The sequence below is a fragment of the Bos grunniens genome, chromosome 6 (genome assembly GCF_055505025.1).
Source record: "Bos grunniens cultivar Pamir isolate PY7600 chromosome 6, Bosgru_T2T1.0, whole genome shotgun sequence".
NCBI classification, from domain to species: domain Eukaryota; kingdom Metazoa; phylum Chordata; class Mammalia; order Artiodactyla; family Bovidae; genus Bos; species Bos grunniens.
This window is the reverse complement of record NC_141170.1, coordinates 30,639,144-30,783,322: the sequence shown is the minus strand read 5'-3', so window position 1 is coordinate 30,783,322 and position 144,179 is coordinate 30,639,144. Positions and strand designations below refer to the sequence as shown.

Here is a 144,179-nt window from a genome sequence, read left to right as displayed (position 1 = left end):
GGAGAGGAACGGAAATTGAGAAGCTCGTCAACCTTGATGTGCTACTTTACGCACTATGTTAAGAGCTCTTCTAGGAGAAACAATGAAAAATGGAAAACATACCGTCAGTCTCTTTCCTCCTTTTTCTTCAACATATATTTCTCTAAACACCTATCATACAAGTAGGCATGCCAAAGAATTTTTAAAATGGAGAAGACATCACTGTCCTCAAATGACTTCAGATTTTGGAGAGGAAAGCAAGTGTACAACAATTGTGATGCAAGGATGAAGATTTTAAAAGTCTCAGAAGAGGGTAAAAAAAAATCTGAAATTTTGGTTGAGATGACTTTGAAATTATAGATGTTAAGTCACCCCTCTGTCCAACATGGAATATCTACTCCGTAGAGTTCTTGGGCATTCCTTATAAGGTTAATTCCTGTTTATGTTGCTACTGTGAATGAATCTCCATTTGGTAGCTAGGTATTCTGGTAGAAAGGACAGCTTTTAATTTTTCAAACTGAGTTTTTAAAAACTTGCTGATTTATTGAAATTGCACTAATAGATCATTCCTTTCATGTTCATATAGAATTTTGGTGGTCAGGCCTTTGAAATTATGGAAGTTCCAAGGTTTCCATTCCTGGTCTTGGAAATGTTTTGCTTTGTTTTAGTTTTTAAGTAATAAATATTCAACTATTCCCCATATCATTGGAGAAATCACATGATAATCCAGATAATCATTGATTTGGTGAATTAGATTTGGTAGGTTTTTCTGTTATCCAATCCTTTTTTTTTTCTTCAATTTGAGTTGAATGGAATTGGGAGGCTAATATGTTATTCAGAACTTTGGTGTCTATATTCACAAGTGAAATGATTCTGTGTGTGTGTGTGTGTGTGTGTGTGTGTGTGTGTGTGTGTGTGTGTGTGTGATTGTGCTCAGTTCAGTTCAGTTCACTCGTTTAGTCGTGTACAACTCTTTGCGACCCCATGGACTGCAGCAAGCCAGGCCTTCCTGTCCATTACCAACTCCCAGAGTTTACTCAAACTCATTTCCATTGAGTTGGTGATACCATCCAGCCATCTTATCCTCTGTCATCCCCTTCTCCTCCCAGCTTCAATCTTTCCCAGCATCAGGGTCTTTTCCAGTGAGTCAGTTCTTTGAATCAGGTGGCCAAAGTGTTGGAGTTTCAGCTTCAACATCAGTCCTTCTAATGAATATTCACGACTGATTTCCTTTAGGATGGACTGGTTGGATCTCCTTGCAGTCCAAGGGACTCTCAAGAGTCTTCTCCAACACCACAGTTCAAAAGTATCAATTCTTCAGTGCTAAGCTTTCTTTATAGTCTAACTCTCACATCCATATATGATTATTGGAAAAACCATAGCCTTGACTAGATGGACCTTTGTTAGCAAAGTACTGTCTCTGCTTTTTAATATGCTGTCTACGTTGGTCATAACTTGCCTTCCAAGGAGGAATTGTCTTTTAGTTTCATGGCTGCAGTCACCATGTGCAGTGATTTTGGAGCCCCACCCCCCCCATAATAAAGTCAGCCACTGTTTCCACTGTTTCCCCATCTATTTGCCATGAAGTGATGGGACTGGATGCCATGATCTTAGTTTTCTGAATGTTGATCTTTAAGCCAACTTTTTCACTCTCTTCTTTCACTTTTATCAAGAGGCTCTTTAGTTCCTCTTCACTTTCTGCCATAAGGGTGGTGTCATGTGCATATCTGAGGTTATTGATATTTCTCCTGGCAATCTCAATTCCAGCTTGTGCTTCCTCCAGCCCAGCATTTCTCATGATGTACTCTGCACATAAGTTAAATAAGCAGGGTGACAATATACAGCCTTGACGTACTCCTTTCCCAATTTGGAACCAGTGTGTTGTTCCATGTCCAGTTTTAACTGTTGCTTCCTGACCTGCATACAGATTTCTCAAGAGACAGGTCAGGTGGTCTGGTATTCCCATCTCTTTCAGAATTTTCCACAGTTTGTAGTGATCCACACAGTCAAAGGCTTTAGCATAGTCAATAAAGCAGAAATAGAATCCAGCAAAATTTTTCTGGAACTCTCTTGCCTTTTTGAAGATCCAACAAGATGTTGGCAATTTGATTTCTGATTCCTCTGCCTTTTCTAAATCTAAATTGTGCTCAGTCATGTCCAACTCTTTGAGACCTTGTGGACTGTAGCCTGCTAGGTTCTTCTGTCCGTGAAAATTTCCAGGCAAGAATGGTGGAGTGGGTTGCCATTTCTTCCTCCAGGGGATCTTCCTGACTCAGGGATCAAACCCAAGTCTGCTACATGTCCTGCACTGGCAAGCAATTCTTTTCCACTGTACCACCTGAGAAGCCCCCTGAAATTGTCCCATAATTTTCTTTACAGTCAAAAACAAATTTTGGAACCAAGGCTATGCTGCTGATGCTGCTAAGTCACTTCAGTCGTGTCTGACTCTGTGTGATCCCACAGATGGCAGCCACCAGGCTCCCCCGTCCCTGGAATTCTCCAGGAAAGAACACTGGTGTGGGTTGCCATTTCCTTCTCCAATGCATGAAAGTGAAAAGTGAAAGGGAAGTCGCTCAGTCATGTCCGACTCTTAGTGACCCCATGGACTGTAGCCTACCAGGCTCCTCCATCCATGGGATTTTCCAGGCAAAGTACCAGAGTGGGGTGCCATTGCCTTCTCCAAACCAAGGCTATACTTGCATCCTAATATCTCTTAACTTCTTCTCCAACCATGTTTAAAATTATGAAACAGGTAGTATAATACAGGGTTACCTGTTCATTAAGAATTTCATAAACTTTACCTGAAACCCTCTAGGTTTGAGATTAATTGCATTGTTACTACTCCATTTGAGGTACTATATTTTCTTGATATTTATATCAATGTTTTGTGTTCTGGTGAACATAACATTTGTCCATTTAATTTAGATTATCAATTTTTTAACACAGAGTTGTTCAAATCATCTGTTTATTATTTTTAAAACCTCCAAGTGCCTATACATACTGGCTGCTGTTCACTATTTTGGTGTTTGTATCTTTCTAGTAAGAAAAGAGAAAAAAACAGTGGATTGAGGAGACTAATAAATACTTCATGGATCAATTGCCTTATGGGGAAGGCAAGATTGAAAGAATAAGACAAAATAAATAGAAGTATGAATAGTTATCTGGTTGAAAATAATTTTTTTTAAATAGAAAGAGTGGATAGAAAATTATTCAATTTTTCGGAACATTATAAGAAAAAGCCCGGGATGAAAATGCTTTAAATACAGGTTTGGCATTTGAACTAGAGCAAAAATCTAAGACTTTAAGAGGTAGTGACCAATGGAAGTGTTATGAGGAAGAAAGTCACAAGATTAGACATTGTGATTTACCTGGCATGGAATGTGAAATCACTGAACAGGGAAAAGAAAAAAAAGAATGTGAGTCATTCATGCCTGGTTATGGGTTATCTTAATTCAATAATTTAGAACCTCCTGAACTACTACCTTATTCCTTGTTTTCCAACTACTATCAATTAAAAAAAAAAAGAATTGAGAGCGAACGTAGTGCCTTGACTCACACAGACTTATTGTTTCTTTGAGATCTTGCTATCTCATTTCTGCGCCTGCTGTTCAAATCCTAAAAAGTATCACAGGCCTGCTGTTGCTAAGTCAGATAACATGTTAGTTTTTTTTTTCTGCTAAAAATTGTTAGTCTTCACCTATATAACATTTTCTCTTAACATGGCTTCTTTTCTGTTATTAACTCGTTTGACGGCTCCAGCTTCCTCCTTGTTCTCTCCCCTCCCCTCCTGCATGTTCATATTCATGAAGACTTTGTCCTGGGCCAGTTAGGATTGGGTCAAGGATTCTAGGTGATTGTATTTCTGCTCATGGCTTCAGCATGACTTATACTATGATAACACTCAAATCTAGGCTGTGAACTTACTGAGATCTGTATAATCTGTATCTGCCTCACCATTGTAGGTCCATTGCCTGGCATTCATTCAGTTAGTATGTTCCAGGAGCCTGTGCTAAACCAGGAACCTGTTAATACTAGACATACAATGGTGACAAGATGGGGTGACCCCTGAAAAGATCTTGGTAATACATGGTTCTTGAATAGATGAGTGAGTATCTGTCTTCAGTCTAGTCTCACTTTTAATCTTTGCACCTGTCAAATATCTTCATCTTGATATTCATGCTGAAGTATCAAGGAAAATATATCAAAAACTAACTGTTCATCTTCTCTGAGTCTTTTCTTCTTTCTGAGTTTTTTTACTTCTGATAATTTTACTACTCTTTTACAAGTCTACTGAATTAAGAAAAAAATCTCAATTATCTTTGATGCTTTTGGGTTTTGATTCTCTACTGCCACCTAATTGCCAATTTCTTACTAATACTTTTCTGGATCAAGCAGTTGTCACACCTTCATAAATATTCTAAGAATTTACTAATGGTTCTTCCTCCATTCAATCTCTTTTCGTCTAGAAAGTCTCATGCATGCATTACTGCTAAATTGGTAGCCCCAAAGCCCAGCCCTGACCATGTAACTCCACTGCTTAAAAGTCAGGTGGGAGGGGGGTTCAGGATGGGGAACACATGTATACCCATGGCTGATTCATGTCAATGTATGGCAAAAACCACTACAATATTGTAAAATAATTAGCCTCCATTAAAATAAATAAATTAAAAAAAAAAAAGTCATTTACTGACTTATCCACTGCTGAATAAAATCACTTTGCATTTTCTCTGTCTACAGCCCTAGAGGTTCTCTGTGTCCTAACCATTCAATATTTAAATATGTTCACACATTCCTATCTCTAGGCCTTTGCTTTGACTGTTTCATCCCCTTGAGATATCTAGGTACCTCTGTCTCTATGAGTTCAAATGCTTTCATTATTCAAGGACTACCTGAAATGAAACTTCTTTCATGAATATTTTTTCTTTTATGATGCCCTAGCTTTGAAACAAATTCCACTGAATTCCACTGGCCTTTATTAATATGTCATCTTTATGTCATCAAACCCTTTATAAATTAAATTACAGTAAGTTCTGATTCTATCTATAATAGTTTGAATTCAGTTCAGTTCAGTCATTCAGTCGTGTCTGACTCTTTGCGACCCCATGAATCGCAGCATGCCAGGCCTCCCTGTCCATCACCAACTCCCGGAGTTCACTCAAACTCATGTCCATTGAGTCGGTGATACCATCCAGCCATCTTATCCTCTGTCGTCCCCTTCTCCTCCTGCCCTCATTCCCTCCCAGCATCAGGGTCTTTTCCAATGAGTCAACTCTTTGCATGAGGTGGCCAAAGTATTGGAGTTTCAGCTTCAATATCAATCCTTCCAAAGAACACCCAGGATTGATCTCCTTTAGAATGGGCTGGTTGGATCTCCTTGCAGTCCAAGGGACTCTCAAGAGTCTTCTCCAACACCACAGTTCAAAAGCATCAATTCTTCGGCGCTCAGCTTTCTTCACAGTCCAACTCTCACATCCATATATGACCACTGGAAAAACCATAGCCTTGACTAGATAGATGGGCCTTTGTTGGCAAAGTTTGAATTATTGCCCCACAAATATTCACTCCCCTTCCCCCTTCTGGATGGAATATATTTCTCTTCTTCATAAGTGTTGGGTCTGGCCATGACATGTGCTTTGGCCAAGGAATGCTAGTGGACCTGACATGAGCAGAGGCCATAGATGTATTTGCAATCTGGCTTGGATCTAGTGCTGCTGGGGCTTCTCTGATGGCTCAGATGGTAAAGAATCCGCCTGCAATGCGGGAGACCTCGGTTCAATTCCTGGGTTGGGAAGATCCCCTGGAGAAGGGAAAGGCTACTCACTCTAGTATTCTGGGCTAGAGAATTCCATGGACAGAGGATCCTGGTAGGCTACAGTCTATGGTGTTGCAAAGAGTCAGACATGACTAGGCGACTTATTTTTCTTTTCATGCTCCTGACTTTTCTATGAGATCATGTCATGGGGAAGACTTATGAGGTAGACTAGAGTGCAACATTCAGCCTAAAGCCAAATGCAGTTGGGTCTAAGGTGGAGTCATCTAGCTGAGTTTGCACTAGATTGCCCATAGACATATGAGTGCAGGAAAAAGTGCTTTTTGCTGTATACCACTAAGTTTTTTTTGGTCGTTTGTCATGAGGCAAAAGTTAATTAGTATACTATCCTATACAATTTAACAATTTAATCTAAATCTTACTATGTCCTGAATACTAGGCCAGTTGCTAAGAATACAATAATTAGCAAAACCAAGCATGATTTCTGTCCTCATGGAACTTATACTTGATTTGAGGAGATACTAATTAATAAAATTATACACTTCAAGAGGAAAAACATTATTCTTGGAACATATAAGAAATTGACCTCATCTACCCATGGGCATCAAAGAAGATTTTCTAGGCAAGTGATTGAATCTGAGATTTGAGTGAAAATTAGGGGTTTAGGGTCTAGGAAAGGTAGGGTGAGGTGGGAGAAAATGTTCTTATATTTCAGACAGAGGGCCTAGTTGGTTGATAGCACATAGCATGTTCCACGACCACAGAGAAGGCCACTGTGACTGGAGCCCATAGGCTAATGGTGCTATCGTACTAGACATAGGACAATGCAAGGCCTTGATAAAGATTTGGGATTTTTTTCCTACAAGTTTTTAGAAGCCATTGAAAGCTTTCTGTGCAGTGGCATTATCAGATTAGTATTTTGCAAACAATACTCTAGTCTCTGGATGGAGAACAGATTGGATGACAGAACTAGATTAGAGTGGCGAGACCATTTAGACAAATATTACACCTAACCAGGCTAAAGATGATGGTGGTTGTACTAATTAAGGCTGTGAAGATAGAAGAAAGTAGATGGCTTCAAGATATCTATAGGAAGTAAACAGAGCAAGAAGACAGAATAGTTTAGTTTTGAGGTCTTGAGGGAGAAGGAGAAGTCAAGGAGGTTTCTTGGGTTTTAAGATTTGACCAACTGAAAGTTGGTTCCATTTCTGGAAGGTAAAAATGAGTCTGTGGAGGAGTAATTTTCTTGTATGTGAACAATTGATGTGAAAGCTGGGAGGTTGAGTAGGCGGTCTGGAACTTATTTGTCAACCCCACTCCAAGAGAGCTACCTTCCTGAACTTCTGTTCATCATTCCCTGGGAGTAGAGATATTATTATCTTTTAGCAGAGAAGGGGAAGAATAGTTTGGAGGTGACAATGGGGAGTAAGAAATTCTTGATCCCAACTGCTGACACTGAGGCTGCTAGGAACATGGAGTCCTAATGGGAGAATCAGGAGTAAAGGCAAAGAAGTGGGGAACATACTCAGAAAAAGAGATGAAGGGTAAAGGAAGACTTACAGACTATAGACCAGTAGCTCCAGAAAACAAGATCTATCTCACATACTAGAATTTCAGCCAACTGGGGTATGGGAGGAGATAACTAGATAACTAGAAATATAAATTAGGAAGAAAATCACCAAGGTCACTGTCAGACACATTCCTTTCATCTATTTTACCACCTGATTGCATTAAAGAATTAAAAGAAAAGTTTGATCACAGCTTTCAATGTCCTTGGAAAGAATAGGCAGTCTATTTCCAACTTTGCCTTTATGATGATAACAAAAAAAGATTAAAAAGTTTTTTATATTTTCTCTGAATCTGAATTTCTGGATATATAATTATGCTCTTGCTGCTTAAAATAGAAACCTGAATGAAATTGGGGAGAAAATTTAGTTCAGATTTATTAGGAAAATTCTCTCTGTAATGGTAGCCAACACTCATCTAATGTTTTTAGAAAATTGTTTGAAATAGTTGATAGGACCTTAGCCGCATATGCCTGCCTGGTCATATTTGGGGGATCCCAAGCTGATGGTTGCCAAGTCAGGTTCCCAGGACATGAAATGAGACACACAGGCAGACAACAGCTGTCCCTGGGACAGAAAGAATTGACAACCAGTAGGTACCTGGCAGCAAATCAGAGATTTAATTCTTACAAATGTTTTTTGCCTACCAATATGAATTTGGAAAGGAAAGGATGATCTTACATTCCTCTCTCAATCAGGCACCAGAGATCTAGGAGAGTAGACTTTGGTAAGAATTCTCACCCTTTGCTGACTCCTGCCAGTTTTCCCAGAATCCTGGCTGTAGGCTCCGGACTGAGTGGCTACTCCCAGCAGTTCCCAACTTGGTCGTCAGAAACTGTAGAGGAGGAAAAACAATTTTCCCTCCACCCTTAATGGTAGTGCTTGACTAAGGGCCCTTTTTGTCTAATGTGTTAGTCGTGTTGGACTCTTTGAAATCCCATGAATTGTAGTACACCAGGCTCCTCTGTCCGTGGAATTCTCCAGGCAAGAATATTGGAATGGGTTGCCATTTCCTTCTCTGGGGGATCTTCCCAACCCAGGGATGGAACCCAGGTCTCCTGAATTGCAGGCAGATTCTTTACCATCTGAGTCACAAGGGAAGCCCTTAAGATACCTCATAAATGGATAAACTTATCTAGGTTAGAATTTCTCCATTATGGCCACTATAATTCAAGATTATCTGCGATAAGGTTAACCTGCTTGCTCTGCTTTCAAACAGGATTTTGTTCACTTGAGGCCTCACATTGGGTGCAGGCTTACTTAAGTTGGACCTAGTCTAACCTTGGACTCAATTTGGTTTCTAAGTTGGATCCAGTTCAATTCTGAACCCTGTCTGGTTTTTACGTCAAACCCAGTCTAAACTCTTACTAGCTTCCAGGCCCAGTTTGGGAGAAATTCTCCAAAAAAGCCTGAAAGTTCCTAATGATGGTTGCTGCAGCCCTAGGATCCTGGAAGTTCTTACCCACCATCTGAGGCAGTGAGCAGGGAGCAAGTTCAAGGGGCTCAGCAGGTACCTGCATAATGGAGTTAATTCTCAGGTTGGTGATGAAGAGCTTAGCATAAGTGCCTTCATTTTGGTCCTCTGGTCTTGTTTTTAGCAATGGTTACTCTTTCTTATAGCTTGTTGGTGAAGTCTGCGTATAGTGAGAAACAACTATGCTCTTTCTTACTTCTGGGCTCAACTATCTTGGCAGGAAGGTCCCTGCTCTGAATCCTGACCTTAGAAGATGGCACTCTTTCCCTCCTTCTGCACAGCTCCTCTCCTGAGGTTTAGGAGCTTGTGGAGCCAAGAAGATGGGCTGATCTGAAACCCTTGCTGCCCCTCCCTACCTATCCATCTAGTTGTGTTCTGGATGCTTTCGTCCCTGGAATGCCCCATCCAAACACAGTGAATGTACTCCAGGGGACTGATTGAGACTTTCTGTGGGAAAGGCCATGTTGCTGACCCTGGTGATTCAGAGGTAAGCTTGGGCTGGGAAGTGGGGAAGGGATTTTAGGCTAGGGACTGGGGCCAGGACTGGAGTTTGAACTTCCCCATCAGCTTCAGGTACAAAACTCCAAAAAATCCACTCATTCTAAATTCAAACCTGCCTGTCCAGTTTTAAGTTCCTTTGAACTTAAAGGAAACTAAAAGGCAGATACCAACCTGGAAAAAAGGCTGGGACACTGTGTGTAGAAATTACCTGATCTGAATGGGATTGGGGTCATAGTAAACCTCTTGGCATATGGAAAGAGGGCCCTGTGCAGAGATGGACATCTATGTTTACCATTTCCTGTGATTTTTTTCTGTTTTTTACTAAAACAAACAGAAATATTTGGTTCCTCCAATTTTTCTCTGTTAGGCACTAAAATGATACAAATAAAACATTTTTGATCATTTTTGTAACAACTAATTTATCCTTAAGACCATTTGATTATAGAACTCATCATATTTCATGAACTCCTTTTGATGTCCCAGAAATACATCATGACTTTAAAAGCATGTCGTGGTCAAATAATTTTGGCTAACACAGATATGCCACATCCTTCAAACACTTGAGATTGGCCACATCAAACCCACATCCTTGGTCAAGACTCCCAGATAACCTATCTTTCTTTATCTGAAACTCATTTCTAAGCTGCCCTATGTTCCTCCTAATCTATTCCATCAAGCCGCCCATCACCAGACCTTCCAGAACTTTCCACTGGGGCCTCAAGAACTCATGGTCTATAGCTAAGAAACCACCTTACATGCTCAATCTCCTCTGTGAACAGTCCATTCACCTTTTTATTCTAACTGGAAAGCCTCTGAGATGAGTTTCATGCTCTCCCTGTAATTTTTCTCCCCTTATGTTCAGTACCTGGAGTTGGTATTGGTGACTCACTTTGTTGTGAAGATCTTATTTCTCACTATTTCTTAAATTTTTCCCTTTTGCTTTGTTCACACAGCTCCCCTAATTTGTACTCATTAAACATCTCTAGGTCCTACAATTGCCCCCTAACTGCATTTCCTGTTCCCCGAGTGGCTTCCCTTCAATCTGTCCACACTGCTGTGATATTGATCTTTTTAATCATGCCATTTCCTTGCTTAAACTCCTTCAATAGCTCCCCATAGCTTTCAAGGAGAAAGTTCAAACTCTTTCATTAATATCTAAGGCTTTTGTGACCCCATTTCTTTCTATATTTTCAGCTTTAGTGCCCACACTCCTTCACATTCACCCTTGGCTCCAGCTATATTGAACAATTTGTAGTCCTCTGCAGTCTCCCAGGGAACCGGACAACTTTTCAGGACAAGTCCTCCCAGGATGATTTAGATGCCCTATACCTGTGCCCCTAACATACTGTCCTTCTCCATCCATCATCACAGCATTGACTGCATTGTGCTGTGGTCTGATCTGCAGCTTTCTAAGGGAAAACACCATGTCTCAGTCAGATTTCAATTCTTAGGGCCTGGTAGGTGTTTGTTAAATAAATAAATGAAGGAAGGAAGGGATAACCAAAGCTGCTCTACCAATATTAATGGGGCATCATTTTGAGTCGGTTTTTTCCCTTCAGAAGTGAAGCTGTTTTATGTTGACTAATTGATCTTCTTTCTGTTGGTTTCTCTGGAGTTAGGTGTTATATGCATATGTTGGGTGGTGATGGGTGATGAGGAGAGTGTTTGCCTGTGAGTGTTTGTGGATGGGGAGGCTGCAGGAACAAAAACTTTCCTAAAGCTATCCTCAAAAACCTGACTCTCAGGAGCAGTGAAGAATAAATTCCTGGGACTAGCTGTTGAATGAAATCCTGGGACTGCCTGTTTCAGAATGCCCTTATGGGCTAGGATTAAAGTCTTTTAGGGTTATTACCCTGGTTTCTCTGTACACTTTCTTTTGGCAAGCTATCCAGTTAACTTGGGGCTCTCATTAATGTCAAAGTCTAATCAACTAAATTTACTGTTCACAGAAATAACCCTTAGAGATTTGACATGGACTAACCGGTTAATGACGATAATGCGCTTTAAAATCAGACTTGCTGAGGAATTAGGCAGTGAAGGTGTCTTTCATGCTATTCCCTCAGCCTGTAATGTCTTCTCCATGCTTTTCTGCTTGGCAAACTCACTTGCTCTTCAAGACTTCCCTGGGTGCTGGACTGATATGAGCATTATCCTGTGTTTACTCTGCACCCTGGGATATGGCATTGACTGGACTAGACATTCTTTAAGAACAGAGACTCTGTGTGTGTGTGTGTGTATGTATACATATTCCCAGTTCCTAGTATTGTGTCTAAAGCATCAGTTCAGTTCAGTCACTCAGTTGTGTCCGACTCTTTGTGACCCCGTGAATCGCAGCACGCCAGGCCTCCCTGTCCATCACCAACTCCCAGAGTTCACCCAGACTCAAGTCCATAGAGTCAGTGATGCCATCCAGCCATCTCATCCTCTGTTGTCCCCTTCTCCTCCTGCCCCCAATCCCTCCCAGCATCAGAGTCTTTTCCAATGAGTCAACTCTTCGCATGAGGTGGCCAAAGTACTGGAGTTTCAGCTTCAGCATCAGTCCTTCCAAAGAACACCCAGGACTGATCTCCTTTAGGATGGACTGGTTGGATCTCCTTGCAATCCAAGGGACTCTCAAGAGTCTTCTCCAACACCACAGTTCAAAAGCATCAATTCTTTGGTGCTCAGCTTTCTTCACAGTCCAACTCTCACATCCATACATGACCACAGGAAAAACCATAGCCTTGACTAGACGGACCTTTGTTGGCAACAGTGGAAATCAATTAATGTTCTGTGGATTTTTGAATCTTGGGAGGTGACAAAATCCAATGATAGCTGTATGGCTTGACCAGAAAAACTAGTTGATATACAATATATGTTTTATTTCTATGAAAGTAACATACTCTACTTGTAGAGAATTTGGAATACATAGAATTTCACAAAATAAGAAAGCTAAAATTTTCTGTAATCTTCCTACCTACCCCAAATTAACTATCCTTAAAAACTTGAATACTTGACTTTTGTGTATATACAAATATTGAGGGTCTTGCTTCAATATTTATGATGCATTTAAACATTTAGCTTAACTTCAGATTGAATCAAGAATCATAAAATGTGACTTCTAAGAAATTGAATACTCCCTTGAGGGAAAGCAGTTTCAAGGACAGAGGGGACATGTGAGATTAAAAAAGGGAAGTTCAATTTAGGGAACCATTTAGCCTTGAAGGAGCTATTTACCCTGTATGAGTGAGCGTTTTATTTGAAACCAGATTTTATTTGTATAGGATTAGTCTTTTGACTTTTTCTACCTTTTAAAACCTATTTTATAAAGATTAAATAATCAATCCAATCTACAGGGACTTGTTTATCCAGTGTATTAGCTGAGGGGTAGCTGGCAGCCACAATGAAGAGAGATGATTCTGAAAGTTTGAGTAGATGTTTTCAGGTGGCTCCTGGCTTCCAGACCTACAGCAATACCCCGATTGTTCCTAACATGAGCAGGTATATATCTGGTTCCTCAATTTGATCTATGGGCTGGTAGCAGTGATATCATCTGAGCAATTGTAAGAGATGCAGAGTCGCCATCCTTCCCCAAATCTATTGACTCAGAATCCATACTGTAGCAATACTGCCAGGCGACCCTAAGCACATTACATTTGAGAGGTATACAGCAGCTCCACAGCTTCCTGGAATCCTATGAATTACACTAGGAGATTACTCTTATTTGATGATCTTGACTTTTAAACCATCATCCTTGTCTGGCTCTGTGGATGGGCCCCTTGGGCTCACGCTGCTGCGTGGAAAGGTCACTTGTAGCTTAGTTTTTCTTTCCTCCTGCACACAGCCTCACGTGGGTCTGCTACTGCTTTCACCTTGACTGCACCTTCCATGCACACAGCCTCACGTGGGTCTGCTACTGCTTTCACCTTGACTGCACCTTCCATGAAACTTCATCCTGTTGGAATTCCTGGCTGTCCTGCACTCCTAGAAGTTTTGCTAGATGAACACCCTTCTGTTGGCTTTCCATAGTCAACAGCTGGCTTCACCTCAGGATGCTGTGATTCTATTGCTCTTGTGTCTTGTTTCTCTTTTTTTACTTGCATGCTTGGAGCTCCACCCATCTGACTATAAGATGAAGCAGGTTTTGTTTGTGTTATTCTTGTTCTATAGACCAGACAAGTGAGGTTTAAAGGAGATACAAAATTTCTTTTAATGAATGGCTTTTAATTGATAGAATCAAAACTGAAACCCCTAAAAACACACTGACGTAGTTACCTCCAGAGTGGCCTGCTATGATCCCTCTTCCTCCCTCTCACTCTGTATCAGGGTTGGTCTCTGTGGCCAGTAGAATATGGCAGAAGTGACGGCTTCTCACATCTGATGGATGCATGCTCAGTCCTGTCCAACTCTTTGAGACCCCCTGGACTGTAGCCTGCCAGTCTACTCTATCCATAGAAATTTTCCAGGTAAGAATACTGGTGCATGCTAAGTTGCTTCAATTGTGTCCAACTCTGTGTGACTGTATGGACTGTAGCCCACCAGGCCCTTCTGTCCATAGGATTCTCCAGGCAAGAATACTGGAGTAGGTTGCCATGCCCTCCTCCAGGGAATTTCCCAACCCAGGGATCGAACCCAAGTCTCTTACATCTACTGCACTGGCAGGCAGTCTTTACCACTAGTGCCACCTGGGAAGCCCAAGAATACTGGAGTGGGTTGCTATTTGTTCCTCCAGGGTCACCTCTGATATTAGGTTATAAAAGAAACATAGCCTCTGTCTTGGTTTCCCTCTCTTGTTGTGGATCATTCATTTGGGGAAAGCCAGTTGTTCTGTCAAGAGCAGCCCTATGGAGAGACCAGGTACTGCCTACAGCCCTGTTAGTGAATTTGGAAGCAGATCCTTCAACCCAGTCAAGGCCTCAAACGACTGTGGCTATGCAGGTATAGATACCTAATACATGTTTTCTTTTGTCTCGATCAAAACACAAATGCCCTGAAGACTTTATAAACAGTCATAATGGCCATATAATTTAACCAAGCCACAACATTACATGAGAAAAAAATCGTATGAAAAAGTTTGAGAGTTAAAATAAGTAATCTAGGATTAAAAGAGGACTGGGGTGGCACTAACATTCTCCATTTAAGGAGGCATCACTCTTAGATAAATGCAAGCACAGGGCTGAGAGCATCCAGAGAGCGAGTGCCTCCTCAGATATTTGTTACAGCAGCATCCACTTCTCAGTACTGATTTCTGGCTTAGTCCGATTGGGCTGCTAAGACAGAATACCTTAGACTGGGTAATTTATAGACCATACAAATTTATTTCTCCCAGTTCTAGAGAAAGGGAAGTCTAAGATGAAGGTACTGACAGATTTTGTGTCTAGAGAGAGCCTGTTCTCTGGTTCACAGTCAACTATGTTTTCCTCTTTTTGCTACGTCCTCACGTGGTGGAAGGGACAAGGGAGTTCCCTGGGGTCTCTCTATGAGGGCACTTATCCTATTCATGACAGTGCCACCCTCATGACCTAGTTACCCCAAAGACCCCACTTCCAAATATCTTCACATTAGGAGTCAGAATTTAGCACATGCATTTTTAGGAGGACAAAAATGTTCAGTATGCAGTTAGCTCATTGAATCCTCATACACCTCTTGTGAATAATTTATTATTAAGTACATTTTAGAGATGAGAGAATTAAAGCTCAGAAATGAAAGTGTCTTTTAAAGTTAGGAGTTATGGAGAGAGATTTATTTATTTTTGTTTACACTGGATTTTTGTTGCTGTGCATGGGCTTTCTCTACCTACAGTGAGCAGAGGCCACTCTTCATTGTATTTCATGGGCTTCTCATTGCAGTGGTTTCTCTTGTTACACAGCACAGGCTCTAGGCATGCAGTCTTCAGTATTTGTGGCATGTGGGTTCAATAGTTGTGGCTCACAGGCCCTGGAGTGTGCGGGCTTCAGCAGTTGTGGTGCATGGACTTACTTGGTCAGTGGCATATGGACTCCTCCCAGACCAGAGATTGAACCCATGTCCCCTGCATTGGCAGGTGGATTCTTATCCACTGTACCATGAGCGAAGTCCATGGAGAGAGTTTGATTCCAAAGCTTTCCACTCTTTCCACTCTACCATCACTCCTGATTGTCCTTGGAGGGTTAAGTTTCTAATTCTGAGAAAACTAATTAAAGGTAACGTTTCATGAAAATCAATGTGTAATCATATGATCCATGGAGGAGAAAAACAGTGTAGATAATCTAAACAAATTTATCCTTGATTTGGGGGAAAAATGTTTTTTTTTGATTGTCCTAACATCCTAGTATTAGTTTTCTCCTAATAATATTACAATGTAGTTTGCATTCCATTTACTGAGTGACAGGAGTTGTTGACAAAGAAACATGCTGTTGTAAAGGTAGAAAAAATATCTGAATTGGCAACAAAAATTATTTGGGATAAATTCTGGCATATACAGCTGTGAATGAGTAATTTGAAGCTATCTTTGAAAGTTCTTCTAAGACTTCTAAGTTTGAAACAGTTTATCTTAAACATTGGAAAAAGAGACCCATGATGTAAAAAGCATGGTTTTATTGGGATTTAATGAATTTTAAAGCATATTGTACTAAATTTGATAGATTTAATTCATGCAGATGTTCTGCTACATAATTCTTCTCAAATAAGCAGCTTTATCAATAAAACTTGTACATATTAAAGTTTAAAAAATTTCAGTGAATAACCAATAGAATTTTATCTCTAACCACTAATACATGGGCTATTGAATCATTGCATTTTACTTTTAATTATCACAAGAGTGAACACTCAGTCAGTATTTAAAAAGCACTTCATGATCGTTAATTAATTGACACTAACTCCTACTTCCTGGGCCGGATAAATTTCCTCTTTTGAAAGACAAATTGAGCTAAACTTGATCCTTTGAGCTAAACTTGCTTTAAATTACAATTTATTTTGAAGCAAAACTGAGGCTAGGATGGAGATATGGAACTTCTAGGTGAGAAATAAAAATTAGGTTGCCCATTAGGTCACTAACAATGTTAGATCTCTTGATTAAAAAAGAAACTTTAATTATCAAAGAAATAGAATAAGAAAAAATTATGGTGAAATGAACATACCCAATAAATTTATCTAATACTTAGCCATGTATTTTTTGGTTATCAGTGTCCCCTTTTACATAAAATTGTAATCTACTTAGAAGACACTATATTTCTTGGATTTACCATGATTCCAACACATTATCAAGTACAAAATACAATCTATGTCTCCGTGATCATTCCCCAAAAATCCATGAAATTGTAAGTGGGTATGCATCTCATTGTGCTGGATACTGTACAAAACAAATGGCCTAATGGTGCAGTTCTGTATTTTCTATCCTGAGACAAAGCATTAGAAGCAAAAAATCTAATTACTATTTGGTCATAAAATCATTCTGGGAATTTTCTAAGTGAAATATGCATACTTCCCTTATTCTGGTTTTCATTGATGTTTGAAGTGATTATTCACAACAGAGGAACAGCCTGATCCAAGAATAGTTTCAAGCAGAGGTAAAGTACCACACAAAACAGGATTAAAACCAGAGATAACTAGAAAGATTGTTTCCACCAAGAAACAATTTCTTCCTAATTCTCAATTTCCTTTTAAGGCCCCTTTTTGCTCAGGAAATGTAATATCCCTCATCCCACAGTTAAGACCAAAATCAATAGAAACCTTAGGCAGTTATTTCTCATCTTATGAGTCTAGTGTTATTAAGTTCACCTAGAACCTTCTGTAGCCAATTCGGGTAGATGGAGTCATCTAAGGGTAAGACAAAGAGTCTGTGAATTTGCAGAAAGAGTAATGTATGAAACAATATCAGCATTTACTCTTTTGTTTATTAATTCCTGAAGTACATATTATTTCAGATACTAAGTAGTGAACAAAACCAGCCCTCTCCCACCGAAAAAAAAGACCCTTTCACATCCTCATTGTGCTTACCTGCGAGAGACGAGAGAAATATAATCAGCAAGCAAAATCCACAGGATATCAAATATTAATATGAGGAAAAATAAAACAGGGAGGGGGGATAAGGAGCTGCTAGGTGGTGAGAGAGGATTAGGGGTTTGTTACTTAAATTGGGTGATCAGGAAAGCCTCTATAAAAAGCTGACATGGAGCAGAGATCTAAAGAAAGTGAGAAAGTGAGGACTGGGGCACGTGGATAACCATAAAGGGGAGTGGAAAGGAGCCAAGAATTTTAAGATGCCTCTTGGGATGCATTTTAGAGAGATTTTTTTTGTGGAGCACTTAACGTGGAATAAAAGGAGACCTTGAGAACAGATGTTTGCCAATTATTTTTGGATCCTAGCACCCGTTGGCATGACGGGGCTTTGGTGACTCTGTTCTGCATAGGTGACCCTGGGAATCAGACAGAAGGCCAGGAGAGCTGGGTCAGGGGTTATGTGAGGAGCATGCTCTGTGAGTTTTCCTTTCTGACCTTGAAACATCTGCTTTCAACCAAGCTTGTGTAGCTGATTCTCACTTTCACAGAAGCAGACCAATCTTTCTCAAGATAGTCCTTGGTCTGAAAGAAAACAGACTCCTATAACAACTGCTTCCCTCTTCCCAGGTCTGAGCCCCAACTGTGCTACAGTTTAGGCACCTGCTGGGCACCTCAGGTACACGCAGGTGACCAGTCATCTACTCCACACCTCTCCTTCTGCCAAAATTCAGCCTTTATTTCACCAGCTAAGATGTTGCTTTGGGCCTTTAAGAAGCCTTAGTAACTTTCTTTAAATATTCTTAAGTTTTTTTTCTTTTTTTTATGTAGAACATATTTGGAGAAGGCACTGGCGACCCACTCCAGTACTCTTGCCTAGAAACTCCCATGGACGGAGGAGCTTGGTGGGCCGCAGTCCACGGTGTCGCTAAGAGTCGGACATGACTTTACTTTCACTTTTCACTTTTCACTTTCATGCATTGGAGAAGGAAATGGCAACCCACTCCAGTGTTCTTGCCTGGAGAATCCCAGGGATGGGGAAGCCTGGTGGGCTGCCATCTATGGGGTTGCACAGAGTCGGACACGACTAACGTGACTTAGCAGCAGCAGAACATATTTTAGAAGTCTTTATTAAATTTGTTACAATATTGCTTCAGTTTTATGTTTTGTTTTTTTGACCCAGAGGCATGTATGATCTTAGCTCGCTGACCAGGGATTGAACACACACGCCCTGCACTGGAAGGTGAAGGCTTAACCACTGGTCTGCCAGGGAAGTCCATAAATATTTTTCATGTATATATATATATATATATATATATATATATATATATATATACACACACACATACACACACACACGTATACATACATATATATATATTTCACGTCTCTCACTGGACTGTAACATTCCTTATCTGACTGAAAGAGGGAGTTACTGAACAATCCCTTTTGTGACTCAAAATATATTCTCTTACTTCTCTTCACTTATAATAATTTTATTTATTCTAAACCTGGGCCCTCAAGGAAGACAGCGGTAACAAGCTTTCTGAAGCACTGATATTTAACCAGGCCTGATGTTCACCCCACAGTGTGGAGCAAAAAGTTAAGCAAGGTTATGACCATTTACTAAATATTAAATGTGGTGGCTTCAGGTGGCTCAGTGGGAAAGAATCTGCTTGCAATGCAAGAGCTTCAGGTTCGATTCCTTGCACTCTCCTCTTCCTCTGTAAGGGAAGTAATAAATCTGCTCCCTCTCTCCTCTGCTTTGCTTCTTCCTAAAAATAATTCCTTTGAATTTAAACCAAAGTGAGGTTGGAAAGACCTTTGTCCTCCTATAAAAGGCAAATCCTGAGGAGAAGAAATTCATTCTTTCTTACTACACATTAAGGTACAGCTTCAGGGGGAAGAAATTTGAGAATATTTTCTAAGAGCCGGCTGACAGGGTGGGAGAGAAAAGCCACATGAGAGGGCATCAGGTTACACACGGGGAGACAAGCCACTCCAGAAGGCACGCTTTGCCCCTATCAATTTTGCCAGCTTTTGCCCTGGTTGGAACAGGAACTTCTGGAATTCTCCCAGTAGTCTTCCTGCCTTCATTTTTGCTTTGTCATGTTTTCTGCGTAGCTCTCTATTGTTCAGACTTTCTTTCAAATACAAACAGTAAATTAGTATTGAATAATTATTAAATATTGAAGATCATTTAGCACAAGTAGGTTTATTTCCAGTTACCAAAAGGAAATTAATTTTCATGGGGCGCCCGGACTCTTTTATCTGGAAAAGTTATGTCAATGTAATTTTGGAAATCCATGAAAAGATTTGTAAAAGAATGTGCATACAGCCAAACCTACAGGTCACAGACAATACAAATGCAGGAGAATCAAGCTCTAGAAAGGGGAACAGCTAATTCCAGAGGGCTGAGAGGTGGGCATAAACTAATAATCTGTGGATGGTGAAAAGGAAGTGGGCAAACTTCCTTGGGCCAAACTTCCCTGACTTTCTGGGAGAGTTCTTTATTTGGCTGCTATAAATATCTCCATTCTTCCCTGGGGAAATTTGTCTAGTGTGGAAGAGAGAGTGAAAGCGGGTGAGAGTGAATTTGAAGATTGAGGTAAAATGAGGCTATAGATGACATATTATACAAAATCTCTTGGATTTAGTATGAGAAACTAGAAATAGTTTGTGGAGCTTGTGGTCAAACATAATTTCCTCAGAACTGCTTTAGATTAGAAGTAAAGCCAGGATGAGGAGGGAGCCAGAATAAGAATGTTTAATAATTCTTCCTGTTATGAAATGTCCTTTTCATATTTATCTTAGCCAAACTTAGAGAAGGGATCCCATTCACTTCTGAAATTTAACCTGTTTGAGTCTTTCATCTTTGAAAGAACGCCTATTCTGTTTCATCCAATCAGTAGATCAGACTATGATTTATTAAAATAATCACTGAGTGCGTACTATGTACTAGGTGAGATACTAGAGCTGGAGAAACAAAAATGAATGAGCTACAGTCCCTATCCTCAAGATGGAGATCACAAAAGAGCCCACAGTCTGTTTTGGGGAGATGGAGATTATCAAATAAATTATGGCAATATTGAAAAGGGCTAACACAGGGTCCTATAGACTTAAAAGAGGCAGTGGTTAAATCTTGGGTAGATGAGAAAAGTCTTCATGGATCAAGGTCACGTCTGGATCTTGGAGAGTAGAAAGGAGTTCACCAATGGGATAAAAGAGGGTATTTCAGTCAGAAGGCATTGTAAAGAGCAGCAGGTGGGTTCTGATCAGAGTGCCCTGTATTATCCTGAGGAATCTAAGCTTTATCCTATTAGCCCTGGGGAACCATAAAAGATTTTTTAAGTAGATGAATTACATGATCAAATTTGCAATTTAGCAAGGTCACTCTAGTGATAGTCTGGATGACATACTGCAGGAGGGCAAGATGATTACCATATTTGAAGTCGGTTTGGAAAGATTTGTTTTCTAAATATAGATTCTTCCACTCCAGAAACATGGTGCTCAGTCATTTCAGTCATGTCTGACTCTGTGACCCTATGGACTGTAGCCCTCCAGGCTCCTCTGTCCTTGGGGATTCTCCCTGCAAGAATACTGAAGTGGGTTGCCATGCTCTACTCCAGGGAGAAACATAGTATCTATGTCCATTTCTTTTGATCTCCTTTAATTGCTCTTAGCAATATTTTGTTACTTTCATTAAACAATTCTTGAACATATTTTATTGAATTTATTTCTCAGCATTTCATGTTTCTAATGCTACTAGAAATGGTATTATTTTAAAATTTCAATTTCCAATTGTTTATTGTTATGAAGTAGAAACATAGTTGATTTATGTATATCTTTTGATCATGCTTAACTAGATTTTTGGGCTTCCCTGGTGGCTCAGCGGTAAAGAATCTGCCTGCCAATGCAGGGTTTGGTCCCTGGGTCAGGAAGATCCTCTGGAGAGGGAAATGGCAATCCACTCCTGTATTCTCACCTGGGAAATCCCATGGACAGAGGAGCCTGGTGGGCTATAGACCCTGGGGTCGGACACAATTTAGTGACTGAACAACAATAACTAGGTTATTAGTTTTAAGTAGTTTTTTAAAAAAAACTGGATTCCTTGTGCAAAGTTGCTTCAGTCGTGTCTGACTCTTTACAACCCTATGGACTGCAGCCCTCCCTCCAGGCTCCTCTGTCCATGGGAGATTTCTTAGTCGTCTAAATAGTGGACATGATTATGTATTCAGGAAAGAATTTTACTTTTCTTTCAAATTTGAATTTTAAAAGATGTCTTCCTTTTGTATAAAAGCTTTCAATAAAATTTTGACTAGAAGTAGCAGTGGACATTCTCACCTCCCAATCCTGGTGGGAAAACAGTTATTAGAATTAACTGTTAGAGTCATTCTGGCCTCTTAAGCTCATTAGACAGTTCATTTTGGGTGTGGATGTGTGTGTGAAACTCTACTTTATTGAAATAGAGCAAACAGGTAACAGGAATCACACTGGTGCTGGCAGCTTTGGGCCTCTGCCCTCATCCCTTTTAGCCCCAAAGGCCTGGAGGGCTGCTGCCCCTATGAGGCTCTCCTACTTGCTTGCACCAGGAGAGGCTTCCACTTTGGGGAACTGCACTAAGCAGGCAATTCCAACGTGCATTTTGCTACCAGATTCACAATTAGCAGCAAATGCCCACAACGACAGCAGTAGTGATAAGACTGGACTTGACATTTCAGGAAAGGATGAGGAAAAGGTTAAGTCAAACCCAGGCACCACGTGTTAACAATGGTCTCACAGCAGAAGAGGATGAAATGGCTGGATGGCATCCCCGACTCAGTGGACATGAATCTGAGCAATTTCCAGGAGATAGTGAAGGACAGGGGAGCCTGAGGTGCGGCCGTCCATGGGGTCACAAAGTCAGACATAACTTAGCAACTAGACAACAACGATAGACTTAAGGTTATTGAGATTTTCTTTTGCTTATTCAGGCAGTGTTTGGTAATTTGCCTTTCAAGAAAGTTTGCCTTTTCGTCAAAGTTTGTCAGTTTTTTGCCAATATTTTTGTTATATTACTAGTGATATTCTCAGTTTCATTTTTGATATTGGTAATTTTTTCTCTTTTTTTCCCTTGTAAGTTTAGCTACTAGTTTTTGAACTTCATTGATTTTTTTTTTTTTTTGAAGCAGCTTCATTTTGGTTTGATTCTTTACTATTTGCTTTTCTGTTTTTTTTTGATTTCTATTATTTATTACTTTCTTCCTTCTACTTACCTTGGATTTAATCTGTTCTTATTTTTCTAGCTTCTTAAGAATGACACTTAGGCCATTGTTTTGAGGTCTTTACTAATACAACCAATTAGAGCTGTAAAATCCTCTAAAAGCTCTGTTTTAGCTATGCCCCACAAATTCCAGTATATTGGGTTTTAATCTCATGTATTTTAAAACAGTTTTATATTTTTTGTGTGTGTGTGTGTGTGATTTCTTCTTTGATGCTGCTTAAAAGTTTATTTTCCAAATATTTAGGAATTTTCTATTTTCTTTCTTTCTTTTTTTTTTTTAGCTATTTCTAATTTAATTTAATGTAGTAAAGTAATGAATGTATGTATGCTCAGTTGTAGTCTGATTCTTTGTGACCCCATGGACTGGGGCCCGCCAGGGTCCTCTGTCCATGGAATCTTTCAGGCAAAAATACTGGAGTGGGTTGCCATTTCCTCCTCCAGGGGATCTTTCCCACCCAGGGATCAAACCCGAGTTTCTTATATTTCCTGCACTGGCAGGTGGATTCTTTACCCCTACCACTAGTTCCACCTAGTATGTGTGGTATAATTTTAATCCTTCTAAATTTGTCAAAGCTAGTTTTTATGGCATGACATTTTAGTCTATCTTGATGAATGTTCTGTGTGCTCTTGAAAAAAAGTATAATATTTCATAATACCATTATATTTGTTAGATATATATACACACACAACATTGTCTGATATTAATAGTCATTCCAGCTTTCTTATAATTGGTGTTTACAAGTTACATCTTTCTTCCATTCTTTAAATTTTAACCTATGTCTTATGTTTAAAATTAATTTCTTGTAGACACTATATGCTGCTGCTGCTGCTAAGTTGCTTCAGTCGTGTCCGACTCTGTGCGACCCCATGGACTGCACCCTACCAGGCTTCTCCCTCCATGGGATTTTCCAGGCAAGAACACTGGAGTGGGTTGCCATTTCCTTCTCCAATGCATGAAAGTGAAAAGTGAAAGTGAAGTCGCTCAGTCGTGCCTGACTCTTAGCAACCCCATGGACTGCAGCCTACCAGGCTCCTCTGTCCATGGGATTTTCCAGGCAAGAGTACTGGAGGGGGTTGCCATTGCCTTCTCCGAGACACTATATAGTTGTGTTTTTTAATAATCCAGTTAACAGTTTCTATCTTTTAACTTAAATATTTAGACTATTTACATGTAACTATTGATATATATAGTTGTGTTTTTTTAATAATCCAGTTAACAGTTTCTATCTTTTAATTTAAGTATTTAGACTATTTACATGTAACTATTGATATGGTTAAGTTTAAATCTACCATTTTGGTATTTGTTTTCTTTGCTTCTTTTCTTTTTTTTTAAATTTAGTTCCCTGACCAGGAATCGAACCTGTGCCCTTGGCAGTGGAATTTTGGAGTCCTAACCACTGGACTGCTAGGGAATCCTCTGTGTTTATTTTCATTTTCCTGCGTTATTACAATAACTTAATAGTTTTAGGGTTCTGTTTTGCCTACCACATGGCTCAGCAGATAAAGACTCCACCTGCAATGCAGGAAATGTGGGTTTGATTCCTGGGTCAGGAAGATGCCCTGGAGTAGGAAATGGCAACCCACTCTGGTATTCTGCCTGAAAAATTCGTGAACAGAGGAAGCCTGGTGGGCTACATTCCAAAGGGTTGTGAAGAGTTGTATGTGACTGAGCACTCACACATTTGTTTCCATGAATAGTTTATTCATTAAATTCTCTCAGCTTTTGTTTTTCTGATAAAAATCTAATTTTTCCCCCAAGAATATTTTCTCTGGATATACGTTTTTTGGTGATAGTTTTCTCTCTGTACTGTCCTACAGCTTACATACTTTCTGATAAGATGTCTGTGAACATTCTCATTTATTTTTTCCTTCTGTGCATGTCTTTTTTTATGTGACTTTTTTTAATGTTCTCTTTAATGCTTTTCCCCCCACAGTTTAATCATAATAGCCTTTGTGTGATTTTCTTTATGTTCATCTTGCTTGGGTGTCATTGAATTTCCTGGATCTGAAGAAATAGAATTCTTCAAATTTGGAAAATACCTGGCCATTTGTTATTCAAATATTTTTCCTGCTCACCCTTTGAACTCTAATTATATCTGTTAGACTACTTGATATTATTCTACAGGTCACTGAGTTTCTGTTGATTTTTCCATCTTTTTAATTTTTGTGCAATATTTCATTTGGATAAGTACTATTGCTATGGCCCCAATTTCACTGATATTTCTTCTACAGGATTTAAACTACAATTAATTGCTTCTAGTAGATTTTAAATTTAATTTTTATGATTTTCATGTCTAGATGTCCCATTTGGTTCCTTTGTAGATCTTCCATGTCTTTCCTTGTTGTGTTCACTTTTCCCCTTTGAATAAATATATGGTAATATTTTAAGGTCTCAGTCTTCTAATTCTGTCTCTGTTATTTCTGGATATATTTCTATTGATGATACTTTTGATCATTTGTCATATTTTTCTGCTTATTTGCATATCTTATCTCTTTAATGATTGCTAAGCCTCTGATTTTCTTCTTGAGTGCTATTTATTTCTGTGTTCATTTAAAGTTTTTATTATTTTCTGAATACAGTTAAATCACTTTGGATTAGTTTAATCATTTCACAACTTGTTTTGAAGTTTTTTTAACTTGGGAGTGAAGAGTGAAGAAAATACTAAGATGTTACAAAAGTGGGAGAAATATTGGGTCTTAGGCACCGTGGTTATGAGAACATTCCTCTTGAAGTTAATGTTTGCTTCTCATGGAAGCATAGTTTTAAAGTCTACCCACAATAATTTATCATTCATATTTCTACCTGGGAGAATATTTATTTAAGACCTAGGGAGGCCAGCATGAATACCCTGGGGAACAGACCCAGAAGATAAAGTAGATTTTTCCCATATGACCTGCTTTTTGTTATTTTTTTATGACTGGTTCTTCCTTTATTTATCTCAAAAGATACTGAGGCTATTTTTCATAGGCACTGTTTTCTTTAGGTAGAATGAAGCCAGGTTGATAAACTAGTTAATCATAATATGTATAAATGTCTCACCACCACTGTATTTTGGGAGATGATATTTAAAATTGACTAATACTCTTTATACTGTGTTGACATTTTATTTTCCATAGTACTTATTATCATGCTATATACTCAATTTGTTCTTTCAGATTTACTGCTGCCCAACCCTCCACATTCACTTCTATCCTTTTCTGCTTTGCTTTGACCCCTACTTTTACAAAATACATTGTCTGGCCTCTGTATCTCTCTTGCCTGAATGGTTGAGTCCAGAAAATTGAAAGTCCCAGTAGAAGACTAGAGGGGGAAAGAGAGAGAGGAAGCATATTTATTTTGCCCCAATTCTTCCCATCATCCGACAGTGGTGGTGTTCTTCCATGGATAACAGCTCCTGTAGGGTGATCTCCTCTTATTTTGGCCCTCGCAGGGTTCAGGTACTTCTGTACATTATATTTGTCCCTTTAGGCTTTGTCATAGTGATAACTCCTCTCTGTTGTGGGGAATTCACTAAGCTTTGTTAACTGCCTTCATCTATGCATTACTCTGTATGTTGTTCCTTCATTAAACTCTCTTCAGTTAAACACTTTTGAGCATGACTCTTTTTTTTTTATAGGGACCCTGTCTGAAATAAATTCCTTTCCATATAATATCTGGAGAGCACTTTTGCAAACCTAAATCAAATAAGGTCACTCCTTTATTCCAAACTCTCCAATGACCTTCCTTTCCAGTTAGAATCAAATCCAAGCTTTTTGATGAAACTTCAATGTAAACTCTTCAATTTCATCTTTTTCCAGTCTCTCCCTCTCTTTCTGTTACAGCCACACTGGTTCTCTGTCTCCCAAGAACATGCCAGACACATTCATGCCTTGGTGCCTGTATACTTGCTGTTCTTTCAACCCGGCAGCATTGTTTCCTAGGTCTTTACATGACTGACTCTTATCATTTGTGTTTCTACTCAAGTTTCACCTTCTCTGAGAGACCTTCATTGATCAACTTATCTAAGTCACTGTTTAATATCCTATTACTTTCTTCAGTGGAGTCAACAATCCTAGCAGGATTGTTTTCTGTTTGAGATAGCATCCCTCTGTCTAAAGCCTAACAGGCTCTGTACACATGGACTCTCTTGGAAGCATGGCCATGGTATCTCTGCAGAGTAAGACATGCTACCTTTCAACTTCCTGTTTGAAACTCAATTTCTACCCCTAGCTACAAGAGACTCCCAAACCCTGATTTTTCTCAGACACACTAAGCATCACGTAGACTGCTATGTGCATCCTGTCTTTCAGCAACAGGGTGGTCCAGCCTCCTTTCCACATGTCCATTGCTCATTTACCCCAAAGTTGCTAAGGGTACTCCATTGTCCTAAAACATAATCTCATTAGGCAATGGGTGAGAAAATATCACATTAGCTGAAGATATCTGTGAAATATTGGTTACTGATTCTCATTCTAGATGAAACTGAGCCCTCCTAGGTGGTTTCTAAAAATCTCAGTGGCTTATAGGGCAGTCATTAAGCATCTTTTGTAGGTGTGAGAAGGAGCTGGCCTGAACTGGTGACTTTGAAACACTCTTTCGCCACACCAAATGTAGCAGAATTATTTTAAAAAGTCAGATAACTTTTTTCCTTGGGGAAATTCTCCTCTAGAATATCCCTTGTTGAATAAAATATTCTTTGATGTTGGAAATGTCCTATATCTGTGCTGTTCAATGAAGGAACCACGAACATGCATGGCTATTGAGCATTTGTAGTATGAATAGTATAGCGAGCTACTGAATTTTAAATTTTATTCAAATTTAAGTAATTTTAAGTTTAAAAAATAAGATGAGGCTAGTGTCTACCATATTAGACAGCACAGCTCTAGAATCTTTCTACCAATATACTATAGCCCAAGTACAAAATTTTGCACTTTATGAGATATGATCCAGTGAGGGGCTGGCGAGACTCAGAATCACTCTGGAAAGGTTCTATATATAAACAAGGTACTAATTTGTAAAAGATTTTGCTTCTTGGTCTGTTCATTCTGGAAACCATACCGAATAGAGCCAATAATATATTTCAAGTGTTAATTACCAAGCGCTTCTGTAGGTGGTGTTGATAAAATCTGTAGTCAGTATGGCTCAGGAAGTCTCTGACATTCTTTGAGTCTACACTGACAATTCCTCTCAACTAAATCTCACGCTAATTCTTCTCCAATACTCATAATGCTGAAAAGTCAGCATCAGTCCTGACAAATCCAAATGTTATCTCTTTTTGACATTGCTCAAAATCCATCCATTAAAGTACAGAGCCAGCTCATTGGACGCATTGGTAGCTTTCCAGATTGCTGCTTGCTCTTCCTGCAGAGGTGGGCCTATGTTTTTGCAACCATGTCTAAGGGACCTGCAGTTGGCATTGATCTTGGCACCACCGATTCTTGTGTGGGAGAGCACAGAAAGGTGGAAATAATTGCCAATGATCAGGGGACTGAACCACCCCAAGCTATGTCACCTTTACTAACACCAGACGATTGATTGGTGATGCTGCAAAGAACCAAGTCGCAATGAATCCCACCAACACGGTTTTTGATGCCAAACAACTTATTGGAAGAAGATTTGATGATGCTGTTGTCCAGTCTGTTATGAAACATTGGCCCTTCATGGTGGCAAATGATGCTGGCAGACCTAAGGTTTAAGTAGAATACAAGGGAGAGACAAAGAGTTTTTATCCAGAGGAGATGTCATCCATGGTCCTGACAAAGAGGAAAGAAATTGCAGAAGTCTGCCTTGGGAAGACTGTCACCAACGCTGTTGTCACAGCGCCTGCCTACTTTAATGACTCTCAGCGTCAGGCTACCAAAGATGCTAGAACTGTTGCTGGTCTCCGTGTACTTAGAACCATCAGTGAACCAACTGCTGCTGCTATTGCCTATGGCTTGGACAAAAGGGTTGGAGCAGAGAGAAGTGTGCTGATCTTTGATTTAGGTGGTGGCATTTTGGTGTGTCAATCCTCACTATTGAGGATGGAATCTTTGAGGTTAAATCTATAGCTGGAGATACTTGTCTGGAGAAGACTTTGACAATGGCAGGGTCAACCATTTCCTTGCAGAGTTCAAGAGCAAACACAAGAAGGATATCAGTGAGAACAAGAGGGCTGTCTGTTGCCTCCGTACTGCTTCTGAGCTTGCTAAGCGCACTCTCTCTTCCAGAACCCAGGCCAGTATTGAGATTGATTCCCTCTATGAAGGAATCAACTTCTGATTTGAAGAATTGAATGCTGACTTGTTCCGTGGCACCCGGGACACTATGGAGAAAGCCCTTCAGGATGCCAAGCTGGACAAGTCTCAGATCCACGATATTGTTTTGGTGGGTGGCTCAACTCACATCCCCAAGATTCAGAAATTTCTCCAGGACTTCTTTAGTAGGAAAGAACTGAATAAGAGCATCAACCCTGGTGAGGCTCTTGCATATGGTGCAGCTGTCCAGGTAGCCATTTTGTCTGGAAACAAATCTGAAATGCTCAAGACTTGCTGCTGTCGGATGTCACTCCCCTTTCCCTTGGAATTGAAACTGCTGGTGGAGTCATAAGTGTCCTCAAGCACAATACCACCATTCCTACCAAGCAGATGCAGACTTTCATCACCTACTCTGACAACCAGCCTGGTGTTCTCATTCAGGTTTATGAAGGTGAGTGAACCATGACCAAGGATAACAACTTGCTTGGCAAGTTTGAACTCACAGGCATATCTCCTGCCCCTGTAGTGTTTCTCAGATCGAAGTCACTTTTGATATTGATGCCAATGGCATTCTCAATGTCTTTGCTATGGATAAGAGCACAGGATAAGAGAACAAGATTACCATCACTAATGACAAGGGCTGTTTGAGCAAGGATGACATTGAACAGATGGTTCAAGAAGCAGAAAAGTACAAAGCTGAAGACAAGAAGCAGCAGGATAAGGTGTCTTCAAAGAATTTGCTTGAATCCTATGCCTTCAACATGAAAGCTACTGTTGAGGATGAGAAATTTCAGGGCAAGATTAATGATGAGGACAAACAGAAGATTCTTTACAAGTGTAATTAAATAATCAACTGGCTGGATAAGAACCGGACTGCAGGGAAGGAAGAATTTGAACACCAGCAGAAGGAGTTGGAAAAATTCTACAACCCCATCATTACCAAGCTGTACCAGAGCACAGGAGGCATGCCCAGGGAAATGCCAGGAGGAATGCCTGGGGGCTTCCTTGGTGATGGAGCTCCTCCATCAGGTGGTGCCTTCTCTGGGCCCACCATTGAAGAGGTTGATTAAGCCAGCCTAGCATAGATATAGCATTGTTCCACACAAAACATGGAAGGACCCAAATTTGTAACAAATCCCGTGGCAGTTACAAAGTTGAGGTGCTATAGTAAATAACTGGGCATTCTTGATACTTGAACATGGAATGTGTGTGCATATGGAAAAAATTGCACTTTACAAGCTCTGTATTACAAGAGAAAAAATTCAATGTCTCAAATAAAACTGTATATAAAATTGAAAAAAAAAAAGGTACAGAGTCACCCTGCATTGGCTATTGGATTGTGTTAACTATATTCCAAAGCTTTAACTAACTTTGTTCTTCTTTCTTCAAGGTGTGTAAATGCTGGTCTCTGGCTCCTTTCCAGGGTCAATGGGCTCTACTTGTGTAATCTGTTAAACTTTCCCTTGGTGTGCTTTAAGAAGCAGATACTAAGATGGGATTAAACATTTAAGGGTTGTCTTAGGAGAAAGTACCCATGTGAAAGGAAATAGGGAGGTACCCAGAGGAAGCTGGGGGATCCCTCTGACCACCTGGCCAGTCTAACCCAGAGTGAAGGAGAGAGGGAGAGAATGTTGGGTGGTTGTTTAATTACTCAGTTGTGTCCGACTCTTTTTGAAACTATGGACTGCAGCACGCCAGGCTTCCCTGTCCTTCACTATCTCCCAGAGTTTGCTCAAACTCATGTCCATTGAGTCAACGATGCCATCCAACCATCTTATCCTCTGTTGCCCCTTCTCTTCCTGCCCTCAATCTTTCCCAAAATCAGGGTCTTTTCCAATGTGTCGGTTCTTCGAATCAGGTGGCCAAAGTATTGGAGCTTTAGCATCAGTCCTTCCAGTGAATATTCAGGGTTGATTTCCTTTAGGATTGACTGGGTCGATCTCCTTGCTGTTGGGTGGAGGGCCACACAGTTCCAGCAAAGCCATTAGGGAACCCCCCCCCGGATGAATTTGGCCAACTGAAGTCTCATGTCTCTCTGGAAAGGGACCTGCCTTAATGTCACTGATGTACTTAGTATTCAGTCAGTGGCTGGAACAGCTGTGGTAATGGCATCCTGAAAGCAAATTCTGGATTTCTAAGCTGGGGCTCCTGGTCAGTTACACTGTCTGCTGTAGAAGGAAGGCAAAGCACATCTTCATGGCCCCCACACCTCATACAATTTTGCTTCAGTTATGATGGATAGACAAGAAAATGAAAAATGAAAGACAGCATGGCTAGAAAATAAAATATCTGAATCATACATAGAGCCCTTTCCCTCATTACTCAGAATTATCCCCACTAATCCTCTAAGGTTAATTCTAATTCTTCTCTGTCAAATGTTTCTACTGACTGCAGAACTGGAGTTAGAGGCTATCTTATAACTTTTCGGGGCTCTCCAGTTAAACTGTTAACCTACCCATTTACAAATGGTCACACAGGATTTGGCCAAGCAGAGCTACATTAGTAATGCTTGGGGGTAGAAAATTGGACCAATATAGTTATCTAATTCTCCGGAGAAGGCAATGGCCCCCACTCCAGTACTCTTGCCTGGGAAATCCCTTGGATGGAGGGGCCTGATGGGCTGCAGTCCATGGGGTCACTAGGAGTCAGACATGATTGAGCGACTTCACTTTCACTTTTCACTTTCACGCATTAGAGAAGGAAATGGCAACCCACTCCAGTGTTCTTGCCTGGAGAATCCCAGGGACGGGGGAGCCTGGTGGGCTGCCATCTATGGGGTCGCACAGAGTCGGACACGACTGAAGCGACTTAGCAGCAGCAGCAGCAGCAGTTATCTAATTCTACTCTTTATTTCCAGAATATACAAAGATAAGCTTTTCTTTCTTAGTGTCCTGTTTGCAAGCTACTGTTAGGCTTCCCCAATGGCTCAGCGATAAAGAATCTGCCTGCAATACAGGCTTGACACAGGTTTGAGCCCTGGTCCAGGGAGATCCCCTGGAGGAGCAAATGGCAACCCACTCCAGTATTTTTGTCTGGCGAATTTCGTGGACAGAGGAGCCTGGCAGACTCCATGGGAGTCACAAGGAGTCAGATACAACTAAGCAGGCACAGTACAGTGTTATCAATTTAGCTACAATTTGGGGTCTTTGTAGGAACCTAATAAATGATTTCACTGCGTCCTCATGTTTCAGAATAATGGTGAGCTAAGAAAAAAAGAATCAATAGGTAGAGACCAAAAATTATGACCTTAATTACTGATTTAACTGCTATTGGAAATTTGACTTGTATCTGTGGGCAAGTTGGCTCCCAAATACTGAATCTAGAATGAGGAGGTTCACCTGTTTAGCATTATCTGCACTAGAATGGAGCAGGCATCCTCTTCTCCAAGTCCAGATCCCACCCAAACTGTAGAGGAAAACGAGTTTGTGGCTTCTGCAAGCTTTCACAGTTTCTTTCTCAAATTCGTCAGTCAGGTTAGCTCACTCCTCTTCTGGGACTGTATGAGTGAAGGAAGAAGAGAGAGGTCAGGAGTACTAAAACAAACTGAAAGATAAGCGATGGGGAAGATGCATGCCCTCCCTAACACAAAAGATACCATACCAAAATGACACATGTCAGGAAGTACACAGGCTCAGTGACAAAGCAGAGGCCAGTGATTCCCTTATTCTGGGGTAGCCTTAAAATGGTCTTGAAAATTCTGATATCTCTAACAGTTACATTTGTATGCCATCTTCTGTCTAAATTTTTGAAAAATATGTTTTTCCTTTCTGTGTTGGCTCAAAATTTGGGGTCAGAGTATTTTAAAAGAATTTCATGAAATGTATGGCTTCTTTCTTACCAAAAACATATACAAACTCAATTTCTCCCCTAGTGATTAAAAAAGAGATTGGATTTCTTTCTTGACTCAAAACTTCAGGTCTCTTTTCTGCACTATTTTTATTTTGCATTCATACCCAAGTGTGCGCGCATACACACACACACACACACACACACACACACAGGACTTTAGAGTCTAAAGTCCTTTACTTTCATTTCTGTTTTTCTTAAGCTCACTTGAGATGAGCCCAAATCACTATAATCCTGACTTTTGAACTTGGGGAGCTTATGTGAAATGGTCCATAAACTCATTCTAAGAAAAGGTTACTTAATGCCATTCCTGTATTACTGTGGAATTAAATTCTCCTTCTCAAACTCCCTGTTAATGTTATCTTCCTTAGATCAGAAGCTCAACCTGAATTTTATGGATTTGGGGAAAAATTATAGTAATTGACTCTCTGTTGTGAGTTAGTCTAATGCACTGAGTAGGAACTTAGGCATTGGAGTCAGGCATAGCTGTACTTATATCTCAGCTCTTTGACCTTGTACACACTGCTAGACTTCTCTGGGACATAAGTTCTTCCTAAAAATGAGGACAATGATAGTAACTATGTACAAAGCTATGGTGAGGATTAGAGGAGATAATGTATGTTAAGCATTTAGCTTGGGGCCTAGACAAAATCAGCAACCAATAAGAATAAGCTATTCTTATTACTATTATTATTTTATTGAACTTTGTATTAATAGCATCTGCCACAATTGTTAACACAGAGTAAATGCTCAAGAACTATTTACTAAACAAATGACTAGGACAAGTCCAGTTATTTTATTCTTCCTGTGCTCAAGAGTAATGGTTCTTTCTATAGTTTGTCATTTACTCTTTCTGTGACCAATGGAATCTTGTCTGAAAATATGATACTAAAAACTGTAGTATATCCAACTGTTACTCCATCAAGAGCATGTCTGTTGAACATGTACTTACTTAGGAAATTCTCTTTAGGATAAACCAAAATGTTTTTACTCAGTGAATATACCCACTAAGACCTTCTTTACAAAGAGGCTTCTAAATCTGTCTGTTTAAGTAAACCCTTTTCAAGAACTGTTGCAATTCTTTGGGAGTCAAATTCAAACTAACTTAGAAGTGACCTGAGAGGGAGAAGTAGCCTACCTGGAATCAATTGCTCTTTTTTCCCCTTTTACAAATATATTTATGTCTATTGAGAGAGATAGGCATAGATATAGATGTTTTGAGATTAACTTTCATTATTCCATGGATTTCATGTAATTTTCAGCAAATCTCCCATCATCCCTCCCTCTCCACATCAGGAAAATTCCCAAAATTTTCATATCAGGAGTCAGATTAAATGAATGTTTGTTTAAAAAGTGCTTCATTGCTTTCGTGTTCTCTCACAATTTCCCTCCTCTGCCTTGCTGGACAGATAGAATCTTATGAGGATGTCAGCTTGCCAAATAATTGAGATTCTTTTCAGTAATATAGGACCCAAATCAAAAACATTCCTGAAGACTAGTACATTTACAAATGTTATTGCTTATACAGATGTGTGGTGGAATGGAATAAAATGTTAGGTATGACAACAACAAATTATAGAAATATGAGGTTTGCCTTCAGGCATATGAATATATACATGAGGAAAGGAATACTTTGGTGGGAATTATAACTAAGGATGTGGGATCTTTGAAACAATGTTTAGGAACAGAAGATTCCAAGTTAAAATCAAGGGAACCAGTCAATACATATTTCTTGAGCACTAATTATATGCCAGTCACAGAGGACACAGCCGTGAATGAGACACTCAGAGTCCTAGCCTGGACTTATACTGCTACTGCTAAGTCACTTCAGTCGTGTCCGACTCTGTGCGACCCCATAGACTGCAGCCCACCAGGCTTCCCTGTCCCTGGGATTCTCCAGGCAAGAACACTGGAGTGGGTTGCCATTTCCTTCTCCAGTGCAGGAAAGTGAAAAGTGAAAGTGAAGTTGCTCAGTCAGGTCCGACTCTTAGCGACCCCATGGACTGCAGCCCACCAGGCTCCTCTGTCCATGGGATTTTCCAGGCAAGAGTACTGGAGTGGGGTGCCATTGCCTTCTCCGGACTTATAGCAAGATGCAAAAGACAGACATTAATAAACAGATAATTCAGGAGGGCATAGGGCATTGAGGAAGTGCAGGGTCTTGTTGAATTTATGGTAAGTGTAGATTGAGGAGGAGAGGGGCTTTAGCTAGTCTGGGAGATTAAGGAAGATTTCTCTCTCAAGGAAAAGATGCTTAAAGCAAGGTGTCAAGCCTGGCTAGAGAAGCTGCCAAGGCAAAGGGAACAGTATGAACACACATCTATGCAGAGTTGGGAAGACCCACATTATTAGTCCCCTTGGGCTGTCATAACAAAAGTGCGTGGCTTAAACAACAGAAATGTACTGTCTCAGTTCTGGAGATCAGGTGTTGGCATTCTTAGTTCCTCCTGAGAACTGTCTCCCTTAGCTTCCGGTGATTTGCTGAGAGAGCAACAATCCCTGCTGTCCTTTCGCTTGTAGAAGTATCACTCCCATTTCTGCGCTCCTCTTCACATGGTGTCATCACTGTGTCCATGTCCAGATTTCCCCCTTTTGTAAGAATACCAGTCATATTGGATTGGGGGTTCACCCTATTTCAAAGTAACCTCGCCTTAACTAATTACATATACAGTGACCCTATTTCCAAATAAAGTCACATTCTGAGGCACTAGGAGTTATGACAACAACACGTGATATTTAGAGGGTACATAGTTCAACCACAATACCCCATGTGCCTAGTTTGCAGAGAGGAGAAGAGATTGTAGTCTGATGCGATTTTAGAAAGGTAATTAGGGTTCAGACACAGCATATTTTTAGGTCAAGTTAGGATTTGGTACATGTTTTTAAGTGTCATAGTAAATCATCTGTGACTTTTAAGCAGGGGAATGAAAACGATCAGATTGGTGTTTTTAAATGATTTCTCTGGCTTCAGTGTGGGAGATAGATCAGTAGGTGGGTTAAAAGACCATGTTGCATTCCTCCACTTTTCTTTGTCAGCACTCCTTTTCTCATTCCCTTAGATATATCTTTCCCTACTCCACAGCCTTGAATGCCATTTAGCTGGCCTTTTGGACGCCCAAATCTCTTCCCTGTGCAAAATGCTTTCTTGGGAAGTTTTCTACGCTTCTAAATTCATCTGTCATACAACCTGTGTTTTTCTCCTTTGGATATCAACAAATCACAGAGTTCTAATGAGGTGGCTGAACCCAGAGCCTGTTATACAGAGTGAAGTAAGTTGGAAAGGGAAAGACAAGCATCGTATATTAACGCATATATATGAAATTTAGAAAGATGGTCCTACGTGTAGGGCAGCAAAGGAGACACAGGCATAAAGAACAGACTTTTGGACTCAATGGGAGGAGAGGGTGGGATGATCTGAGAGAATAGAATTGAAACATACACATTACTGTATGTAACACAGAAATCCAGTGGGAGTCTGATGTATGATGCAGGGTACCCAAAGTCAGTGCTCTGTGACAACCTGGAGGGAGAGGGTGGGAGGCATGTGGGAGGGGGTTCAGGATGGAGGGGATGTATGTATACCTGTGTCTGATTCATGTTGCTATATGGCAAAAACCATCATGATTTTGTAAAGTAATTGTTCTCCAATTGAAATAAATAAATTTTTAAAAAAGTTAAAATGAGAGTATTGCTAATAAAAATGTTTAGCAATTAATAAAAAGATGATTTGTGTGTAGGTGTAAAATTTGGGTAAAATCGAGTAATTAAGCCTGGGCTTTTACAAAGCCACAAGAGATTTCAAATGCCTTTATGGTCAATGACTTGCATAAGCAAAGGCGAGTCTGATTCAGGTGACTTCCCAGAGCTCCTCTGGCTCCCCGACATAAGCTGCAGGATTTCAAGGTTTCAAACCCCATATGTCTGCAAACCCTCCCTGGCTGCCTTATGCTGATAGGCAGAAAACGACTTCTAGCGATCTAATCTTCTCATAGGATTAGGTCTGGGGATAATAAAACTTTACTAAATGCCCGTGGGAATTTAAAGATAGCCTTGGTAGAGAAGGCAGTCTATTGTCACACTGCATGGTAGTAAAATGGAAAAGCATTGAAAGTGATTAACAGAGCAATGAAAAGGTACAATAAAGGGGCCTCGGAGTCCGAGTTGCTAAGAATGAAGAAAAGACCGTCATTTAAAAAAGTGAGCTTAAGCTTGATCATGTGCTGCTGTGATCATCACTGGCAGGATAACAAGGTTTATTCTACCTTTTGTTTTAGTCCTGAAGCAAAAATCTGTTGCTTCCGTTATGTTTCTTCTATTCAGAACTGGGACATTCTTCTGTGATTATTTGTTCAGGAACTTCTGCCTTAGCTAGGGTTCAGGCTAAGCTAATGTACCAAAGGAAACCCAGAGTAAAGCAGCTTAAAAGAAGAGGAGCATTTTTGTTTTTTCTTTGCTGTCACCTAAGAGTCCCAAAAGGCTTCCCTAATAGCTTAGTTGGTAAACAATCTGCCTGCAATGCAGGAGACCTCGGTTCAATTCCTGGGTCAGGAAGATCGGCAGGAGAAGGGATAGGCTACCCACTCCAGTGTTCTTTAAGCCAATGTGGCTACGTACTAACCAGTAACTATTGTCAATTTGGGCTTCCCTCATAGCTCAGTCAGTTAAGAAACTGCCTGCAATGCAGGAGACCCAGGTTCTATTCCTGGGTCAGGAAGATCCCCTGGAGAAGGGCATGGCAACCCACTCCAGTATTCTTGCCTGGAGAATCCCATGCACAGAGGAGCCTGGTGGGCTGTAGTCCATGGGGTTGCAAGAGTAGGACACGACTTAGTGACTCAACCACCACCACCACCAAGAGTCCCAAGGGAAGTGGTGCAAGGCTGGTAGGACTTCTCTGTTCTACGATATTGCTCAGGAACCCAGGCTAAGAGGAAGATCTGCCCTCCTCAATGTGTGGGTTCCCAGTGGTCTAAAGCGTGGCTCCTGGGACTTTCCTGGTGGTCTAGTGGCTAAGACTCCATGCTACCAATGCAGGGGGCCTGGGTTCCATCCCTGGTCAGGGAACTAGATCCCATATGCTGCAAATGAGAGCTTGCACGTCAAAACTAAAGACCTCCCACATACTGTGACTAAGACCTGGAGCAGACAAATCAATATTTTTTAAAAAATAAATAAAATAAAGTGGTGGCTCCTGTTGTTGGCACTTTCCAACCAATGAAAGAGAGAAGAATCCAGGTCAGGTGACGTCATTTCTAAGGAATGATAAGAAAATTGCAAAAATCATCTTTGCTATTTCATGACCACTCCTAGCTCAGTTGGAGTGGTGAAGAATTTGCCTGCAATGTAGGAGACCCCAGTTCAATTCCTGGGTTGGGAAGATCCACTGGAGAAGGGATAGGCTACCCACTCCAGTATTCTTGGACTTCCCTTGTGGCTTAGCTGGTAAAGAATCCACCTGCAATGTGGGAGACCTGGGTTTGATCCCTGGGTTGGGAAGATCCCCTGGAGAAGGGAAAGGCTACCCATTCCAATATCCTGGCCTGAGAATTCCATGGACTGTATAGTCCATTGGGTTGCAAAGAGACACAACTGAGCAACTTTCACTTTCACTTTCCTAGCTAAAAGGAAGCCTGGAAATTCTTCTCTAGCTGGGCACCCTTGTGCCTTAATAAAACTTGAGGTGGTTTATTACTAAAAAGAATATGGGGGCAAATAATGCTTTATATCACACTTTCATCCTCTGGTGAGTATATTAAGATTCAGAGGGGAAAATGACTAACCCCAAATCCCACAGCTGTTAAAACTTGGGTTTCTAGACTCCTGGGAGGAGACAGACTTTACTCAATGTCCCTAGGAATTGCCCCTTATCCTGTTACCTACTCATTGCTGATATAAGAACTATGGACAAAGGTCAAAAGTTTGTCGCTTGGTTTCGAGGAATTTCTAGGAATTACCTAAGTATTGGCCCCTCAAAAACTTTTTCAGTTTACTAATTTGCTTGTCATAATAAAAAGATAATAAACTTCTTTTTACTTGCTTCAGAATAGGTTTCTCCACACTGAAGTGCTGCTCTCAAACAGTCTAAATTTGTATCAGCCCATCTTTGCTCCTTTTATAAATTTTCAAAGTAAAAGTCCAGCTTTCTGAGGAAGCCTGTCACTGCTTATCCCAGTTAACTTTTTCACATGATTGTCTTTGATTCTGAGATTGTCACACTATTTACTCAAATACACAAAGTAGTACCTAAGATGACATAGAATATGATCATTCTATTTCTATTAAGAGAAATACTGAATTCTTATTTCCATGGATATCTTCTCCACCACTTCCTCAAGAATAACACGGATCAAGCAAACTGAATAGACAAGTATTGAGTATGAGATTTTATAAGTGTGGAAGAAAAGATGTTTCATTCTCTTTAAAAAAATTGGTATTAAAGTAATAGTTTTCAAGAAGTCCTAATTTATTCGTTTTATTCTTAGAATAAAATTGCCTTTGAAAAGCTGGTTTTAGAAAAGGCAGAGGAACCAGAGATCAAGTTGCCAACATCCATTGGATCTTCGAAAAAGCAAGAGAGTTCCAGTAAAACACCTATTTCTGCTTTATTGACTATGCCAAAGCCTTTGACTGTGTCAAAGTTTGTTCCACAAACTGTGGAAAATTCTGAAAGAGATGGGAATACAAGACCACCTGACCTGCCTCTTAAGAAACCTGTATGCAGTTCAGGAAGCAACAGTGAGAACTGGACACGGAACAACAGACTGTTTCCAAATTGGGAAAAGAGTACTTCAAGGCTGTATATTGTCATCCTGCTTATTTAACTTATATTCAGAGTGCATCATGAGAAATGCTGGGCTGGATGAAGCACAAGCTAGAATCAAGATTGCCGGGAGAAATGTCAATAACCTCGGATATGCAGATAACAGCACTCTTGCGGCAGAAAGTGAAGGAGAACTAAAGAGCCTCTTGATGAAAGTGAAAAAGGAGAGTGAAAAAGTTGGCTTAAAGCTCAACATTCAGAAAACAAAGGTCATGGCATCTGGTCCCATCACTTCATGGCAAATAGATGGGGAAACAGTGGAAACAGTGGCTGACTTTATTTTGGGGGGCTCCAAAATCACTGCAGATGGTGATTGCAGCCATGAAATTAAAAGACGCTTGCTCCTTGGAAGGAAAGTTATGACTAACGTAGACAGCATATTAAAAAGCAGAGACATTACTTTGCCAACAAAGGTCCATCTAGTCAAGGCTATGGTTTTTCCAGTAGTCATATATGGATGTGAGAGTCGGACTATAAAGAAAGCTGAGTGCGAAGAATTGATGCTTTTGAACTGTGGTGTTGGATAAGACTCGTGAGAGTCCGCTGGACTGCAAGGAGATCCAACCAGTCCATCCTGAAGGAGATCAGTCCTGAGTGTTCATAGGAAGGACTGATGCTGAAACTCCAATACTTTGGCCACCTGATATGAAGAGCTGACTCATTTGAAAGGACCCTGATTGCTGGGAAAGATTGAAGGCAGGAGGAGAAGGGGACGACAGAGGATGAGATGGTTGGATGATATCACCGACTCAATGGACATGAGTTTGGGAAAACTCTGGAAGTTGGTGATGGACAGGGAGGCCTGGCATCCTGTAGTCCATGGGGTCGTGAAGAGTCAGACATGACTGAGCGACTGAACTGAACTAAACTGATTGCCTTTGGGGGAGTTTTTGACTAAACTTAAAAAATCAAGGGAATCCCCTGGTATTCCAGTGGCTAAGACTCTGTGCTTCCACTGCAGCGGGCACAGGTTCAATCCCTGGTCATGGAACTAAGATCCCACATGCCGTGCTGCTGCTGCTAAGTCGTTTCAGTCGTGTCCGACTCTGTGCAACCCCATAGATGGAAGCCCACCAGGCTCCCCTGTCCCTGGGGTTCTCCAGGCAAGAATACTGGAATGGGTTTCCATTTCCTTCTCCAATCATGAAAGTGAAAAGTAAAAGTGAAGTTGCTCAGTCGTGTCCGACTCTTAGCGACCCCATGGACTGCAGCCTACCAGGCTCCTCCATCCATGGGATTTTCCAGGCAAGAGTACCAGATTGGGGTACCATTGTCTTCTCCCATATGTGCAGCCAAAAAAAAAAAAAAAAAAAATCCAAGGTGGTGTTTGGTTCTCTGGGGCTTTGGAAGATAATAGTGTTTTAGTATTCTGTTTTCTTTTGGTAGAAAGTGAAAGTGAAGTCGCTCAGTTGTGTCCGACTCTTTGTGACCCTGTGGACTGTAGCCCACCAGGCTCCTCCATCCATGGGATTCTCCAGGCAAGAATACTGGAGTGGGTTGCCATTTCCTTCTCCAGGGGATCTTCCTGACCCAGGGATCGAACCCAGGTCTCCTGTATTGCAGGCAGATGCTTTAACCTCTGAGCCACCAGGGAAGCCTTTTTTCTTGGAAGTCCTGGACAAGATTGCCACTTCTTTTCAGCATAGAAATATTTTGCTACAAGGAGGATACAGTATGGATCTCATTTACACACTGGAGAAACCTAGGATTGTATTTTTTGGAGATGAAAATTGTCCTATACTGCACATCCCCTTATACCAACTATTCAAGATGAGTTTGTGACTAAATATTGCCTTTTAAAGGCCCTCAGGAAGATGAATATTAGGATAGCATTTGCTTTCGGTAGATATAATGAAGCTATTAATAGTTTTTCTTGTCCTTTTTCTAAAATTTCTTAAATTTGCTTATTGAATCTTGCCAAGTCTAAGAAAAAGGTACAGTGAGGAAGTAAGAATGGTGGTCAAAATGGGGCTCTGATTATTTGATCCCCAAATTCAACATTTGAAATTTTAGCTTTCATATTATTTTTGAATTTAAGAGAGCTTTGTTCAATGGGGGAAAAGGAAAAAATAACATTGTCCTGTACCTCTCCTGCCCTTCCCCACAAAACAAACTTAAAATTTCTACCTCTCTTCTCTCATCCATACTCTTAGATTACACATTCTTTAATTCACACCTTGACATATCATGCTGGTTTCTCTCTATTTCAATAGGAACCGCATAAAAACCAGTGGGTGAGACAGGAAGCTGGCAAAATGGAAAGCTTCTGCTTGTTGCTCTTTCCCAGGAGTTGAACCCAAACTCTGTGCATGTTATTAACCTCTGCTCCATAGATTTCCTGTCTACTGTGACCACTCATACTAATATTGATCCCTGCAAGTCTTTGAGAATTAATGAATACTTCCACTGCCCACACCTCACTGGGTTCAGACCCACCTTACCTTACAGCTTCTGAGCCCCTTCCTGAGTTTGACCCACTTCTACATCTTCTCCTCATCCTAGCCCGTAGCCTTGTCTCAGCTATCCTTGTGATCTTCTGGACATAACCAGTATTCCTTCTGCTTTAAAAGGTTATAAGCAAGCAGCTATGCTATGTCAGAAATTTCAAAAGTTTGGAGGGTATAGAATAACACTGCTTATTCCAAAGAAAGCTTAACACTAAAACTAAGTCAACACATTTAATTGTGTGCATGGTATTGATTGTGCTAGCGATAACATTTTAATAGTAAGTCATTTAAATGAAAATATTTATAGACAGCTTTGGTAAACAGGATAATCTGAAAAATAGTTCAGAGATGAGAGAATATAAGTCTGTTAGTTTAGGCTTCCTCTTTTCTTGATGAATCTCTTCTTTCCTAAATTCCAAGGTATTATTTTGTGATAGTTCCTGCCCATACTCAACATTCACCTTGAAAAATTCTCAACATGAGAGAAGACAAGAAATTGCTATCTCTCTCTTCTAAATTTCCAGAATCTGGGGGTGATAAACAAGTTTGCCAAGAATCAAAACATTTAGATTTCAATGACGGTCAGTTTAATTGGGGGGGAGGGGGACAGAGAGAGAGAGAGAGTCATCTTAGAGAAGCTCATTCAGATGATTAGAAATCTAAATTGGGAGTTGATAATGTAGAAGGAAAAGACATAGCCCAACTGTTGGAGGATTTTGGTTTTTATTAAAACTTGTTTTCGAAAGTAATGTTTTCATTTTCATTATAAGTCAAAATTGTTACAGAAAAATTAGAAAACACAAAACCAAAAAGGAAAAATGCCATGCAGAGACTAATTCTGTACAGGGAAAATTTTAACCTTAAGAAGTAACTACAGGAAGAGTTGGCATTCCATAGAGAAATCAAGAGGCAATCCAAAGCAGCAGAGCGCCACAGTAACAATGTTTTTGTGACATTGTAACATTATTATTTAAGCAGATTGCTATCCTAAAACCAGCTTTAAAAATGGTAGTGCGGAGGTAAAATTGGTATGTGCAGAGCATAAGATTAGGAGTTTTTATGGTGAGAATCATAAGTGTTACAAAGAAGAGCCCAGAGGCTGACATCAGACTTCCACTACTTGGAAGTATATTGCTCATTACTGTTGGCCTTTCTCACTTTCCTCTTAGACACTTAGACATTTAACTCTTTTCAAGTCAGTTTTTATTCTTCCTTCTCTTTCTAGTACCCTCTCCTATGCAAGTCCTCCACAACCTTGGCTCTCACAGGAATAATAATAATACCAAACAAGTAAAGTTTGTATAGCACATTACATCTTTTACATCTTATAAATGCTTTCATATATATCATCTTAGGCTTCCCAGGTGGCTCAGATGGTAAAGAATCCACCTGCAATGTGGGAGACCTGGGTTCGATCCTGGGGTTGGGAAGACCCCATGGAGAAGGAAAAGGCTACCCACTCCAGTATTCTGACCTGGAGAATTCCATGAAATATATATTGTACATGTGGTCGCAAAGTTGACTTCCCTGGTGGCTCAGACGGTAAAGTGTCTGCCTACAATGTGGGAGACCTGGATTCGATCTCTGGATCGGGAAGATCTCCTGGAGAAGGAAATGGCAACCCACTCCAGTACTCTTGCCTGGAAAATTCCATGGAAGGAGGAGCCTGGTAGGCTACAGTCCATGGGGTCGCAAAGAGTTGGACACGACTGAGCGACTTCAATGTCAATGTCGATGTGGTCGCAAAGAGTTGGACACAACTGAGCGACTTTCACTCATCTTATTTAATATTTATATTAGCATTCATGCAACTAATATTCATACTAAATGGTCACTGGCTAATTTTCAAAGTGAACGAACAGACCTAGTGAATTAACTGTTATAATCCTCCTTTTATCATGAGGAAATAGCACTTAGAAAATATAGGAAACTTTCCCCAAAGGACAGAGCTTTTATTTTAATCTAGGATTCAGCTCTAGGACCGCCTACTTGATGTATTATGGTTTTTTTTCTATGTTACCTTGAATACTGAATTAAAGGGTCCGTGAATCTAAGTTTCTATGAACTGGATCCTCAGTGCTTTATAAAATAATTTGTTTCTGATAGAATTTTAAACCCTGAAGTTTGTTTAGACCTGATATTTAGTGGATATAATGTCTTTGATTCATTCTCATGTAAATATCTTATGCTGACAAATAAAAACTGAAGAATTTCTTTGGTTTCTTTGGATTTCTTTGGATTTCTTTGGTTCACACATATTATCTTGCTGTATTAACTCCAAGGGGCTTTTCTAATATTTATAGACAAAAATAGAAAATCCTCTGCCAAACAGCACACCTTAATTCTTTATTCATTATCTTTGAATAAACTATATGTAAATTTCATAAGAGTAGGGCTTTTGTGTATTTCGTTCAGGGTCATATTCCCAATATCTAGAATAGTGATTCATAGTACAAATTCAACAAATATTTGTTGAATGAATGAAAGCACTTTGCTGTTTGTTGTCATGGAGATAAAAAATAAATATAAGGTGGTTTGTATACATCATTTATACAACAAGTTAAGCATTGGCCAGGTACTGTACTAGGAACCAAGGATAAATATCATGTCCTGGTCAAATGATTTTATATTGCTTTTAAATTTCAGGTAGTGGAAATCCAATACATTTGCTTAATTGAAAAGAAAATTGAAATGCATTGGCTCAGATAACTGGAAAGTTTGAGAGAGAAATGTGGCTTCAGGCATTGCTTACCTGGGCAGGTTGGGAGTGGGGGTGGGGTCATGTGCTACCAGAGGCATCTGTTTCCTCTTCTGCTTTCTTTGTGTCATTTTTAAAAAGATAAGCTATCTTTACAAAGATAGCAAGGAAGAAACCAGTATATTCCTGGCATACCTTTAGGTACCTAGCAGTTGCAGACTTTAATGGAGAAGGAAACGGCAACTCACTCCAGTATTCATGCCTGGAAAATCCCATGGACCAAGGAGCCTGGTGGGCTACAATCCATGGGGTCTCAAAGAGTCGGACACGATTGAGCGACTTCTGTGTGTGTGTGTGTGTGCAGACTTTAAACTCATCTAACATGGTTCAAGATAGAGAAGCTCCTGTCAAGGGTCTTTCAGACACCCTATTGAGTCTCTTTCAAACACCCAAGGACTGGAAAATTACTGAAGGCAAAAAGTTACAAAGTTTCAGAAAAATCATATTCTATAGAAGCACATCCAGCCCAGACAGAACTTGGACCAAAATAGATATAAACTTACCTGCTCTTTCCTACACTTTGCTCTTTAAACTCAATAAAAGACTCAAACACCCACGCATCAGGGCCAACGCCACTGTATGGGTCTGGTCCCTTTCCTCCCTTGGAAAGTGAATAAGAACACTTTTTTTTTCCTCCTTGTTAATACTTCTGTGAATTCTTTCACAACCCACGTCAGCTCACCTAACACAAATTATTTCTAGAGAATTATAATATAGATGAAAAATGATTATAATCTGAACTAGGGTAGTATAATGGGAAGGATAAAAGTAACCTAATTTGAACAACATTTACAGAGTAGAAATGATTGCTATAGAGGAAGAGAGAGAAGAAAAACCTCCAATTTTTTAACCAGGGGAACCTGTGAAAGGTGGCATCACTCACCCAGGCGGGAAAAACAAGTTGGAACAACTATTTTGAAGAAGATATGTGTAGTTTCAGATATGTTGAGTTTGAGGTTCCAGTATGAATTTAAAAAGGAGTGGACATTCAAATCTGAAAACTAGGAAAGAAATCTGGACTAGAGACATATAGTTGAAAGCCATCAGCTTGAAGATGGTAATTGATTCCATGGGAGTAGATGAGATCATTTATTGTTCAGTTGCTAAGTCAGGTCCATCTCTTTGCAACCCCAAAATTGAGATTACATAAGAAAATTAGAAGAATGTGAACAGGAAAAGTTTTAACATAGAACTTTGAAGAATTCTTATGAATAAGAGATGAACAAAAGAGGAGTCCACAAAGGACACTGAAGAATAGCCAGAAACTTAGAAATGGTATCATAGAAGTCAAGGGAGAAGGTATTGAGAAGACTGCATCACCAATGGTTCATGCTGTTGAGAACACATATATATATACTAAAATGTATTGGAAATAGGGGTGGAGGTCTTGTCAAGAGCATTTCAGTGGTGGTAGAAACCAGACTGCAGTGTGGAGAGGTATAGAAAGAATTGAAGAAACAAGTAGAAGGATTCCAATATATTTTTCTGTAAAAGAGAGGGAAAAAAAGACATGGAATTAAGGAAGACCTTTTCCCGGGTAGCTCAGATGGTAAAGCATCTGCCTACAATGCGGGAAACCCAGTTCAGTCCTCGGGTCGGGAAGATCTCCTGGAGAAGGAAATGGCAACCCACTCCAGTATTCTTGCCTGAAGAATCCCACGGACGGAGGAGCCTGGTAGGCTACAGTCCATAGGGTTGCAAAGAGTCGGACATGACTGAGTGACTTCACTTTTCACTTTTGTTTTTAATTAGGAAAGACTGAGGGCTTCCCCAGTGGCTCAGTGGGTAAAGAATCTAACTGCCACGCAGGAGACAGAGGAGACCTAGATTCAATCCCTGTATCGAGAAGATCCCCTGGAGGAGGGCATGGCAACCCACACTGGTATTCTTGCCTGAAGAATCCCATGGACAAAGGCAACCCATGCTGCTATTGTTACCTGATGAATCCCATGGACAGAAGACCCTGGTGGGCTATAGTCCATGGGGTTGCAAAGAGTTGACACACTGAAGTGACAGAATTCATGTACAGGAAAGACTGAAGAATATTTGAATGCTAATGGAAAGGAGCCAGTAGAGAGAGAGAATTTGGAGAGAAAGCAAAGAGGGAATAACAGAGCAAGGCTGAAACATTGGGAAGGTGAGAAGTGAAATGAGATGGGTCTGGAGAATAAGCAGAGGGATTTGCCAGTGATAGGAGGGGCGGCACATTTTTTCACCCTAACAGGAGGCAAGGAAAAAAAGATGGGTACAAATATAGATGAGATTATTTCAGTTTGGTGATTGGAAATTGAGGGAGTTTATTATTGAAGTAACTATATATCCTAGTTTGTCTGGGAAAATCTTGGTTGATACCTATGGTCCTGGTGTAATTATGGGAGTATCATCTCTTATTCTCAAAATAGTTTCAGTCTGGATGATAAATTATATAGTCACCCTACTTAGGGTGGCTTCTTTTTCTCAGTGGCATTGGAGGTGAGATGCAGCCACAGGGTTAGGAAGAATGAAAGGTATGAAACAATACCATGGAAATGGGAGAGCAAAGAGACCAGAGTGAAGAAAGGCTGTAAGATGATATTGCAGGCCCAATGGACTTGGAACTTTGGTTTTCTAGAAGCACGACTGTATATCTGTCACTGAACAAGAGCCCTCTAACACCTGTATTAATGTGCCTGTTCACAGGTGAGGGGCTTTCCAGGTGGCACTAGTGGTAAAGAACCTACCTGCCTGCCTGCTGATGCAGAGATGTGGGTTTGATCCCTGAATCAGGAAGATCCCTTGGAGGAGGGACTGACAACCCACTCCAGTATTCTTGCCTGGAGAATCCCCAAGGACAGAGGAGCCTGAAGGGCTACATTCCATGGAATCCAACAGAGTTGCACACGACTGAAGCAACGTAGCATGCACACAACATCACAGATAAGAGAGCTGACTCAGAGAGGTCATATAGTTTGCTCAAGGTCATAGTAATAAGAGGTAGAGCTTGGCATCCAATTCAAGTCGTTTGGATCGCAAAAACCTGTCAATTTAACTATGAACCACCTTGTATTGTCATGAAACATTTTGGGATTCCAGGGAGCATGAAGCACTTCCTGTGTTCTTGACTGCCATCCTGTATTGTGTGACCTTTCTTAATTTATGATATGAAATGTTATTGCTTTGATTATATACATGTAATGCTTTACATACCAAGTCTCTAAGCTTTTTGAAAAATACTCCTTTTTGCTTCTTGCATAAGTTTGGAAACAAAGCTAGGAGACTGAAGACCTTAGGCTATAGCTACTACTTTGTGTCCTCAGCTGAAGTGTCATGATACAGTGACATGGCCCATTGTGAGGAAGAGTCACTAGTGGTATGTTACTAATAATAATCATTCAAGAGTGTTTGCATATGATTTTTTTTTTTTAAAGGGCTACAAGATATTCAGAGTCATCTTTGCATGTGTATGATGGGGCAGAGGGGAGCCGTGACCTCTGTGATTCCATAAACAGAGACACATTTTCTCCTTCCAACCTTTATTTTAGAGTGGATTGAGAAACACTTTCTGTTTTCAGACTGCGGTTTGAATGCAAAGCAGGAGGGGAATGGAAGAGGCAGGGAACTGATCTGGATTCTTTGAAATGTTTAAGGAAAAAACCCTGGGACTTTGGAGCTTCACTCATGCTTTATATTGCTAAAGATGAATTCCCTATCAAGTTTGTGTTAGAAGGCATTTTGGCTTTTGGAGTAAATATTTACATGAACCTTTGATTATGCAAAGGTAAGATAAAATCCTATTCTGGAATGCTGGATTTGAAATGACAAAAATCCAAACTGCTCCACAAAGCAATGACCACTGTGTTTTCTGTGGTCACAATAGCATTTCTGAAAGATTATTACGGGGTTAACTGGCTTGAATTTTCCAGGGAAGCTAGAACAAAGATGGGGAGTGAAAAGAGTGATAGAGTCCTAGAAATTTAGTTTAGAGCTGGGGAATGACTGATGGGTTTTAGGAGTCATATTTCCTTCTCTTTTTTTTGCACTGTAATTACCTGTTTCCACAAACTTTTCATATAACTGACAGGGTTTCACTGGCTAGGCAATACTCTAGGTGTTTAAAATACATCAGTGAAAAAACAGATTCCAGATAGAGGGTTGCTTATATCATAGTAGAATTCTTTCAGTGATGTATTTTGAAGAATAAAACCTTGTGTCAACTGTGTTTTGGAGAAAGGAAGATAGTGTCTAGTTTTGAATGAGGTTGAACAGAGATAAGTTTGCCAGCCAGGGGAGTAATTATGAGATGGTGGAATGGACAAAAACGGTGGGGAAGCCTGGCATAGCCAATACCAGGAGAACATAAATTCTCTGCAAATTCCCAGGACTTGAAAGGGGTTTGGACTTTGTGTAGCCACACATAGTGGAGACCCAGACTGTAAATAATTAGGTTTTAAAGGAGGGAGAATCCAAGTAGCTTGTGGGTTTCTGTGTTATACCTATTATCACATGGATTTAATTCTCAAATTGTCAACTATATTACCTGGAGTAGGAGAAAAAGAGTGGCATCAGAAATTTTATACAGGACATTAAACTTAAATCTCATATATGTTCATCACATTAATGAATGCCATTGTCTCTTATGAATGCCACTGTGGAAGAAAGGTTGAGAATCATTTGTGCATCTGTCACCAGGAACACACATATTAACATTGAGCAAAAGTGACTTGTTAATATGGTTTATTGAAAGTAACATAGACATCCTCTGTTTAAAAGAATCCTAGATTAAGTTTCTCATTTGCTATTGCCAGATCAACACAAGGATTTTTCTCCCTGTAAATATTTCTTCCACTTACCCTATAAGGTCATAGAACAATTTTGGTTAACCTGGAAAGTGGCAGAGTGGAAAGATGTGTGCTCGTCTTCTCCTGTGAGAACTCCAAAACTGCAACTCTCTGCTGAACAACCATCGACTGGAAATGTTGGGTCCCACCAAAAAAAGATACCCCACATCCAAGGGCAAAGGAGAAGCCCCAGCAAGACAGTAGGAGGGGAGAAATCGCATTTAGAATCAAACCCCTTACCTGCCAGAGATGCTCAGAGGGCTTAAACAAACCTTATGCACGCCAGGACCCAGAGACCCCACAGAGACTGAGCCAGAACTGTGTTTGAGTGTCTCCTGTGAAAGTATGGGTCAGCAGTAGCCTGCCACAGGGGGAGGAGCTCTGGGTGCAGTAGACCTGGGTATGGCATAAGCTCTCTTGGAAGAGGATACCATTAACCCCACCATAGAGCCACCAAACTTACACAGGACTGGGGAAACAGACTCTTGGAGGACACAAACAGAACATTGTGTGCATCAGGACCCAGGAGAAAGCAGCAGTGACCCCACAAGAGACTGACCCAGACTTGCCTGTGAGTGTCCAGGAGTCTCCGGTGGAGGTGTGGGTCAGCGGTGGTCTGCTGCAGGGCTGGTGGCACTGAGTGCAGCACTGTTTGCATGGGACCTTTTGAAGGAGGTCACCATTATCTTCATTACCTCCATCATAGTTGGCCTCAGGTCAAACAACAGGGAGGGAACACAGCCCCGCCCATCAACAAAAAATTGGATTAAAGATTTACTGACCATGGCTCTGCCCATCAGAACAAGACCTAGTTTCTCCCTCAGTCAGTCTCTCCCATCAGGAAGCTTCCATAAGCCTCTTATCCTTATCCACCAGAGTGCAGACAGAACAAAAACCACAATCACAGAAAACTAACCAAACTGATCACATGGATCACAGCTTTGTCTAACTCAATGAAACCAGGAGCCATGCTGTGTAGGGTCACCCAAGATGGACGGGTCATGGTGGAGAGTTCTGACAAAATGTGGTTCACTGGTGAAGGGAATGGCAAACCACTTCAGTATTCTTGCCTTGAGAACCCCATGAACAGTATGAAAAGGCAAAAAGATAAGACACTAAAAGGTGAACTCCCCAGGTCAGTAGGTGCCCAATATGCTACTGGAGATCAGTGGAGAAATAACTCCATGAAAGAATGAAGAGATGGAGCCAAAGCAAAAACAACACCCAGTTGTGGATGTGACTGGTGATAGAAGCAAGGTCCGATGCTGTAAAGAGCAATATTGCATAGGAACATGGAATGTTAGGTCCATGAATCAAGGTAAATTGGACTTCCCTGGTGGCTCAGATGGTAAAGCGTCTGCCTACAGTGCCGGAGACCCAGGTTCGATCCTTGGGTTGGGAAGATCCCCTGGAGAAGGAAATGGCAACCCACTCCAGTATTCTTGTCTGGAAAATCCCATGGACAGAGAAGCCTGGTTGGCTACTGTCCATGGGGTCGCAAAGAGTTGGACACGACTGAGCAACCACTATCTATGTATCTAAACAGGAGATGGAGAGAGTGAACATCGTCATTTAGGAATCAGTGAACTAAAAGAGACTCGGAGGGGTGAATTTAACTCAGGTGACCATTGTATCTACTACTGTGGGCAAGAATCCCTTAGAAGAAATAGAGTAGCCATCATATTTAACAAAAGAGTCTGAAATGCAGTACTTGGATGCAATCTCAAAAACAACAGAATGATCTCTGTTCATTTCCAAGGCAGATCATTCAATATCACAGTAATCCAAGTCTATTCCCTGACCAGTAATGTTGAAGAAGCTGAAGTTGAATGGGTCTATGAAGGTCTACAAGAACTTCTAGAACTAACACCCTCCAAAAATGTCCTTTTCATTATAGGGGAATGGAATGTAAAAGTAGGAGGCCAAGAGATACTGGGAGTAAGAGGTAAATTTGGCCTCAGAGTACAAAACAAAGCAGGTCAAAGGCTAACAGAATGCACTGGTCATAGCAAACACCCTCTTCCAACAACACAAGAGAAGACTCTACACATGGACATCACCAGATGGTCAATACTGAAATCAGATTGATTCTATTCTTTGCAGCCAAAGATGGAGAAGCTCTACAGTCAGCAAACACAATATTGGGAGCTGACCTTGGCTCAGATCATGAAGTCCTTATTGCCAAATTCAGACTTAAATTGAAGAAAGTAGGGAAAACCACTAGATTATTCAGGTGTGACCTAAATCAAATCCCTTATGATTATATAGTGGAAGTGAAAAATAGATTCAAGGGGTTAGATCTGATAGACAGAGTACCTGAAGAACTATGGACAGAGGTTCATGACATTGTACAAGAGGCAGTGAACAAGACCATCCCCAAGAAAAAGAAATGCAAAAAGGGAAAATGGTTGTCTGAGGAGACCTTACAAATAGCTAAGAAAAGAATAGAAGCAAAAAGCAAAGGAGAAATGCTGGAGAGGGTGTGGAGAAAAGGGAACCCTCTTACACTGTTGGTGGGAATGCAAACTAGTACAGCCACTATGGAGAAGAGTGTGGAGATTCCTTAAAAAACTGGAAATAGAACTGCCTTATGATCCAGCAACCCCACTGCTGGGCATACACACTGAGGAAACCAGAAGGGAAAGAGACACGTGTACCCCAATGTTCATCGCAGCACTGTTTATAATAGCCAAGACATGGAAGCAACCTAGATGTCCATCAGCAGATGAATGGATAAGAAAGCTGTGGTACATATACACAATGGAGTATTACTCAGCCATTAAAAAGAATACATTTGAATCAGTTCTAATGAGGTGGATGAAACTGGAGCCTATTATACAGAGTGAAGTAAGCCAGAAGGAAAAACATAAATACAGTATACTAACGCATATATATGGAATTTAGAAAGATGGTAACAATAACCCGGTGTACGAGACAGCAAAAGAGACACTGATGTATAGAACAGTCTTATGGACTCTGTGGGAGAGGGAGAGGGTGGGAAGATTTGGGAGAATGGCAATGAAACATGTAAAATATCATGTAGGAAACGAGTTGCCAGTCCAGGTTCGATGCACGATGCTGGATGCTTGGGGCTGGTGCACTGGGACGGCCCAGAGGGATGGTATGGGGAGGGAGGACGGAGGAGGGTTCGGGATGGGGAACACATGTATACCTGTGGCGGATTCATTTTGATATTTGGCAAAACTAATACAATTATGTAAAGTTTAAAAATAAAATAAAATTAGGAAAAAAAAAAAAAAAAGCAAAGGAGAAAAAGAAAGATATACCCATTTGAATGGAGAGTTCCAGAGAATAGCAAGGAGAGATAAGAAAGCCTTCCTCAGTGATCAATGCAAAGAAATAGAGGAAAAAAACAGAATGGGAAAGACTAGGGGTCTCTTCAAGAAAATTAGAGATACCAAGGGAATATTTCATGCAAAGATGGGCACAATAAGGGACAGAAATCGTATGGACCTAACAGAGGCAGAATATCTTAAGAAGAGTTGGCAAGAATACACAGAACTATACAAAAAAGATCTTGATGACCCAGATAACCACGATGGTGTGATCACTCACCTAGAGCCAGATATCCTGGGATGCCAAGTCAAACACGCCTTAGGAAGCATCACTACAAACAAAGCTAGTGGAGGTGATAGAATTCAAGCTGAGCTATTTCTTCCTAAAAGATGATGCTGTGAAATTGCTGTGCTCAGTATGCCGGCAAATTTTGAAAATTCAGCAGTGGCCACAGGACTGGAAAAGGTCAGTTTTTATTCCAATCCCAAAGAAAGGCAATGCCAAAGAATGCTCAAACTACTGCACAATTGTGCTCATCTCACACGCTAGTAAAGTAATGCTCAAAAGTCTGCAAGCCAGGCTTCAGCAATACGTAAAGTGTGAACTTCCAGATGTTCAAACTAGATTTAGAAAAGGCAGAGGAACCAAAGATCAAATTGCTAACATTCATTGGATTGTCCAAACAGCACAAGAGTTCCAGAAAAACATCTATTTCTGCTTTATTGACTATGCCAAAGCCTTTGACTGTGTGGATCGCAACAGACTGCTAAAAATTCTTCAAGAGATGGGAAGAGACCACCTGACCTGCCTCCTGAGAAATCTGTATGCAGGTCAAGAAGCAACAGTTAGAACTGGACATGGAAAAACAGAATGGTTCCAAATGGAAAAGGAGTACGTCAGGGCTGTATATTTTCACCCTGCTATTTAACTTATATGCAGAGTACATCATGCAAAATCCTGGGCTGGATGAAGCACAAGCTGGAATCAAGATTGCCGGGAGAAATATCAATAACCTCAGATATGCATATGACACCACCCTTATGGCAGAAAGAGAAGAACTAAAGAGCCTCTTGATGAAAGTGAAAGAGGAGAAAGTTGGCTTAAAGCTCAACTTTCAGAGAACTAAGATCATGGCATCCGGTCCCATCACTTCATGGCAAATAGATGGGGAAACAGTGGAAACAGTGGCAGACTATTTTTTTGGGCTCCAAAATCACTGCAGATGGTGACTACAGCCATGAAATTAAAAGATGCTTGCTCCTTGGAAGAAAAGTTATGACCAACCTAGATAGCATATTCAAAAGCAGAGACATTATTTTGCCAACAAAGGTCCACCTAGTCAAAGCTATGTTTTTTCCAGTAGTCATGTAGGGATTGAGAGATGGACTGTAAAGAAAGCTGAGCACCAAAGAACTGATGTTTTTGAACTGTGGTGTTGGAGAAGACTCTTCAGAGTCCCTTGGACTACAAGGAGATCCAACCAGTCCATTCTAAAGGAAATCAGTCCTGAATACTCATTGGAAAGACTGATGCTGAAGCTGAAAGTCCAATAATTTGGCTACCTGATGCAAAGAACTGACTCATTGGAAAAGACCCTGATGCTCAGAAAGATTGAAGGTGGGAGGAGAAGGGGACGACAGAGGATGAGATGGTTGGATGGCATCACCGACTCAATGGACACGAGTTTGAGTAAACACTGGGAGTTGGTGATGGACAGGGAGGGCTGGCGTGCTGCAGTCCTTGGGGTCACAAAGAGTCAGACACGACTGAACAACTGAATTTTGGTTATTATGGTGCTTTTCTATTCATCATTCTATTTCCTTTCTCGAGTTTTTTCTACTAATGGAATTATATTCATTGTATTGCAGGTACATCAGTAAGTAATGCCTTTTTGTGTTCTCTGGTTACATTTATCATGTTATGATGAGCTTCTAAAGTCAGTTTTGGCTTATATTTTATAGTATGTGATGCACTTGTTTGGTTTCCTAACCATACAGAGCACCAAACAGACTTTTTATTCAACTTCATGCTTAAGGAGTTATTGACCTAAAACAGTTATTGACTTTCTGGGTAGTATTAATGAGATAAGGAGAACATATAAGAACAAAATAAAAACACTTCAACTTTAAGTCATATATTAATAAATTTTCTTTGTTCCATGTGAAACTCCTCCTGAGCTTCAGCTTTGTCTTGAATATCTCATGACCTTTAAAAATTCCTCATCAAATGCTTAAAATTAGTTGGTAAAGTCTGCTATTCTAGGTACATTAATACCCCTCTCCAAAGACATCCACATCCTAATGTCCAGAAGCTATGAATACATTGTTACAAAACAAAGGGAAATTAAGTTTGCTTATTAACTGGATTTAAAATAGAGAGATTATCTTGGATTGTCTGGATAGGCCCAAAATGATCACAAGCATCCTTAAAAATGGAAGAAGGAAGCAGAAGAGCAGTCAGAGGGAAATGCATTTACAGACAAAAGACACAGGGAGATGCAACGTGGCTGGCTTTGATTATGCAAGGAGAGAACCATAAGCCAAGAAGTGCTGGTGGCCTTTAGCCTCTAAAAGCTGGAAAGAGCAAGGAAAGGGATTCTCCTCTAGGGCGTTCAGAAAGGATGGCAGTCCTGCCAATACCCTTGATTTTTGGCTTCTGACCTCCAAAATGATGAAATTACACATCCTCCAAATGATGAAATATTTTAAACGACTAAGTTTATGCTATTTTGTTAGAGCAGCAATGGAAAGCTAATATACCTGCCATTTGCAAGGCTGTGATATTCATATTTTGGTTGCCTCATCTTTCTCTTTGTACCTCTCTGCTTCTTTAATAACATGAGAAGCATGGATAACACTGAGTGGATCAATTTGGGAGAACTGACATCTTTACTACATTTACTACATTAATTGAATCCTCTAATTAATGATCATGGTATGTCTATCCAGTTTCTTTTTAAGTTCTTTGCTTTCTTTAATCAACATTGGTAGTTTTCAGCATAGGGTCTGAATCCCTTTTGTTACACTCACACCCTGTATTTCTTTTTTTTTTTAACTTATTATAAATCATAGTTTTAAAAAATTGTTTTCCACTTGTTCATTGTTAGTATGTATAAATATGAGTAATATTTGTCCATTGACTGTACACTGCAACTTTGCTAAAGTCACTTATCAGTACTAGCAGTTTTTTTCCCCTTTCTGTTAGATTACTAGAGATTTTCTAAATGGACAATCATGTTATCTGTAAATATAAAAATTTTTATTTCTTCCTTTCCAATCTATATACATTCTGTTTTTTTTTTTTCCTTGCCTTGTTGCATTGGCCAGGTCTTCCAGTGTGTTAATGAATACGAATGGTGAGAGTCGTATCTTTGCCTTGTTCCTATTTTAGGGAAAACACTCAATCTTGTACAATTAAATATGGTTCTAGTGGTATTACATTGAGGCAGTTGTCTTTGCATTTTAGTTTGCTGAGAAATTTTTTTTAAAAATCATGAATGAGTATTGAATTTTGTCAAACACTTTCAGAATCAGTTGATATAATTTTACATTTTCTTTTTCCTATAGATTGTCAATATGGTGGTTTACATTGGTTGAATTTTGATATTGAATCAGCATTGGGTTCTTGGGGTAAACTCAACTTACTTGTGGTACATTATCCTTTGTATATATTGCTGCATTCAAATTGCTAACATTTTGTTGAGGATTTTTGCATCTATGTTATAAGGGTTATTAGTTTATAGTTTTCTTGTATTGTCTTTGTCTGGTCTGGTATGGAAATAGTGCTGGCCTCAAAATCAGTTGGAAAGTATTCCTTAATCTTCTAACTTTTGGAAGAGATTGTGTAGAATTTTTGTTATTTGTTCAATGTTTTGTTGAAGTTCACCGGTGAAACAATCTGGCCCTATGGATTTCTTTGCTTGAAATGTTTATATCTCTATGCTTAATTTCCTTAATACTTATGATACTATTCCAGTTTTCCATTTCATCTTGTATGAATTTAGATAGTTTGTGGTTTTGGAGCAGTCTATTTCACCCATGTTGTCAAATTTATATGCATAGATCTCTGGCTGGTATCCCTAAATTTCCTTTCAGTTTTTGAAGAATCTGTCATGACATTTTCTCTTTCACTCCTATTTTCAAAACCCTTGCTTCCCTGTTTGGATCTGGCCTCTGTGTGTTTTATTCAGTGGCAAGTCTGATAAATAGGATCTGACTCTTAGTTCTTAGAGTCTTTCCTATGCTTACTAGGGTTAGATTGATGCATATACGACTTGGGTGTGAGCCCAGGAGTTCGTGGCCAACTTTATAGAGCTGCTTTCTGAATTCCTTCCTCTGTGATTTCCCTGTTTCTCTCCAGTTCCTCAAGGCACACTTTTTCAGTCCTGTTGCCAGAAAGCTGAAAGTTGATTTACTCTGCTATGCCAGGTATTTTTCATGACTCCTCCAGTGTTTGTGGGTTGGTGGTTGAAAGATAGAGAGCAAAACAGTAAAGGTTCACCCTACCCTCTTAGTTCCTAGGACCATAGCTCTTGCAAGTGGGAAGGAGTTTCTCCCCCACCTTCAGGGTTTTAGATGACACCTTACTCAGGTCTCAAGCCTAAACTAAAGAGTTTTTCCAGGGATTATTTCTATTTTCACTGATACTTACTTCTGGGTTTTAGGCTGCTTGGAGTTGAGGCCAGGGGATACCAGTGAAAGAGGAAGGTAAATGCACTGCTGTATCAGTGGTATTTCGATCTTGTCCCCTTTCCTACCACAACTGCTCTGAGTCTTCAGATAGCTGCCGATGCCATCTGTCTAGGTTCTTAGCTACATTCAGGGACAGAGACAGGATAGAATGTGTTTGTTCTATCTTACTCCAAACAGGAACTCAATAGAATATTTTTATTAGATTGGAAGGTAATGCACTTGGAACTGATGATGAACCTTTGCAGTTGGTCACTAGTTCTCTGTTTTGATGGTGGTGATGATGAGGGGTTCTATGAAAATCAAAGTCAAATAGCTTCTTCTTCATAATATCATCCAGAGTTGCTTCAGCTCTCAAACTCATTTTCCTCTCCCTCTATTCTCTCTCTTGCCTCCCTATTCTAGCCTCCTTTAAAGTTACATATTAAAGGATTGGCTTCCTTTTCGACTCAGGGACACAGTTTACCATAACTTCTGTGTCACATTAGTGGCATCTGATCATCATAGAATTCTACCTCCATTGGCCGATTTTTCCAGTGACTGATGGCTTTATTTGTCACATTTGCTAAATTTGTCATCATTTTCATGTGACATCTGTAGTAAATTGAAGACCATTGCTTATAAGATTTCTTGGATAAAGTGTGAGAATCCTTATATATTTATAGCTACACTTTAAGGTGTTAACATTTTTGTTTTAGGTTTTTAGCTAACCAATGTAGGAGCATATTGAAATGGTGAGAGTTCGTACTGCTCTAAAGCACACAGAAAGATGATTACATGTAATTTGCTGGAATCCTCCTTGTGTTTGTCACCAGTAAATCTCCTGTAAGCAGTTTAGTTGTTCACACACTGAAAAGTATGTGGATTAGGGAGAGTAAAAGTCTGTGTGGGAATTTATAAAGATCAGGAGCATTGGCTGGCCCAGTTGAATCCAATTTTCTCTTCTTCACGATCAGCTTAGAATCAGACTATTATTGCTGAAATGGATGATTATTGCTGAAATTAGACTGTTAGTTTAATGTATGAAAAACTCCAATTAAATGGCTTGTTCTGGGTCACACAGCTGGTAGATGTCAAGACCAGGCATAAGGTATAGGTCTTCTGACTTCCAGCCAATTGTATCATGTTTATAAAGCCATTCTACAGAACTCACCATTGGTGGGGATGGCGTTCAGGGCGTCAGAGGCACACAGATGTAAGAGGCATGCAGGAAGTTGATGTCATTTTGAATTCTACATCCCAACTTTAGTTCTTGTTTGAAGTGATTGAATTCCTTTGTACGCTCCATATACATTCAGCTTAAAGGTCTGGAGAGGGCTAAAGATCAGGGTGTTTGTGACTCTGCACTTTGGCCCATCAGCAGGACACTATTACAGGCTTTTGCTTTGGGAATGTACTTGGTTGTATCATCCACAACAACAGTAACAAACATTCACTGAGAGCAGGTGTGCCAAGCACCAGATGGAGCACTGATGATAAAAGAGGTAAGCCAGGTTCATTCTCTGCCCTCAATGAGTTCAGTGCAGTGTGGGCTGCGTCTGCAGAACTTTTCCTGAGCTAAAAAGTATGATTGGAGGCCAACCTTTTTTCTTCTTTACTTTTAAAATTCTATTTTGTATTCATTATTCTTTTAAAATAAGAGATATGCTTTTAAGAACTGTTTAATCTTGCTTTTGCCTTTGAACTCTCTGAGGCATCTACTGGAGAAGGAAATGGCAACCCACTCCAGTATTCTTGCCTGGAGAATTCCTTGGACAGAGGAGCCTGGTGGGCCACAGCCCATAGGGTTCCAAAGGGTTGGACATGGCTGAAGCAACTTTGCATGAGGCAGCTACGGTGAATAAAGAACCCAGAGCTATTGGAGAATAGATTTTCCACACTGCCTCATTAAAGGGATGACCATAGTTTTATTTTTATTTTTTTTCTGGTTTCTTCAACATCCCTGGCAACCTCAGACCTTGGAGTGCCACTGTCTCATGTTCTTGTCCTCAACCATGCCAGAATCTAAAGGGTGCTAGATATTTCTAGACCCAGCTCATCTCTGGCTTTGTTTTCTCATCACCTGCTCTGACCTTGTGTGGCTGGGCTATATTCTCCATGGCATTTGCCCTGTTCTGAGCCATGTTCTGTGGCTCACCATTCTTTGTCAGCACTGATATCTTGATGGACTCACCCTGTTACACCACAGAACAAGTTATCAGGATACACCTACATTCTTGCTAAATAAACTATGTGCTAAACACGGTATTATTTTTTAAAAAGAAAGAAAAACAGAGAAATTTGTTGCAATGTAGGCGTCTTTGGAAAAAGAGGAGTGGGTAAAGGCACAGTTCATACTAGGAACTCAAGCTAGTTTTTGCTCTGCTTTGCACTTCCATTGGCAGCAGTCCATGGGGTCGCTAGGAGTCGGACACGACTGAGCGACTTCACTTTCACTTTTCACTTTCATGCATTGGAGAAGGAAATGGCGACCCACTCCAGTGTTCTTGCCTGGAGAATCCCAGGGACGGGGGAGCCTGGTGGGCTGCCGTCTCTGGGGTTGCACAGAGTCGCACACGACTGAAGTGACTTAGCAGCAGCAGCAGCAGCAGCACTTCAATTACATCCAATATTGCATTCAATGTTTTCAAAGTGATGATGGCTACTGAGGGCAAAGAAGCACAGTGGCTTCTAGGGATTTTATTTGTTTCCATGACCCGACCTCTTTGGCCTTTTCATGTATTTTATGCCTTCAAGGATTTAAACGAATACCTAAGAGAAAATGCAGCTCTTGTCACACAATATGTAACATAGTATTTTTATTTAGAAGTAATATAATTGATGATTATGCTAAATAATTATCAGAGCCAGTTCAAGACAAACCACTTACACTGGTTTCTGCAATCTAGGTTAGGCATCTTTCAGAGTTACTGGCAACCCACTCCAGTGTTCTTGCCTGGAGAATCCTAGGGACGGGGGAGCCTGGTGGGCTGCCGTCTATGGGGTCACACAGAGTCAGACACGACTGAAGCGACTTAGCAGCAGCAGCAGCAGCAGCAGCAGCAGCAGCAGCAGAGTTACTAGTCTTTGTAGCGCTTTGCTGAGACTGGAAGTCCATGTTTACCTGGAGACCTTCAGACTGACTTCCCATTCTTTAACGGGGAAACCAAAAGTCTACAGGCCACAGCTCCAGATCTGAGAGCTCTTTCAAGGAGTTTTGGTGAGGAGTGATTAAAGCAAAATGCCTAGACTTTTTCAGGACTTACAGATCCAAGGCCTGGAACTTTTTGCAGCCACTTAGACTAAAGAGGATTTCGAGACGTATTTCTGGACACACATACTGTTCTATGTAGACTCTGAACATGTAAATGAGAGTCAGCCTAAAGTCATTGGCTTATACCTTCAAATATTCAGGGAAAGGTGTGGTAAGAATAATGGTCTGAGGGAGTCCAAATGCCAACCAACACAATCAGAATAATTAAAAAAAATTAATAAACAATTTCTAAAAATGACTGATTTTATTAGCTATTTTAATCACCATATCTCTTTACTCATTATAATGTCCCTTGGAGGTACTCTTATTTTCTCCATTTTACTGGTGAGCAAATACAAATATTGTTAATTGCCCAAGATCTCATGGATAGAAAAAGGAATTTTTCTTTCTGTCAAATGCAAACTGTTTGAACGGTTCAAGGTAGCAAAAGAGGACATTACTATTAAATTATCTTGCTCTTGCTAAGGTAATGATATTCAATCATAGTTTTAGATCTAGAAGATGACCTCTGATTTTATGGTAGGTAATCAGAAACCCCAAAAGGCCCATTTGTCCAAGATCATGGAAGTAATAAGAGGCAGAGCTGAATAAAACTCAGTCTTTCGATGACCAAGGCCAAGTTCTTCCATGAACCTTTTGATACTAGAATTCACAATGTTGTGAAGGTTGACTTGGCTGCCTGCATTCACAGAGTAACCAGGGATCTGCTACCATCTAGTGGTCAACTGAGTAATTAGTGGTTTTTAAAAAGTTTCAGGGACTGCCCTGGTGGTGGAGTGACTTGTGATCTCAGTATAGGGGCCCTGGGTTCGATCCTGATCAGGGAACTAAATTCCACATGCCACAAGAGTTCACAGGTCCCAACTAAAGATCTCATGTGCTGCAGTAAAGACTGAAGATTCCACATGCCGCGACAGACCTGGCACAGCCCAATAAATAAATATTAAAAAAAGTTTCAGATACTGCGCATAGAATAGCATCAAACTCATATGATGTATAGTGTTGTCAGAGAATATGAAGTGAATAAGGAATTGTAGAGGTTATACAGTCCATTGTTAGCATTTTACATATGCGAGTTTGAGAAGGTTGAATGAAATCTCCAAGGTCATGCAGTATGATGGTGGCAAAACTGAGATAAAACTCCGGTCTCTTTGCTTTCAATTTAGTGTTCTTTTTCTCTGGCATTCCAACAGTGGGGAAAAAGGGGTCTTTTCAGTTCACAGAATACAGAATAAAGTACTTGCCTGAAGTATTGTGAGGTTTTCAGTATATGTAATAAATTCAACTTCCCATTCTGGCAGTCCTTTCTTAGTTATATTAACAGAAGGTCAAAGTGGTATGTGTAATATGGATATTCATCTATATCTCAATAACTGTATATTTGATGGCTATGTCTGTAACTCCTTCTATATAATCTTTTTTTTTTTTTTTCTAATGCTGGCACTAGAATAAGTTTCCATTTCTTGGGCCCTTGATAACTTATAATAGCCTAGAAATATGCTGGATGGAAGTAGACTGCTGGCAAGTATTTTTGAAAGTTACTAAAATAAAAAAAGGTTAATAGAGTACATGTAATAGAGTACACAGCATATATTATATAAAATACAACTTAGGCTGTTACAGTCAGAGCAGTAGAGGAGTTATGTAACGAGTTTCAATGATGCTTGTTTCAAAACAGATTATGCTTTCTACTTTTGATAAATTAATTTTGCCTATTGGAAAGCATTCAAAATCTACCATGATAAACTTTTAAATATTTAAGAACTGGCTTGGAGAGGGCAATGGCAACCCACTCCAGTACTCTTGCCTGCAAAATCCCATGGATGGAGGAGCCTGGTAGGCTACAGTCGTGGGGTTGCAAAGAGTCGGACACGACTGAGTGACTTCACTTTCATTTTCTTTTTCACTTGTTGAATCTATGGTTGAACTAGACAATAACTTATAATAGTGGATTCTTCTCTCTTTGTCACACTTGCTGGTTTGCTTCTTCAGTTCTTTTAGCTCAGACAATGTATTGAATGTCTGGAGGAGTTTAGAACTGTTTATTTGGTGTTGCTTTCTGGAAACATAGTGGAGCTAGGAGAAAAACACAGGCTTCTACCAGGAAAAACCATTTCTAGGATTTTGGGGGATTATCTTGGCTACGTGACATTTGAGAGTTTTAACAAAAAATTTTGCATCTCTTTTAACTTCTTCAAGCCATTCTCGTAGGTGGAAGCCATTACCAAATGTCTTCTTTGTTATCACCTTCAATTCTGCAGTATGCTTGACACATTAAAAAAATTCCACCACATTTTCATCAATTTTATAACAATAGCAGTAAGAGAGAGAGAGAAAGGTGGAGGGGAAACAGGACAGGAGGGAGTGAGGAAGGGAAGGAAGGAAAACAAAAGCTTTGGACCCAGATAAAACATATTAAATGAGCCTGGCTGTTAGAATATATAGGTAGATAATGCCTTTCTGACCAAACCATGAGTAGTTTTTTTCTACCATAACCCAGGGCATAACTTAGAGAATTTGCTCTTCCTTAAGTACCATGCCCAATGGGCAGAGACAGTGGTACACAGGTTGAGTACAAGGGCTCTGAGTCAGATTGCTCAGCTGTGAATCCCAGCTCCACTTTGCTATGGCCAAGGCATTTGGGTAACTCGATGAGCTGTGAGCCATGCTGTGCAGAGCTACCCGAGATGGATGGGCCATAGTGAAGAGTTCTGACAAAATGTAGTCCACTGGAGGAGGAAATGGCAAACTGCTCCAGTATTATTGCCAGGAGAACCCCATGAACATGAAAAGGCAAAAAGATAAGACACCAGAAGATGATCCCCCCAGGTCAGAAGGTATTCAGTATGCTACTAGCGAGGAGCGGAGGGCAAATACTAACAGCTCCAGAAAGAATGAAGCTGCTGAACCAAAGTGGAAGCAACACTTGGTTGTGAATGTGTCTGGTGGTGAAAGGAAATTCTGATGCTGTAAAGAACAATGTTGCATATAAACCTGGAATGTTAGGCCCATGAATCAAGGTAAACTGGATGTGTTCATGTAGGAGATGGCAAGAGTAGACATCGATATCTTAGGAATCAGTGAACTAAAATGGACGGGAATGGGCAACTTTAATTCAGATGACATTGCATCTCCTACTGTGGACAAGAATCCCTTAGAAGGAATGGAGTAGCCCTCATGGTCAACAAAACAGTCCAAAATGCAGTACTTGGATGCAATCTCAAAAATGACAGAATAATCTCTGTTTATTTGCAAGGCAAACCATTCAACATCATAGTAATCCAAGTATGCCCCAACCTCTAATGCTGAAGAAGCTGAAGTTGAATGGTTCTAGGAAGACATCCAAGACTTTTTAGAACTAACACCAAAAAAAGATGCCCTTTTCATCACAGGGGATTGGAATACAGAAGTAGGAAGTTGAGAGGTACCTGGAAAAAAGGGCAAGTTAGGCCTTGGAATACAACATTAAACGGGGCAAAGGCTAACAGAGTTTTGTCAAGAGAACACAAAGAGAACAAAGAGAACACATTGGTCATGTGTTGTCTTTTGTTCCCTTTTCCAACAACCTGAGAGACAACTTTACATATGGACATCACCAAATGGTCAACACTGAAATCAAATTGATTATGGTCAATACCGAAATCAGATTGATTATGTTCTTTGCAGCCGAAGATGGAGAAGCCCTATATAGACAGCAAAAACAAGACCTGAAGCTGACTGTGGCTCAGATCATGAGTTCCTTATTGCAAAATTCAGGCTTAAATTAAAGAAAGTAGGGAAAACCACTAGGCCATTTAGATATGTCCTAAATTAAACCCTTATGATTATACAGTATAAGTGATGAATAGATTCAGGGATTAGATATGGTAGACAGAGTGCCTGAAGAACTACGGACAGAGGTTTGTAACATTATACAGGTGATGACCAAAACCATCCTAAAGAAAAAGAAATGCAAAAGTGGTTGTCCGAAGAGTCTTTACCAATAGCTGAGAAAAGAAGAGAAGCAAAAAGCAAAGGAGAAAGGGAAAGATATACCCAACTGAATGGAGCGTTCCAGAGAATAGCAAGGAGAAATAAGAAAGCCTTCCTCAGTGATCAATGCAAAGAAATAGAGGAAAACAATAGAATGGAAAAGACTAGAGATCTCGTCAAGAAAATTGGAAATATCAAGGGAATATTTGATGCAAGGATGGGCATGGTAAAGATCTAACAGAAGCAAAAGACATTAAGAAGAAGTGGCAAAATACACAGAAGAATATACAAAAAGATCTTAATGATCCAGATAACCATGATGGTGTAATCACTCACCTAGAGCCAGACATCCTGGAGTGTGAAGTCAAGTGGGCCTTAGGAAGCAACACTACCAACAAAACTAGTGGAGGTGATGGAATTCCAGCTGAGCTATTTTAAATCCTGAAATATGGTGCTGTTAAAGTGCTGAATTCAATATGTCAGCAAATTTGGAAAACTCAGCAGTGGCTACAGGACTGGAAAAGGTCAGCTTTCATCCCAGTCCCAAAGAAAGGCAATGCCAAAGAATGTTCAAACTACCATACAATTGCACTTATTTCACATACTAGCAAGGTTATTCTCAAAATCCTTCAAGCTAGGCTTCAGTTGTATGTGAACTGAGAAATTCCAGATGTACAAGCTGGGTTTTGAAGAGGCAAAGGAATAAGAAATCAAATTGCCAACATTCATTGGATCATGGAGAAAGGAATGGAGTTTCAGCAAAATATCTACTTCTGCTTCATTGACTATTCAAAAGCCTCTGACTGTGTGGATCATAACAAACTATGGAAAATTCTTAAATAGATGGGAAAACCAGACCACTTTATCTGCCTCCTGAGAAACCTATATACAAGTCAAGAAGCAACAGTTAGAACTGGACATACAACTGACTGGTTCAAAAAATTTGGAAAGGAGTACAACAAGGCTGTATATTGTCACCCTGCTTATTTAACTTATATGCAGAGTATATTATGTGAAATGCCAGACTGGATGAATCCCAAGCTGGAATCAAGGTTGCTAGGAAATACATCAACAACCTCAGATATGTAGCTAGTACCACTTTAATGGCAGAAAGTGAGGAGAAACAAAAGAGTCTCTTGATGAGGGTGAAAGAGGAGAGTGATAAGACCAGCTTGAAACTCAACATTAAAAAAACTAAGATCATGGCATCCAGTCCCATTACTTCTTGTCAAATAGAAGGGGAAGAAGTGGAAGCAGTGACATCTCATCTGTTTCCTCAGCAATCTGTATGCAGGTCAGGAAGCAACAGTTAGAACTGGACATGGAACAACAGACTGGTTCCAAATTGGGAAAGGAGAATGTCAAGGCTGTATATTGTCACCCTGCTTATTTAACTTATATGCAGAGTACATCTTGCAAAATGCCAAGCTGGATAAAGCACAAGCCGGAATCAAGATTTCCGGGAAAAGTATCAATAACCTCAGACATGCAGATGACACCACCCTTATGGCAGAAAGCAAAGAAGTAAATAGCCTCTTGCTGAAAGGGAAAGAGAATGAAAAAGTCAGCTTAAAACTCAACATTGAGAAAACTAACATCGTGGCATCCGGTTTCATCACTTCATGGCAAATAAGTGGGTAAACAATGAAAACACTGAGAGACTTTATTTTCTTGGGCTCCCAAATCACTGCAGATGGTGACTGCAGCCATAAAATTAAAAGACGCTTGCTTCATAGAAGAAAAGCTATGACCAATCTAGACAGCATATTAAAAAACAGAGACATTACTTTACCATCAAAGTTCCATCTAGTCAAAGCTATGGTTTTTCCAGTAGTCATGTATGGATTTGAGAGTTGGACTACAAAGAAAGCTGAACATTGAAGAATTGATGCTTTTGAACTATGGTGTTGGAGAAGACTCTTGAGAGTCGCTTGGATTGCAAGGAGATCCAACCAGTCCATCCTAAAGGAATCAGTCCTGAATATTCATTGGAAGGACTGATGCTGAAGCTGTTGCTCCAGTATTTTGGCCACTTGATGTGAAGAACTGACTCCTTGGAAAAGACCCTGATGCTGGGAAAGATTGAAGGTGGGAGGAGAAGGGGACGACGGAGGATGAAATGGTTGGATGGCATCGCCAACTCGATGGACGTGAATTTGAGTAAGTTCCGAGAGTTGGGGATGGACAGGGAGGCCTGGCTTGATGCGGTCCATGGCATCACAAAGAGTGAGACACGAATGAGCCACTGAACTGAACTGAGTGACAGATTTTCTTTGCTTTGGCTCCAGAATCACTGTGGACCGTGAGTGCAGCCATGAAATTAAAAGACACTTGTTTCTTGAAAGGAAAGCTATGATAAACCTAGACAGCATATTAAAAAGCACAGACATCCTTTTGCTAACAAAGGTCCATATAGTCAAAACTATAGTTTTTCCAGTAGTCATGTACTAATGTTGGAGAAGGCAATGGCCACCCACTCCAGTAGCCTGGTGGGCTGCAGTCCACGGGGTCTCAAAGAGTCAGACACAACTGAGAGACTTTACTTCACTCACTTCATACTTTATCACTGGAGAAGGGATTGGCAACCCACTCCAGTATTCTTGCCTGGGGAATCCCTTGGACAGAGGAGCCTGGCAGGCCATCGTCCATGGGGTCGCAGAGAGCTGGATAAGACTGAAGTGACTGAGCACGCACACAGGTACTGATGTGGGAGTTGGACCATAAAGAAGGCTGAGTGCTGAAGAATTGATAGTTTCAATTTGTGGTGCTGGAGGAGACTCTTGAGAGCCCCTCGGAGAGCAAGGAGATCAAACCAGTCGATCCTAAGGAAATCAACCCTGAATATTCATTGGAAGGACTTGATGTGAAGAGTCAACTAATTGGAAAAGACACCTGATGCTGGGGAAGATTGAGGGTAGTAGGAGAAGGGAGTGGCAGAGAATGAGATCATTAGATAGCATCACTGACTCAATGGATACGAATTTGAGAAAACTCCAAGAGACAGCATAAGACAGAGGAACCCGGTGTGCTGCAGTCCATGGGGCTGCAGAGAGTGAGACTCGACTTAGTGACTGAACAACAATAGCCTTCACCCAGGTGGTGCAGTGGTAAAGAATCCTGTCAATGCAGGAAATGCAAGAGATGTGGTTTTGATCCCTGGATGGGGAAGATTCCTGGAGTAAGAAATGGCAGTCTACTCCAATGTTCTTGCCTGGAACATCCCATAGATAGAGGACCCTGGTGGGCTCCAGTCCGAGGGGCAAAGAGTTGGATGCAACTGAATGACTGAGCACACGCACACACACAGCCTTTACCCAGTCACTTAATTTCTCTGTGTGTCAGTTTTCTCATTTATAAAATTTGCATAATTATTGAACCTATCTCATAGAGGTATCTGTGTGTTTGTGTGTGTGTAATTTTGGGATAGTGCTGATAAAGCGTTGTGAACAATGCCTGGCACATAGTAAACATAATTTTCAGCTATTGAAATAATCCTTCCTAATTGACCCTAGTTAGAGATCTTAAGTAACCTAAGCCCAGGCTTAGCTCAATGGGATCATGAATCAGGTAACATTTCTCTTGAACCAATCCCCATCCTAACCATTTAGAACTAATTCTGCTTCTTGGAGAAGAGTTCTTCAAGGCCTTATAAAGAACAGGGTTTTCTCTGAATGTGTTGGATCTGACCCTGCTCTGCACTGTGTGGGGGCCATGCTACCACAGCAGGACCCAAATCAGTCTAATCCTGGGGGAAACATTATCTTTTTTCTTACTATACTTGTTAGAATTTTGTTGGCATCACAAGAGTAAGTGACAATTTTCAACAGCATACAGACAATGCTAAGTTCTGGCTTAGTCCTTGGCTAACTGATTCCTGGGCAAGAGACCATAGGCATTACTGGTCCCTGGGAAGGAACTCTTAATGACAGGTTGGGCCTCTGCCATGAAGACTTGAGTACTGGAGCCCTGGATGACTTACACTGTAGAATTCCTTAGGAAGCCACGTAATATCCTTTTCTCCCTCAACTGTTGTCACAGACCATGGGAGAGGTCTTGGGAAAAGCCACGGACAGCGTGGACCTGAACAGTATCTAATGCATAGGAGTGAACTCATCTGAGATTTCAGACTTCATTTCCATATCTGAGTTAGAATATATTTTCCTTCTTGTTGGGCCTCCAGGGCAGAAATTTAGTTAATAATGTTAGTGACATGCAGTTAATACATGTTATCTTCTATGGTTCATGGAAGGCTCATCTCTTGTCCAATTTATCCCCATTCCTCATATCCCACTTCCCTTTGCCTATAAGTAACCATTCCATATACTTCCTACAGATAATTTCATTGTGCCTGTTCTTATTAAATACAAAATTTTGTTTTGCATGTATGCATTTTTAATTTATGTAGATAGTAATGTGTAAAAAAGTCATTGTGTTTCTTTTAATTTTTGGTCAGCACTGTGACTTTAAGGACCACTCATATCTCCAAATGTATATCTTCTGATGTTTTAACATCTGTATGATATTCCATGGTATGCATCCCTCATGTTCTACCTGTTTATTCTTCTAGGCTAGGGTTCTATGCAGTTTTTGTTTGACTCTGTTTCCACAAAAGCTTCCTTCTACATGTTCTCCTGTGCACCTATGTGAGATCTATTTCTTTTTATCTATCTATCCATCATCTAGTATGTATCTATCTATCCACCTACCTATCATCCATCTCCTAGTGTGGAATGTGGAGTCAGACTTTGTACCTGTAATTAAGTGACTAAAGGCTTCTTAGAACATGTACACCAGACTGCGCTCCAGCCAGCAGAACACCGAGGGTTCTTTTATCTACTAATAAAAATCTCCAAAGCTGGCATTATCCAGATTTCCAAGTTCATTGAGTCTCACAGAGGCAAAGTGATATCTCACTAATGTTTTAATTAGCATTTCTCTGGTAACACATGAGTGTGATTATCTCTTTATATGCTCACAAGCTTTCCCGGCTTCCTCACTGATAAGCTGAACTTTTATTAATAGCCTTTATATTTTAGACGGGTTTTAGATTTAGAGAAAATTGATCCAATAATACAGAGTGTCCGTATTCCCTCCCCACCTCGATAGTTTCCCCTAACAACATTTTACATTAGTGTGTTACATTTGTTACAATTAACAAACCACAGTTTATTCAGATTTCCTTAGTTTTTACCTAATATACTTTTCCTTGTCCAGGATCCCATTCAGGGCACCACATTACACTCAGTCTTCATGTCTCCTTAGGCTCCTCTTGGCTGTGATAGTTTCTCAGACTTTTCTAGTTTTTGATGACCTTGACAGTTTTGAGGAGTACTGGTCCAAGATATTTTGTAAATGTTCCTTTGTTGGGACTTATGTGATATTTTTCTCATGAATTGTGGATTTTTAGGAGGAAGACACCAGAAGTAGAATTTTGTTTTCATTCCATCACATCAAGTGTACATACTATCTACATGATTTATCACTGTTGATGTTGACTTTGATCATCTGGCTAAAGAGAATTTTTCAGGCTTCTCGACTGTGAAGTTTATTTTTCCCCCTTCCTTTTCCATATTGTGCTTTTTGGAAGGAAATCACTAGGCAAAGTCTACACTTAAAGAATGGAGAGTTATGCTCCCTTTCCCTTTAAGGAGGAATATCTTCATAATTTATTTGAAATGCTTTTGCAGGGGAGTTTTATTTCTTCTCTCTCATTTGTTAGTTTATGTAATCATTTATTTATATTAGAATGAACTAGTTTATGGACATTTAGTTTATACTTTGGGTTATAATCCAATACCAGTGTATCTATTTTGTTTCAGATATAACCACTGGAAACTCTTTACATTGGTTCCTGTGTCCCTTTGACTTTACCCCAATCTTTGTGGGTCTTTTCCTTTTTTTGTTGTTGTTTTTTTAGCACTTTCATTCTTCCTGGCATTACAAGAGCCTCTACGTTCATTTTCAATACTTCCTCCCCTAGTCCTAGAACAGCCATTTCTCCAAAAAACTGTTAGATCCCTTTGTTGGAGAATGGTATTAGAAACTGAAATCTGAGTGTTGGGTGTGTTCATTGCTCCTGGACTATTGTTTCCTTTAGGCCTTCTCAGAGCAAACAAACACAGGAGTTTATACCACCCCCTGTACAGACACACATGTATAAATATTTCTGTGTGTAACCATCTGTTGTTGTTTAGTTGCTAAATCATGTCTGACTCTTTGCAACCCCCTAGACTGTAGTCCTACAGGCTCCTCCGTCCATGGGATTTCCCAGGCAAGGATACTGGAGTGGGTTGCCATTTCTTTCTCCAGGGGATCTTCCCAACTCAGGGATCAAACTTGCGTCTCCTGCATTAGCAGGTAGATTCTTTACTGCTGAGCCACCCGTGTGTGAGCTTAGTCGCTCAGTTATGTCCGATTCTTTGTGACCCCATGGACTGTAGCCCACCAGTCTTCTCTGTGGGATTCTCCAGGCCAGAATACTGGAGTGAGTAGCCTTTCCCTTCTCTAGCGGATCTTCCCAACCCAGGGATTGAACCTAGGTCTCCTACATTGCAGATGTAGGCACCTGAGGGTGCCTACAATCTGAGGCACCAGGGAAGTCCCTAAATTAAACCTGTGTCCTACTGGTATCTTCAGCTCTAATCCAACCCTCATCATTTCAGCTTCCTCCTCATTTGCTTGTAAACTTTCACTCCAATGGTGAGAAACCTCATTCCTACTAACCTCCATCTACTTATTTAATTGTTCACTTTCAGAACACCTGTATTGCAGTATCAGAATTGTTAACTCATTGGTATATCCCCATGGGAAATAACTTTATCCATGCAACTACAGTGCTTATGTGAAATTCCTTTTGCCTTTAGTCCTAAAGACTTCATTAATTCTAAAGTTATGTAGGTGAGTATCTTTTCCCCTTATCCTTTAAAGTGGAGTTGTTTCATACACGTGTAACACAGTCAGATTCTCTTGTCACAGTCCTTATTCTTTCTCATGATCCTTGACCTCCTAAGTGATGACTTTAGAATTGTATATGTTATGGTTCATTATCTGTATTTTACAGTTTTATGAGTTTTGAAAAATGTATTAATATATTATTTATTTACCACCACAGTATCACACAGTAAAACACTTTCACCACCCTAAAATTTCCCTGTGCTTCAACTATTCAATTGACGTATTTTTATTCTCTGTGGTTTTGGTCATATTTTCTAGATTTTAATGCCTTTTTGGTTACAATTTAATATTGTAATGATTTTTTTGATGGTAGATCATTTTTAAAGTCTTTATTGAATCTGTTAAAATATTACTTCTGTTTTATGTTTCGGTTTTTTGACCATAAGGCATGTGGGATCTTACCTCCCTGACCAGGGACTGAACCTGCAACTTCTGCCCTGGAAGGCGAAGTCTTAACCACTGGATCACTGGGGAAATCCCCACCTTGTTGGTTTTAGATTTGCAGATATATTATTCATCTGCCTATGTCTGTGAAATTTACCCTTTGTTGAACAGAAATCCTTAACACTGATGTAATAAAATACATCAGTATTTTGTCTATGATTTGTTTTTTTGAATCTTTATTAGGTAGTTCCTGACCCCATTTTACAAATATATTTCCCTACATTTTTATTGACTCCAGAGAATCATCTTTTACTTTAAAGCCTTTAGACCATTTGCATGCAGTCTATCTTTTCGTGTCTAACTGGTAGGGTTTCAATTCAATTTTCCTACACAATTTAAAAATTCTAAGCCATTTACAAAACAATCCAACTTTTTCACATGGATTTCTGGTGCCATTACCATCATGTTTTAGGTTTCCATATACATCCTGGATTCCTATTTTATTCTTTTAAACTCTTTGTATGTTATTACACTGTTAATTATTTGTATGGTTTTGTACTATGTCTTTGGAGAAGGCAACGGCAACCCACTCCAGTACTCTTGCCTGGACCATCCCATGGATGGAGGAGCCTCGTGGGCTGCAGTCCGTGGGGTCGCTGAGGGTCGGACACGACTGAGCGACTTCACTTTGACTTTTCACTTTCATGCAGCGGAGAAGGAAATGGCAACCCACTCCAGTGTTCTTGCCTGGAGAATCCCAGGGATGGGGGAGCCTGGTGGGCTGCCGTCTATGGGGTGGCACAGAGTCGGACACGACTGAATCGACTTAGCAGTAGCAGCAGCAGCAGCAGTTCTATGTCTTAACATCTGGTTACGCACATTCCTGTGCACTACACTTTCTTTTTTAGACTTCTTTGTTGTAGACTTTATATTTCTACATCCATTTTCTTTTTTTAATATCATTTTCTCTATTATTTATTTTTGGCTGCACTGGGCCTTCCTTGGGAATATGGGCTAATCTCGTTGTGGTGCCTGGACTTCTCATTGTGGTGCCTGGACTTCTCACTGTGGTGGCTTCTCTTGTTGCAGAACATGGGCTGTAGGTGCATGGTCTCCGGTGGTTGCAGCATGTGGGCCCTAGAGTGCACAGCTTCAGTAGTTGTGGTGCTCAGGCTTAGTTGCTTTGGGATCTTCCCAGACCAAGGATTGAACCCATATCCCCTGCTTTGGCATGTGGATTCTTTACCACTGGGCCATCAGGGAAGTCCACCATTTTCAAATAAGGATTTGGAATGACTGATAAAAAATTCATTGGGAATTTTAATGGTGATTGCATTTAATTTATAGATAAATTTGAAGAGAATTGATATTTTTATGATAGCGAGTTATTGACTGTGGGAGCATACACTGTCTTTTCATTCATTCAGGCTTTCTTTTATGATATTCTTAGAGTTTTAAACTTTTCTGAGTGCATGAGCTGAGTTTAGAAGCTTTCCTCTGGCTTTCTCTGCCCAGGGTTGAAGCCATTACAATTCAACCTCCCTCTCCTCTCTGTCCCCAAGTTCAAGATAGCCTTTAGGGGATCCTCCAGCCTTCAGACTCTCCAGGATTCTCATAATTATCATTATGGTTGTTAGTCCCTTAAATCATTTTCATTTTCTTTCACAATTTCCAGGCTTGATTCTGGAGGAGAGAGAGCCAGTAGCTTGCTTTAAGTCACCATCCTGATAAGCCTGGGTGTAACTTGTTGTTGTTAAACCTGTTTGGGTGAGACAGCTGGCAACTGCTCTTAGGTGGTGGGGGAGAAAGGGAAGAAATCATTTAATTGACTCATTTTAGTACCTGCAAAATACAGAGTGGACCCAAAACTGCAGGCCAAGGTGTAAGAATCCAAATGGAGGCCCACATAGCATATGTCTACATATTTAAAAGTTTGAAATTAAGCTAACAAGCTGTTAAATAAATAAAATATGTTCTCTCCTCCTAGTTTGGCAAATATGTCTTCATAACAACCTGAACATCCGGGTTTAAGTTTAAAATCCTTAGAGTCCTCTGAGCTCTATGATTGAACTTGGTAGAAGGCAGAAAGCCAGCCTCCAGCCCATGACCTGTCACTGTCTCTTTGCCAGGTCCAATCTGTCCAGGTCTCTGATGATCTCATTTACACGCATGTTCAGTCCTCAGCCCACGTGTCTGAACCCTGTCCACATCTTCTGCAAACAACTCCCTCTTGGCCCGCTGACAGTGCGGTCAGCCTGCAGAAGATGCCTGTGTAGGTGCTGGAATTTTGCAAGTCATTCTGCACCCTGTGTCCTAGAGCAAGGTCTGGAAGGAGGAAAAATGGATTCTTGGGTGTGCATGTCCCTTTGGCCCTGTGAATGCCTGGCCCCATGGGGAGGGTCCGGGCTAGACGAAGGACAGATACATTGAAAAGTGTCAAACATATATAAAGTATTATTATCACTGTGATTTGAACACTGGAAACCCTGTGGAGAGTTTGAGTAAAAAGGAGGATTAAGTAACAAGTACAAAAGAAAGTCCAGAGCTGGTTATTGATGACCTTGGAAGACATATTCTGTCTCATTTCTGTTTATCCAGAGCCTGATTGTAGATGTGGCAGCATGACTTATTTTAATTACTATTTTTGATGTGTTATCTTCCTACCTATCACTAAGGTAAACAAACTAACAAGATAAAACCAAACAATTTATGGTGATTTTTCAACTAAAGGCTGATGATTGATATATCATTCTCATTGTCCTTCTGAACTTCAATTGCCAGCTGGAATTTTCAATAAAGATGACTTGGCTGGTGAGATGCAAGAGAAGAAAAGACAGATGGCATGCTTCTTGCATGGGCAAGGGGCATTACAAGGTAACCTGCCCTTGAGCTGACTTAATTGCAGAGAGCAGCATCACCTTCAAGAAACTGAAAAGAAAGAGAAAGTGTTAGTTGCTCAGTCATGTCAACTCTTTGCGACCCCATGGACTGTAAACCGCCAGGCTCCTCTGTCCATGGGATTCTCCAGGCAAGAATACTGGAGTGGGTTGCCATTTCTTTCTTCAGGGGATCTTCCTGACCCGGGGATCAAACCCAGGTCTCCTGCATTACAGGCAGATTCTTTACCATCTGAGCCACCAGGGAAGCCTTCAAGAACCTGTACTGCTGTTCAGATGTGGAGACTCACCACTGACCAACCCTTACCTCTGCAATTTCCTTTCTTTTGGGGATGTCATTTACTCTCTAGTTTATGGGTATAGATGCCGGTCTTTCCTCTAGAGTGGAAATTCCTCTGACAGTGGGAGAATGTCCTTTGTAAATGCTGGCCAGATGCTCAATAAATGTTTATTTAAAAGGTAATATATTCTGCAAAATGTAGCCTGGGTAGATCTGATTTCCTTGTGGAAATGGGATAAAGAGAAATATAAATACAGGCTTTTCCACTTTTTAACTTGATAATTATGGTTGAGAATACCCTTTGGGATACCTTTTGGAATTGTCAGTGTGTCTAACTACCAATTTCAGTGTCAATAAGATATGTATATAGGTTAAGAGTATAGAGTCTGGAGTCAAACTATGTGGATTCAAATTCTAACACTGTAAACTAGTCGCCGACCTTGAGAGTGGTTATTTAACCACTCTGTGCCTCAGTTTCTCCATCTGTAAAATGCGGATAATAGTGGTTCCTAGCTCATGGAGGTCAATGAAACTAACAGTGGTTTTAAATATCTACAAATTATGTGATACTCATTCATTAAAACCCACTCCAGTGTTCTTGCCTGAAGAATCCCAGGGACGAGGGAGCCTGGTGGGCTGCCGTCTGTGGGGTCACACAGAGTCGGACACGACTGAAGGGCCTTAGCAGCAGCAGCAGCAGCATTCATTAAAAAAAAAACAGTGCTATTTCACCTTCCCTGGTAACTGAATGAGTCTTTTCACTGACTGTAGAATAGAATGTGGTAGCAAGGATGCTGCCTGATTCCTGAGGATTGATTACATGTGCCATCATATCTTGGGAAACTCACTATGAGAACTTTCAGCCCCCTGGTGCAAAGTCTGGCTCCCTGGAGGCTGCCAGGTGGTGCTGTGCTCAGCCGCTCAGTTGTGTCCGACTCTTTGCAACCCTATGGACTGTACCTGCCAGGCTCCTTTGTTCATGGGGTTTTCCAGGAAGAATACTGGAGTGGGTTGCCATTTCCTCCTCCAGGGGAACTTCCCCACCCAGGGATCAAGCCCCCATCTCCTGTGTCGCCTGCATTGGCAGGCAGATTCTTTACCATTAGCGCCACCATGTGGAGAATACCTGAATAGACCACCTAGAGAGAGAGGCCCAAGGAGTTCCACTATTCAGACTCCAGCTGTTGGATTCCTTTCAGCCCAGGTTAGTTTATATGAATGAAAAACTTGCAAAATGGCCCCAGCCCCAACCACTGCCTGACTGTCACTGTCTGAGAAACTCTGGGTCCAGTCAAACCTCAGATTTGTAAGCATATATAATGATTGCTATTGTTTTAAGCTGCTTTTTCAGGGTGGCATGTTACTAAGCAATAGAGAAGTGGCACAATTACAAAGCAGTATGTTCCCTGATTTAAGGAATGTGTTAAGTAAATTTTGTTACTGTTAGATCAGTGTTCATGATCATTGTTAGATCACCATTGTTAGCTTGATATTAGTGCATTCATCATCTGTAAGTTGGATGTATTAGGACCTGGATTATCTGCTTCATGTGACTGTGATGAAGATTGGAGGAGATAACGTAGGAAAGTCCTTTGAAAAGCAATACGGTATGTAAAAAGTGAAGTTTTTTTTATTACTATTTTTAACATCTTTTAACCAATCTTGGTGGGAGTTTAATATTGAGAAGACATACTTTATCACTAATGCTATCTAGTAAGAAACAAAATGGATCAATTTTTTCCTAAAATTTAAAAAATTTGAAGGAACAAAATGAAAAATTTAGATGAATTATTTGGTGTGTGTGCACAAAGTGGCCAAATTGACACAGTTAAAATCTCTGAGACTAAAAGTTGAAAGTTCTGCAGTCTTTAACTTGCCTCCAAGCTTTTCATGTTGTTCTATAAAGAGCTGTAGCACAAAGTAAGCTAATTCCAGGTGATTGTTGTTCGTTTGCTAAGTCCCATCTGACTCTCTGTGACCCCATGGACTGCAGCACGCCAGGCCTCTCTGTCCTCCACTGTCTCTAGGAGTTTGCTCAAATTCATGTCCATTGAGTCAGTGATGCTATCTAACTATCTCATCCTCGACCGCCCTCTTCTCTTTTTCCTTCAATCTTTCCCAGCCTCAGAGTCTTTTCCAATGAGTCAGTTCTTTGCATCAGGTGGCCAAAGTATTGGAGCTTCAACTTCAGCATCAGTCCTTCCAATGAATATTCAGGACTGATTTTATGTACTGTTAATATCAATTTTATCAGTATCTGATTTTAGGATAGATTTCAGCACAGTCATCTGAATTTATATCTGTCGTCCACACGGTGGCAGTAAAGATTTTGATTTGAAATGGACAAGCCCTCCTGAGGCTTTTCAGGGTGCAATATGCAAGGGATATGAAGATCCATGCTTTTGATATTAAAAGGGGCTTCCCAGGTAGCGCAGTGGTAAAGAATCCACCTGCCAATGCAGGAGATGAAAGAGACACAGTTTCGATCCCTGGATCGGGAAGACTCCCCTGGAGGAGGAAATGACAACCCACTCCAGTATTCTTGCCTGGAAAGTGAGGACACAGAAACATGATTGACTGCTAGAAACTTTCTTACTGGGGTAGAAGCAATAAAGGAATCCCAAACCCCTGACCTATGGATGAGTAAGTAGGTCCTATCCCTAATTGTAAACCAGAACTTGCCAAAAAAGGCTAAAGTCGTGACACTAAGAGCTTTGAGATGATGGGTGTCATGGAAAGAACAATTAGGTATTCTTTTGGCCTAATGAGAAAAAGAGTATTTTAGGTCCTGGAAAAAAAGGACAAGATAGAAATCACCTCTGGGAGAGGTCATCTTTTTTTTTTTTTTTTTTGGTTGTTTTGGGTCTTCTTTTCCACTCTCAGGCTTTTTCTACTTATGCGGAATGGGTTTCTCATTGTGGTGGCTTCTCTTGTTGCAGAGCACAGGCTCTAGGTGTGAGACCCTTAGCAGTTGCAGCACACGGGCTTAGGTGCTTTACGGTATGTGGAATCTTCCCAGACCAGGGATCAATCCCGTGTCCCCTGCATTGGCAGGCAGATTCCTATCCAGTGTACTACCAGCAAAGTCCTGAAAGGTCATCTTTTGACTTGACTATCTATGACTGGATTTTCTACAATGGGAGACAAAAATTTCATTCCATACTCAACAGAATTTTTGAAATGCAGTGGCAGATTGAGATAAAGCAGCATTGGAAATTTTTCCTTCTCCAGTACAATCATTTAGCCAAGAGAGGCCTAACAGGTTGATCTCTGAGGCTTTCCTTTTTCTAATTGGGGAAGGTGCCATGTTGCTGGAGTAGGACTTGCAAGCTTGGTAGCACCATGGCTTCTATCAAGACTGATTAAATCTGAATCTCTGAGAGGGGGCCCTGGGCACTGTTCTGTTTCATTATTTTTCCCCTTTGAAATGCTTTAGATGATTCTAATGTGTAGCTATGCTTGAGAAGCACTTGGTCTATAGGATGGGTGGGTGTGAGACTTCTGTGGTGGGGTTGTTGTGAAGTCACTCAGGCATGTCCAACTCTTTGCCACTGTATGGACTACAGCATGCCAGGCTTCCCTGTCCTTCACTATCTGGTGGGAAGAGGTACATAAAACGGAACACAGAGACCTAAAACTGAAACTCCAATACTTTGCTGAAACTTCAATACTTTGGCCACCTGATGCGAAGAACTGACTCATTGGAAAAGACCCTGATGCTGGGAGGAGAAGGGGACGACAGAGGATGAGATGGTTGGATGGCATCACCGACTCAATGGACATGAGTTTGAACAAGCTCCGGGAGTTGGTGATGGACAGGGAAGCCTGGCGTGCTGCAGTCCAGGGGTCGCAAAGAGTCAGACACGACTGAGCGACTGAACTGAACTGAGAGGCCTAAAAGAACAACCTGCTAAGCCTTCTTGTTTATTGTTAGCCACCTGTTTGTGTGTGCTCAGTCATGTCCAACTCTTTACAACCCCGTGGACTGTAGCCCACCAGGCTCCTCTGTCCGTGGGATTTCCCAGGTGAGAATACTGGAGTGGGTTGCCATTTCCTCCTCCAGGGGAATCTTCCCGACCCAGGGATTGAACCTGAGTCTCCTGCATTTGCCAGCAAATTCTTTACCACTTGAGCTACTTGGGAAGTCTTTATTGTTAGCTATTTATCACCAAATGGAAATAAACAGTTAAGTTGATTTAATTCTTGCTTCATTCGAGTGTATGACTGTTGAATTAAATGACATAATTGGATCGCTTTTTTCTTGTTGTTTTTATATTCTAATCTCCACATAAAGCACCTTGGGCTTCCCTGATAGCTCAGTTGGTAAAGAATCTGCCTGAATTCAGGAGACCCTCATTTAATTCCTGAGCTGGGAAGATCCCTGGAGAAGGGATAGGCTAAACTCACCAGTGTTCTTGGGCTTCCCTTGTGGCTTAGCTGATAAAGAATCTGCCTGCAATGAGGGAGATCTGGGTTTGATCCCTGGGTTAGGAAGGTCTCCTGGAGAAGGGAAAGGGAACCCACTCCAGTATTGTGGCCTGGAGAGTCCCAGGGACTGATAGTCCATGGGGTCAAAAAGAGTAGGACACGACTAAGAGACTCTCACTCACTGATTGCATGAGGCCCACACACATTATCAAGGGTAATCTTTTTTACTTGAAGTCAGCTGGTGGGAGAGTTCATCACATCTACAAAATACCTATAGAAACATCTAGACTAATGTTTGACTAAACAAATAGGCACCATAGCCTAGACAAGTTGACACCTAAAATTTAACCATCACACAAGCCTTCTGTTATTGCTGTTGCTCTTTACAAAGTTTAAAGTCTTTCGAACTGCAGGACTAATGTTCTGTGTTTTCCTGCCTAAGGTATCCCACAGGCAATTCTTAAACCCTTACCTGAGAACCATTACCTCTAATGGTCTGCACAGGATTGCTGTATTAACACATTATTGACTGGGGTGGGGGGTGATTTTTGTAGAAACTAGTGCTTGTGGTGTTAATACATCTCAGGTCAAGAAGGTGTGAATACCTCACCTGGAAATTCTTGAGAAACAAAAGTGCTTTAGTGAAAGTCATTCAGTCGTGCCCGACTCTTTTCGACCCCATGGACTATCAATCAACCGAAGGTCTTAAAAGCAAAGACAGATTTCTCAGGGGAGAATTCCACCTTAAGAGGGCAACACACATGAGTTTCCAGACTGTTGGCTTGCCTCACGGACTTTGGACTTGCCAGCTCCATGACTGTGTGAGTCAGTTTTAATCATAAATCAGTCTATCTCCTATTAGTTTTATTTCCTGGAGAATGCCCGGCTGATAGTTTGTGAACTTCATTCTCAGAAACAAAGCATTGTTTGGTTTGTTTCTCTCATGACGATCAGTGTTTTTGAAGGAAGGTGATTTGGAAGGTATAAAAAGTTGAGGACTACTTATATTATAGACATTAACCAGTAAAATCAGCCATGGTTGATCGTAGGTGGAAATTCAGAAGTGTCCCTAATATTGGGAAGCACTTGGGATATAAGCATAAATTATGGCAATGGCTTCTCAAAGGCCTGTTTTTCTTACCAAATGGAACAAATTCAGGCATAATTATACCTATAAAGTCTAAACTTTGAAACTCTTGTACAAAAATGATGGACTATCTGGGTCTGTGATTCTTAATATTGAAAAATGGGGAAAGGTGTTGAGAGTTTGCTAGAAAATATATCCAGGGGAACCATAAAAACACTACTTCAACCAATCATGTAATATTTACTTGACTACTTAGTGGTAAAAAGACGCCCATTTCTACCTGGTCGGGCATTAAAATACTTCACCAAAAGGGACCAGTTTGTAAGCAGTTCATGAATAATTTGTAACTGCAACCTCTCAAATAAGAGCAGAGCAGTATTTTTCAAAATTATTTTCAGATTTTTGAATTTTTGAATAAGTCTGGGTCATATTTGAAGGAAAAGAGGTCAGTGGTTGAATGTAGACAGAATAAATTTTATACTGTAAGTTGTGGTTCTTCATGGGACAAATATTGTATTGTAATACCAAATCTAATTGGATCAGGGAGTGTATTCTTCAGGTAGACCCATGAATCTTGCATGGCATATTGGAAATGGAATTTAAGTTTTATTTATTTTTTATACTAACTCTGCTGCCTTGGGCCCCTCACCCACCTTTATGGAGTCCCATTTCTCTCATGTTGTTTATTGTTGTTAAACTCATTTATGGAGTCTCATTCTTCTCATACTTTATATCAGTGCTGTTTTCTTCTTAGAGTTTGTTTTGAAGCTACCAGCTAATTTTAGAAGTGAAAAAAGAACTTTAAAAAGTAAAAAATACTGCTTATGTATGTAGTGGGTAGTTTTTTTTTTTTTTTTCAATTTCATGGCATCATCTAAACAACTTCCCTGTTTGAGGTTAATTTCTCCTTTTGGAATCTGTGTGAGGTAGAACTCCACATTCTACTGTAGAAGCCACAGGGGGCAGGCATTTGCTGTCTCAGTTCGTAGGCACCTGATCTTCCTCTAGTTAATGCAGTGCAGCCTGCTGGGACTTAGCATCTCGAGAGGGGACCAGGGATGATTTTCGTTACTATGACTCCAGTTATATTTGCTATAAAATATGCTTCATCTGTACCATAAAACTCTACATCTACCATGAGATGAATTCCAATTCCTTGAAGCAGTTAACTGTAAATATGGAAGACTTTCCTTGGCTTGTATTGGTTTCCAAGGAGTCTTTATTCTGAAAATATGATCTTTTTTTCAAAGCAAAATCTGTTCGAACACTTTCAGTTTCCCTGGGCAAAGTAAGCATGTAGAAAGAATATCATATAGGGTGTATATGGTAAATGGAATTAAGCAGAAATTATTATTTTTAGAACTTTGACTTAATCAATTGCTCCAAGGAGTTTTCTTTAGCAACAATAAACTTGTTTAGGTCACAAAGTTTTTTTTTTTTTTTGCAAGGCAGATACTGCCTAACTAAAGCCATACAACTTATGGCTAAAAGCAAGAAAATATCCACAGGAGGTTATATGTTTTTAAATTAAAAACACATTTTTTTTTCTTTAAGAAGTGAGCTATTCCAGGCTCTTTATGGTAGAAGGCTATTAACTTTTTCTTAATGGTACATATTAAGACTGAGATGCAATCAAGCCATGGAGCTCAGTGTGCTGGGAACTGTAAAGTGGATGCTTCTGCTGTGAATCTTTTAGAAGACCACTGTAGATCTAGAAGAAAGCAAGGGCTGGTGGGCTGGAGTTGCCTCCTATCTGTCTTTGTGGAGGTCAGAGAAACAGTGCTGGAGACTGACACTGTATCATCAGGCAAAGTAGCATTTATGGTTTGCATTATATTTCAATTTATTTTGGTAACAAATCATCACGCTTAACATCAGATGAGGATATTGTAGCTGAAAACAAGCAGGGAGTATCCTAGCTGTCTCCCCAGGAGCTCTGGTGTTGCTGAGTTTAGGCCAGCGGTTGTCATTCCCAGAGTGCTTCCAGCTTGAGGTCTGTGAGAACCATGGAAATATATGTTAGGAAAACAGAGCTAATGGACGCCAATCATCCTCCAGTTCAACAGATGCACATAAAGTCAGGTTATTATGTATAGATGTAAACCTGTCTAGTGTGACCTGTATATCCTCTCTGGCCCACTTGATGGGTCTTGAGTAAATGTAAGAAATTCCAAGACCTCAATATAAAGCCATCACTGTTTGGCTGAGTACATCATACAGTGTTGTTTTTTTTTTTAATTTGAACTAATTTATGTATGTAACTTTCTGATATATGAGTAAGAATAATCACTGTCAGAGGGAAAAGTAGCAGCAGCCAATGGCACATGAGGCCCCTCAGTCATGGGACTGAGATAAAAGTTCAGTAGTTATTTTAATAACTTACTGAGTGTGATGTTTAGTTAATAAATTGTGTCCAACTCTGTGACCCCATGAACTATAGCCTGCCAGACTCCTCTGTCCATGTGATTTCCCAGGCAAGAATACTGGAGCAGGTTGCCATTTCCTTCTCCAGGGGATCTTCCCCACCCAGGGACTGAACATGCGTCTCCTGCATTTCAGGCGAATTCTTTACCGCTGAGTCACCATTGAGTATGAGTTTTTATCCAATCACCTTCTACTTTGTAATTAGGCAAGAGTGTCTCCCCCGTGTCTATTCTTTTCCTAGACACTACAGCAGAGCTGTATCATAATTCTCTGCATGGTGCAAGAAGTGTCATCTTTCATTGCCCTCAGTGGGTGTGTGCCTTGGAAGGAGGATGAGAAAGGAGGCCCCCCTGTGCTCCTTTCTCACATTTCTCTCATTGTGTCAGCACTGGACGTTGCTGAGTGTCATTCTAGTTGTAGTTTCCCTCCCTCCCGATTTTGCAGCATGAGCCGACTCCTTTATCAGTTGGCAACCCAAGGCACACTAATTGTTCCCAAAACTGGAGGGAAAAGATAACTGGCTTCTTGGGACTTATTAAAAGACAGCAAATCCCTCTCCAATGGGGCATGCAAATGTGATCACAGTCCATTTGGAGGCTTGAAGAAACTGACTAAGGGGACCAATAACTGTCAGGGTGATGAGTCAGGTTTATAAAGACTTTAGTTAAGATAAAATAACATCAAACCACTGAGTGGAAGACATGAATTGGACATGTACCTAAGGAGAGGAACACCTTGAGACAAAAGCTTCAGCTTCTACATGTTTTTCAGGTCTCTAGAGAGGGGTAGGTTCTTACTGAAAAATACATAGGCAGCCAAAGTTAAACAGTTTTAGGAACTGCTTTGCACTAAATAACATGCCACTGCTGTCACCCAGAGCATACTTGTTTTAGTAAGAAAAACAATGGAAGGAAATGGATGTGTTCTAGAAGAAATTGACTACAGGGAAGGGGACCAATAATTGTCAAGATGACAAGTCAGGTTTAAAACATGAAGAAAAGGCTGGTCTATGGGGAGGGAGAGAGGTCTGACAAGTGCTCACTACTTGGTTTGGAATCAAAGTCAAGTGCTGGATTCAGAGCAGCTCACAATGGGAACTGTTGTTTTTGGGCAATGCTGCTAATTGAATGTTCCCCAGTGGCTCAGTGGTAAAGAATTTGCTTGCACTGCAAGAGACATGGGCTTGATTCCTGGGTGGGGAAGATCCCCTGGAGAAGGAAATGGAAACCCACTCCAGTATCCTTACCCTGGACAGAGGAGCCTGGTAGGCTATGTATAACCTGTGGGGTTGCAAAGAGTTGGATTTAGCAACTTACAACAACTATTGTCCTACAGAGTTACAGAATTCTCCCTGAAACCCAAGAACCACAATCTGCTGGCTGTGTTCTAGAAACCTAATAGAACTTTTAGAGTGTGGCATCATTATTTTTAGACATCAAATGCTCTAGTCTCACAACCTTATGAGCAAGTTATAATTTGCTCTTTCAAGGCCATATAACTGCTCCTAATATAACCCTTTATAATTGCAGATTGTGACTATAATAAATATGCATTAAGTAAATAGAGCCCGAAAGAATCAATACACATTGTGGAAGCATATGAAGGAACATGTGAGTGATTTTTTTTTTTTTTTAGGACTTCCTTCTAGATGATCAAATGGTAGCTGGGTGGCCAGTTGGGTGATATAGAAATCGTAGGACTAATCAAAGGCAATAATAGAAAAAATACTAATATGAGAGAAATGACTGAAAAATCTTTTATGGAAGATTGAGTTAATTACTAGAACCAGAGTAATCAGTATACTAGAACCTTCATCAATCTGTCACTGAAAAAAACTTACCCTGGTGATTTAGCTAGCATTAAGTGTATTTTAGAAAGTTGTCAGGTAAAAAAAAAAAACAAAACTCTTAATTCTTCAAATTAGTGTTCCCTCTCTTTTTCTTAGAATACCTCTTTTCCAATTTGTGCTCCCAGAGACTGAAAGAATGTGAATATACATGAGACACCAAGAAAATGCACTGTCTTCCTACAGAAAAATAATTCAATTAAAACAAACTCAAAGGCAAAGCTTTCATATACAATAGCTAGAGGTACCTTGAAGGGTGGGAGGTGAGGTGGCTGTTGTGTACTGAGATTTTTAACTCTATTGAGATTACATGTGGGTTGAAATAAAGGGATACTGCTGCTGCAGCTGCTAAGTCGCTTCAGTCGTGTCCGATTATGTGCGACCCCATAGACGTCAGCCCACCAGGCTCCTCTGTCCCTGGGATTCTCCAGGCAAGAACACTGGAGTGGATTGCCATCTCCTTCTCCAATGCATGACAGTGAAAAGTGAAAGTGAAGTTGCTCAGTCATGTCCAACTCTTAGCAACCCCATGGACTGCAGCCCACCAGGCTCCTCCATCCATGGGATTTTCCAGGCAGGAGTACTGGAGTGGGGTGCCATTGCCTTCTCCAAAAGGGATACTGGATTAATTTAAATGAGGGAAAAAGATTAGTTTAGCAGCAATAGAGACCATATACTATTTTTAACTCTAGAATATTTACACTCAGGTAACCTGGATTTTTCATTTTTTTCATTGAGGTATAAGTGAAATTGAGTTGATTGACTCAATGGACATGAATTTGAGCAAACTCCAGGAGATAGTGAGGGGTAATGAAGGATGGTATGCTGCCGTCCATGGACTGCAAAGAGTTGGACATGACTGAGCGACTGAACAATGTAAGTGACATAACACATTAGTTTCAGGTATGGCTTTTGGCCTTTTTCTCCAGAAATTATTCAGTGAACTTACTTTCCCTTTAGGACATAATATTCATATGCTAGAGCTCAAAGAATATATAGAGAGGGAAACTTGCTTTAGTTTCGATTCATATTTTAGACAAAGAATGTTGCCTGCTATTCCAGGAAACAATAAATGTTGCCCACCATCAGACACTTTAGCTGTGCTAACAGTGTGCCCTGAAAAGATTTAGAATGGAGAATAACCGAAAACTTTCAGTGTTCTGGATTCTGGCCATTGGTCATAGAGAGTTAAGATGTATATCTAATGGGAAAACTTCAATGACCCCAGATTGTTGCATCTTCTCATACAACAGAGAGAACTAAAATCATTAACTTGAGATGTCTATTCTTTGTAAATAGCAGTCATCTTTGATGTTCTACTATATGTTTGCTTTTTCAGCAAAAACAAAACAAAACAAAACAAAAAAAGCCTATGCCTATATATTCTGGCTCCTCCCTTACCCCTTCAGAGACGTTCTTTTAGCTATCTGAGAGGCTATCTTCCTGGACTGTAGTCCTTAGTAAAGTCCCCAAATAAAACATAACTCACAACTTTGTCAGGTTGTGTGTTTTTCTTTAGTCAACAGTTTTATCAGCAGTAGAAGCAACAGCAGTAAAAACTTTTGCTAGTATTTCTGCTACTATTTGCTGGGACTTGTACATAATACATCATCATTTCAGTTAATCATTACAACAATGCTGAAAGGTACATATTACACTTTTTTCTTCTTATGGAAAATGGAACTTAGCTTTAGGGATTGTAACTTGCTCAAGTTTACAAAGACAAAGACAGAATTCTAAACCAGATTGGATGAGTCCAAAAATGAGTTCCCTTGATTAATCTCATTGCATCACCTCTCAGAATGTTAATTTTCTATTTTGCTTTTTCTAATGATTCAAATTGTTGAGAGTTGGAAGCTTGGATTTCATGAGTTGATGGCTTTTCCTTCCATAAGCATTTTAGGAAACATTGTCAGGAAATCAGAAAAGTTAAAATTTTATATAATTGAAAAGCCTCAGTTTAATTAAGATCTGAGATAAACCATTGTTTTTAGTCATTTAAAAAAAGTCTCAGAAGCAATATCTTTAAAATGAATACAATTAAATTTGAAGAGAAAATGTGTTTTGTAAAAATGCAGAGTTAAGGTCACCTCAGTTTAAGGTACTGGGTTCTATCTAAGTTATTTTATGCTCAATGTCTTCATCAGACATTTTTTTAATGGTTGAGAATGTACTATCTGAAAAAAGCAAGTGGCAGTATTTCAACAGTGTTGCTTTTGCTTGAGGAATGTCGTTTTCCTCCTGAGAATACTGCCATGTTATTGAAGACTTGATGGATTCTGTCTTCAAACTCAGCTTTTTCTGCTGAATGCATCAAGACCCCTGATCTCTATGAGGTCATTATCTTAGCTGTGGGGTTATAATGGATAAAGTACTGGGCTGGGGACTAGGACTCTAGTCCTAAATATGTCAGAAGTTGGTTGTATATTCTTGTTTAAGTTCCTTAACTTCTCCATATGCTTAATATTCTCATGTATAAAATACATTTGACTAGATAATTGTTAGAATAAATAATATGAACAAATAATCTCCTTCCTATTATGATTAAAAAAAATACATAGTACAAAGCTAGGTTCTTTGCTGCCTTTAACAACTATACTTACTTAAGACGGTACACATGCATCAGGACTGTAGGGTATTAATTTCAGCATCAATCTGAAATGAAAAATGTTATTTAAATCATGAGATATTTTGTTTCAAGATAACATCATTCAGAAGGAATAAAAATTTTTTGAACCTTGCTTATATGAAATGATTCTTGTCAAAATACAGTTTTATATTAAATTTTTAATTGACCATCCTTCATATTTATTTGGAGAAGACAATGGCACCCCACTCCAGTACTCTTGCCTGGAAAATCCCATGGATGGAGGAGCCTGGTAGGCTGCAGTCTATGGGGTCGCACAGAGTCGGACATGACTGAGCGACTTCACCTTCACTTTTCACTTTCATACATTGGAGAAGGAAATGGCAACCCACTCCAGTGCTCTTGCCTGGAGAATCCCAGGGACAGAGGAGCCTGGTGGGCTGCCGTCTCTGGGGTCGCACAGAGTTGGACACGACTGAAGCGACTTAGCAGCAGCAGCAGCAGCATATTTATTTAGTTTTATATTACAGTATTCCAGGAAAAAAGACAAGAAACAATGACATGAGTTAATAGGTGCTAATTATTGGGTGTGCACAGAATATTAATTCATAGCAGATGAGCTTGGGTTCCAGGGGAGTTGATGTTTAATTTGAATCCTGAAGCTTGTGGAAGGATTGAGCCAGTTATAGTGTGTGAATAGGGCAATCTGGGTTGAGTTAGTAGGTGCAAAAGCCTTGAGGTAAGACCCAGCAATCCCACTCCTAGGCATATACCCTGAGGAAACCAAAATGGAAAGAGACACATGTATCCCATTGTTTATTGCAGCACTATTTATAATAGCTAGAACATGGAAGTGACCTAGATGTCCATTGACAGATGAATGGATAAAGAAGTTGTGGTACATATACACAATGGAATATTACTTGGCCATAAAAAGGAGTGCATTTGAGTCAGTTTTAAGGAGGTGGATGAATCTAGAGCCTACTATACAGAGTGAAGTTAGTAGAAAGTGTAAGATAAATGTTGTATTCTAACACATATATATAAAGAATCTAGGAAAAGGGTACTGGAGAATTTATTTATAGGGCAGCAGTGGAGAAACAGACATAGAGAATAGACAAATGGACATGGGGAGAGAGGAAGAGAGGGTGAGATGTATGGAAGGAGTGACATGGAAACTTGCATTACCATATGTAAAATGGATAGCCAATGGGAATTTTCTGTGTGGCTCAGGAAACTCAAACATGGGCTCTGTATCAACCTAGCAAGATGGGATGTGGAGGGAGGTTCAAAAGGGAGGGGATTTATGGATACCTATGGCTGATTCACGTTGAGGGTTGAAAGAAAACAAGAAAATTCTGTAAAGTAATTATCCTTCAATAAAAATAAATAAGTTTAAAAAAAAAAAAGAGCAAGCTTAATTTACTTAGGAAACTGCAAGTTGTTTAGGAGAGCCAAAGCAATAAGAATAAGTCACGACCAGTTTGGAGAAGAAACCAAGGTCCAAATTCTTTTGATTAGAAAAAAACAAAAATTGGACATAATTTAGAAGTGATGGAGAGGAATTAAAATGTATTTACCATTTTGTGCATCACAAAGGTTATTTTGACCTCAGTATAGAGAGGGGATTGGGTGTGAGACACTTAAGGAAGACTAAAGATGAGAGACCAATGGGCAGCTTGTAATCTAGGTAAAATGTTGCCTAAATTGTGCTGTGCTTAGCTGCTCAGTTGTGTCTGACTCTTTGCGACCCTATGGACTGTAGCCCACTAGGCTCCACTGTCTGTAGGGATTCTCCAGGCGAGAATACTGGAGTGGGTTGCCATGCCCTCCTCCAGGGGATCTTCCCAACCTAGGGATCAAACCTAGGTCTTCCGCATTGCAGGCAGATTCTTTACCCTCTGAGCCATCAGGGAAGCCATTGAGTATGAGTTTTTATCCAGTCATTTTCTACTTTGTAATTAGGCAAGTGTGTCTCCCCTTTGTCTATTTTTCTTTTCCGAGACACTACAGCAGAGCTGTATCATAATTCTCTTTGCATGGTGCAAGAAATGCCATCTTTCATTGTCCTCACTAAGTACTGATAATATAGGAGAAGGTATTTACTGAGAGATATTGAAGAGTTAGAATTCATAGGATTTGGAACTGAGTTGAATGTATGTAGAAGGCAAAGATTACTGTTTCTATTTTAGACAATGGGTGAATGGTGATGGTATTTATAAATGTAGGGAAATAGGAGTTTTTTAGGGGAAGACTTTGGGCATGTTGAGTTTGAATTTCTTGTGGGATAAGAGCCCCCATGGACAGTTGGATGAAAATCTTGGTCCTGAGGGGAGAGATTCTGCCTGGAGGTGGAGGTCTGAAGATTAAACACATGTCCATGGACAAGAACGCTCAGGGAAAATGTAATGTCATGAAAATTGAAGATGAAGGAAAAAACTCTGGAAGAAAAGAAGTTTAAATTGTAGGTAGAAGAAGGGGACAATACTAAAGAGAGTGAGAAGGGAAGGACCATAGGAGAAAAAGGTAGAATATGATAAGATGACAATTGTTGCAAGAAGGAAGAAATCATTGTGGGTATCAAGTGTTTTACAGAGAAGGCTGGTAAGGGCTGAAAAACTGTTAGACTTACCAAGAAATTTTCAGTGTGACTTTGTCATTAGTGATATAGCAGCTTCAGGTACCATACTGCAAAGGGTAGAGGAATTCATAGGAGGTGTGATGAATGAGAGCGTATACTATTCTTTCAAGAATCTTGGCTTTAAGGGGAGGAGAAAGAAACGTAGCTAGGGAGTAGTGTCTGAATTACCTTATTTAAGATCGGGAGATAAAAAACTTTAAATTAGAATCATTCAAAAGGTATTGTTGAAACAGAAGCATATAACTAATGAAAAAAGAGTCCAAGGAACTAGGATGAATGGAATTCAGAGTGATACTACTAACTTGGTATCAGTTTTACTATTTTAACAATCATTTTGGACTTCCAGTCAGTAATTAATAGTTTTCTGGTATTGATAATTTATTTTCACCATTATTAGGTAAATTAGGGCTAAATGCTGACAATCTCATGGAATAACAGACTCATGTGAAATAAACTTATGGTTTTTTCTAACATCATCTAACCTCCATATATCTACTCAACCCACTCATAAAAGGGGAATTAAAATGGTACCCAACATTTGGAATTGCTTTAGATCACTCCACAAATACATACATGTAAAGCTATTAATATTCTGCTTAACAAATAGTAATGGCTTAATAAATGATAGCTATGACATTGACGATTATAAAAACTACTTATACTGAGAGATTAACATTTTTACTGAAGTGTGAGAGAAAAGGAAACAGGAGGCAGAAGGGGAAAGGGATGGGAAGAAAAGAATTGGTCTCCTCTTTGCCCAGCTGTTCATGGATATTTGAAATTGATTTTTAAAAAAATTTTAATGATCAAATCCAGTATATGACAGTGGCTTTCTGAAAACTTTGGGAAATCTGTTGGGACATCTTAGGGATAATATAGTGATGAGTTTTCAGAAGCTATATTATCAGGTCATGAATAGGAATGACCTGACTGAATGATGGAGAGAAAAAAAATCAAGCCTAATTTTGCAACTGTAAGTTTTTTTGCAGTCAATGGACCTCTATAGAATAAAAAGGAATGACTTCTGAGTGCTGTGGTAAAGCTGAAAGAAAGCTATACTACCTGTTCTATTTCTTGGTCATTTCAAGATCAAGGTGAGGGAGTAGATAGAGGTAGATGACATAATTAAACACTAATTTAGTATGGTTCAGAGGCCCTTTCTGCCACTCCTCTAGCCACTGTGCCATGCATGTGTACAATGGCAGATAGAGGTGGATCTGTGGATATAAATGACTCAGTGTGCATGTGGTGCACAGGTACCGCTTTTAAGGAGAAAACTTTCAAGCAAATATAGGACAAGGAGATTTGATGATAAACTATAATCCAAATTATAGGGTGAGTGGGACAAATACTTACACTAAGCATTGAGAATTAAAGTCTGTTCTAACAGATTTTGCCTTAACTTGAAGTCAGAGGTAAGCTCACTTACCTAGCTATGATATTAACATTAATGTAGAGACCATCAAAAGGCTAACAGAAATACCAGAGAGTCTAACCTCCCAGGGCTCTAAAAAATCATTTATCCATGAGTAGCTCAACTTCATTCATCTCACTGTCCTTTAGCAATTTCTGAAAGTTTGGCTACTCAACCGCAGCACTGCTATAAATTTACTGGTTATAAAGCAAGAAAATAGAACATCACAAAACTGTGTTCTCACCATGGTTGTTGAAAATATGAAAAAAAAGTCTTAAAATGGCAATGTATTATAATGAATATACTGAAAAGCAAGTTAAAGAAATGAAAAGGAACAGGCTTGAAGGAAGTATGTGCTTCACGCATACAGCTCTATTTGCCTTGTACAAGGTCAAAAAGGAAAGTGGGTGTGGATGAACAGGTAAAGGGACTGGGGACTGGTTAGCAAAGTGGTATTTTTGACAGAATGTTAAAAAAAAAAAAAAAAGGAGTTAGGTTTTTTTCTTTTCTTTTTTTTTTATTAGTGACTGAATGAGACCCTCATAGCAAATTCTCCTGGTAGAAAATAGCTTCTAGGAAAGGTAATTTTTTTTTTTACTTCTTGTAAAGGCAACCTAGATTCAGTTGTCATATTACCCAAAGCCAGTTGTTAGTAAAGGAAGAAAAACTGTTGGATTTAGTTTCTTTATGATAGATGTTTTAATGCCAGTAACGATCAAAATTTCCTAATAATTCACTTTTTTTAGAACCTTGTTTTGAACTTTAATGCAAGATTAACATGATATGTTTCTCAGCAGAATTTTAAGAATAGGCTTCTTTTTATTTTATTGTACCCTTTTCATTCCAGAATTCTGGCTTTACAAATTATTACTAGGAAGATTGACAGATAGGTTTGGGATTTGAAGGGTATGCATTGAAACTGGAGAAGAAATTATAATTTCCAAGGGTATGCTGCTAAGTCGCTTCAGTCATGTCCGACTCTGTGCGACCCCATAGACAGCAGCCCACCAGGCTCCCCCGTCCCTGGGATTTCTCAAGGCAAGAACACTGGAGTGGGTTGTCATTTCCTTCTCCAATGCATGAAAGTGAAGAGTGAAAGTGAAGTCGCTCAGTCGTGTCTGACTCCTAGCGACCCCATGGACTGCAGCCTACCAAGCTCCTCCGTCCGTGGGATTTTCCAGGCAAGAGTACTGGAGTGGGGTGCCATTGCCTTCGGGAATAGAGCACAAAAATGAGTAATGTGATGTAGCTCAACTTGTTAAATTGATAAGGTAAAAAAGCTCAGATGGTGAAGAATCTGCCTGCAACGCAGGAGATCCAGTTAGATCCCTGGGTGAGAAAGATCCCTTGGGGGAGGATATGGCAACCCACTCTAGTGTTCTTGTCTGGAAGATTCCATGGACAGAGGAGCCTAGTGGGCTACAGTCCATGGGGTCACACAGAGTCGGATACAACTGAGCAACTAACACACACCACACACACACACACAGAATAATAAAAAATAAAACCACCAAAATATGTAAAAGAATTAGTATGTATAACCAAGACTTAAATACAAACAAAACTTTTCACAGCCTAACTTTCAGAAAACCGTTGAAATATAAAAGAACCTCTACGAGAGAACCGAGAAAATAACATTTTCTAGTTGGTAAAGAAAGCCAGACCAGACTCAGCAGAAATTATGAGGGGAATATCATGTTTTAGAGAAAAAAAAAATGTTATCATAAATCAAGCTACTGGGCAGTGAAATAGGCTGCCTCTAGGAGAAAACAAATTTCAGATATTTAAATGGAGGCCGAATGACCTCTGGCAGGGATGAACTGAATGAAAAATTACACTAAATGACCTTTATAGTTTTCTTCATATAAACATTTCATTTCTTATTAAGTTCTTAGGTATCTTCAGATGTGCTCTACTAGAATAATAATAGAAAAATGAAGTGAAAGTGTTAGTCACTCAGTTGTCTCTGACTCTGCCACCCCATGAACTGTAACTTGCCAGGCTCCTCTGTCCATGGAATTCTCCAGGCAAGAATACTGGAGTGGGTAGCCATTCCCTTCTCCAGGGGATCTTCTTGATCCATAAAATTAAATCAGGCTTTGTTGCTTTCATGGTTTAATTGCATAAAGATTCTTATAAATTCTTAAAAAATCCTTTAATTTATAGAAAAAGACTTCTAATTGACCTGAAATCCCTGGCATAAGTAGTATTAACTTTAACACTATAGTAAAATTATTTTTGTGTATAGATGCAGAAATGATGGGTCCAAAATGGGCCATAAGTATTTCCTTCCCAATAGACTACAAAATAAACAATAGTGTAATCCAGTCAAAAGGAATACAACTTAATATTATGAACTTTAGAAAGGTGAGCCAAGGAAGAATCTGTTTTAGCATGGCATAGAGCTGTTCTTAACCCTGCCTCTATATTCCAGAAATATAACAGATGAGACATCAAAATCCTTGGAATTGGCATTACTACTTCCGAATTAGCCATAAAGTGAAATGAAATGACCTCCTTATCTTTTTTGACTATTCTAATATAGCATTCTGAAATGACTGCTGGAAAATAAAGAGTCAAATGGAGGATATGAACAAATAGGATACCTGCATCTGAAAAGACCAACAAGACATTTCCCATGAGTAGGACAGGCAATCAGTAACCAATGAGCAATTCTGACCATACAGGTTCTTCATACTATGCAGTGATAAGTAGAACAGTAAATTTTCTTACCTCTGAATTGCAGTAGAGAGGAGGTGAGTTTACAGAACAGCACTTGGAGGCAAAGTCTGAGCGCTTGGCAACCAGCTCTTGGAGATCCGTCTCCGTGGCATCAGGAAATTTTCCTCTTAGTCTCTCTGCTAGTCTGAAAGGCCAATTTTATGTAAAGTTGTAATAGATGCACTCTATAATCATGTCCAGTGCAAAATGGTAGCCACTTCAGATCTTTTGCAACAGCAACAACAAAAAAGGAAAATAGTGACCCTTAAGAAAACTTAGTATCTGTGGAATGATTTTTGATGTCGCAGTTGGAGAATAGGAAGTGAAATCTGTCTTTTTAGATCATGAAAGTAAACATACAACCTGCTGCTGAGTTTGAATTCCTATTATTTCCCTTTCATTCACTCAGTTACATCAATCACATGGATGACTTCCTCCTCTCTGCTCCCTAATCTTTCATCTTCTCTCCAGTTCTAGATTTCAAACTCCTCAAAGAGTACTTCCCTTATAGGACTTTGTCACCTTAATGAACTTTCTCTCATATATAATCTCTTCTGTTTGCCTACTACTCAACTAGCTATGCTGGAAGACACAACAAGGGCTTTGTGTTTTTTAAGCCCTGCTTTTTATGAACTCTCCATCTCCATTTAAGATGGTGCTAGGATCTGACTTTGTTGATTCCCTCCCGGTTTGAATGGTCCCTCCCAGTTTAAATTAACTCTCTCTTCTCATAATGGATAACTCAGCCTTGTTTATGACTTTTCCAAGAAATATTGATACTTGCCAGCCCAGTAGTGGGCACTGGGACATAATGGAGACCCAAGTTTATCTAGAGTTGGGATTAGTATAATGGATGCTGGGAAAGGACAGACGGGTGAGGGGGATTAGCTTACTTATTAAAGAGTTATTGAAAATAGTAGGTCCCGGCTGGGAGGGAAAGGAAGTCAGACTAGATGCAACTCAGAGGATAGGGAGAAAAAGAGGGTCTGTGGGATTTTAAAAACCTAGATTCAATAGCTTCAATCTTCTCTACTTTCAAAATCCCAAATATCAATTCCACTGCATTAACACTTTTAATGAACTGAGATTATATAAATTATCACAGAATTATCCCATGTAACCCTAGAGTTCAAAACAAAATTGTTGGCAGGGAACTTAATTTTGTATTATCCATAATATTCTATGCCACCTCCATAATTTATTAATTATATAATCTCCTGATAAATGGGAAACAACCATTTTGAACTTAAGGCTTTCACATTTATTTTTCTTTTAGACTTTGTTAAGGTCTTCATAGGGGTCACTGAAGGTTTCCTCCTTTTGGGATTCTTTAAAAGTTTTTTTTGTGAGGTTGTATTTGTGCTTATTTGAGGGCTGTGTTGTTGATGGTTTGAAATAGATCTAAGAAATTTGCTTAATGAAATTGAGAATGACATGATCTCACAGAGATATTTTCTAGGAAGCCAGTAAAACTTTTGTTATGACCTGTTATTTTAGTATTACACCTATTTATAAAGACATGCTTCCTTCTTTAACTTGAGAAAAATGGCTATTGTACCTTATTGATTAACATTTCTATTTCCAGTTTATAGAGAATATATACTGGTAATGGATGACGCTGTACTTGATTGAAAGTTTGGGTTGTCTTATCAGACAATATGCCATGAATTTAGATAATATTTTTCAGCAGTTTTAGTTTCTCAGTTATGTATAGCAACAACTACAGATAACTTTTTGGTAAGAGTGTTGATATGAGTTAATTATATATTTTTTAAATCATGTCCCTGTGGATCTTGGAATTTATGTTTCTGTGACTGTGTTCTAACTGACCTCTCATCTGATATACATGACATCTCCCCAGAAAAGAACTGTTTTTTCTTATATAGGTATTAGACTGACTATTCTTTACAACGCTTAAATTGCATCTCCTCTTTTAACTGCTCACTTAACACATCTGAAGTCTTCAATCCTGCTTCAAATCACAATACCAGGCTATTATTATTGATAAATTTGAAGGAATCAGCCAGAACGAGACCCTTACTTTTTCTTGTACTCAGTAAATGTGTTTTCTGAATAATCAGCACATAGTTCTTGTCCTTTTTGAATGAAAGATGATAATTCCCTTGTCAATTGAGGGCCCTGTAAGAAAATAATGATTACATAACAATTACTTGTCTTGAAACGCTCTTCAGAGAGATGTTAAATCAGAATTCCAGGCAATGTATCAATATGAGTGTCTAACCTATGGACACCTTATCTTTGACAAAGGAGGCAAGCATATACAAAGGAGAAGAGACAATCTCTAATAAGTGGTGCTGGGAAAACTGGTCAACTACTTGTAAAAGAATGAAACTAGAACACTTTCTAACACCATACACATAAATAAACTCAAAATGGATTAAAGATCTAAACGTAAGATCAGAAACTGTAAAACTCCTAGAGGAAAACATAGGCAAAACACTCTCTGACATAAATCACAGCAGGATCCTCTATGACCCACCTCCCAGAGTAATGGAAATAAAGGCAAAAATAAACAAACGGGACTTAATTAAACTTAAAAGCTTTTGCACAACGAAGGAAACTATTAGCAAGGTGAAAAGACAGCCTTCAGAATGGGAGAAAATAATAGCAAATGAAGGAATTGACAAAGAATTAATCTCAAAAATATACAAGCAACTCCTGCAGCTCAATTCCAGAAAAATAAATGACCCAATCAAAAAATGGGCCAAAGAACTAAACAGACATTTCTCCAAAGAAGACATACAGACGGCTAACAAAAACATGAAAAGATGCTCAACATCACTCATTATCAGAGAAATGCAAATCAAAACCACAGTGAGGTACCACTTCATGTCAGTCAGAATGGCTGCTATCAAAAAGTCTACAAACAAAAGTCTCTACACCCTCTCCAGTCTAAATGCTGGAGAGGGTGTAGAGAAAAGGGAACCCTCTTACGCTATTGGTGGGAATGCAATCGAGTATAGCCATTATGGAGAACAGTGTGGAGATTCCTTGAAAAACTGGAAATAGAACTGCCATACGACCCAGCAATCCCACTGCTGGGCATACACACTGAGGAAACCAGAAGTGAAAGAGACACGTGTACCCCAATGTTCATTGCAGCACTGTTTACAACAGCCAGGACATGGAAGCAAACTAGATGTCCATTGGCAGATGAATGGATAAAAAAGCTGTGGTACATATACACACACGATGGAATATTACTCAGCCATTAAAAGGAATGCATTTGAATCAGTCCTAATGAGGTGGATGAAACTGGAGCCTATCATACAGAGTAAAGTAAGTTAGAAAGAAAAACACCACTATAGTATATTAACGCATATATATGGAATTTAGAAAGATGGTAACGATGACCCTATACAAGAGACAGCAAGAGACACAGTTGTAAAGAACAGTGTTTTGGACTCTGTGGGAGAAGGCGAGGGTGGGATGATTTGAGAAGGTAGTGTTGAAACGTGTATATTATCATATGTGAAGTGGATCGCCAGTCCAGGTTCGATGCATGCGACAGGGTGCTTAGGGATGGTGCACTGGGATGACCCTGAGGGTTGGGATGAGGAGGGAGGTGGGAGGTGTTCTGGATGAGGAACACATGTACGCCCATGACTGATTCATGTCGATGTGTGGCAAAAATCACTACAATATTGTAAAGTAATTAGCCTCCAATTAAAATAAATTAATTAATTAAAAAATTATGTGTCTATTATCTACATTGGATATTGGATAACATTTTCTACATAAGGCCAGATTGTAAACATTTCAAGCTGTGTAAGTGTCATACAGTCTCTGCTGTAACTAATCAACTGCCAACATGGCACAAAAGCAACTATAAATAATGAGCAGGACTGTCTTATGATGAAACCTTATGAACACTGAAGTTGGAGTTTTATGTAATTTTCATGTATAATGAAATACTATTTTTAAACCCTTTAAAAGTGTAAGACTACTTTTAGATCACAGGCACCAGGCCAGACTTGCTTTGTTAACCCTTGAGCTATACCAACATAAATATAGAAAATTGTACCTTTGCATTTAAACAGGCAGTAGAAGATTCAGAGTGGCAGCATTCATCAAGGCTTTTCAGGGTTGACTCAAGTATTTTAGTGAGGAATACTTCTGGAATCTGAGTCTTCCTGCTTAGTTCAAATATATACCTGGCAGAAGAGAGAAAGGAGATAACACTCTTTAACATGGGTAGATTTGCGTATACACGTCATGTTCTGAAATTTAGTATCTATTACCTGGCTTAATTAAAAATAAAAGATTGAACTAAAAATGACTCCAACACGTTTTAAGTTAAAATTCTCATTGAAATACAAGTTATTGATAGTTGCTTTGAAGCTATTGCGACTAGTTAAATTAAAATTCTATATGTACCAAATATATATTTGTTTATAAATTTATGCATTAACAGATCTATCAATACTTCAAATATATATGGAACTGCATTTGTGCAAAGATAATACAATAAATCCAATATAATGCATCAAGTGGGTACCTTAAGTAGCTTTTCTTAAGTAATTTGTGTAAACGCTTCCATTGTCTCATCCCAATATTTATGTATTTGTAAAACTGATGAGTATTTAGACAAATGTAAATTAGAGTTTCAGTTCAAGTTCAGTCTAAATTCTAATCTCTAATACGAGTAATTGATTTTTGGGGCCTGTTAATTCAAACTGAGATATTTTGAGGCCTTAAGTATGCACATACTTGTAGCATATGCAACTCAGTGTATGTAGCCCACGGTGTATCTCAATTCTTAGTAGGAGGAAAACAGATAAAGGCTTACCATCTCTTTCAGTTTTAATTTCTTTTGTCACTTAATGCTAGTGAAAGTCAATATTGTCAAATTAAATCAACCCTACTTACTGATCCAGGACCTTGGTGTTTCCTTCATCACACACATCTTTGTTCATGGGCAGCTTGACATCTGGCAATTCAGGGTTTGGGGAAGCTGGCATGAAGTAAGCACACACAAATATCTCCATGGGTGTTTTTTCTTGACAACAGTCCTTAAATTTCGAATTTTTAGTGGATAAGTTGTCACAGAGTTTTACTGCATATTCAGGAAGCTACAAGAGAAATTGTGAGTTTGTGCATTGTTAGTTTCTAGTTAGTCTCATTAAAAATAAGGAAAGCTTAAAAAAGTCAGCATGAATGCTCTTACAAGGTACTGCTGCTGCTGCTGCTAAGTCGCTTCAGTCGTGTCCGACTCTGTGCGACCTCAGAGATGGCAGCCCACCAGGCTCCCCCATCCCTGGGATTCTCCAGGCAAGAACACTGGAGTGGGTTGCCATTTCCTTCTCTAGTGCATGAAAGTGAAAAGTGAAAGTGAAGTCGCTCAGTCATGTCCGACTCCTAGCGACCCCATGGACTGCAGCCTACCAGGCTCCTCCATCTATGGGATTTTCCAGGCAAGAGTACTGGAGTGGGGTGCCATTGCCTTCTCCTCTTACAAGGTACAGTGGTAGACTATTCGTGAAGTGCAGTTTGTCAGTATGTTATTGTTGTTCAATCGCTGTGTCTGACTCTTTTGTGACCCTATGGACTGTAGCCTGCCTGATTCTTCTGTCCATGGGATTTTTCAGGGAAGAAGACTGGAGTAGGTTGCCATTTTCTCCTCCAGGGGATCTTCCCAACCAGAGATCGAACCCACACCTCCTGCACTGGCAGGCAGATTCTTTACCACTGAGCCAGTAGGGAAGCCCTTGTCAGTATGTACTAAAAGCCATGAAGTATAACAGTATGATTTCCAAGAATTTACTCTCAGAACATAATAATGAATGAAGGGAAGATTTAGCTAAAAACGATTAAGGGCAGCACTGCTTACCATGTTAAACTGAAACAACCTAAATCCAATAAAAGGGAACTAGTTTAAAACATGGTATATCTAGGTAGCTAAATGTCTCTGGAGAAGGAAATGGCAACCCACATCAGTATTCTTCCCTGGAAAATCCCATGGACAGAGGAAGCCTGGCGAGCTACAGTCCATGGGGTCTCAAGAGTCGGACATGACTTAGCGACTAAACCACCACCACCAGGTAGCTAAATGTAGTATATACAGTACATATATACAGTAAAGTCCCACTTAGCCATTATAAGTCAGGTTATAGAGAAACACCTATCACTGAGATGTATCCTTAAAGAAAGACCAGATGTCAAAGTATCTGTTTCTAAAGAGGTCACAGACATGGAGTGACTTCTATCTAAAGTAACAGTACAAATTTGTATGTACTTGAATGGATGATATAAATGAAAAATGGTGAAAAAGTTGGATGACTATTAAATTTTAACAAGTATAACAAAACATTAGAAGCTTTTAATAATGAGTTCAGTGTTGTCTAATAAAACAGGTGAATGATATAACAGGTGATGATGAAATATTCTCTATCTGTATTGTCCAATACTGAGCACTTGAAATGAGGCTAGTGTTTTCAAAGAACTGAAGTTTAATTTAAATGTAACCATCTATGGCTAGTGGATATGCTCTGGGCTCTGTAGGTAGAGTAAGGTCTTCGGAATCAGAATCTTGGCTTTGTGTGGACTTTGCCACTTACTAGTTGTAGGACTTCAGTTTATTAATCCTTGATAATCTTGTTTCCTCATCTGTACAATTGAGTTAACAGTGTATTTAAATTTCATAGGATACATAGGAGAAGTCACTGAGATGATGCATGTAGAAAGCAGCTTAGGAGAGTGCCGGCCATTCAGTAAGTGGTCTACGACGATGAACATTTTCTTACCTCCTTGATGCAGTCCTCAGAGACAGAGTCACAGCACTTGGAGAGGATTGTTGTAATATCTTCAGCAAGTGGCAGAACATCTTCCAGATGTGCAGTAGGCACTTTCTGGGCAAATTTGATGAGATGGCTGAACAGTTAAAAATGAATGATTAGTTTACCTATATTCTCAGTTTTCTTGGTTTATTTATGAACATGGTCTGGAGGAATAATATCCAAGTTTTACTTCTTTGTCCTCAACATTTGCATAGAGCATATCTGTCATGTAGCAGATCCTTTGTGCAAAAGTCACTATTGAAAATTCAGCCATTCCCAATGAATCTCTTCATGTTTTCAGTACTGATAAAGAGCTTCTCTTCTGGCCAGATTTTTGTAGCTGAAGCAAGCCTTTAAAATGTTAGATCTAGGGACATCCCTAGGGGTCCAATGGCTAAGACTCTGTGCTCCCAGTGGTTCTGGGTTCAATCTGTGGTCAGGGAGCTTCATGCCTCAATGAAAAGATGCTGCATACCACAACTAAGAGCTGGCCAATAAACACAGCCAGATAAATGCATTTTACAAATTAAAATGTTAGACCTAAAATGGTAATAAAGAAATGTCTAACATCTATTCATAGGGCCAATGTTGTGTTTTGTGGCCCCTCCTAGTCTTTAGAATTGTTCATAAATTTACTTAGAAACTACAGATAAAAGGAATAGTGATGTTTTGTTTTCATTAAATATTCTTTTGAAATATAATTCTAACTGTATGGCATTCTCTCATATGGATATATTATAATTGATTTAAACATGCTGTATTCTAGGCATATTAGGAAATGTTTTTCCTATTTAAAAAAAGTGGCGGCAATATTTTTAGCTAAACTTTTGTTCACACTCAGCTCTTCAGAGTAAATTTCTACACACTAATGCAAGTATAAGTTTATGATATATGAATTATATCTTATATATTATTTATGGTATATATTTAAGATATATAAAGCCATTTATGTATGTACATCTTTATAGGATGTTTTATACTATGAATTACTGTGCTCTACACACCTAATACTCTTAATGCAAAAGAAAAACCAAAGGGAATTTCAAGAGAAAACACAATTTAGTTTTTCAGTAGTTCTAATGGAAGATTATCTTTAAAGAATTCATGAAAGTAGCTTCTATGGCCTTTGGGGGAACCTTAAGATCTGGTGCCAGCATGAATTATTGCATTATCATTAGAGGAAAGAATTTGTGAATCAGAGTAAGAAAAATTAAAGAGACTGTAAATACTAAAGATATAAAGCTGGCAAATATAGATGTCTGATAAGCTATGAGAGAATTGTAAACATAGAAACTGTCAAAATTAAAGTGTGACATTAACAAAGCCATACAAAAATCAAAGTGAAGGTTAGAACAAAGTAAATAATTAAAATAAATTCAAGGAGCTTAAGAGATATATAAAAAGAATTCAGGAAGTTTTCTTCCCAAGGAAAAAATGGGCAAAGCAAGTAATGGGTGGTGAATAAGAAAATGATTGTTTTTGCTTGTGTGTTTGCAATATACAGCATTATGAATATTGAGGAAATAATTTCTAGTGGTCTACCAGTCTTATGATGAGTATATGGAAAATGTTGATTAAAAGCAAATTAGGTTTTATAATAGTCTTGTTCCTTTGGTTCATGTTCTGTGTAGAGAAAATAAAAAGTAGCTGAGCACTATTTTTGAGGATTGTAGGAACATAACACTATAGTTTGTATTTTCTATTGCAAACATTTTTTTAGAGAATCCTAATACAGATTGATAGCACAGAAATAGCTACACATACTGATTGTGCTTAATTTTTACCTGAGCCTTGACTTCTCCTTCCCATAAGCAGCGTATTGTGAGCAGATTCTGTTTGTCATAATGGTGAGAAGTGAAAAATGTTTAAGCTGAAGTCTCTAGAAAATAAATGAGAAATATTTCATTAGATGGTCAGGATACATTGAAAGCAGTGTGCAAAAGTAGCAGAAAAAAGGGACATTCTGACTCCTTTTAATGACTAGAAAACTGAATTCTGACCAAAGGAACATTTCCCCCAGAGTTGCTTATGTGTGTTTTTCCATTAACACAATAAAAAAGAGGCATTTAAAAAATATTTTCAGATTCCAGAATCTGAATCTAACATTATTTAAAAGGAATGGCATTAATAGAAGAAAAAAGTACATAGCTAATGATGAATATATAGCTGTGATGAAATGACACCTACCTCTTTCAAAAAGCATACTGTTGGGTTTGGTGAAGTACAGCAGGACCCTACCATAGAGAGATAACTCTTGGTGTAACCGACTAAAAGTGTCAGAGGAGCTTGTCCATAATTAATGGAATATTCATACATAAATCTGTAGGGGAAAAATAGTAGGATTAATGAAAATATTTGTGGGAAACAACTCACTTTTTCAGAAGTGTTTTGATGGGGGAAAAAAAAGGATGCATGTTACTTTATAGTTTTAATATCTAAAAAAGCACCCGGGATATAGAGCAGGGGTTATAATACTAGTCACTTTTTTTTTAATTGTATGATTTTTATTAAGTGATATTTTACAGACTGGTTCGAACTCAAGTCTGCGGGTCAAGAAAAATTAAGTAAATGAAAAAAGGATATGGCAAAAAATGTGCTCCAGGTACAACAAACCAACTTTTTTCTTCAAGAAAGAAAATGTGATCATGGTACACTACTTGAATTTTAAAAAGGAAACAAAACACATAAACTGAAAGTTACTGTACATGAAATGAGACAAAGTCTAATTTTTTACCTTCTATCACACATGTTCCTATAAAATAAGGGATGAGGCTAAATTCCTTCCAGATAGACAGTTGAGAACACCAACGGATTAACTATCCAGAAGGGCCAAGTCTCAAGTATTTCTCCCTGGCTGCCCAGTCTGATCCATTCTGAAGGGTTTTAAGTTCATGAGAAACTGGCTACATGATCAGTTTATAAATGGATATTAAGGCAATTTACTTATCACCATCTTAAGACATTCGGGATTGTCTTGAATAAGTGGTTCAGCTTGTACTGTTTTACTTAAGAAATTCTTTGATATAAGAGGAAACCTGACTTTAGCAAGGATGTCAACCATAAAAGGTTGGCGGTTAGGTTCATCATATTTCAACCATCTGACAGCAGCACATAAAACTGACCCTCTGCTCTGACAGAGGGTCCTGGTTGAGGAGATGTGTAACTTGCTTGACAAGTTGTAGAAATTCATCAGTTTTAGAAACATCAGTAAAATGCTGATGAATAAAGTCATCTGCAGTTGCTTTCCATTCAGGACAGTCTAGACACTCTGCTAATACAGTTATGCCAAGACGGTTTGAAGCATCAATTTGTTTTTTCAAAAAATCAACACACATTTGCTTCACAGGTTCAATCTGGTACTGGTTTGCTGCATCTAACAAGGACTGAACATCGTTGCTATTCTCAGAAATTCTAGCGGTATAAGCGAATTCCACAAGTTGTTCAGTAATGTCAGGTTTGGCATCTTTGAGTTCCACTTGAAAGGACTTTGATTCAAGCATGTTAGTTGTGAACTTTAGGTTAAAAAAAATGAATGGCTGCAGCAAGACAACATGATGAGCAGGTATCTTTCTTTCCTGGACCGTAAGGATCACATCACACAGTATTGTCTGTTTCCGCATGTTATTCATGACACCCATGAAACTTGCCAACAATTTGGCTTCCTCTCCAGTAGCAAGTTTCTTTTTGGTCTTCTTCTTGCTGCTCTTCTCCACCCCAGAGGCTTCCACTCTCCCTCCGTCAGCGTGGGTCACGCCCGGGACTCGCCAGGCTCGGCGAGAAGTTGCACACTCCAGGCACGCTTGGGCTTGTGTTCACCAAACACCAAGGCTGGGACAGTAGCTGCAGCACTCTGCTTTGGAACGCGCGGGCAGCGCCACTGCAGTAAGGCAGGGCCGGACAACCCGCTCAGAAGCTCGCTATAAGGCAATGTAGTCTCTGGGCTGTGTCTCCAGCAGAACTGGAGCTGGAAGGAGGTTCCTGTGGCACTATTTACTAGTCACTTTTAATCAATATTTTCATTAAAAAAATCTTTCCCAAATTTCCACGTAGATTACTTGAGAGAGGTCATTTGTCCCTTTGTTCATTTAGCTTCTACCATATGCATGGCCTGGGGTGGCTGCTTATTAACGTTAATGAAACAAACTAAAATGAATGTAATGCAATTACCTTTCATTATCTGTTGAGTTTAGACAATTGTTATGTATTGGCTTGTTTATTTGTTGAAATTCATTTTTAGGAGTATAAGCCCCTAAGGGTCTAAAAAGACTCTGAAATCCTGGGCAAAATCTTCTCTGACAATTTACAGGTATCGGCAAACCAACCAATTTTTATAAAATTATCACCTTGACTTATTTCTAAAGCCAGTTTTAATGACATTTCTTTTGACTTCTCTGTGTGTGTGCATGCATGTGTGTGTGTGTATTCTATTATTACAAATAAATATTTTCAATTTTTCATTTATATGGTCTTCTAAGTCTAAAGAATCAACATATAACCTTCTCGAGAATATTAAACAATGAAAAAAGAAATGTAATATGTTTGCTTTGCAATATGTGTCTTGTTGACAGCTGTTTCTGGGGATGTACTGTAGGAATGAGAAAAAGCTATTTATTTCTTATGCTCTGAAAACGAAAGTGAAAGTGAAGTCGCTCAGTCGTGTCGGACTCTTCGCGACCCCGTGGACCGTAGCCCACCAGGCTCCTCCATCCATGGGATTCTCCAGGCAACAGTACTGGAGTGGGTTGCCATTTCCTTCTCCAGGGAATCTTCCCAACCCAGGAATTGAACCCAGAGTCTCCCGCATTGCAGGCAGATGCTTTACCCTCTGAGCCACCAGGGAGGTCCTATGCTCTTTTGCACAGCAATAAAATCCTATCGGATGGAGTATGCAAAGATCCCTAACATAAGAGTAATCACAATAGCTGCTGTTAAATATTTGAAAATGTCACAAGGATGGGGGCATTCCAGGTGATTCTGCTTCAGATACTAGAACTAGGATGACAGAAGGTGGGGGTTTGGGAAAGTTGCTTTCATCTTCATCTGAGAAAAGGCATTTATAATAATCAGCACTGACAAAGATGGGCTGTCTTGGGTTACAGCCAATTTTCTGTTATTGGAAATTGTCTGGGTTGTGGTATGGTATAAAAGGTGTCTGTACACAGTAGGGGGTTAGCTTAAACATGTTTGTTATTTTGTACCCTGAAGTTTTACATGTGATGAAAGCTGCTTACCGATCAGCAAAGTCCTTGGGATCTTTCCTGAATGCCTCACAGATCTCGTCATTTGTTGGCTCTACATAAGTTGGAAATTCTTGTGGCTGGTGCTTCAGGGCAGCCATACAGAGCTTCTTTTCAAGGCCCTCATGGGTGCAGCACTCAGGAGTTCCAGGGTGCACTGGGAATGGAGAGTTGCTTTCACAGGACTTGTCAGACAATGCTGAAGTCTAGGATGAGAAAAGAAAAACAAGTAAACTCACATACATACAATTTTTTGGCCTTTAGTTCTCCACCTGGTATAGTATCTTAGCTCTAAATTTGAAAACTCTCATTGGAAACAAAGTTGTCTATGACAAGTTGCATAATTCTAGTTTCAGGCAAGTACAGAGTCTTATGTTAAGACTCAGAGTAGGACCTAAAGAAAACCTTCATTAATGAGTGGATGGTGTGTGACTACAGCCTTTAGAGGCTGGATCCTCTAGTTTAGTGTTTCTCCATGGGGATATTAACATCTCTGAAGATGAGGGAGGTCCTTTTAAAAAACTCCATTGATTCTGATATGATCTGCCATCTGCATTCTGTTCTAAATACTATGCTGAGAATGGTTACCTCTCTCTGCCTTCCTCCCTTCCCTTTGTAACTTGAACACACTCTTAATTCTTGACTGCCTTGGTCTTCAACACTGATCTATGTTCTTGAACACAGTGGTTCTTGAACCTGCTTTTGCATCATATCACAGACTATATAAAAATTGGCACTGCTTGGGCTGCATAACACAGAAATTCTGATTCAGTAGGTCAAAGATGAGGCCTGAGGTTCTGTTTTTTCCCAAAGCCCCAAAGTTTATTTTCCTGTGTATCATAGCTGAAGCAGTGCTACAACTTAATTTACTGCCTCAACAATGGTAGACTGATTCATGTGGGCAGATTAAGCCCATGGTAATACCACCAAACAATTGTAGCAACGAACTGTTCTTTTTGGGAAGAATTTGATATCTGGAATAATTTGATGCATGGAATAGAAATAGTCATCATGGAAAAAATTATTTGAGGATTTACATGGGAAAAAGACTTTGACATCTTTACACTTACTTTATAAGTTATCTTTTTAGGACAAAACTTCTAAAGATCTTTCCTGTCAGTGAAGGAAACCAATGTGATATTAGTTTTGTAAACCAGAAGTAAACAGTGAAGCTTTCACCATTTCTTTGTCTGGCAACTTCCCTATTTTTCCTTTATTACTTTCTTCCAAATAAGAAAAGTTTACAAAGAAAGTAACATATTTATAGAAGAAAATTGCTTTGAACAACAGGAGAAGGAAGATGTAATCCAAAAAACATCAGTGCCATTTCTGTACTTATGATCTGTCTCTAACAATATTGGAGCCCATCTTTGGTCAATGGATGGGTTAGCAAATATATAAAATAAAATGGAAATAAAAATGTGCTCTGTTTTGATTACAATTTGTAGCTTGCTTGTTTAACATAGTGCAGAAGGTAGGGTTGAAATAATGTACTTTTGTGGTTTATGGGAGAAAATGTTAAAATTCTTAGAAAGTAGATAAGGGCCAGATAAAGCAATTAATGGGTAAGAGTCACCGTGTAGAATATATTCTAATCAGGTCTTTGGAACATTGTTTCTGTTGGCTAACTGCCACGGCTTTGAATAGGGAGATATTTGCCTGTAGAGGCATTTATCAAGATGCAGTTAAATGCCATTTTTATTTGGCCTGATGACAGTACCAGTAAATTGCTAGAAACACATGTAGTCCCGCCTCTTTTAGCTACTGTCTATATTTTGAAAACTGTCATTTCAGCATTTTAAATTTCTGCAGATATACTCTAATGGAGAAAATGCAGAACTTAGTGTGTGTGTGTATATATAGGCCAATTTTTGAACCTCAAACTAGTTTGAAACCAATGCTAAGTTTTTCCAGGGCAGCTGGTACCAGTCTTGGCATGATACAGGTATGCGTATTGGTAGGCTTCTAAGATATACAGAATGTTGGAATTATTTCAGGAGGTTCATGAACTACACCCCAGTTTTCTCATTTGAAACTTGTAGGACCAACGGGCAAAATTGATCACTACACTAGAATAAATTTTAGTTCTGAGATAATAGGTTTCATATTTCCCCTAAACTTGGAGTAGGTGGGTTGGTGTCTAAGATTTCCCCAAGATGTGATGTAAAGGCCTATCTCGACTCTGTTCTATGGGCCACAACAGATGAGGCCAACCACATATCCCTACTCTGTTGTCATAGCAGTCAGGATCGGCCCCTTCGGCACAGCAGGTTACTGTTAAGGAAACAACTTCATTCACAAGATGGCTGATCTGTTCAAAGGTGCCACTGGAAAATTTTCTGCTGTATAGGACCATTGACCTGAGGAGAAAAATGAACATACTCAGAATTTTTAAAAGTCTTCATGTTTGTGCATATTTTAATATGAAGTCTCTTCCATTGTCTTTTTAGTGGAATTTTGCACACGTTCTTGACCAATAAAAATAGGACATTGACTTTAAAAATAGGTTCACTTAGAACAAAACCTCATCTTGTAAAGCAGTAGAAGATGGAGTTGAGGGGTTCCATCAAACCAGCCTCATGTTCTTTCCTCTCTCAAGCTTCTCTGAATGAACCTGTTCTTGCCCTTGTTATGCTCTTTGCCATAGTCCTAGCATGTACTGCTGCCTTTTAATTCATCTTAGAAAACTATGCTTGCTCTCAACTCATTGGTAAACCTATAACAAATTCTCAGACCATGGTAGGGGTAGTTCAGCTTGAATCTTTGGATGGTCTCCATATGCCTAACGTCTCTGCCCACTTTGACCCTGGGACTCTATCCTCTTAATCTCAGTGGAGCTCAGTTTAGCCCCTGAAGCTGAATTGAAGTTACCTCACATTGAGCTTTGGAGAAGGCAATAGCACCCCACTCCAGTACTTTTGCCTAGAGAATCCCATGGACGGAGGAGCCTGGTAGGCTGCAGTCCATGGGGTCGCTAGAGTCGGACACGACTGAGCGACTTCACTTTTACTTTTCACTTTTATGCATTGGAGAAGGAAATGGCCACCCACTCCAGTGTTCTTGCCTGGAGAATCCCAGGGACAGGGGAGCCTGGTGGGCTGCCGTCTATGGGGTCGCACAGAGTCGGACACGACTGAAGCGACTTAGCAGCACCCTGAGCTTCATTCTAGGTCAGGTAACCAGGAAGAGTGAATGAATACATCATACTTACAAAGATGTGAAGTCATCTCTTCCCAGGCTGGCAAGGTCCTTGCAGACTTTATCTTTCTCATAATCTCGGCCTAACAATCAGAAATAGAGAAATTGAATCTTTCCTCTTTAAATGAATGGTCCATTAAATGTGTATATACAAAGGGACATGATTCATTGATACGAAACTACCATTTTCTTAATATCTTTGTGCAGCTTCATTTTGGGGGTGCCTTCTTGTTTCTCACAATGGATCAGAATTTGATAACATACTATTTGATGGCATTCTATAAACTTTAATGACAATTAAGTTAAGAAAAAGAATGAAATAGTACTTAAAATAGGTGAATCAAAATATATATGCTAACTAGTAAATTGGAAGTGTTCTTTTTGATATTAGGTCGCTCAGTCATGTATGACTCTTTGCAACCCTCTGGACTGCAGCATGCCAAGCCTCCCTGTCCTTCACTATCTCCTGGAGCTTGCTCAAACCCATGTCCATTGGGTTGATGATGCCATTCAACCATCTCATCCTCTGTCGTCCCCTTCTCCTCCCGCCTTCATTCTTTTCCAGCATCAGGATCTTTTCTAATGAGTCAGCTCTTCATATCAGGTGACCAAAGTATTGGAGCTTCAGCTTCAACATCAGTCCTTCCAATGAATTTTCAGGGTTGATCTCCTTTAGAATGGACTGGTTGGATCTCCTTGCAGTCCAAGGGACTCTCAAGAGTCTTCTCCAACACCACAGTTCAAAAGCATCAATTCTTCGGCATTCAGCCTTCTTTATGATGATGTTAAAAGAAAGCTTTTTATCCCTCCCTCTTTTCTTTGCTTCAGATTCATCCAAGGGCTCAAATGAACCAAGAAGAAAATAAATGGAGAGCATGTCTACATTCCAAAGTGAAGCACTGGGCACAGGCACGCAGGCCTTTCAGGGAGGGGTGTGAGACCTGGTGTTGCCACTCTTGCTTCATTTACACCTCCAGACTAACAGAAGGCTGGGTAAGCTGAGGGAAAAATTGGAAATTAGGCAAAATAATTTTTTGGGAAAGTTGTCAGTCCATGTGATGGGTTCGGGAGAGTGGTAAGAGAGTGCTTTTCTTCACTTCAAGAATTGTGAGAGGGGCTTCAAAGAACACATTCAGACCTTGATAGGTGATCCTTGGAAGATGCGGTGGCATGGTCAGGTATCTGATTCAGTCTTGAGAAAACTGTACATTTAGAAGGGCTGGTTAAGTGGCCTGGGGCAACAGAGGTTGGGCTGTGAGTGGGAGACTCTGCTGTGGCCTGTGTACCTGATGCTGATTGGGCAGGAGAGCAAAACAGGCCTGGAATCCTCCTATCTCTTTTTTTTTTTTTTGAAGTGGGGAGACATTTATGTAGAAGGCAGTAGGCTACCAAGAGTAGGATGCCCTTGTGCAGATGCAGACAATTTGAAAGTCAAAGGGCTAGAGGGAGCTCTTAAGTTGCCCGATGATGTGAGTGATCACCAGGGATGATGGGGAAAGAGATCTCCGAAGAACCCACAAAAAGAATGTGTTAACTCTGAACATCTGTAACCAGAGAAAGGAACGCTACCTCACCAGGCTGCCCACTGAGTGAGATTTGCTGCTGCTTATCTTTCCTGCTGGCTTCTTTTTTCCTTGTGTTAGCCCTGGAGGAACTAAAAGCAGCCTAGAGAGTAGGATAAAGGAGAAGAGAACAGGCAGAGGAAAGTATATGATCCCCTTTGCCATTAAAGGCAACAAGACTGAAATACAAATGACCTGGGGGAATCAAACTTCCCACTTTAAATGAATTTACAATTTTTTAAAAATTTATTTTTAATTGAAGGATAAGTGCTTTACAATATTGGTTTGGGTTCTGCCATATGTCAACATGAATCAGCCATAGGTATACATGTGTCCCCTCCCTCTTGAACCTCCCTCCCACCTTTCACCCTTTCCTACTCCTTGACAGATGAATGAATAAAGCTGTGGTACATATATACCATGGAGTACTACTCATCCATAAAAAGGAACACATTTGAATTTACAAATTTTTGATGATTGACCAGAAATTTCCATGACTGTTATAAGGTGGTTATTTTGAGGTTCAAAAGGACCATAAGACCTTATTTGTGTGATCAGAAAAATAAAAGCCCTACTTTCAAGTCCCTCGACATGGTTGGGAAAAGCTTGTTCCCACAGGGAATGAGTACTTTGTTGATGGTGAGACCCATGTTTTCAACATACGTATTACATACACAGTATGTTTTCAACATACCCATTACATACACAGTAGGAGAACACAGGGAAGGCAGTCAATATTTGTCCCTGATTCATCATTCATTCAAGTAAGTCTAGGAAATTTCCCAATATTTTGATACTATATTTAAAAAAATAAGTATATAAGTGGCCCAGTTCCTATTATAAATTGTTTTGATGTTTAATAACTCATCCTCCTGGATTTAAATATTGGGAAATCCTTCTTGGGTGATATGATGGCAACTACTGGTGTGCCTTTTACCACCTAGATGGCCTTGCCTCAACTCCACGGAAGAATAAATATATGTAACACAGGGTAGAAATTCTTCTTGTTTTTAAATTGGAATGTGTTAGTTTCAGGTGTACACAGAGTAAATCAGTTATACATCTATTTACTCTATTTTTAGATCATTTTCCCATATAAGCCATTACAGAGTATTGAGTTCTCTGTGCTATACAGTAAGTTCTTCTTAGTTATCTATTTTACATCATATATTGCTTATATGTAGACATTCTTGTTTTATGATTTGGAGTGGAGGTGGTAGTGGTTGGATACTGACCAGGGAAGATTGTTTTTTTCCCTTTTAAAAAGACTCTCTTTAGGATTTGTTTGAATTAATGGTGAAAATGCCTGATTTTGGTGAAAACTGCTCATAGAGGAAACTGTTGCACCCTAAGTCTTTCAGATGAGCTATTTAAAGTATATATCCAAGGTGAGAAGTCAGAATTGAGGGACAAAAGCTTTCTTAAGTGTCATTTTGTAATAAGGGATTAACAATACCATCAACATGACAAAGTGGATAAAACCCTACATAATCAAATATCACATTATCTTGGAATCTAGGATAAGACAGTAGGATTGACAACAGCTTTTGATACTCTATTGACTATCTGAGAACCTTCATGTCTAGTACATTTCCTGTAATTTATTAACTCATTTACAAGGTTGGATATTGTCAATTTCAAAAGGTCAAAATAAAGCAGGAATTTTCTGTTAATCATTAATGGTATCTGGTGGGACTGAAGATTAGGGCACAGAGGGAAAGATTTTAGGATACAGCTATCCTCCTGTAGGGACAGAACAGGTAGTATGAGGATATCAGCGACATTTGTTACTCCTGGGTAGAGCTGAGAGAAATGGCGGACAGTAGATTTTAGTTCAGTGTGAGAGAACTTTATAGCTGTGGCTAATTAATAACTGAAATGATGAACAGCTTTTTGAAGCGAGTTTGTTTTGTCCTAGAAATATTCAAATAGAGTTTAAATAACAGTATATTGGGGGCTTCCTCGATAACTTTGTGGGTAAATAATCCACCTGCAATGCAGGAAACACAGGAGACTCAGGTTCGATCCCTGGGTTGGGAAGGTCCCCTGGAGGAGGAAATGGCAACCCGCTCCAGTATTCTTGCCTGAAAAATCCCATGGATAGAGGAGCCAGGTGGGCTACAGTTCATGGGGTCACAAAGAGTCGGACCCAACCAAGTGACTAAGTATGTGTGCATACATACATTATAGATTCCTGGATTTAGTACACAGTTGTATCCTCATGATCTTCCAGGTCACTTCTAAAAGTTACAAAGTCACCCTTTTTGAAATAGTAAGAGTAAGAAATTATATAGAATCTTTTTTCCAAAGCTTATCCTTTGAAGCTACTCAAAAACATAGCTGGAATAAGAACTCATTTATTCTCAATGCAAACGGGCTAACTTTGTTTAATAAACTCTCCCTATAAAACTTCAGAGGTCACTTTTGTTTTATTGTGACCAGTCAACAAAATGCAAAATGAGAGCCTGCATTAAGTGGGGACACCTCTGAATATTTAAGGAACGATTTTGTTTCTAGCTTTCCAGGTTTCTCACTTCACTAAGGAAGCAGAGTTTCACTCAGTGTGTTGAGAATGTGAGCACATGTGAATGTAGTGCAAGTGGACACTACTGTTTAAACACTAGTTTAAACAGCTTTAATTAAATCAACTGTGTCTGTACAGAAGCACATTGAAATCCATGTGTATTTTTAGTTAGAATGATAACTATTATTAGTTAGAATGACAGAAAACTGAGAAGCTAGATCAACTACACAAGACTTAAAATGGTTTTGGAACCATGTTTTCTTGGAATATTCAGCCTTGGGCAAGACAGAAGCAAGGGAAAAAGCCCAAAAGAGGCACTGAAGAAATTTAGAATTAAAATATAAGATAAAACTGTCCTTACAGAAGTAGCCCGTAGAGGAAGCTGTTACACCGTGTATCTTTTAGGTGGATTACTTTAAATATTTCTGACCAGAAAAAATTCATTTATTCAAAGAGATCTGGAGCTTAACTGGCTAAGTGAGTATGCTAATCACTTTTTCATCTTCTAAAAAGTAACAAATACTGAAGTTAATTTGAAATGCAATTTATTAGAAATCGATTCCTTATTCCATGGAATACTGCATAATGTTTTCACAGCAGTTGAGCTCACTTTGATTCATATGATTAAACCCTATATCAAGTGAATTTCAAATGACATACTCTGTTATTTCATGTGTCATGTGGCTGGGAAGAGGACAGTCTGGACTTTGAGGCAGCTCTGGTAAATATTGGCATAATCCCGGTGACACTGGAAAATCATTTTCACATCCTGATTCCTCAGCACTCAATGTTTACAAATGTCCTTAACGGACTTGCTTTTTGCAGTAGCGTGCCCCTTTTCTATCTGTATTGCAAAACATTTTGGTAACTTGTGCCTCATTCTGGGATTCTGAAAACATTTGGTTTACTTCTGGGAAATCTTTACTGCTTTATGTATCTCTCACCTCTTGCAACACAGCTGACAATACTTGTTCATACATGGGACAGACGTGTCTTGAGGACTTACTCTGTGCCAGGCATTGGGTTCAGTACTAAATATACAATAAAGAGCAAAATAGACATGACCTTGCCCTTGTGGAACTTTTACTCTAGTGGGGATAGACGATATGATACTTACTGTGGTGATACAAACTTTAGGGTATTTTGAATGTTTTAACTATTGGTTTAATCTTTCTCTAAAACCATATTGATCCTCTAGAGAAGCTGTATAGCAGTAGCTATGGTTAGAGCCTAAATAATACTGAATTGAATTAAAAAAAAAAAAAAAGCAGGATGCTAAGAACTGTCTTAAGTTGCTATTTTCCTATTATGTTCTGGAGAATCATGGGCTTCCAGAGCTGTTGGGCATTGACATTTTTGCAGTTTTATTTGTTTGACATTTTTATTTCCATCCTGCACTGACAGACTCATCTGTGTCAGAAAAGGTCAGTATACTCATGCTTTAGACTTAAAGAATAAGGTTTGTACTATTCCTTTGGACTAGTAGGGCTAGATATTCAGAGTAGTGGTTTTAGTTGAGAAATTAAACACTGTTGGGCTAATTTAGGAAGTTGCCCTGTTAATCAAAACTAAAGGAAAAAAAAATCACAAAAAACAGATGTCACTAGAAACACTGTCAATGAAGAAGTGGTAATCAAATTAGTACTTTTATTTCATTTTTTTCCCCAGTTTTCTTGGGGGGAGCTCATTTCCATTGACATTTTAAATCATTATTATCTAACCCATTGATCTGGTTTCATACTGATATTTGTTGGCAGGTATGTGGTTTTGAGTTTAAGTCAATGGGCAGAAATTAAATTCTTTTTAATATTGAGTTCTTTTTAATATAGAGTTCTACATGACTTCTACTGACTTCTACATGACTAATCTAGAAGAAATTAACTGTAACTTTTAGGCTGCCATCAATGGAACATTTCAGATGTTGAAAATTCACAAATAGTAGAAGATAGGATAGCAATGGGTCAGTTGCCCAGATATTACAATTGCAGTAGAGGATGGCCTCATAGACTCACTCAAATGTGATGTCTTTGGGTTCAACATGGGTGGTAGGCCATATAGATGCTACCCTCACCAAAGTCCCAAAGGAGGCATTCTTCCTCCATGCATCTCATTTCACCTCTCCTTCGCTTCACAAATTGAGCACCTTGTCATCTACAAAGCCTTTTGCAGAGGTGAAGATAAAGGAGCAAGTTTCCTTCTCCCACCTTTGGCATGAGTGACAGTGTTGTCTTTGGTATCCTGACTTGGAAACTTAGAGTGCATTACAGGTCTTGGTTTTTAAAACAGCATAAGAATAAATAACATGATAAAGCACCATATAAGAAATTTGAAAGCCACCAATACTTAAGGAACTGAGGTCTGATAGATAAGAATAAGACCACAACACCAATAGCAACAATGGTGATCATTGCCATAGAAGACATTGAAACAAAGCATATGAACTCCTAGAATGGAAGAGGGCCTTTAGAAAGACTTGTGGAAGGAACTGCCACTTGAAGTGGACCACGAATGACGGGCAGGATGTTAACAGGGATAAATGAATTGGGAGAGGAATTTTAAGTAGAGAGAACAACATGAAAAAAATATATGAAGTTAGAAAATCAGTCATATCTGGAGAATGAATAACCCAATAAAACTGAAGTGAGGGACTTAAATACTAGAAAAGGTGATCACCAAAGTTTTACTTATTTTTTTAAGGTAATTGGGTATTTATTGAAATAACATTCATGTACAGGCATGAAAAACTTGGAGTTGTATTCAAGGAAGAGTAATCTTAGGATCTAAGTGAAATAGTACCTTGTTATTAAGGCTGTTCTATGAAATACGTTAATCTATGTAAAAATATATAGCACATCTCCTGCCTAATATGTACTGCAAGGGGATCAAACCAGTAAATCCTAAAGGAAATCAACCCTGAATATTCATTGGAAGGACTGATGCTGATGCTGAAGCTGAAGCTACAATACTTTGGCCACCTAATGCGAAGAGCCGACACATTGGAAAAGATCCTGATGCTGGGAAAGATTGAAGGCAGGAGGAGAAGGGGGCAACAGAGATTGAGGTAGCTGGATGGCATCACTGACTCAATGAACATGAGTTTGAGCAAGCTCTTGGAGATAGTGAAGGGCAAGAGAGGCCTGGCATGCTGCAGTCCATGGGGTTGCAAAGAATCAGAGATAACTGAGCAACTGAACCATAACAACAAAACGTGGTTAAAACTCAATGAATGTTAGCAGTTCTTCTCATGGTAAAAATCTACTGACAGTACATAGTAGGAAATACAACTTATATGCCTTGTGATCAGGATCCCATGTAACTTGCTGCAGTCCTTCTCTCGGGTGGTAGGCTACATTATTTTCTGGTCAGAGGAAAATGGTAGAGAAAGTGAAACCCAAACTCCTAGGAATCAGGGAATTGAGTTAACATGTATCCCAGTTACCTCCTGGCCAACTCCCCCTGGATCTGGTCAATAAAACTGTAATCTATCAAAAGTGAGATGATTTCACTCATTGACTCTTTCCTTTGGGAAGTCCCAGCCTGTCACAGGGCCCGGAAACCTATAGTGCTGTATTTCTATTGCTATGGTAATAAATTCCCACACATTTAATGGCTTACATTTACTTCTTAATATTTAGGTTGGGTAGTCTGACACAGATCTCACGGAGCTAAAATCAAGGTGTCAGCAGGGCTCTGTTCTTCTGGAGGCTCTAGTTTAGTTCAGTTGCTCAGTTGTGTCCGACTCTTTGAGACCCCATTGACTGCAGCATGCCAGGCTTCCCTGTCCATTACCAACTCCCAGAGCTTGGTCAAACTCATGTCTATCGAGTCAGTGATGCCATCCAACCATCTCATCCTCTGTCATCCCCTTCTCCTCCTGCCCTCAATCTTTCCCAGCATCAGGGTCTTTTCAAATGAGTCAGTTCTTCACATCAGGTGGCCAAAGTATTGGAGTTTCAGTGTCAGCATCAGTCCTTCCAATGAATATTCAGGGTTGATTTCCTTTAGGATGGACTGGTTGGATCTCCTTGCAGTCCAATGGACCCTCAAGAGTCTTCTCCAACACTACACTTCAAAAGCATCAATTCTTCAGTGCTCAGCTTTCTTTATGGTCCAACACTCACATCCATACATGACTACTGGAAAAACCATAGCTTTGACTAGATGAACCTTTGTCAGCAAAGTAATGTCTCTGCTTTTTAATATGCTATCTAGGTTGGTCATAGCTTTTCTTCCAAGGAGCAAGCATCTTTTAATTTCATGGCTGTAGTCACCATCTACAAATAATTTTGGAGCTCCCCAAAATAAAGTCTCTCACTGATTCCATTGTTTTCCCATCTATCTGCCATGAAGTGATGGGACCGGATGTCATGATCCTAGTTTTCTGAATGCTGAGTTTTAAGCCATCTTTTTCACTCTCTTCTTTCACCAAGAGGCTCTTTAGTTCTTCTTTGCTTTCTGCCATAAGGGTGGTGTCATATGCATGTCTGAAGTTATTGATATTTCTCCCAGCAGTCTTGATTCCAGCTTGTGCTTCATCCATCCTGGCATTTCACACAATGTACTCTGCATATAAGTTAAATAAGCAGGGTGACAATATACAGCCTTGACATACTCCTTTCCCGATTTGGAACCAGTCTGTTGTTCGTGTCCAGTTCTGTCACTTCTTGACCTGCCTACAGATTTCTCAGGAGGCAGGTCAGGTGGTCTGGTATTCCCACCTCTTTACGAATTCTCTGTGCTTTGGAGGCTCTAGGGGAGAATCCATTTCCTTGCCTGCTCCAGTCTCTAGACACCTCGGCTTCTGGGCTCAAGAGCCCTTTCCTCCATTTTCAAAACTGGCAACTTTGTACCTCTCTGTGCCTTTTCTCCTTAGCACATCTTCCTCTGACTGATTCTCTTCTGCTTCTCTCTTGTGATTGCATTGGCCTTACTCAGGTAATACTTTCTATATTTTTCTGTTTTAAGAACAGCTGAACCTGCAACCTTAATTCCCCTTTGTGACGTAAGCTAGAGTTTTTTCAGGTTCCAGGCATTCTGACATTGACATTTCTGGAGGACGCTCTTTCTGCCTCCCATACATGTTACTATTTAAGCCTGAGATTGTACCCACCATTAGGTGACTCCAAATAGAGACCAGAATTGGTGTGGATTCATATAAGACAGTCTGATTCCTAGAATCCCACTAGCTGGCTATGCATGTTCATCCCTATTGTTTCATTGTTGTTTTTCATTTGGTAAGTTGTGTCCAGCTCTTTGTGACCCCCATGGACTATAGCACTCCAGGCTCCTCTGTCCTCAACTATCTCCTGGAGTTTGCTCAAATTTATGTCCATTCCATCAGTATCATTTCATTAGCTGCTGGGAGCCACCACAGGAGATCCCACCCATGACAAAGGTCATGCGGAGAGAACCTGACAGGCAAAGGCAGATCAGGCCTCAAGGGACCCCCTGGATCTGCTCGAGCATCTACCCCCAAACCAGAATCTGTCTGTCTTACTATTTTGTGCCTTTCACCAACTCTTCTGACATTAACAGGGGGCTATCCCTGACCACCTTTCTCTTGAAAAAGTCAACTTAGGGTTTTAGTTAATAAGTCTCCTGGGAATGAAAGGAATATTTCTATTTTAACCCCTCTGTTGGCATTCTAGCTTGCCTGACAGGTTTATCCATACTCTTGCAAGTAACACACATGATTGTTCACAACTCCCCAACCTTGAAAGGCACAGGAAGCCAAAACATTCTAAAAGTCCTTTAAGGGATGAAAAATTATTAGAATAGATAGTACTGGTAACTGCTACTGCTGCTAAGTCACTTCAGTCGTGTCTGACTCTGTGCGACCCCATAGACGGCAGCCTACCAGGCTCCCCCGTCCCTGGGACTCTCCAGGCGAGAACACTGGTGTGGGTTGCCATTTCCTTCTCCAACGCATGAAAGTGAAAAGTGAAAGTGAAGTCGCTCAGTCGTGTCCGACTCTTAGCGACCCCATGGACTGCAGCCCACCAGGCTCCTCCGAGTACTGGTAAAGGGCTTCATTATTGGGCCAATGCTTGCTGCCAAGTCCCCATATCCCTTGTCCATTGTGCACCTTGGAGTGCATTAGTTAACACAGTTGGAATGTAAGAAAAACAAGTAGCAGCCTTGGAATTAACCACATCAGACCTCTGAGCTAATTGTTTCTTTCTTTGTTGTAACTCACTGCACCTTTGCTCCCTGAGAATGTAACTCTGTTTAGCACTTTCTGAGGCTGACATAGATTAGAAATATAAAGAAAAAACACTTCAAGGGAAAATAAGTTTTCTGGTTGAGCAGGCTTTATCAAAAAAGGGTCATAAAATGTCCACAGGCCTCTAAGGCCAGAAGATAATGTACACAACATTGTTTATGGGAAAGGTATGCAGAAAAAATCCTGGTTTAGATAAAGACGTAATGTTTGGGCTGACTCTGTATGACTTTGCATCTTTAATTTCCCTCTATGTACAAGTCAAGGTATAAAAGTTCCTTTCGAAAATAAAGTTATGGGCCTCGCTCACCGAAGCTTGGTCTCCCCCTGTCATTCTTTTTTTCTTTTCTCTCCTTTTCTCTCTCTGTTCTTCTTTCAGGATGCCTCCTTGGAACACAGGAGCTTTATTGGCTTTCTGTGTAAACCAAGGAAGATCAAGCCTCTTTCTCTTCCCTTTTTACTTTCCTTATCGCCTATGCAGTCATCCTGAGGGTACCCCTGGATCCTGCTGGGGCTGGACCCCAGCAATTAGCCTCTCAGTAGTGATTCTACTTTGGATATAATTCAGTTTTGAATTCTACTTACCACATTATGCCAAATTTTGCATTGTTTTTTAGTTTGAATTGTTTGGGGAAGTGATGGGAGGTAGGGTTTTGATTAGGGAAGCCATTACAATAGCTGGATGAAGGGGAACAAGAACCTGCACAAGGAGTGTATAAGGAAATGGAACTGTACTGGTAAAGAAGCTGCCTGCCAATACAGGAGATGTAAAAGATGCGGGTTTGATCCCTGGGTTGGGAAGATCCCCTGAAGAAGGGCATGGCAACCTACTCCAGTGTTCTTGCCTGGAGAATCCCATGGACAGAGGAACCTGGTGGGCTACAGTCCATAGAGTCACAAAGAGTTGGACATGACTGGGAAGCAACTTAGCATGCAGATAGGAGTGTTCCCAGGTGTTAACTAGAGCTATGCAGAGGGCAAGGCGACAGACAAAAGGGAACACTGAAGAGGCTCTGTGCAAGGCTGATGTGTTTCAGGGCTAAAATATTTAGAATATAGAAGTGATTGAGTATAGATTAACAAATGGATAGAATAAAATCCAACAATGCTCTACAAGACGGAACATAGGTGGCTTAGAGGTGATAGTGCCCTAAAAATAGGGAAGTTTAGAAGACAGAGCCGGTTTCATGGAATAGGTATGAAATGAGGTTTGGATCAGTTGTGGATGACCTTGGTGGACAGAATGAATTTCACTTGCTTCCCCCTAAATCAGTGGTAATGACTGGTTCTCTCTTACACTTGTCCTGAGATTAGTTAAAGACTGTTTCAGCTACGTGTCTCATGTGAGGCAGTGAAGCAATGATTGTGAGCATTGCCTTTGTAAACCCAGTGAATTAATGTAAAATTCTGATTCTGCCAATTACTAGCTCAGTTATTTTGGATAAGTTACTTAGCCACTCTTTCCCTCAATTTTCCCACTTATAAAATAGGTATAATAGTACTGATAGTCATCATGGTGTTGAAAGGATGAAGCAAATGTATCTAAAAGATTTTAAAAGAAAGTATCTAAAAGATTTAAGTTGGCACATTGTAAATTATTAGCTATTTTATTCAGTTCATAAAATCTAGTGTCAGTGCTTTATAATGAAAATAACAAGAGACTTAAAATCTACTCCTTCCAGGATATCTGTGATGTGTCTTAGTTGACATTTCTTATCATTGCTGTTTAGTCTCTAAATCATTTCTGACTCTTTTACTATCCCATGGACTGCAGCCCACAGGCTCCTTTGTCCATGGAGTTCTCCAGGCAAGAATACTGGATTGGGTTGCCATTTCCTTCTCCAGGGGATCTTCCAGGCCCAGGGATTAAGCCTACCTCTCCTGCATTTGAAGGTGGATTCTTTACCACTGAGCTACCAGGAAAGCCCCTTAATTTTCCTTAAATACTCAAAACTATCTTATGAGGTAGGTACTCTAATAAACTTAATTTTGCAATTTTACACACAAAAAAGTCTACTAACTGTACTATGTGGCAAGTACTGTTCTAAAACTGAGGATTCTAGCCGGGAACAAAAAATCCTTGATTTCATGGAATTTACCTTTTACATCTTACTTTCATTACAAAAAAAATAAATGAACAGCGGGTGATAAGATGATGAGTGCTAAAAACAAAAGCAAAATGAGACTAAGATGGGGTAAGGGAATAGAGAAAAATGTAGTAGGTGCTATTGGTAGGTAGGTTGGTCAGGGAGGCCTTCTCTATATGTGAACTTGGAGCAGACAGAGCGGGGTCCATGCGAAGTGACCATAGATACTAGAGGGAGGCCAAGCAGTTCCTTTTTAATGATTTCAACTTCTTCCTATAGAGATCAACCTTGTGACCTTTTAAAGTGTGTGTACACACCCCCATAGCCCAGCTGTGACGGTGAGTGCGTACCTGACATTGGACTTGACAGCAATGAAGCATAACTTGGCTATTGATTTCCACAGAGTTTAGCATTGCTTTCGATGATCGAGTTTATTTATTTATTTATTTTTTTATTTTTTTATTCTTCCAATTTTATTTTATTTTTAAACTTTACATAATTGTATTAGTTTTGCCAAATATCAAAATGAATCCGCCACAGGTATACATGTGTTCCCCATCCCGAACCCTCCTCCCTCCTCCCTCCCCATACCATCCCTCTGGGCCATCCCAGTGCACCAGCCCCAAGCATCCAGCATCATGCATCGAACCTGGACTGGCAACTCGTTCCCTACATGATATTTTACATGTTTCATTGCCATTCTCCCAAATCTTCCCACCCTCTCCCTCTCCCACAGAGTCCATAAGACTGTTCTATACATCAGTGTCTCTTTTGCTGTCTCGTACACCGGGTTATTGTTACCATCTTTCTAAATGCCATATATGTGCGTTAGTATACTGTATTTATGTTTTTCCTTCTGGCTTACTTCACTCTGTATAATAGGCTCCAGTTTCATCCACCTCATTAGAACTGATTCAAATGTATTCTTTTTAATCGAGTTTAGATTCTTCTCTGACTGCAGTTCTTCCTCCTTTCCCTTATCATCTAAGCCTCTTTAAGCTTTTACTTGGGCTGCTTTGTGAGCTTAGATCAGGTCCTATTTGTTCCTAGCCTAGGACATTTGCACCTGGCTTCCTTCTGCTTGAAACATACTTCTGGATATTTACACAGCCGTCTTCTTTTCATCATGTAGATCTCAAATCCTGTGTCACCTCCTCTGTCACCATTATGTTTGCTTTGCAGAGATAATATATAGACATATCTGGGAAATTAGAATATCTACTTGCTCGAAATTACTTCTCTTTAGCATTCAGTATAGCTATGTTCCTTAATCAAACTTAGGACAACTTTGATTTTCACATGGCTACTGAAGAAGTGGTAGTCAACTTGTAGAAAAGAGAAACAGAATGATTCAGCAGTGGATAAACCATATTGTTTAACCATATTGTCTTAGGACTGTTTTGACAGCTAACTGGGAGAAAGGAAAATACAGCTTACCCAGCAACCTGAGGGAAATTTACTTTCTTCTTGCTGTTTCATATCATGTTTAATAAAATTGACTTCCCTGGTGGCTCAGACAGTAAAGCATCTGCCTACAGTGTGGGAGACCCAGGTTCAATTCCTGGGTCAGGAAGATCTCCTAAGAGAAGGGAATGGCAACCTACTCCATTATTCTTTGGATTTCCCTGGTGGTTCATACGGTAAAGTGACTGTCTACAATGTGGGAGACCCGGGTTCAAGCCCTGGATTGGGAAGATCCCTTGGAGAAGGAAATGGCAATCCACTCCAGTACTATCGCCTGGAAAATGCCATGGACAGAGGAACCTAGTAGGCTAAAGTCTATGGGGTTGCAAAGAGTCAGACATGACTGAGCGACTTCACTTTCACTTTAATAAAATTATGCTGAGAATGAATTGCTTAAAGCAAAAGGAAAATGTGCTTGCCAACAGCTCTTATAAACAGCAGTGGTTTATTTCTTGTAGCATTATTTCTGTGGTGATTGTGAGGCTGTGTCAGTAGCCTTCTTGCTTGTTTCTTAGAAGAGGGAAAGATACAATTTGGATTAGTGCTTTATCCAGTTTTGAATACAGAAGCCAAGTGGAGGCAATTGGTGGACATAATTTTCTTGTCATTCACAGGGTAGCTAAAGTGGATATTATATCATTTAGATTTAACATATTTGGTAAGCCCTTCTCTCACAAGATGTATACAAGGGCTTATGAACTGAATCCCCAGTACCATCTGATATTCGAGTATGGGCCTGACTGGAGCTAATGCTCATACTGTATACATTTTAGAGCTGATGTTTTCCAGAGACTGTTTCTACGGGATATAGGCATTTTAGGAAAGAGCCCATATGTCTGGGAAACTCTGGCTTAAATTTTCTTGTTTTGTTGTCCTATGAGTTCTGAGAAACCAAAAACATTGATCATAAACCAGCAAAGAAGGACTAACGTATGGCTTATTTCTTAAATATATTTGTATATAGAAACTTCTTTATAAAATGAGTGTTAAGGGACATACACCTTGGAAAAGGGGTTCTTTTTTGGGTGGGTGATAAGTCAGCTCTCAAGAACTAGACAGAGAGAACTATAACCCTAACCAATCCTCCAGCATCCAAAATTCCTTTCAATTACTTTAATATGTGCACTTCCTGCCAGGAGTGAGCACACCTCGCTTTCAGGTAAATCATCGACTTGGTATTTGGGTCATGCTCAGGTGTTATAGAACTGAGAACTGATGGCTCAGGACTACAGTCACCAAATATTGGACATTTATTAGGTAATTGTATTTTATGTCTCAGGTATCATCCTCTGAGCTATGGCACATAGTTAACCAAGTTCATTGTGAAGTTCAGTTCAAGGGAGCTGGCTTGAAGTTTTTAGCATCCGTTACATCATGGGCTGAGAGAATGCTACAGGATGTCGAAAAAGAGGTTGCTGAATACTGGTATTCTCCAAAGCACTGTAACTGAAGTTAATCCAGTGTACACTTACTGAGTCAGTAGAACAAAACGGCACATTCTGGCATTCACATGTAGTCCCAGAACTTAACCATTACTGGCCTTTCTGTGTTGTGAAGATCCAGATCTGAAACTAGTTCAGGAGGACTTTCGAGGCTCAGATCTGCCCCAGGGAAACCCTGGGAAAAGGAATAGGCTTTCAGGGTTCCTTGGGACCTGGGCTATTCAGAGGTCTTGTAACAGACATGAATAAGACAAAATTTAAAAATAATTTGAATGAGAAAAGAAGATTATTTTCTTAAAAAGTGAATGTAAAAGAATAAGAAAGGCAGGAGTAAGATTATTCTTGTCACAGTTAATAACTGATTCCTGGGGTACACATATTTTATTCCACTGGTTAAATGTTGTTCATATGAATTCTAATATATGACTTGGGTAAAGCTGTTAACTGGCAGCACTACATGAAAATTTTAACTTTTCAAAGCAGGATGAATGCAGATTCCATTTATAAGCATTAAAGAATCACCCAGAAAGTAAACTGAGACAGATTATGAATTTTGAAGCTTGGGAACTTGCCACAAAGTTGTATATTGCTCAAAGATGAAGACAGTAGTTGATAAATGAACTCAATGAGAAATATAGCTCAAAGATCTTAATAGTCATATTTCATAGCTGTTAAGTTCTTTTTTTCTTTTCTTTTTTTTTAAATTTAAATTTATTTATTTTAATTGGAGGCTAGTTACTTTACAATATTATATTGGTTCTGCCACACATCAACACTGGGATGACCCAGAGGGATGGTATGGGGAGGGAGGTGGGAGGGGGGTTCAGGATGGGGAACACGTGTTAAGTTCTTTTATGTGAGATATTTTAGAAACTATAATGTGGTTTCAAATGTTACATATAGAGGATTCCTTGAAGAAGTTAAAAAAAAACTCACTTGACTTCATGCATCATTGATATGGTACATCACGCTCTCAATGGCCGTGAAAAACGAAGCTTAGTGATGGATCACAATCTCCCTCTGCATTCTCTTTTAACAAATAAAAACATTCTAATTTTGAACCATTTTCTTAGATCTTGGTTATTAAGAAAGTAGGGAAAGATAAATGACAAATCATATAGCTTTTCTTTCTTTCATGAGATTCTTCTTGGCTATTCTTTTAGAAAACTATGTCACATCTGAGTTTAAGGTTAACCCACTTTTATTCTTCCCTCTCTCCCTCTTTCATATGGTAATGAAATTAAACTAGTGGAAGTTCTTGCAAATGGTCACAGCACTGGAAATCTTACCTCTCTCTAGAGCATGCACAAAGGCTACAGCAAGGAGGGAAACCAGGATCCTCTTCATTTTTCTGCCACCACGTCCTGTATCACCTCCTTCTCCTGCAGGTTACCCAGTTTAAAAAAATGGCAGCCCAAAGTAAGCAATTCCCTTTTACTAAAATTCCGAGCTATGCACTAATCAATTATTAATCTCTACACAGAAGCAAGGGCAGTCATCCTTGGGCCACAGGAGATAAAGTATCATCAATCAAAGCAAATAGACAAGCTGTAGAAAATGTAGTGGAAAATCTAGGAGAGTTCAATCATTAACTTTGTCAAACTGCAAAAGAATCAGGATATATATAGATACCCCCCACTCCCGCCATTGCTGCTTTTCACTGAAGCTTATCTCGTGTATTTATGGGTACATTTTCCCTCCCTCTTTATGTGTTGTCTTTGAACATTCCCTACTCTTCTCATGTGTACAAATGGAAACTTGAGGTCTCTCTTTGTTTAAACCTACTTCAAGTAAAGAGTATCTTAAAATAGCACTGACTAGATGTTTAAGTAATAAGGGGAAAAAGTGAGAACCCAGTTTATCACAATTGCTCAAATCCATAATCTTAACGCTATGAATTTTATTGAGGATGATAGGATGGTACTTTATGTGCTATATTACACATATATTTCAAAAGCACTGAGATACATATTGAAATAACCCTTGAAGTGAGGTAGATAATAACTGAGGAGGTTAAATGGTTTGCCCCAAATCACAGTGGCAAAGCTTGCGTTCCTTAGAGCTCATTTAAAGTTCTTGTTACTAATACTATACAACTGGTATATTTTAGGATAACATAACGTGAGTTCATGATTGGCCTTGTAAATGCAGAATCCACTATCTTCATTTTGCAGATAACAGAACTAAACCTCCAGCTCTGTGACTTGCCCAGAGAGGCACAGGCAGTTACTGTTCATTCCATCATTGGAATCAGGTCAACGTTTGGTTCTTGCAATAGTCCTCTTTTCAGGAAATGGGGTCAGATAAGGTTTGGGTAGACTTCCCTGGTGGCTCAGACAGTAAAAGCATCTGCCTACAATGTGGGAGACCCGGGTTCGATCCCTGGGTTGGGAAGATCCCCTGGAGAAGGCAATGGCACCCCACTCCAGTACTCTTGCCTGGAAAATCCCATGGACAGAGGAGCCTGGCAGACTGCAGTCCATGGGGTCACAAAGAGTCAGATACGACTGAGTGACTTCACTTCACTTCACTTCACTTCACTTCACTTCAAGGTTTGGGTACACCAGCTCTGGAATAAAACCCCTACTCAGCTCTCCTTTGGCTGTATAACCTTGGGAAATCATTTTGTCTAAGCCTTACCTCTCACCTATGTAAGTAGTGATAACTCTTAGCACTTTTGTTACAAGAGTGTTGTGAGTGTAATAAAATGATGTGCAGGGTTAACCATAACAATAAACACAGGGTAGCATGCATTAATACTGAAGTGAAGTCAAGGCACTCAGGCGTGTCCGACTCTCTGTGACCCCATGGACTGCAGCCTGCCAGGCTCCTCTGTCCATGGGATTTTCCAGGCAAGAGTACTGGAGTGGGGTGCCATTGCCTTCTCCAGGGGATCTTCCCAACCCAGGGATCAAACCCTGGTCTCCCTCATTGTAGGCAGATGCTTTTACTGTCTGAGCCACCAGGGAAGTCCGTTAACCACTTAGCATTAATGTTAACCACTACTGTTATTTTAGCTATTCTCTTCACTGGCTCTCTAAATTTATAATAACTAAGAAGGTTGATGAAACTAATGTGGCCTGGAACTCAGTAGAAAATCTTAAAGCCAGCCTATATCCTGGACTTAGGACCATCACAGATAAGTGGTAGAGAATTTTGATATCAACTTAGTAACTAAGGATGAACTGCATGGGTATATTTCATGAAAGTCTCAAACTGCATAACTAGTTACATTTTTAGTCAGCTTCTCCATCTATATTGAAAATTGTGGAGTGTTAAGTTCAGAAAAGGGAGTCCAGAAAGTTCAGAAAATGGAAAAGACAACTAAGCAAAATTAAAGCAGAGATATCTCAATAAAGCCAATGGAAATACATGTTCTAGAGGAGACTGAAAGATACTCATTAAATATTTCTAGAGGCCAGATGGGAAGATTGTCTTACTGGTCAATGACCAATTATATGCTTTTCAAAGATTGACTGCCTGCCTACCACAAGTCTTCTAAACTTTTCCCTTGGCTAAACTCTTCATTTCATGGCATCCAGTCCCATAACTTTATGGCAAATAGAAGGGAAAAAAGTGAAAACAGTGACAGATTTTATTTTCTTGGGCTTCAAAATCACTGCAGATGGTAATTGCAGCTGTGAAGTTAAAAGACACTTGCTCCTTGGAAGGAAAACTTACAAACGTAGACAACATATTAAAAAGCAGAGATATCCCTTTGCCAACAAAAGTCCATATGATCAAAGCTATGGTTTACTAGTTATGTATGGATGTGACAATAGTTATGTATGGATATGGCAGTTGAACCATAAAAAAGGCTGGGCACTGAAGAACTCATGCTTTAGAATTGTGGTGAAGGAGAAAACTCTTGAGAGTCCCTTGGACTGCAAGGAGATCAAACCAGTCTATCCTAAAGGAAATCAGTCCTGAATATTCATTGGAAGGACTGATACTGAAGCTAAAGTTCCAATACTTTGACCACTTGGTGCAAAGACCTGGCTCACTGGATAAAATCCTGATCCTGGGGAAGATTGAGGGCAGGAGGAGAAGGGGTCGACAGAGGATGAGATGGTTGGATAGCATCACTGACTCAATGGACTTGAATTTGAGCAAAATCCGGGAGACAGGGAAATCTGGCCTGTTGCAGTCTATGGGATTGCAAAGAGTCAGATACGACTAGTGACTAAACAACAACAAACTCTTAGTTTATTTTGCAAGTTAATTTACAAGTGTGTTTTTGTCTTACTATAGATTATTTGGAAACAGAAAATAAACAAGTACCGAAGCACTTAAAAATAATTAAGAGGGACTTCCTTTCTAGTCCAGTGGCTGGGACTCTGTGCTCCCTATGCAGGAAGTCTGGGTTCAATCCCTGGTCGAGGAACTATGTCCCACATGCAAAGAACTGGTGCAGCCAAAGTAAATAAATATTTTTTTTAAAAATTACTAAGAATCCTAGAACTCAGAATGACTATTAACATAGTTTCCATTTTTAGGATAATATCCATGTCAAACATGACTGCCTCAGTGGTAAAGAATCTGCCTGTCCATGGAGGAGACATGGATTTGATCCCTGGATTGGGAAGATCCCACGTGGAGCAAAGCAATTAAGCCCATGCACCACATTTATTGAACCAGTACTCTGCAACAAGAGAAGCCACTGCAATGAGAAACCCATGTACCACTAGAGAGTACCCCGTGCTCTCTGCAACTAGAGAAAAGACTGATCAGCAATGAAGATCCAGCAGAGCCAGTAAATAAATAATTTTTAAAAAGATAATACACATATCTACTTTTATAGAGTTTTTTATTTAACAGTATTTTATCTTCTGATGAGTTTACTCAAAGGTACATTAGGTTGTTTCCCATTTATGTTGTTACAATATAAGATCAGCCTGTTCTTTCATTTAAAAAAATTTATAACTTTATCTCTGCTTTTGCAATAACAACGACCACTTTTGTCTAATGATAAACTACATGGAGCAAGAGTTGCAAAACCTCATTTAGGTGTCCTCTTGAGAAATCTCTACACAAGCTGCCAAATGCATTCTCTTGTCTAAGTTTATTTTTCCAACTGACAATTGGCACTCATGTGCTAATAGAAAAACACATGAAACTTTTCTCAGTCTTATTTATATAACTCTCCTTAATTCTTTTAAATGGTGATGGCTTACAGTGATTCTACTGGGAAGAAATAATGGGCTTCAATGAGATATTTCAAGTTGCCATGACTACTCTATTCATTGAGGGCTGGGGGAAGATAAAAAAGACCAAGTGAAATCTTCTGCCACTGTTGCAGCAACTCAAAATCATAATAAAAAGTTATTATTAAAGAATTATTTATTAAATATTTAAGCAGTACAATTGCAGAGGAATTTTTTGCCCATAAAGAATAGAATATACAAGAGTTGAAATAAATTGTTGTATGCATGACATTGATGTAATATTTTAACCAGTTAAAAAGCCTATTTGAAGAAATCTCCTGCCTCTTTATCTTAACACTGGCTTAAGAAGAAATGTAAGTTTTTCCCTAAACAGAGCTAGTTCTAGGCAAAATTGTGAGTTAAAGCCCATCTTTAGTTCTTTCGCTATCATATTTTCTTTTTTTAGTGAATTCTTAGATCTTATGCACTTAACTAAAGAGAATTTTTAACATTTTATGCTGTGATAGTCTGCTTAAAACTCTCACATTATAGTATTCCAGTAGAAATGAACTTCTTCAAATTTATTTCATTTGCAAGGAAGTTTTCATGTGGATTCTCTTAATACTGTTGAAGTGCATTGTCACTATTTTTCCCTGATAAATGACCTGATGAAATGGATATTGGTCAAGTGACGTCCTTAAAGCTAATGTGCAGAGTTGGCACAGAGCACAGTCTTGATTGCAGGGTACTCTTAAAACCCAACCATCTTGCTTTTCTCAACTCCCATGAGAAATTCCAATACCCTGATAAGTCCCTTCTTTAAGCTTATTCAAGCAGTATTTATTTGCAGTTAAAAGCATCTTAACTAACATACTTTTAGACCAATCTTTCCTCTGTTGCTGTCATTATTTATCTGAAATGCAAAGTGATCCATACTATTGCTTTCCCTACTTAAAACTTTAGCTTCAGCTAAATGCCTGTGTTTAAAGTTGGTGACTTCATCCTAATTACCTCTGTAGGATACTTTTCACATATTAAAATTTAATACAGCTGACCTGCTTGTGGTTCATGGAACACATTGTGCTGCTGGGCTCCCAAAGGTCTTATTCACAGCCTTTTCCTTGGACGACTCCCCTATGGCATTTTGTGTGTTTGCTTTTAATAGAAGAAGGTTTTCACTTATTTATTTAACATATGTTTAATTGACACCACTCTGCACCGGCTGTTATGCAAATAGTTGGTGTTACAGTGGCATACATACCTACCTGGTCCTCATGAACCTTCTAACCCAGCTAGGAAGGCAGATGATAAAATAACAAATGGAGAGTGTGTGAAGGATGGAAGGGGGCTGCAGAGAGACCAGTCTGAAGGCTGCTTTGAAGTTCAGTTGAGGAATGACAGTGGCTCAGCCTATGGTACTGGCAATGGACGAAGAGACTCTACTTAGAAGACAGAATTAGGGGGTGATAGCTAGAAGTTGTGGAGAAGGAAATGGCAACCCATTCCAGTGTTCTTGCCTGGAGAATCCCAGGGATGGGGGAGCCTGGTGGGCTGCCGTCTCTGGGGTTGCGCAGAGTCGGACACTACTGAAGCGAAAGCCGCAGCGGCAGCTAGAAGTTGGGAGGGAGGAGTCACAGGTGATTCCCCAGGTTTCTGGCTTAAGCAGGTGGGTGAGTATTAGTGCCATTTTCTGGGCTAGAACACACTGGAGGAGACACATAGTTTGGGGGAAGGTGTGTTAGGGAGAATTTTAATTAGGTGCATGAATATTACAATTGGTTCTCTGTACCTGCAGGTTCCACATCCTTGGATTCAACCAACCTTGAGTTGAAAACATTATAAAAAAATTCCAAGAAACAAAACTTGAATTTGCTGTATATGGCAACTACTTATATAGCATTTAAACTGTATTTACAACTCTTGACATAGCATTACACAGTGTTTTCGGCTATTTAAATAGCATTTACACTTCATTAAAAGATTTGAAGTATACCAGAGGATGTGTGTAGTTCATATGCAAGTACTGTACCATCTTATATAAGGGACTTGAGCATCCTTGGATTTTGATTTTAGTTTCTATGGGGATTGTGGAACCAATGCCCTCAGGATATTGAGGGATGACTACTACCCTTGAGTGCAGAAGAGACCTGAATTTCCAGGCTACAATGAGGCCTCCTTTTCTGAACTGTGTTTTTTGTTTTTGTTTTTTTTCAAAGTATTTTATGTTTTCTTGAGTTTTAAAAGTAACTTTATTTATTTATATTTTAGTTTTGGCTGTGCTGTGTTTTTGTTGCTGTGTGGACTCTTCTCTAGTTGTGATGTGTGAGTGTGTCACTGCGGTCTCTCCTGGTGTAGGGTACAGCCTCTAGAGCGTGGGGCTTCAGCAGTTGCGTCTCCTGGGCTTCAGAGCCTAGGCTGGTAGTTATGGCTCACGGGCTTAGTAGCTCCACAGCATGTGGGATCTTCCTGAACCAGGAATTAAAGCCTTGACCCCTGCATTGGCAGGCGGGTTCTTTACCACTTGGGAAGCCCCTGAGCTGAACTCTTATTCTAGCTGAAACTGGTTCATCTAGGTATTCCCAACAGTTTGCACAAAAACTCAACATGATAAATCCTGAGTAATAATCAGTTCAATGGAGGAATTTAAATATCTAGTGAGTTTGTCAATCCCGTTTTAAAAATTTAAGACTATGATAGAAGTCTCTCTCTCTATATATGTATATTTGCTCATTGAAATCCAGGTAAAATTTCAACAAATAATTGTTTTGATGAAAAAGCTAATTCATTTATAATTTTACTTTGGTTTTTATGCAAATCTGTGAATGATTTTTGTACTTAAAACAAAGAGGCTATTACATAAATATTTTCAACAGAGTGCAGAAGTTAGAAAGTTTCACAAACATAAATGGTTTATTAAACAAGATGGCTTCATTTATTTTAAGAGGAAAATTTGAGCTGACATTAGAGAAAATTGTGCTTTACTATGGCTCCATCTACCAAGACAACAGTAGTTTAAGAGGTCTTATGTGATAAACTGGCAAATCATCAGTTTCCCAAGAACATTTTCATGAAGAAATACACGTCACTAAAAAGAGCCATAGATATTTAAGAGAAATGCTTGTTCAGACTAGAAGAAAACTATTTTATATTCAGCTTAGAAAGACACAGAAAGAATGAAAAAGAAAATAGAGGAATTCGGGAACAAGGTATATCTGAGCTTTCATCAATAACCTTAGACAAACAGCTCCATCTTTCTGTCTCTGTTGTTTGATGGAATGAAATGCTCCATAGTCACCCTTGTTATAACTAATAAACTGTCAGCTAAGTATTCTCAGTACTGCAGGGGAAAAAAATGTTGAGTTTCAGTTAAAAAGAAATTACTTTATAGCAATGTCTTCAACTATTTTTGACTTTGAAACCAAGTAATCTGTGAAAACAGGACTGGATATTAAAACTGAAGTTATTTTCTAGATCATTGCCAATGGTGGTATATTTTTTGTATCACTTATAGAGAAAAAGACAGAGGTTGATAAAGACAAAATGAGACAATGGGGAAAATAAACTATGAAAGAAAATGAGAATGTGAAAATGAGTCTCCTTATAGTAAAATATCTTCTATGTGTAGTAACAGATTGTTGTGCCCCAAATGCACATATTTCTCTTCCGCATTTTAAAATACTTTCTCAGAATAGAATAGGAACCACAAAGATAGAGTGTGTTAATATTCATAGCCTATGTGAAACTTCATTAAGAGTTTCTCATAATGCTGTTTCCTATGTATTTTCTAATAAGCAGGACTCTAAAGAAGGAAGACTGGCAATTTAAATAAAAAGTGATATTTAAATCAGATTATATGGGTTTGAGTTTTCAGGGACATACTATGACACTAGTTAATATTAGATTATCAAATAGAATCTACCTGGGGGGAGTTGTACTATGTTGGTTTTCGTGAATTTCTATTTAAGTGAGTCTAGAAAGTCAAGAATTAGTGAAATTAATTGTGATAGGCAGAACAATTCCCCGCAGGCCTCTCTGAGCCCTCTGTATCCCAGCTCCCAAATGCCCATATCATAATCCCTGAAAGTTGTGAACATTATGCTCTGTAGCAAGCGGAAATTAAATTGCTAATTGGATTGCTATAAAATATGAAACTTTTCCTGTATTATCCTGGTAGGCTCAGTATAATCACAAGGCTCTCTTAAATGTGAAAGAATAAGGCAGAAAATTGGAATCAGAGAAAGATATGAGGTGGAAAGCAGAGATGGAAGTGATGTGGTTACTGGCTTTGAAGATAGAAAGGGGTCAAGAGATGCAGGCAGCCTCTAGAAGCTCGAAAGTGCAAGAAAACAGGGGTGTTAAGATTTTCAGATTTTGAGGATTTTTCAATTTTTTCTTGTATTCCTGTACTGAAGTTTTTTGAATTTTTAAGCTATGGTATTATATACATATAAAGTTTTATCTTTCTAATACACTTCCCCTTTTACTCCCCTTTATGTAATACTTTGTCTTGAAGTCTCTTTTGTCTAATATTAATGTAGCCAAGACAGCTTTATTATACTTTTTACATAGTATATCTTTTTCTATGTTTTTATTTTGAAACTATTTGTGTCTTTGTAAAGTAAATCTCTTGATAAAGGCATATATAGGTGCATCTTTCCAACTAAGACTTATCTCTTCCTTTTGATTGGAGTATTTAGTTCACTTATGTTTAATGTTATTGAAATAATTGAATATATCATTTTGTTTTATGTGCTTGAATGTTTTCCATTCTTCTTTTCCGTATTTTGTTCCTTTGTTCTTTTTTTGCCTCTTTTGTATCAGCTTATTAATCTTATTAATAATCTTCTTAATTTTTGGCAACTTCTTAGATTTTATTTTTCAGTAATTGCTCTAGGACTAACAATACTCATCTTTAATCAAAGTTTACTGGTTTTACATCTAACACTTTCCACTTTCTATTTCACCCTTCTCACTTTACATCTGATACTTTTCATTTCCTATTTTCCACCTCATATTTTTATTCCCATTTCACACATTTTAGAAGCTTACACAATATAAAACCATTTATCCACCTCATCCTTTGTCATACTTTGTATTTCTTTGTTTTATAAACCTTTCTTTCAAAGCTACTCTTTTTGACTTACATATAAGTCTCTGGTATGTTTTTTTCCCCTCAAGTTGCTTTCAAGATTAGCACTTCGTTTGGGTTTTCGATATTTATCCTCTGATGTGCATGGTGTGGTTTCTTCCCTATGTATCTGGTTAAGGATTTATAGAGAATGTAGCTCAGACCATGAACTCCTTATTGCCAAATTCAGACTTAAATTGAAGAAAGTAGGGAAAACCACTAGACCATTCAGGTATGACCTAAATCAAATCCCTTCTGATTATACAGAGGAAGTGAGAAATAGATTTAAGGGCCTAGATCTGATACATAGAATGCCTGATGAACTATGGAATGAGGTTCGTGACATTGTACAGGAGACAGGGATCAAGACCATCCCCATGGAAAAGAAATGCAAAAAAGCAAAATAGCTGTCTGGGGAGGCCTTACAAATAGCTGTGAAAAGAAGAGAAGCGAAAAGCAAAGGAGAAAAGGAAAGATATAAACATCTGAATGCAGAGTTCCAAAGAATAGCAAGAAAAGATAAGAAAGCCGTCTTCAGCAATCAATGCAAAGAAATAGAGAAAACAACAGAATGGGAAAGACTAGGGATCTCTTCAAGAAAATCAGAGATACCAAGGGAATATTTCATGCAAAGATGGGCTCAATAAAGGACAGAAATGGTATGGACCTAAGAGAAGCAGAAGATATTAAGAAGAGATGGCAAGAATACAGAGAAGAACTGTACAAAAAAGATCCTCACGACCCAGATAATCAGGATGGTGTGATCACTGACCGAGAGCCAGACATCTTGGAATGTGAAGTCAAGTGGGCCTTAGAAAGCATCACTACGAACAAAGCTAGTGGAGGTGATGGAATTCCAGTTGAGCTATTTCAAATCCTGAAAGATGATGTTGTGAAAGTGCTGCACTCAGTATGCCAGCAAATTTGGAAAACTCAGTGGCCGCAGGACTGGAAAAGGTCAGTTTTCATTCCAATCCCAAAGAAAGGCAATGCCAAAGAATGTCAAACTACCGCACAATTGCACCCATCTCACACGCTAGTAAAGTAATGCTCAAAATTCTCCAAGCCAGGCTTCAGCAATATGCGAATGGTGAACTTCCTGATGTTCAAGCTGGTTTTAGAAAAGGCAGAGGAACCAGAGATCAAATTGCCAACATCTGCTGGATCATGGAAAAAGCAAGAGAGTTCCAGAAAAACATCTATTTCTGCTTTATTGACTATGCTAAAGCCTTTGACTGTGTGGATCACAATAAACTGTGGGAAATTATGAAAGAGATGGGAATACCAGACCACCTGATCTGCCTCTTGAGAAATGTGTATGCAGGTCAGGAAACAACAGTTAGAACTGGACATGGAACAACAGACTGGTTCCAAATAGGAAAAGGAGTATGTCAAGGCTGTATATTGTCACCCTGTTTATTTAACTTATATGCAGAGTACATCATGAGAAATGCTGGACTGGAAGAAACACAAGCTGGAATCAAGATTGCTGGGAGAAATATCAATAACCTCAGATATGCAGATGACACCACCCTTATGGCAGAAAGTGAAGAGGAACTAAAAAGCCTCTTGATGAAAGTGAAAGTGGAGAGTGAAAAAGTTGGCTTAAAGCTCATCATTCAAAAAACGAAGATCATGGCATCTGGTCCCATCACTTCATGGGAAAGTGATGGGGAAACAGTGGAAACAGTGTCAGACTTTATTTTTCTGGGCTCCAAAATCACTACAGATGGTGATTGCAGCCATGAAATTAAAAGACGCTTATTTCTTGGAAGGAAAGTTATGACCAACCTAGATAGCATATTAAAAAGCAGAGACATTACTTTGCCAACAAAGGTCTGTCTCGTCAAAGCTATGGTTTTTCCTGTGGTCATGTATGGATGTGAGGGTTGGACTGTGAAGAAGGCTGAGCACCGAAGAATTGATGCTTTTGAACTGTGGTGTTGGAGAAGACTCTTGAGAGTCCCTTGGACTGCAAGGAGATCCAACCAGTCCATTCTGAAGGAGATCAGCCCTGAGATTTCTTTGGAAGTAATGATGCTAAAGCTGAAACTCCAGTACTTTGGCCCCTTCATGCAAAGAGTTGACTCATTGGAAAAGACTCTGATGCTGGGAGGGATTGGAGGTAAGAGAAGGGGACGACAGAGGATGAGATGGCTGGATGGCATCACTGACTCGATGGACATGAGTCTGAGTGCACTCCGGGAGTTGGTGATGGACAGGGAGGCCTGGCGTGCTGCAGTTCATGGGGTTGCAAAGAGTCGGACATGACTGAGCAACTGATCTGATCTTGTTTCTGTAATTCAGTATTTTTCATCAAATTTATGAAAGGTTCACATGTTATTTTTGAAGGACATTTCTGCTTCATTCTCATCCTCTTTAGCACTATAATTGTATGTGCTCCCAGTGGTGTTTTAGACTATTTGATATTATCTCCCATCCCTGGGCTTCTACTCTGCTTCTCTAACCTTTGTTATATCTGCTAGTCAGTTTGGAAAATTACTATTTTTTAGTCTCAAGTTCATTACTCTTGTATCTCCAATCTCATTCAATAAATTTAGCATTTTTCAGTTTTAGAATTTCTCTTTGGTTTTCTTGTTTCTATTTTGCTGCTGAGTTTGTTTACCTAAGGCCATATTTGCTTTTAATTCTTTAAACATATTATCCTTTAAATCTTTCTCCATATTAATAAAAGCTGCTTTGTTTGTAGTTTTTGTCTACTAAATATTATGTTTGAGCCATAATGTTTACCGGTTTATAATATAAAATTGAGTGACTTTGGAGACTTCCCTGGTGGCTCAGATGGTAAAGCGTCTTTCTACAATGTGAGAGACCTGGGTTTGATACCTGGGTTGGGAAGATTCCCTGGAAAAGGAAATGGCAACCCACTCCAGTACTCTTGCCTTGAAAATCCCATGGATGCAGGAGCTTGGTGCAGGCTACTGTCCATGGGGTCACAAAGAGTCGGGCACGACTGAGCAACTTCACTTTCTAAACAACCAACACCTGTCTAATCTTAGAACGTTTTCATTACCCCAAGGAGAAGCCCTATAGTTTCCCTTTTGGTATGATAGTATGAGGAGCTCTGTGGACTTACTCCCCAGAGAGACTGGTAGAAGTCTCTGGAAATGGTTTTAAGGGCACAGAGCAAATGAAACTGAATCGAGAAAATCAACTAAAGTTGGTAAGAAAAGTGACAATCTGTGGTATCTGAGCTAAGACCTACTCACTCCTAGCTCCAGCTCAGCAAGACAAGTATAACTCAGTACTCAGGGCTCCCTCTCACCCCAACTTCCAGTTAGGGGTCTGTCTTCTTGAGAGGGTAGGATGCCAGCATTTCTCCTCCAACCTTTACCTACACTGGAGCTTAATTCCAGGCAAGTGCAGCCCCAAAGTAGATGCTCTTTTTCCTTTCATACCCCACTTGTGGGATGTAGATTCCACCGTGGACCTGGCATTACTGACTGCTCTTGCTTCAGCTTAAGGGCAGGAGCTCTAAGACAAGAGAGGCAAGCCAAGGAGGAGCTGGGATTGATGCCTACTCCCTCCACTGGGTGCTCAACTCAGCTGACACTCTACACTTCTATTTTGCTATTAATTTCCAAGAAAAAAGTATGAGGATAATTTTCATGATCTTAAATTTGGCAGTGGATTCTTATATAGGACAGCAGAAGGATGAACAACAAAAGAAAACATAGATAAATGGGCTTTGTCAAAATTAGTATCCTTTTGAAGTGTGATTTTCTTTTCTTTTCTTTTTTATCAAGAAAGTGAAAAGACAACCCACAGAGTAGGAAAAATATATTTACAAGTCATATCTGTTGAGCGTCTTGTATCCAGGGAATTCCACGGTGGTCCAGTGGTTAGGACTCAGTGCTTTCACTGCTGAGGACCTGGGTTCAATCCCTGGTCAGGGAACTAAGATCCCACAAGCTACACGGCAAGGCTAGAAAACAAAAAGTCTTTGTGTCCAAAATACATACAGAACTTTTACAACTCAACAATGACAATCCAATTACAAATGGTAAAGGATCTGATTAGACATCTCTCCAAGGACGGTATACACATGGCTACTAAGCACACGAAAGGTGCTTAACCTAACTAGTCATCAGGGAAATGTATCTCAAAACAGAGATAAGGCACCACTTCATACCCACAAGAATGACTATTTCTCAGTCAGATAATAATGTGTTCTTGAGGATGTAGGGAAATCTTCACCTTCATAAACTGCTTGTGGGGGTGTGAAATGATGCAGCCACTTTGAAAAATCATCTGTAAGTTCCTTAAATGGATAAGCTTAGTTATTGTATGAGCCAGCAATTCTTCTCCTAGATTTCTACCCAAGAGAAACAAAGCCATATGTCCACATGAAAATATAAATGAATGTTAGTAGTACCATTCATAATAGCCAAATAGTGGAAAAACTCCAGTCCATCAGCCTATGAATGGGTAAACAAAATGTGGTGTATCCTTACAGAATACTAAGTGTAGATACATGCTTAATATGGACAAACCTGAAAACCATTATGCTAAATGAAAGAAGAAAGTCATGAAAGATAACATGTGATGTGATTCTGTTTATATTAAATATTCAGAATAGGCAAGTCTATGGAAACATGATAGATTAGTGGTTGTCTAGGTTTGGGGGAATAGGAGAAGGCAATGGCACCCCACTCCAGTACTCTTGCCTGAGAAATCCCATGGACAGAGGAGCCTGGTAGGCTGCAGTCCATGGGGTCGCTAAGAGTCAGACATGACTGGGCGACTTCACTTTCACTTTTCACTTTCATGCATTGGAGAAGGAAATGGCAACCCACTCCAGTGTTCTTGCCTGGAGAATCCCAGGGACGGCGGAGCCTAGTGGGTTGCCGTCTATGGGGTTGCACAGAGTCGGACAAGACTGAAGCGACTTAGCAGCAGCAGCAGCAGGTTTGGGGGAATAGGGGATTGGTGTGGTGATAGCTAAAGGCATTTCTTTTGAGGTGATGAAAATGTTTTAAAATTAATTATGTGATGATTGTGTGTATCTGTGAACATAGGTAACACTTTAAATGAGTGAATTATATAATATGTGAATTATTTCAATAAAGCAGATATTACTTAAAAAAAAAAAAAAGCTTAACTTATTAGCAAACCTCATGTATCTTTGCCTTGTGAATGCATAGCCCAGTCTTCAGTGTAGATCCTATGGGGAAGCTGTGTCCTCTGAGTATATTTTCTCCCCCTGCACACATTCTTCTCCTCTGGTATCCTACCCTGAAAATTCCACTTGTTTAAGCTGCCCTAAATTCTAGTCTCTGCCTCCCCAGGTCCTTGTGCTCTGCTTTTGGATTTCAACTTTGTACACTGAAGTCAAGACATTTTCCACAAAGAGAGGATCAAGGTTACCTTGGGGCTCACCTTTGTAAGGTTCCTTACTTAAGGGGATCTCAAACTAATCTATTGTCCAATGTCTGAAAGCAGGTACTTCAATAATGTTTTCTTACAGCATGAATTCTAGTGTGGTATTTGACTTTCCTGTTATTGTTTTATACCCATAAGAGAAAATACTCTAAATGTGTAGATACAATTACATTCACCTAAAATATAAAATTTAAATGTTAATGATAATGAATAATTACTTAAGTACTTTACTAGCACATTCCAAAAATTTAAAATTACTAGACTTTAATTTTTAAACTTTCTGTAACTTCTCGACTTTCCTGTAACTTCATGTAATTTTCCTTTTTATCTATTCTGAAAGTCTATTTTAATTCTAAGATGGAAATTAGTCTTAGTTCTGGAAATATCAGGTGTTTGAAAAAACCAACCTAAATGTTCTGTAGTATTGTGGAAGTGAACAAAATAACTTTGTGAACTAATTGACTTTAGTATAGTCTTAAATAATGTCTTTCTTTGCTTTGCTTGAACAGCTGTCTTGACTCTAAGTATTGGATATAAGCCTTTAGTCTAATACCTTCATATATTCACCATCTTAAATATTTTTATTAACTATTCCAATGAACATTTCATTAATAGTCTTAGTTTCTCCAGTGTTTATTTGAAGTTTAAGCTTAATATTATGTTTTTACACACATATATATACGTATGTATGCATATATATCAATAATATATATATAAATATGTATAAATAATAATATATATATGTAAATAATATGGCTTTCCAGGTGGCTCAGTGGTAAAGAATCTGCCTTCCAAGTAGGAGACCTGGGTTCGATCCCTGGGTGGGAAAAATCCCCTGGAGTAGGAAATGGCAACTCACTCCGATATTCTTGCCTGGAAAATCCCATGGATAGAGGAGCCTCATGGGCTATAGTCTTGGGGTCACAAAGGATCAGACATGACTTAGCGACTACACAGGCACACATGTATTATATATATATATATATATTTTTTGATTGACATTTACCTTCCAGGAGTATTCACATGCAAAATCATTAAGTGAAGTCAAGACGATCTTTCACAAGAAAATAAGACCCTTAGGATGGAGAAACTAATTAGTATTTGTAGGTTTTGTGATATAAATACATTAGTATTTGTTGAATCTTAAACTCAACATTCAAAAAATTAGGGCATCCAGTCCGGTCCCATCACTTCATGCAAATAGACGGGGAAACAATAGAAACAGTGAGAGACTATTTTCTTGGGCTCCAAAATCACTGCAGATGGTGAATGCAGCCATGAAATTAAAAGATGCTTGCTCCTTGGAAGAAAAGCTATGACCAACCTAGACAACATATTAAAAAGCAGAGACATTACTTTATCAACAAAGGTTTATCTATTCAAAGCTATGGTTTTTCCAGTAGTCATGTATGGATGTGAGAGTTGGACCATAAAGCTGAGTGCCAAAGAATTGATGCTTTTGAACTGTGGTGTTGGAGAAGACTCTTGAGAGTCCCTTGGACTGCAAGGAGATCCAACCAGTCCATTCTGAAGGAGATCAGTTCTGGGTGTTCTTTGGAAGGAATGATGCTAAAGCTGAAACTCCAGCACTTTGGCCACCTCATGCGAAGAGTTGACTCATTGGAAAAGACTCTGATGCTGGGAAAGATTGAAGGCTAGAGGAGAACGGGATGACAAGATGAGATGGTTGGATAGAATCACCAACTTGATTGACATGAGTTTGAGCAAGTTCAGGGAGATGGTGGTGGACAGAGAAGTCTGGCGTGTTACAGTCCATGAGGGTCACAAAGAGTCAGACATTACTGAGACTGAACTGATGTTAATAGGAAATTAAAAAAAAATTAAACCATACAAAATTGTCAAATTGTTTTTACATTGCCCTTCTCATTCTCGATATCTCAGAGTTTAATTAGTCCTTTTCAGACATCATTTTGATTGAATTAATTGGATAACAGTCAAATTGCTGCTTGATTCAATCAAACCACTATTTGAAACACTTAAATGTGTGACGAGGACAGAAAGGGGTCTGATGAACTCAGTTTGATATCATACTCAAACTCTAACTGGGATGGAGATAAAAAGTACTAGCAAAGAAAAGCTGTTTTCTGGTAACAGAAAATATCTGATTCTTTTTTTTTTTTTAATTATTTTTTTTAAATTTTTATTTATTTATCTATTTTTAAATTTTATTTTATTTTTAAAATTTACAATATTGTATTGGTTTTGCCAAATATTGAAATGAATCTGCCACAGGTATACCTGTGTTCCCCATCCCTAACCCTCCTCCCTCCTCCCTCCCCATACCATCCCTCTGGGTCATCCCAGTGCACCAGCCCCAAGCATCCAGTATCGTGCATCGAACCTGGACTGGCGACTCGTTTCATACATGATATTATACATGTTTCAATGCCATTCTCCCAAATCTTCCCACCCTCTTCCTCTCCCACAGAGTCCATAAGACTGTTCTATACATCAGTGTCTCTTTTGCTGTCTCATATACAGGGTTATTGTTACCATCTTTCTAAATCTGATTCTTATTCTGTATCTAATCCAGTGTCTTTTTAAAAAATGGAGTCTCTGACTACCTACTAGAAAGTTCACTCTAACTTCAAATGTGAAAAGTTTAAAAAGGAGCTTACTGTGTGATGAAAATTTTACCTATTTCTCTATTTCCTGTTTTAAAATACTGCCATGTGAATTCTGTATGAAGATTCACTCTGAAAAGTGAGTCCAGTTAAATGTAATAGGGTACAGTGCAGTCTAAACAGTGGCTATTTCTGTTATTCTATTTATTTTTTGTCCTCTTGCTTCAGATATCTGTGATTCTACGGCATTCTCACAAAGAAAATTTGGTGTAAAGTCATAGCTCTTAAGAAGTCTTCTTGAAAACAGAAATGAATATAGATATGTGCTATGTGAGCAATATCATAGGCACTTCAGTACTGCTTTACAATTCTTAAGCATTAGATGAAACAACTCTTTTTTTGTGGGGGGGGTGCTAAAAGTAAAAAGACAAAACGATAACCAATGATTACCACTTTCTTTTATTATATTTTCTCCTCATCTCTTGTATTGCCTTCATGATATATCACCTAACATGTACACAAACACTTAAGGATTTGAATTAGGCTTTCCAAGGTTATCTGAAAGAAGGGTGGTGGTTGTTCTTACATATGTATTGGTATACAGAATATTATAAATTTTATAAATAAGAAACCTGAAATTCTAATTAAGAAGATTAACATTTTATAGTATAATTGCAGACATGGTAAGGATTATTTTCAAGGAAAAATTTCCTTTTCATTATCAACTCATGTTTTGGGTCATTCTTAAATTTACACCAAGGTCTGTTTATAGAATTTATTGAATTACTCCAAATTCAATAAAATATATTGGTATTTAAATAAAATTCTCACTGAACTACTAAAAACTTCCCAATGCTCTCTGGACACTTAATAGAAATATCTCTCTTTCTGTCCTATAGCTCTTGTGGCCTGTGTGTGCTCTGCAACATGGACTGGCTAGATTAATTACTACGAGTGGTTTTCCCAGTCTTTTTGGTGGGAGAGGATCAATGTTATAACAGATAGTCAGTAGGTCCCTATGTATTTCATTAAAAAACATTACCATGGAGTGAGCTTAACATTTGCTATGCACCATGCTGAATGCTTTACATGGATTTCCTCAT

At 39.5% G+C, this 144,179-nt stretch overlaps 1 protein-coding gene, 1 long non-coding RNA gene and 2 pseudogenes across 9 annotated transcripts; 2 read left to right on the top strand and 2 right to left on the bottom strand.

The window, feature by feature from the left end:
* Positions 1–27,541: 27,541 nt before the first annotated feature.
* Positions 27,542–30,982, top strand: LOC147370501 (heat shock cognate 71 kDa protein pseudogene; annotated as a pseudogene). The gene has a single exon (XR_015165326.1). The product of XR_015165326.1 is annotated as a heat shock cognate 71 kDa protein pseudogene (transcript).
* Positions 30,983–74,653: 43,671 nt separating this feature from the next.
* GC (GC vitamin D binding protein) lies at positions 74,654–126,200 on the bottom strand. 2 transcript variants are annotated; one of them, XM_086405449.1, is made up of 13 exons: positions 126,106–126,200; positions 109,531–109,600; positions 108,547–108,679; positions 106,314–106,525; positions 103,270–103,402; positions 102,867–102,961; positions 101,050–101,176; positions 99,176–99,378; positions 98,331–98,460; positions 96,327–96,424; positions 94,298–94,430; positions 87,526–87,577; positions 74,654–74,888 (listed from the first exon to the last, which is right to left on the bottom strand). In XM_086405449.1, the coding sequence occupies exons 1-12, from the start codon at positions 126,161–126,163 to the stop codon at positions 87,545–87,547; spliced, it is 1,425 nt and encodes a 474-aa protein (XP_086261575.1). In that variant the 5' UTR covers positions 126,164–126,200; the 3' UTR covers positions 74,654–74,888; positions 87,526–87,544. The 2 variants fall into 2 exon arrangements, with proteins under 2 accessions (XP_086261575.1, XP_086261574.1); XM_086405448.1 differs by lacking the exon at positions 74,654–74,888 and adding an exon at positions 82,471–82,647.
* Positions 80,106–129,596, top strand: LOC147370498 (uncharacterized). Of its 6 annotated transcripts, none has more exons than XR_015165323.1 (5): positions 80,106–80,386; positions 84,606–84,686; positions 85,668–85,798; positions 110,346–110,510; positions 129,313–129,596. It is a non-coding gene; the product is annotated as an uncharacterized LOC147370498 (long non-coding RNA). The 6 variants fall into 6 exon arrangements; XR_015165320.1 differs by having other exon boundaries at positions 85,661–85,798; XR_015165321.1 differs by lacking the exons at positions 84,606–84,686; positions 85,668–85,798 and adding an exon at positions 129,068–129,235 and having other exon boundaries at positions 80,110–80,386.
* Positions 103,744–104,894, bottom strand: LOC147370500 (kelch-like protein 7 pseudogene; annotated as a pseudogene).
* Positions 129,597–144,179: the final 14,583 nt, after the last annotated feature.

Excerpts from the sequence above, each read along its gene's own strand:
- GC (XM_086405449.1), bottom strand. The coding sequence starts at position 126,163 with ATGAAGAGGATCCTGGTTTCCCTCCTTGCTGTAGCCTTTGTGCATGCT. Across the intron at positions 109,601-126,105 it reads TGTGCATGCTCTAGAGAGAG|GCCGAGATTATGAGAAAGAT; the intron begins GTAAGATTTCCA and ends TCTGATTGTTAG. Across the intron at positions 99,379-101,049 it reads CTGAGGACTGCATCAAGGAG|CTTCCTGAATATGCAGTAAA; the intron begins GTAAGAAAATGT and ends TTTCTCTTGTAG.